Consider the following 144,179-nt stretch of genomic DNA (forward strand, 5'->3'; position numbering starts at 1 on the left):
CCATGCCATGCACGGCCGGGCTGAACTTCTGCGTGGCTGCAATACAGGACTTCTCGGGATGCGCTCGCAACCCATTTCATACTGTACGATGTCCAGTCGGCAACAGAGCCAAATATCAAACCTGCTAGATATTCAGAAGACGTCGGGGAGACGTCGGGGAGCACTTTTATCGGCGCTATATCTTCTCGCAGAGCCTTTCACACACATTGTGCAGTGTGTACGAGCCATTAGTTGCTTGCTCTTTCGTTATTCGGCCTGGCCGGGAACTGTACTGCCTGGGGATGTCTGAGCAGAGAGCAGGCCTTGGTGCTCCCTGTTCAGCATCAGAATCGGCTTTTTTTTGTCACATCACAGTTTTACAAGTAAAAATGTGGGTGAATTTAGTTTTTTTGTTCATATTTCCCACCGTGTAAAAAAGGTACAGGTAAAGGGTTTCTCCTGTGTGGGGACAAGATATTTACAAGCTGTTGCTACAAAACCGTACACCAAAGGCTTTTTCCACACATTATACAAGTAAAGGTCTTTTCCCTGTATGGGTCCTCACATGCTTTCTCACATCAGATACTGACAAGCCGGATGTAATGTCAGTTTGTTGACTCAAATACCAATTTATGGGCCTGTTTTTTGCATTGACTTTGTATGTAAAAAAATATATGATAACGCACCAAGAAATGTATGACAGCATTAGGACATTATAATGAAGGTCTTGTTGACATCTGGTGACCAAGTACATTCTAATCACTGCATTTGAATGAACTACCCAACCCAAGCATGGAGACGGGACCGTTTTGAATGCATCTGTTTTGAATGTCAAACCTTTGAATGACTCATTTGGATGCTTAAGTAAATGACAGTGTCCTCTTTGATGGAATGCCTCACTGAGAACAAATACTGTGAATCACAATGCAAGAGCCAATGCAAATACCAGTCTGCCTTTTTGGTGGAAGTCTTTAAGAAAATAGTCCAGTAACTAGAAAAAGTGCCCTTCTGGGCACAGGTCTCCACCAGGAGGATAGGAGTGTGTGAGATGTTTGGCAAAATGTTTAGGAGTAATATAAACATGTTTTTTTGTTCGTTTGTTTTTTGCAACAATTTTCTTCATTTTGTTGAGGAAATGCAGAGCCAGATCACTCATCGAATCTCTGAGGATAGAATTCTGGATGAGCAGGACATGTGCAGCATTTTGAACGAAACGGGCCACTCCTGAAAACTTTAGAAGGCAATGTTAGCCAATCAGTGTAGAATCTGATAAATCCAACAGACTCGTCTTGATCACATGACTACAGAGATCATGTGTACCGATTTGCGTGAGATTTGGATGAAATCTGTGCGACTAACATAAGCAATGTGTTTAGCAGAAATGGACCTCATGGTGGCGCTATAACCGGCAGATGTGGAGGGATGCAGGGACAATGTTTTTCCATGGCCTCTAGGGAGTGCGCATACATAAGTTGTATACAGATTGATGAAGTTATAGCTAAAAACAGGAATTGGCCTGTTATAGCGCCACCATGAGGCTGATTTGGAAAAGAATGAGTGGCATGTCGTCCTTGGCCTAGTGGAAATGTGCGTGTATAATTTCACGGAAATTGCACACTGTGTTTGTGATTTGTGGCATTTTGTTTGAAACGGACCAATCATGTGAGCTTTGGAAGCCAGTATTAGCCAATCAGGATGGAAGATGGGAAATTGTGCAGATCTGTGTTGATCACATGACTATGGCGATAGTGTATACCGAATTGTGTGATGTATGGATAAAATGTGTACGAGTAATCTACAGAAATGTGTTTTGCCTAAATCGGCCTCATGGTGGCGCTATAACAGGCCGTTGAGGAATATTTGGGGCAGAGGTTCGTCGTTGGCATCCATGGAGTGTGTGTGCAAAGTTTGGCATGGATCGGGCCAACGGTACCGGAGATTAGCTGATAACGGACGGACGGAAGGACGGACGGACGGAAGGAAGGACACACGGACGGACGGACGGAGTGCAAAACATACTCTCTCCCCATGCCTTCGGCCTGGTGGAGACAATAATGTCACTTGACCTCTAACTAATTGCAAAAAAACCCAAACTCAACTGATTATGTGTCCTAAATGTCTCCTGAATGAGAGGAAAAAAGTTGCCTGGAATTGCATGGGGGGAAAGAAGTTTAAATTATAAATGGCCGCCAACACACTATTATTACAATGCTATTATATATCTTGAAAACCGAACACTGTATGAAGTCGACATTTGACAAGTGTGTTGCTGAGGACCCATGGAAATGCAGTATCAAATTTGAACTTGTTTGGATGAGCGGTTCTTAAGAAAGCTGCAATTACAGTAAGTGGCCCATTCAAAACAAGCATACTGTATATTATAGACAGGGCAAACCCTATAATAAATTGATAAAATGGTGTACCAAACTTTTCTCAGTTGATCCTCATGTATTTGTTTCTGTAGAATCCATTTCTGCAATGTACATTTTTGTAGTGTGCATAATTAACGAGACAATTAGAATATTTGGTCAGGAGGTGCACGCACATAACCTGACTTTGCCAGATGGGGCAGCAGAGAGTACACTGGGTTTCCCCCTCCTGCTCCCATCTGGGAACTCTCAGGCAGACAGTTGGTGTCAACTCAGGACTCCTGGGTCGCTGCCCTCCACACTTTCCTATATCTAACATCAAGTTAACATTAACGTTTTGACCATCTTCTTCTTCTGATGAGGACTCTGTGTCGAAACGTTAATCTATTATTATTTAAGGTATTATTTTTTTCCCTCTTTATTGATAGATGAAAATAGGCTGACAGGAAATGGGGAGAGAGATGGGGGGGTGACACGCAGTAAAGGCCATCGGGATCGGGAGTCGAACCGACGGCACACTGCCAGACTGGATTACCAGCCAAGGTGCCCAGACAGCTACGCCAGCTGCCCGGGCCCGAAACGTTAATCTATAATAAAGCCTTGACTGGGAGCTTTACAAAGTTACAGTGTGCTGACTTCTATTTTGTATATTGCCACACCCTATAGCTGTTTGGTCCTGCACGGAAGGTTCGCATCTTACAATAAATCAGCGGATGAATAAATGCACCTTATGTGTGTGTGTGTGTGTGTGTGTGTGTGCGTGCGTGCGTGCGTGCGTGCGTGGGTGTGGGTGTGTCCAGGTGCCTGTGGGTGTGTGTGTCCAGGTGCATGTAGGTGGGTGTGTCCAGGTGCATGTAGGTGGGTGTGTCCAGGTGCATGTAGGTGTGTGGCTGTCATAAGAACAGTGTGACAGCCTGCTCCTCACCAGACAACTAACCACATCTTTATCCTGCTCTGTGAGTCCTGCTTTACTTAGACAACCAGGTCACACAGAGGACTCAGAGTGAACAACTGAACTCTGCCCTGCACTCTTCTCTGCTTGAACTGAAGAAACAACTTGTGAAAATGATGAAGAGGAGCTCATTCATGACCCCCCTCTCCCTCTCCCTCTTCCTCCTCCTCATCATCATCATTGCTGCTCTTCAATTGGAGGCGTCTGTCCCGATGAAAACATTTCACTATGTGGATGAGAAGAAAACCTGGTCTGATGCTCAACAGTACTGCAAGGAGAAGTTCACTGACTTGGCTTCTCCTGGTGATCAGAGAGAAGACCTGCTGAATGAGTTAGTGAAGAATGGAGGCGGAACGTGGCCGTGGATCGGTCTGTACAGAGACCCTGGGGACCCTGTCTGGAGGTGGACTGGAGAAAGGTTGGTCTTGTTTTTAACCCTCTGTCATCTCACATTTTGTTTTTTAACGCAATTTTGAAATTATGGAAATTTGGTTAAAGCTAGGATTGTTCCGCACCGATCACGTGATTGGAAATCGGGGCCGATCACGTAATTTTCAAATCGGATCGAGAGCCAAAACATGTGATCCCTAGTAATATCAATAATATATTATATCTATATTATGATATTAGACAGGATATTGTCTGTGATTTTGGATATTGTAGCCTACTATTGTAATATGCCATTTCACAATAGTACAACATCCAAAACCATTGAAATCGGATCGGGAGCAAAAACATGTGATCGGGACATCTCTAGTTAAAGATAATTGTTACATTTTCAAGAAAAAGGTATATTTTTATTTTTAGAAACAAAAATATTTGCTACTGTAGAAACACTCCTGAATGTTAGTCAGAGCAGTCGTGTAATATTGATTATTTTTATTTTACAGAGGAGACGCTTCAAGTGACACAAACTGGTATACTGGAGAGCCTGGCAACGATGAGGACTGTGGCTTCCTTTACTCCAATGGTAAGTCGTACGGTAATCCTTGCTCCCGTCGCCTTCCATTCATCTGTTTCGTTGACAACGTGATCCTGGTGAAGGAGAACAAGACATGGGAGGAGGCTCTGGAGCACTGCAGGGCCATCGGCAGCGTCGACTCCAGCCGACATAATCATTACCGTGACCACCAGTATGACCTGGTGAGCCTGCAGTCTGAGGACGACCACCGCTACGCCAGGGACAAGATCCAGGAGGCCACGACCATTGAGGTTTGAGGATTTGGGTTGACGGGTCACACTGTGAGAGATAAGGCTTGTTAAACTAACTAACTAAATAAATATATAAATAAAGTTTGTTGAAATGAATGCAGGAAACAATTTTTTTCTTGCTTTATTTTATTTTGATGATAATTAGGCAGAGTTTCAGACTATACAGTCCATCATGACTAGGTCGTTACTACGTGATTGGCTACACGAGTTTCAGACTATACCATTGGCTTAGGGGGCAGTCAATCATGACTAGGTCGCTAATAAAAATGGGCCTGTTGTATGTCAGGTTTCACCTTACAAATATCCTTTCCCATAGACATAAGCGAGCGTCAACTTTTCACTTCCGTTTTTATTTCTCCTGTTTACTTCATCGCGTGGCAACCGGAGTGATACAGACACGTGCAGAACAGAGTTGTGAAATGTATATATATATATATATAAATATGTCAAAGCGATCTCGACGACTAAAGCCATAGACATAAGACAATCTAGGCAGTGGGTGAGTTAAAGCACAGTAACACTTGAGGGAAGATGTTTGACCTCCTTTGCCTTCCATGTTGTCCCCAGGTGTGGACAGCTCTGCGTTTCCTGGCGGGCCAGTGGCTCTGGGTGGACGGGGAACCACAGCAGTACCAGAACCTGCCACCGTGTCCGGCCTGGGGGCGGCACTGTGGAACCCTACCCAAAGACCACAGCACCCAGTGGCAGATCAGGGACTGCATGGAGAGAAGGAACTTCCTCTGCATCAAATCCCCAGCAAAACAGCCATGAGGAATGGTAGGCCTGCACTGCAGGCACATAGTCAATGTGTGGTCATTTATATATAGAGCTACGCTACTGCTACTGTTGTCGGGCAGACACCAGCTAACTTTGTTTTTAAGGAAATGAAGAAAACTTTGTATTTTTAAAACAAATTTGGTATTGTGACTTTATATATTGCATGAGAGGGGGACAGGTTGTGGAGTTGGCTGCTTTAGCAGACAACTAGTTTGAGGGTCCAATGGAGTTAGCTGGTTTTGTCAGAATCACTTTTTAATACTATTCATTGGTTCGGTATTTTTTAACCAACACACGACGTAAAGGGTGTTCAATAGAGTTGACTCATGAAAAATAATGAAAAACCTGAAAAATTGAGTGAGCTGGTTTCTGCCGGACAGCGAAGATATACAATGTGTGATCATTTATATACATTTATATAGTTGTGCCATAGATATGCAGTACATATCGTTGCTTATCTCCATATTTTAATTGTGTTTTTTTCCTCCGTACATTAAATACCATTGCTTTTCCTTCCATTTCCTGAAAAGTAACAGTTTATAGTGTTGTAGCAGCAGGGCCTCTCACTCTGAGCACTAGAACTACAAGGATAATTATGTGAGCATCTACAGCTGGGATACTCAAATAGATGAACCTGTGGGACACATTACAACAATGACAAGTGGCCACGGTTGATAAAATGATGACATTAATGATACTTGATAACTTCTCTCTTGTATTTGCTTTATTTCCACATAACGTATGAAAAGACAAGTGCAATGTGAACTATTTTATGGCCTCGGCCTTTCATTTCTAATCTGTCAATGACACAATTGTAATCAAAGTAATTTGCTACAGTACATTTTCTCTCTTTTGAATAAAAACATTCATGAAATAAACAAATTTACATTAAATATATAGCTGAGCAGTGAGCACATATCTCTTTCAATTGCTTCACATTGTAATTTATGACAGGCCAACACAAAATAATGAATGGCTTTTCCATTAAATAAACTTAAAATAAATAGGTAGGCCTATATGGCTAAATCAGTAGAAGACCAAAGTCAGGACGCAAATTGTGATCTCATTGTCTTATTTGTCTGTTTTGTTTTAAGTTCTCTTTTTTATCGTGTTCATGTGTCCTTCCTTACATAATGAGTTTGGTCTTAATGCTCTGTGTCCGCCTTAATGATTGTTTTATGAAAAGCATCTTGAATGTCCTTGTTTAAATTTGCTATACAAATAAACTTGGTTGCCTCTCAGGTTAGTGCCTTTGAATTTGACCTGCACTTGTAAATCTATCATCCTGGATGAGAGTGTCTGCTAAAGGTCTACTGTACATTAAGGCCGGTATCATTCTGCTTTCTGTAGTCTAATTGTGTCAACATAATATCTCTGCTGTCCGGAGGAAACCTCATAACTCCAAAATGTTATTTTTTCAGGAAATGAAAAATATACGTTTTAAGGGAAAGAATAAAACCATATATATTTTTAAACAATGCAATACTGCCTCATCAAAGTTGGTGTTGTGACTTTAGATATTGTCAATTATAAGCAAGAGAAGGAGAGAGGTGGTGGAGTTAGCTGTTTTAGCAGACAGTTTGAGGGTCCAATGGAGTTAAGAGGTTTTGTCCAATGCGTTTGATTGATTGATTGATTGATTGATTCTTTATTTAAGTGTCATGCTTAAGCCCAGCCCATATGGATTTACAGGACACTCATATGGTATATGAGAGAGAGAGAGAGAGAGAGAGAGAGAGAGAGAGAGAGAGAGATGAAGCAGAGACCCGCACTACATATTGTATAGCGTGTCCCGCACGCACGCCCGCACGCACGCACGCCCGCACGCGCGCGCGCACACACACACTTAGGCAAACTAACCACTGCAATAAAGACAATGGCCTTGACCACACACACACACACACACATTTGCATGGAGGTGATCTGCTTCATTGAATAATGGAGATGGTTGTATAATATGTTTAGGCGTCAGCACATTTCTAGACATAGTCACAACATGATCCTCTATCTAATTTAATTCATTATCATTAGTTCCATGTTGTCTGTGCTGCTGATGCTGTACTGTACCGACATATTCATCAACTTACAATCTGAACTCATGCACACAATGAGACAACTGTGGAAAGTAACTAAATACTAAGTACTGTACTTCTACCACTACATCTCAAGGTGGGGGAAAATATTGTAGTCCTACTTTTTACTCAATTCATAATTTAATAATAATTAGTTGAACTCACATAATGATAGTCAGCTGTGGAAAGTAACTAAATGCGAAGTACTGTACTTCTACCACTACATCTCAATAAGGTCTCAATGTGTGTGTGTGTGTGTGTGTGTGTGTGTGTGTGTGTGTGTGTGTGTGTGTGTGTGTGTGTGTGTGTGTGTGTGTGTGTGTGTGTGTGTGTGTGTGTGTGTGCGTACGTCTGTCAAATTCGGCACACGCGTTCCACACCACCACAGGGAGTGCAGTGCCGGCCTTGAGTTTGTATGTTCACAAAATGGACAGACTGTTATGTAAATTTAAACTAAATCATAAACAGTCCATAATACTGAAATACTAAATAAATCTTCAGAATAGAGTCAATTAAATCATTCATGGCCAAATCATTCATAATAATCATGAATCAGAATGCCATGTAATGAATTAAAGCATTAAATAATCTTAAATATAATAAACAGTTGAAGCATATATTCAATAAGTAATGAACCAAAGGGAACAGACATAACTTAAATGCACTGTAGATAATTTCAGATACAAACAAATAAACTGGCCGGGATGCGCACTAAGATTAGACAATGGTGGGACTACCGCTCGAACACGCTGCTCCCGTGCTTGCGGTTATGTTTAGGTTAGGGTTTGAGATGTGGATTGTGGATGTCAGACTAATGACTGTCTGACCAATGACTAGTGGTCAAGCAACAACATCATTATGTGTAGTCCATAATAAAGTGTGCGCAGGGGGGAACAAACAGTGGATAAATGATGGACGGCCGGGCTTACGAGGCACACGGTTATTCGAGGGCTGAGGAAGGGTGGTGGTTCTGGACCGCACAGGCTGTTTTCTTTGACGATGTAATGCTGCAAATTGCTGATGGCCACTTAAATGGCCAAAGCTCTTCCAGCGGCAGCAGTTTCTTCCATTGACGTTGTTATCAATGTGGCTAACCCGACACTGATTGGCCGTAGCCGCTATATCAGCTATATATTTTCAGTAACCAGACCTGAATTGCCCAGAATATTTTAATACCCATGGCTAGCGATCCAGGGCACCCATGGCTAGCGATCCAGGGCACCCCCCCCCCCGGGTAGGAACTTCTGGGACTTCTGCGTGGCACAGGATGTTTTCGTGGACGATATAATGCTGGGCTCCGTTCTTTTGGCAAATCTAGAACTTCCTGCCAGAGAGCTAGCAAATTTAAGACATCCGGTTGCTTTCAGAATAAAAGCGTGGTTAATTAAATAATTATTACATTACATTATTAGTATTGTTATTACATTACAGTTATTGTGAAGACACACATTATGTTTCTGTGTAAAAATAAGTAATTAAATAACGTAAAAAAGTTATCTAAATGGATAAATGCCCAAGTCCATGCACTGGAGTGCCCAAGTCCATTCACTGGAGTGCATGGACTTAATAAAGTGGATGCTGGACAAAATCCCTGCTATGTTTCGACTAGTGTGACATATGCACGTGTCCGGGGAGACCTCCTCTACAACACCACACTGTCCGCTAAGCAGCAGAGGTGTAAAACAAAAATTGGCACCAGGTCACAGGTCAAAAAACTTAAAAAAACTTCCCATTTCCAGACTACAGTGGACTAAAGTGGACACTGGACAAAAATCCCTGCTATGTTTCGACTAGTGTGACATACGCACGCGTCCGGGGAGACCTCCTCTAGAACACCACACTGTCCGCTAAGCAGCAGAGGTGTAAAACAAAAATTGGCACCAGGTCACAGGTAAAAAAACATAAAAAACTTCCCATTTCCAGACTACAGTGGACTAAAGTGGACGCTGGACAAAAATCCCTGCTATGTTTCGACTAGTGTGACATACGCACGCGTCCGGGGAGACCTCCTCTACAACACCACACTGTCCGCTAAGCAGCAGAAGTGTAAAACAAAAATTGGCACCAGGTCACAGGTCAAAAAATGTCAAAAAACTTCCCATTTCCACACTACAGTGGACTAAAGTGGACACTGGACAAAAATCCCTGCTATGTTTCGACTAGTGTGACATACGCACGCGTCCGGGGAGACCTCCTCTACAACACCACACTGTCCGCTAAGCAGCAGAGGTGTAAAACAAAAATTGGCACCAGGTCACAGGTAAAAAAAGATAAAAAAACTTCCCATTTCCAGACTACAGTGGACTAAAGTGGACGCTGGACAAAAATCCCTGCTATGTTTCGACTAGTGTGACATACGCACGCGTCCGGGGAGACCTCCTCTACAACACCACACTGTCCGCTAAGCAGCAGAGGTGTAAAACAAAAATGTAACAACAGACATTGTAATTACTGGTGTTGGAACACTAATGTCTGCATGAATGGTAATGGTAGTACTTAACTACTGTGAAGTACTATGCATGCATTTTAAAATTCTATATGTTGATCAAACCCTGTACACTCAAGTACAGAATGAATTGCATGTTGATCTGACCTCTGACCTCTGAGTAATATATTACCCATTACTAGTTACCTTTTAAAGGAACTACAACATGCATTTTAAAATTCCATATGTTGTTGATCTGACCTCATCAAACCCTGTACACTCAAGACACGCACCATATATAGCCATATGAGACGTACCTCTTTGTCCTGGATGATGTCCACTGACGGAATCACTGTCCTGTGACGCTTCTTGGAAACCTCAGAGTGTGGCCATCGCAGCACTGTGTGACGCTTGCCAAAAACTGCCATGTTACATGCAACTTCGCAAGTCACTTGGAATTAAAAGTCAGTTCTATCTGACCTCAATTTATATTAAAACTGGAGGACACTCCCATGTTTGATGACAACAAATGGGAGCTGATCGTTGAAACAAAGACATTCCACGACGATTGCCCAGGTGCCCAGGTGACGGTGCCCAGGTAATGAGGTGACAACGATTGATCGTTGTCACCTCATTACCTGGGCACCGCCCAGCCAGTGGTGGACAGCCAGAAGAAAGATGGTTGGGTTGGGGCCCTGGGGGGGCAGTAATGGCTGTACTCAAGTGTGCATGCATGCCGTTAACAACTTGTCAAACCCTAAAAGCCCTAATTTAGAGCTATCAATGTTTCACTATGACTGTTAATGGTCGATCTACATAGTACTTCACAGTAGTTAAGTACTACCATTACCATTCATGCAGACATTAGTGTTCCAACACCAGTAATTGCAATGTTTGTTGTTACATTTTTGTTTTACACCTCTGCTGCTTAGCGGACAGTGTGGTGTTGTAGAGGAGGTCTCCCCGGACGCGTGCGTATGTCACACTAGTCGAAACATAGCAGGGATTTTTGTCCAGTGTCCACTTTAGTCCACTGTAGTCTGGAAATGGGAAGTTTTTTTTATGTTTTTTTACCTGTGACCTGGTGCCAATTTTTGTTTTACACCTCTGCTGCTTAGCGGACAGTGTGGTGTTGTAGAGGAGGTCTCCCCGGACGCGTGCATATGTCACACTAGTCGAAACATAGCAGGGATTTTTGTCCAGCGTCCACTTTAATCCACTGTAGCCTGGAAATGGGAAGTTTTTTAAAGTTTTTTTACATCTGACCTGGTGCCAATTTTTGTTTTACACCTCTGCTGCTTAGCGGACAGTGTGGTGTTGTAGAGGAGGTCTCCCCGGACGCGTGCGTATGTCACACTAGTCGAAACATAGCAGGGATTTTTGTCCAGCGTCCACTTTAGTCCACTGTAGTCTGGAAATGGGAAGTTTTTTAAAGTTTTTTTTACATCTGACCTGGTGCCAATTTTTGTTTTACACCTCTGCTGCTTAGCGGACAGTGTGGTGTTGTAGAGGAGGTCTCCCCGGACGCGTGCGTATGTCACACTAGTCGAAACATAGCAGGGATTTTTGTCCAGCGTCCACTTTAGTCCACTGTAGTCTGGAAATGGGAAGTTTTTTTAAGTTTTTTTACATCTGACCTGGTGCCAATTTTTGTTTTACACCTCTGCTGCTTAGCGGACAGTGTGGTGTTGTAGAGGAGGTCTCCCCGGACGCGTGCGTATGTCACACTAGTCGAAACATAGCAGGGATTTTTGTCCAGCGTCCACTTTATAAAGTCCATGCTCTCCAGTGAATAGCATTTATCCATTTAGATAACTTTTTAATTACTTATCTTTACACAGAAACATTACTTATTACTTATTTTTACACAGAAACATAATGTGTGTCCTATAGCATCGTTTAAATGCTTAATTTATAGTTTTAATGTGCAAATTAATCTTTTTTTCAATACTCTAGAGGGTACTCTTATTTTGAAGAGATCGTCCCCCGGAAGTCTTATATTTGCTCACTTAGATTTGCCAAAAGAACAGTGCTATAATGCTGCAAGTTGCTGATGACCACCTAAATGGCCAGAGCTTTTTCCGGGGGCAGACTATCTCAATAGAGGACATCCACGCTTACCTCGCCATCCAGAGCACCCTGAGGTATGAGGAGGGCTCCTTCATCGGCATGCAAGTGATATTCAGTGATATAGTACTGTGACAATGGCCCCCAGAAATTACCCCCAAACACAACATAGTTTTTCCTCATCTCTAAGGCCTCCCATACATGAAATGGATTCTTGTATAAAAATATTTTACTGCAAAAGTGGTGAAATTGATATATAAAGTTATACACCCCAAACTAAAAATAAAGCCTGTCCGTCTGGGGATGAAGCCATATAAACTCATGTAGATTCACAATGGAAGCTCTGAGAGGTTTAAATAGTCCCCACAGGAATCCGCAGGGAAAAAGTATTGATTCCACGGAGAACATTCCTAATTAATCCCCACAGGAATCTGCAATTCCCTGGTCGCGGAATTTACCGCTGATTTCAAAGCCGTCCGTGGAATTCTTGACCATCCGCGGAATAGTACAACGTCATTGGAACGCCCCCGGTCGATTTTACATATGGCTCAAGTGCGTACAGTCAAAACTGTGGGAGGAGTAGTGTGTCAAAATAAGTTACTCTAGAAATAATAATAAAGTGTTACAATTACAATAGTCTGATTGCCCTGTTAGTGCAACCGCACTAATTAAAACATGAATTAAAATAATAATATTTTTTTATCCCCAAAATGATTATTGGAATATTTGATTATTATGACCCATTCCATAAATCTGTTTCATAAAAGGTTTTACTTAAAACAAAATGATTGATAACTAAGCTAAGCTTGATAACTGGTAATTTTAGGTTAAATAAGTTCATGTTCGCAGAATATTAACTAAGCCGCGGAATCAAGGATTGTTCTCCGCTGAATTAGGAATGTTCTCCGAGGAATCAAGACCTTTTCTCCGTATTCCTGTGGGGACTACCCGGGACTACCTAATTCAGCGGAGAACAATCCTTGATTCAGCGGAGAACATTCCTAATTCAGAATGTCAATATCTGAATGTAGATGAGATATAGTCATTTGAACACATACCTACGATAGGCGGAAATGTACATCTATGTAGAATGTCTTCTATAATTTGTAGTGACTCTGACATGGATTGTCATAGCAACACAATGAGGGCTTGTAGGAAAAGTGTGGTTCTACTGTATCCAGCAATTCCAATTGTGTAACTGTAGCTTGCATACTTGTGGAGTTATGGCACTAAAGTAAATTGTGTCCCAAATGGGGGGAATAAAACTAGAATAAAACTGGCGATTTGTACAAAACGGGTAAAAAAGCGGGCTACTCCTGAAAAGTTTAGAAGCCAATTGTAGCCAATGAGGGTGGATTATGAGAAATCAAACAAACCCGTCTTGATCACATGACTATGGAGAGCATGTGTACCGATTTGCGTGAAATTTGGATAAAATCTGAAGGAGTAATATTAGAAAATGTGTTTTACATATGTCGGCCTCCTGGTGGTGCTATAAAGAGCAGATGTGAAAAATTCCAGGCAAAGGTTTTTCCTTGGCCTCTAGGGAGTTTGCATACAAAGTTATCCACAGATCCGTGCAGTTAGAGGTAAAAACACTTTTCGGCCAGTTATAGCGCCACCATGAGGCTGAGTTGAAAATGTGGCATTTCTTCCTCGACCTAGTGGGAATGTGCGTCCACAATTTCACGGAAATCACACAATGTGTTCATGATTTGCAGCATTTTGTTTGAAACTAAGCACTCCTGCGAACTTTGGAAGCCAATCTTAGCCAATCAGGATGGAGTCTGAGAAATCCGAAAGACCCGTTTCGTTGAATGGCTCTAGAGAGACTGTGTACCAATTTGCGTGATGTTTGGACAAAATCTGTAGGTGTACTGTCCAAAAACTTGTTTTGCAAAAAGCGGCCTCCTGGTGGAGCTATAACAGGCCGTTCTGGAAACTTTGGGGCAGAGGTTCATCGTTGGCATCTAGGAAGTGTGTGTGCAAAATTTGGCATCGACCGGGTTAACGGTGCCGGAGATTCGCTGGTCACAGACGGACGGACGGACGGAGTGCAAAAAATATTTTGCAAATTTTATGCACATTTATAATTTTATTCAAATAATAATACATTCATTTACATTTGGGGGATATCTTTCACAATCATATATAAAACATGTTCTAGACATTCTAATGATCACAAAAAAACATATTACAGTTATTTTACTTTTATCAGGGTCAAAGGTCATAGGTTAGAAATTGTAAGAAATTGCACAGTTCAGAGATTTTTAATTTGTGTGAATTTCAGCCTCTGTGGGGGGTATTTATATACAAATATCATGACCAATGGCATTGCAACGGCATTGCAATGAACATCAATGACAGTGTTGTACCCGAACACGTTCAAAGAACGATCGCTCACAAACGCGATCATTTTTTGGCTGAACGTGAACTGAACGTACTGTATTTCTGTTTGATGAACGTCATTGTGAACGCGTTCATTTCTGGCGTGTGTGAACGTCACTCTCACGTTCAACTTCGTTCAAGAGTGAGTGAGCCTTCCAGGCGAAACCCCCGCTAAAACACACCCTAACCAGTTCTTAATATCTAGCGGAAAACCCATCAATAAGTCCTTATCCAACACAAATTAACTAATCTTTCTCAGCCGTACAATTTCACTGGAGCGCGCAGAGTGCATATGCACGTAGACAGCAGACACAGTCCTACATGTCCCGACCCAAACACTGAGGAGGTAAAGTAAACGTGACGTTGTTGTGATTAAACATAATGTGCCACGAAAAATAGCTGTCCAAAATAGCTGTCCATAGATGTCCAAGTGTCCATACATGATCGCCTCGTTCGGCCAACAACATCGCCCTCCCTCCACAGAAGCGCAGTGATGCCTGATTTATTCTTCGTCGTACACGTGTTCCATGCTGAAAATGGCTGATCTACAAGCTCACAACGCGTTGCGGACGCAATGCGTACATGAATGAATGACTTGCTGTTATGAGGATAGCATTGAGCTTGGTTTCCCTCATCCAGGTGTGCTAAATAGTTGCTACGGTAGTTCTATTGTAGGGCTGCATTTCTCTCTGTACTGTACTGTATTTTAGGGACTTCTACTCAATTCATTATAATTTCCCCACAAATCTGTTTGATACTGTAGATTGCATTAGGACTGCTTTTGCTTTATTTCCCCCCCATTTGGGAAACCCTATACGTTTAGTGCCATAACTCCACAAGTATTCAAGCTACAGTTACACAATTGGTATTGCTGAATTCAGTAGAACCACACCTTTCCTACAAGCCCTTCTATCTGTTGCTATGACAAGAGTCACTACGAAGTAAAGAAGACATTCTACATAATTTACATTTCCGCCTATTGTGGGTGGGGTACAAAAATCTAACTGTTTTGACTGAACTGCCTGTCTGAACTAACTTGCAAAAGGAATAAAAACAAGAGAACATAAAAAACTAAAGCACTTTTTGACTTTTCGTCACAGGAGACTTCAACCTGATGCACCTGCAGCCGGCCACCTTACAGCAGATATCCAGCACGGACATCTGAACAGTTGGTTAGTCGAGATGGACAAACGCCTGGTAAATTTTTCATGATTTCTTAGTCATTATTTTCTCTTTGACATACTTTGCATTAAAGAATTCCGTCCCGGAAAAAAAAAAAAAAAATATATATATATATATATATATATATATATATATATTTCACTTTATGCGCATTGAATTTAGAATATATGAAAGTTTCACTTTTTGAATTATATTATGGAAGAAAATGAACGTTTGCAGAATATTATTAATGATTTATTTTAATGCAGAAATGTCAACCATTCGAAGTACATCAATGTATGCAGTCATAAAACCACATACAATTGGTTGAACAAACACCTTTATTCATCAGTTTAAATCGTATCATTATCTTTAACAAACACATCATTACAATATGATCCTCCTTTCCTGGTCAGAGGCAAGGAAGCTTAGAGAAGGAAAGGACATGTTCACGTGACTGGGCTGCTCCATGACACTTTCATGGACACTTTCATGGGAGCCAATAGTCTACACCCGGAAGTTCGGCAGAATGCACTGGAGTCAATGAGAGCTCAGTGACCAGTTCATGAACTAACACTATTTCTGAATGACTGAGACCTTTTGTAAAGTAAAAGCTTCTGGAAAATAACAGAAGACATGTAACACATTATTGTCTGCTGTGTTGCTTTTCGATATGTACACTGTGTAATTTTATAGAGGTATGGTATCTAAAGAGCACAAAGTACCTTTCTGAATGTACCAAGTATCGCAAGACTTCCCACCGTTTACTGTCGGTAGCCAAATCTCGCGATACCTCCGAGCCAGAAACGATACCTGCTGCTGTTTAGATCCTCAAATAAAATGATATACTGTACACTCTGTGCACATCGAAAAGCAAGTGATTAGAAAATAATCTGTGATAGGTCTTTTATATTCCTGAACCGATTATATGACAAAGGTCTCAATTGTTCCGAAATATTGTTTGTTATGAGCTGGTCCTTCTTCCAGTGTGAATTTTGGCTCCCACGAAAATGTCCATGAAAGTGTCATGGCGCAGCCCAGTCACCATTTCCTTTCTTTCTCTAAAGCCAAATTCCAATACCCCAAATCCTGGCCACTCGCTCACTCATACTCGGTCACTCCAGCTTGGCAGTGTTATGGTGAAATTGGTGACCTGCTGAACTATGTAACAATCGTGTAGTCTGTAGACAATCACATAATGTCAGTGTCCGAATGTAAATCATTTTAGTTTGTTTGTTAGCAAAGTTCAACCTGGCGGTATTCAGGCCACGTATTTAAAGACTTTCATTTAAGTTGTGTAAAGTCCACAACTTCCCCAAGAATTTCGGCAGGTCACCAAATTCACTGCCTGAGTGGCCGAGATAGCTTCCTTGGTCAGAGGATCTGAAAAGAGAACCACATGACCACAGTGCTCCTTTTTATAGGTGAAGGAATCCAATTCACCATTTGTCAGCCTTCTGATTAGTCCCTGACTGACTAACCAGCAGGCTCTTTCTGCCATATGTTGATTTTGCTAAAACATTTTTAGAAACTAAAAACAAACCATGCCCAGTCACCATGCTGTACCTGTGATGTTCCTTTTCACAGAATATCAATACGAAGCAAGCATGTTCTGTCACATATTATACCAGTATAGTATTTAAAGTGTTTGTGTTTTTTGTCTCTGTAGAACTGAAGATGCAAATAAGTAGATGCCAGAAAGTGACCATCAGCCAAATCGAATAATCGACAGCTTTTTTTTTATTTTTTTACTCAATATCAGATAAAACTTTTAAGATTTTATATTATGTACATGTTGAGTGCATGCTTTGATGGTTACAGTTTTATAATCAGTTTTGATGAGTAAACCTTAAATAAACAGAAAACGTTCAGTTCACTAGTCTACACTCTACCCTCTACAACTGCCTTCATTTCATCTGATTGTCTGTCTGGCAGGCACTTAACAAGCGATCGTTAACTGTGTCTGTTAGAGAGAGGGGCAGAGAAGAGTGGCTTTGCTCAACTTGATTTATACTTATATTCTCCACTCTGATGAAGGTACATGTTCGATATATCATGCAGCCTTACTTATTAGCCTATATTTTGGCTATTATTATTTATTTATTTTTGATTTTCGATTATGAAATATTAAAATTTCGGAGACTCCGACTCCACACTTAATCGATCCCTACAAAGAAGACAAGAGGATCGTTTCTTTTTTGTTGTTTTGGCTTGAATCTTCACTCTTTATTTTTCTCCAGAGATTGTTTTTATCCTGGACATTTTCTGACGTGATTTTTCATCATTTTGGTTTTTACTTGGTTGCATCACCGACCATTACTGAGTAAGAAAGGAATGCTGACAAAGTATTTTTAGACATTCTGAAAGGTGTGAAATATATAAATGTACATCCACTCACTATAGGCTACTTAAAAGTGCTCTTTTCAGCCTCAAGTTGCTTATTATGCTTTTAAGCGTATTAAAAATATTAATGGGTGCTTGGCAGCTTAGCCAGTTTGTCCACTGAACATATGAAACTTGTGTTTCCTGAACAATCTCATATGTAAATCAAGCATAAAATTAACAAACAAAACATATTACCGTAATGGTAAAAAAAAAAATCAATAATTTTGTAAGAACAAAGCTACACCAATATAACAGCTCTTGGCTATTTTAAGGATATTTGACAATATCTGGAAAAAGAGACAAAATGGAATCTCACTGTTCACTAATAATCCCTTCAGGATGGAAACCTTAACCGGTACACAAATTTTCTGGTGACTCAAAACTGCGGATGGTAATTTACGTCATGTAGTCAGATTTGTAGTCATCAGGCAGGAAACCACAAGGCGGAATAAGAAATACCCTATTCATAATACTGATTCCGCCTTGTGGTTTCCTGCCAGAGGACTACAAATCATTGACTACAACATGACGAAAGTTACCATCCGCTCCCGACCAGATCATAAACCCAAAATGGAATGCATGCTGCCCAGGCTAAGGTTGACCTAACCATCTGGACTGCCTGGGTATAAGGTGCTGCCACACGGTCGAAAGAGCTGCGCACGTTCTCGGCTGCGCGTAGCTTAAAGCTTGAGTTTTTAGACAGCTGGTGGATGGAAATTAAGCTCCACCTCCGCGGAAGACTTGAGCGGAGGAGAGCGTTTCCGGGAATCTGGCCGTCGCGCAAGAATTCAGCGGAGGTGGAGCTTAATTTCCATCCACCAGCTGTCTAAAAACTCAAGCTTTAAGCAGCGCGCAGCCGAGAACGTGCGCAGCTCTTTTGACCGTGTGGCAGCACCTATAGACTGTCCCAGACAGTTTTTTTTTGGAGAAGGAATGAGCAATTAAGGTGTAAACCACAGCAGTGACAAACGACATTCCCCTGGTGACCTGAAGAATAATAAACTTGCTGGATAAAAAAAAAAGTGTGTGTGTGTGTTGTGTCCCAACAACTATTGTGACAACAACCGCTTTGCAGAGCAACAGAACGCGTCACGTCGCGATTTCGATTGTTTATCACGGGTTCGTTGTTAACAAATGTGTGGCGATCGGACCCTGTTGAGTCAAAACTCAGGAATGGACCCAAATCTGGTCAGCATGACATATCAGACCTCAGAAACTACATCTCCCAGAATGCAGCAGCAAGATGGCTGCTCGTTACCTGATTAGGAGCACCTTAAAAGGAATGGAGCTTCAGTCATTCTCTCAAACACCAGATGCAAAGAGAAAAGGCGACTCTTGGGTTCTACCTACAAAGACGCCAATGGTATGCACTGCAGTACTGTTTGATGTGGTAAAATCTGGCTAATTGTGTTTAGTAGGTTCACACATTAACACTGCAGTAGGCTATTGCTGTCATTTTTGTTAGAGTTGGATTTCATTTAGTTTGAAAAGTTTAAAAGTTTATTCTTTACAAAAAAGTAAGGCAAAGTTAAATGTTAAAATGATTTAAGAATTTAAAAGACTACTAAAATGTGGACAATTTATAATTTACCATGTTAAAGGTTTTAAATGCCTAGTTGCAAAAGAGCTGATCTACAAGCTCAAGGATCAGCTTTTTCTTTCCTTATTCATTTAAAGTCCTGGGATGTTTACTTAATTTTGAATCAGTTATTTGAGCTTGTGAGACACACTCGCCGGCACCCTGGGCGCATTCCTGTGGGTCTGGAAGTTCCAGGGACCCCCACACGGAGTTGCACCACTCAGTTCACACGGGTGTGATTCTTTTTTAACATATTCGTTCAAAACGTCCCCAGTGTCAAATGTGTGAACCTACCGGTATTAAATAAAAAGTACATTGTTTAATTCAAGTTAAATGTGAGCTTTTCATATATCACATTTGATATACTCTCAATAAAAATAAAACATTGTTTATTTATTCAACATACTTGCAAGTTGCACGTACATGTCTGGTACGTAAGTAACGCACCGTCAGAGTAATCTTAGTAAGAGTGGCGACCATAGAGTAGGGGGTGATCTCGCCGCAAAGCGGGTGCCTTGCTCCTATGGCTGGAACTTTGAGATAGTCAACGCTAGTGTCGCTACGCTCTTACTAGATTACTCTGCGCACCGTTAACGTCAACACAAACCGCCCAATGAGATCACAATGCAGGCGGAAGTGGCAGTTTTGAATTGAAAGTGCGACTCGGCTAAAACAAAACAGACGGACAGATCATACTTAACCGTTCGCATATTTTACATACAAGAAAAACACGGTGAGTTGGACTTTTGTTCAAATGTCCTTTCCGTGAAGATGTTGCATCATTACTTTTATCTTCAGATGTGTTTTTTAGATAATTTATTACGTTAGACGGACCCATTTGTCTTTGAGATTAGTTGCGAGCTATTTTGCTAACAGTTACTGGAGCTAACAGAGCTACTGTAGTTCGTTTCAGACCGTGGCTTTACCTAAATTACCCCCAATGATTAAGTATTTTCAGACCGTGGCTTTACCTAAATTACCCCCAATGATAAAGTATCGTTGGGTCTTGTTTTAGTAGATCGGGATAATCTGGATGACCTATTTCATGATGTTTGATACATGGTTAAGTTATAGTTGAACTAGTTATTTACTAAACTCTGCTAGTGAGACACGCTGGCTGCATAGCACTCTGTTTAGCGTCAAAGTAAAGGTGCCTTCTACCATTTTCAGATGGAGGAACTTGAGACCGATAGGAAGCATCAGCTCGACAAACTTCGTCTAAAACTCGACAAAATAAGGCAATCTCTCAACGAAGGTAATATGCAGCCCAGTGGCTCTGTCTAGACTCATTATAGATGTCATCGAGTCTGACATTACACAAATGTCAGAATCGTTAAAAGAAATCTATGACTGAGTAATAAAGCAAAATGAACCAGGTTGTAGCCTGACAAATGTTTCTGACACCACTGTTTTCTTACAGATGACACTGGCAACATGAACAATGTCATAAGCAAAAACTCTCCTGAAGCTTGTCTCACATATCTGACGAGGTTGGAGAAGAAAGGTGACCCTCAGACAGACCATAAGCATCTGTGCAGGATCATTGACTTTTATACTAGAGTGTTCTCCAATATGCCACTGGGAAAGCACTGTCAAAACGAGACCTATGCCAGGATGCTGGTCAGATTTGCAGAGCTGAAAGCGTGAGTAACTAATCATTAATTACACTGCAGTCACTGCTATCTGTATTCAGTTTTAACACGATGTTTGGCAGTGTGTCGGTAGACCCTAGAATGAAATGTGTCAGCATTGCAAAACACAATTTCTTGCTTTTTCATATTTATTTCCCCCCCTCCCCTTCAATCAGAATCCAAGATGTCAAAGAAGCAGAAGACAATTTCAATTTAGCAAGATCTCACTGCCCCAATTTTGCATTTGTCCACATTTCCTATGCAGAGTTTGAACATTCCCATGGTAAGGAGTCGAGATTTAAAAAATACAATTTGTTGTACTTTTGAAGGTGATTTTCTTTTGTGTGACTGTTGAAGCTTCAATGTCTGCTGTCTCATCTTGCCAGGCAACACAAAGAAAGCCATTCATATTTTGCAGAGGGCAATTGAAGAGGATGCTAAACCAAAAGAACTGCTGGACGCTAGCTTGCTCAACCTCCAGTCAGGGAAGACACAACTTGCCTGCTCTGAGGATAAGGAAAACGCCCTAGGTTAGAATTTATGTCTTATCAATAAACTAATGATGCTTCTTTTTAATAACGAGATCATAAAAAGCACATTTGAAAACAAAGTTAACTAAGAAAGGAAGAACTGTACTTGAATCTGTATGTTTTCTCTACCAATTAGCCCACAATAAGGTGCGTGATTCTACCAAGCAATGCTCTGAGTCTAAGGTCAGCAGGATTTCAGACGGGACAGGCGAGTTGCATCTCCCTGGTATCTTCAGTTCAGGGTAAGAATAATCCCATTTCTCAATTTCAAATGGGGTATTATTGTAAAAAAAATGTTTTACCCATTTAGACCTAGAAAGCCTATAAATTGTCATACCTTTAAATCCAGGCAAGCATCTGTGTTGATTTAGTTGTTACTACTACTGTATATATTGCTTCTGTCTTTGTTTTTGTTTTTGTCAATTAATGCTCTACTTGATCATCATAATAATGGTACTTGATCATACTACAGCGTCACACATAATCATCAAAAGTATCAGATCTGCAAGCTTGAAAAGTGTCTTCTTTGGAGCTTGTAAATCTGCTACCTTTGAATTTGGGATCCTGAACATTTACAGTTTTGAACATATGAGGTTTCCACCCGACAAGAGTTTTACAGAAAACATAGGTTTAGGATTTAGAAGGCGTTTTTTTTTTAATCAGCCTCGAGTCTAAATGGGTTGATCAGTGCATTTTTGCATCTGTCTTCTGTTTCCTCAGGAGAGAGCCCTTCAATGCATTGTCAGATGACCAGCTGCCGAGCTGGAGAACCGGGCCTCAAAAAAGAGCTGTTTGCTTGGTGAATTTTCTTCCAATTTGAACTTGGATATGTTCTCTAGAGTTGTTCCGATACCAATACCAGTATCCGGGGGGGGGGGCATTCAATCATTTTGTATGTTTGAATGCTTCAGTTGATGTTGCTGTTTTACTTACTGTACAATTCACATTATGATTTACTAACTTGGAGCTGCACTTTAACTATTATTAATGGATTTTTGATTTATTCCTAGATCAGTGGTTGTCAAATTTTTAAGGACCACCATAACTCAGACCTGTAAGGGTTCATTTGGAACGCCCTCAAGGAACCCAAATTGTCCCTGGTCTGGACCCCACTTTGAAAACTACTGTCCTAGATTGGTTTAAATTACACACTGATATCAGATCGGCACTAGGTATCAAAAATGGTATTGGTAGTACATCTCTACCTCATTGTGACATCAGGCTAATAATACGTTTTTAAACTTGTCTTCTCACACTTTGCTTTGTAGCCGGGGAGAGTTCCCATACTTCCCTTCTCCATCCCAGAAACGGATGATGATGACAGTGAGGGGAAGTTGTCAAAGAAAGAGGATGTATTCATCCCGAAAAGCGTTTTTAGGTATGTGTTTACAATGATGACCTACATATGCCACAAATGTATTGTGAGAGGATGTATTTTCTTGAGCATTTGCTGCAACTCACTGTTATGTCTGGTAGTAACTAGTATCCACGTTAAATGCAAATCTCTCTCAGGTGTATGTATAAATAGTTTACACATCTGATGTACCTGTAATTTCACGTTATTAGTTACAATGGCATTTCCATTGCCTTGATGGTACCACATACTTTCCAGGTTTTAATGAGGTAAGAAGAAACTTATTTTGTTTCATCCTGTTTCAGGCAAACACCTGGTCCCAGTTCTAGTGCCATGATCACAATGTCATCCTCCAAGAAAACTGTCACTGATGGTGATTTCCACCTTAAAGTGAGTAAAAACTGACTAGTTATGGAAAGCTAGCTTGAAGTACCATACCATTATTTGTCGGCCACATAATTCATATAAACCGGGACATTTTATCACCAAAATTGCTTTACATTTTTAGATTTGTTTGTGTTGTCCATATAGAATATAACTATTCTATCAACGGTGTCATTAGAACCCCTCTTCAAGGCAATCTAAAATGACAGTTTTAAACGCAGCTCTTGTAAGGAATTAGACTAGATAACATATGTTGTAGTACTTTGTAAAGGATGAATTACCAGTACATGCATACTAAAACTTGTGCTGTGATCTACTATCTATACAATGCAGTGAGTGCTTACATAGTCTTAATGCTCACAACATGTTGAAGACAAGACACATGCAATATCTGCAAAATTAGACTGGTATGCCGGTCCTTTAAGGGTTCTGATTATATGATAAAAACATCGTAAGCACCCATTTTCTTACCAAGCCATGAACTAATAAATAAAGCCTGTTAAATGTTGTGTGCACAGCCACCAAATGTCAGTCCGGACCCCCGGTCATGGGTGGACGAGGACCAGGCAATAGTGGACTCTACCACCACACTGCTTCACAGACCGGACAAGAGAGGCACTGATAAAATGGAAGGTAATGGATGGACCACAAAGAACCTATAGATATTCTTACACATTCATGTGGATACAAGACAGAGAGTAGAGCACAATGGATGCTGCAGTTTAATCTAGTGTCCCTTTGTACTAGAATATAATTTTAATTTCCTCATCCATGTATTGAGTTGTACTATTACTGTGATGCTCGACTTTGTTGTCTATATATTACTCTATCCTGCTGATGTTAAAACTGTACTATTTGCTTAGTTACCCTCGTAAAAGTCTTATTTGATCTTTTGTGATCTTGGCTTATCGATTCTACATAAATGATGTGGTGATTTGATCACCGTTGTCTTTTGCAGATACCACATCCACTTTTAACCAGATGATCAGTTCATATTCTCCTGAGTCATGTCAGAGATATCTCTGTAATCTGGAGAAGAGGGGAAACCCTCACACTGACCTGAACTTCCTGAATAAACTCAAGGCCAACTATGATAAAGTATTTGCCAAACTGCCAATGGTAAAATACAGTAAGAACGAGAGCTATGTGAGGATGTTGGTCAGATTCGCAGAACTGAAGGGGTGAGTATGAATTGGAAATATGTCTTATCATAATCAGGCTTTTTGAGAAAGAAGGTGGTCCCTAGAGAGATGAATGTTATTGGTCTAATTTTAATCAATGCCTCTGTATTGCATTTATTACCTCCAGGAGGCCAAGTTTACACCCCCTCTATCAACATATCTTGAAATGTAATGGCCAGTTTGCCATGAAATGTGCTGTGTAGTGCACATTCATTCTTCCACAAGCAAATCATTTTTACATTTTGGTCACCCTTACCTCTAGTGCCACCATGAGGCCAAACCTTTAGTTTTCAAATGACCTATCTCTTGACCACTTATATTAGTCTTTCCTCTAGCTGCAGCACATCAGGCTAACCATAAACATTTGTGGGAGGAGACTTTTAGGGCTGCACTCTACTCTCTTGTTGAGTATTAACCGAAACGTTGCTCAATAAATCTAACTCAAGTGAAGACGGTGTGCGGGATTCTTTTTTTCTCTATTAAACTGATGATTACATCAAACTCACTTTGCCACTCACTTTATGTACATTGCGTAATAACCTCTATATTCTCTGGTGTACAAGAGTATTTGACTGGGGTTGACGGCTGTCTTCTTATGTAGGATTGAAGACCCAGAAGAAGCTGAAGACCATTTCATCGTTCTAAGATCCCACTGCAAAGGCCTAGCCTTTGTTCACGTTGCACATGCCCAGTTTGAAGTCTCGCAAGGTAGAATACCCTATCTTTTATTGCATTGACATACCCGTATATCAGCCGATTCAGGTACTGGTGGCTTAGATCCAAATGTATTATATTATAATTTACATTGTTAATATCGCAGGCCAGCTAACGGCATATGGATATTTAATTTGGACCAATTTTAAAATGTACCTTTTAGAATAGCTCAAACCCAACTCCTTTGATGGTTGTCGTCTTTATTTTTTGATTTCATTTTGCATAATTAGTTATCTTGTACTATTTTCATGTATGTATGGCAGCATGCGCTTATAAAAGGCATGTAGACATGAACAGTATAGTATCCGGTGTAAAACCTTGTCCAATGTTTCAAAACTGCTGAATTGATGCTGAATTGCATATTTCATTAAATTTTCCTTCCCTGTGCCCCATAAGGTAACACGAGAAAAGCAATCTCAATTTTACACAAAGCATCGACACTGAAAGCCAAGCCAGTTGAGCTCCTGGAGACAGCCCTGGCAAATCTTAAATCAGGGAAAAAAGAGCTAATGTTGGTATCCACTGATCAGGAGGAGAGCCCTGCAGGTAAGTTCTGCATGCTTTGAGTGTTAATATTGTGGACTGATCATTCTAACCACTCAAAGGAGAGTCCTTGAGTCTCCTACCGGAAACACAACTGGTCATCAAATTATTGGCGTAGGAATACGACAAAATCAAAAAGATATCCATGAATTCTAGGCTTCATGGGGTGTGTAATTGATTATGAATCCAACACTGATGGATTAATCAAGTCTATGTATGAAATCTGCAACACACTCACTCTATACTAGGCCCCCTCCTGGCCTAGTATAGCGACCTACACAAAATGTCCGAAAATAGCAGATCTATAAGCTCACAGCACGTTGTGTTAGGACACTTTGTGAGCTTGTAGATCAGCTCTTTTTGCTGGATGTATGCCCCAGAATAGGGATACTACTAGTGGTTCAAGTGGTCAAAAGAAACTGAGGAATCGCATGCAAGTTGTAGATCACCATCCTACAACAAAGTTGGTATAAAATAGGGCTTATGTTATGTAGTTAAATGTGAAAGAAGTGATTTATCTTCTTAAAAAAAATAAAATTATAATAATTAGCTTTATTCTTACCACCTTTCCTTATTGCAGCTATGCAGACCAGTGAGCCACTGAGTGTAGCAGCTTCTGGAGGCAACTATGCTGTGCAGGCACCTGGTCGGGTACCTGTCGCCCGCCCTGCACTACCGCCTCAACCTGTCAGCAAGGAGCCTTCATCAGAGTGGAAGATACCAGCTGCTGTCAGCCGACATGTTTCCTCAGAGGTCTGATACAGTACATTAGTTGGAGGTTAACCAAACATATCACTGTTCGTCTGTTGTTGTTTTGAGTTTCTGTAAGCGTAGTCATGCAACATTTAAATTAATTGTACAGTTGAATAGATTGTGTACATCTATTTTAGTCTCAAAACAATCTCCCAATGTTTTTTCTTCCTAGGAGAAGCACACTTCTCCTCCTGATGCCAGGCCTGCTCCATGCCGGCAGGATTCACTGCCCACTCCACTCCCTCTGCCATCCACTCTGAACACAGTCAGAAACCAGGTTTACCAGACTCCTAACAACCCTATGAGAGACCCCTATGGGAATAATGGGTAAGTCACTGATGGTAGGAATTTCACTCTAACAAGATACGTATTGAATATACGGGTAAAACAATCTTATTAAGGTTAGGGTAAGTGATTTTCTTTTTGTTAAAATAAGTATTAAATGGCTATATTCTGAATGTCCTCATTGTTGTATATACTACAGTTCTATATATTGTTCAGTTCAGCTCTTAGTAAACAGAAAGATTTCAGCCAATTTTATTAAATCAGGAGAGGGTACTTGCACATGATATGATACAAATTAATCACATGAAATTGGAAGTGGTAACACAAAGAAATGAGAAGACAACATTGGAAATGGAACACTATAAAATTGAAGTTGATAAATGGGTACTCTCTTTTGCAAGTCCCCCCCCCCCCCCCCCCCCCCCCCCTCCTGAAGATGTAGTTTCTGTTTTGTAAAAAGGCCTCTGCTACTGAAGATACTCTATAACAATGATTACTGTATCTCAAGCTCAAGTCACGATGCATCTTGTGGATCAGCTATTTTTGGCACTTCTTGACGAAGTGTAAATCAGGCATTAGAACTGTGTGTGTCCTCCCGTCCCCAGCTACATCACTCCAGTTGTAAAGAGAAACCCTGAAGTGACTCCCTCTACAGCACACACATCTGGCCCTGCCCAGAACCACTCCAAAGCTCTCCACCAGGTGTCATGCACCCAAACCCCACAGGTAGATCCAAGTTTATTTTGACTCTGAAGAAATCGTTGGTGTTCACAATCGGCAGTGTGGCATTTTGAGTTTCTTATGAGATGAACATGGCAGCACATACAATATATGTGTATTTGTTTTCTAGGCTTCCATCAATGCTTTGTCAAATGAATCCATCACCATTAAGGGCAAACAATTCTTCGTCCTGAAGATGATCGGACGAGGCGGCTCTAGCAAGGTGAGATATTTCTCATGAGCTGATTTGAGCCATTTACAACCCAAAGTATATCCCCAAATATTCAGTATATGGAGATGACAAAGTTCAAAATGAAAGTTGAAACATAATGCATAATGAATTCACAACTTGGTATTTCTCTATTTCATTTCCTATCTCTTGGTCACTTATTTTTCCGTTCTGTTGTTGCTCTATTCTCTCAGGTGTACCAGGTTCTGGATCACAAAAAACAGTTGTTTGCTGTGAAGCAAGTGAACCTGGAGGAGGCTGACGCTCAGACTGTAGAAAGTTACAAGAATGAGATTGAACATCTGAACCGTCTGCAGCAGTACAGCGAGCAGATCATCAAGCTGTATGACTAGTGAGTAGTACACAATGGGGTTGTGTAAGAAATCACATAACTGTGTACTGCATGCTGCATTGGTATGCTATTTTTCAACATGCGCTTGAGTGCATGCACAACAGTATGTTGTGTGACCAATGAGACCACATGAAATGTTAGGAAAGTGCCCCATCTTGTAACAAAGCAGAGGTACTACGGATACGGTTTCATCACTGTACATATTTGCGGAAACCGATGAAATATCAATTAAACATTACAATTTAGGCATTTAGCATCCAGAGCGATTTACTATTTACATTAAAAAAAAGTGTTTACTTTAGAAGCATTAATGAAGTCTTCTAACAATTTGGCATACTGGTAAATATTGCGCTTGTATGGAATTTTGGATTGCACCCGATCTCTACGCTTCGACAGTTCAGCTTCACCATGTAATCCATATTATAGGTACATTATTGGCGTTTCAGAGATTCCCTGTCTCTCCAGCTCTCTAGTAAATATAGAATACTTAAAAGATGCCATGTGATTTTTTTTTTTTTTAAATATAATTCCTGATGGAAATCATGTGCTTGTAATTGCAGTGAGATAACAAACAGTTGCATCTACATGCTGATGGAGTGTGGCAATCTGGACCTGAACACGTGGCTGAAGAAACGCAAGACTGTTAACCAACTAGAGAGGAAGTATTACTGGAAGAACATGTTGGAGGCAGTCAGCACCATCCATAAACATGGTCAGGATCGCTCTTTCTCTGGCTCTTCATCTTTTCATCTTTGCACACTTAGCAAAGCATTTAAGGAACACTTCACCTATTTCCAATTAATTTTCATATTATTGGTCCTCAATAATGCCCAAGATAGAAGCATTTCTGTCTGCTCACTCTGAGGTGGGCTGTGAATTGTTCAGAAATGTGCTTCACTGCTTACCTATTACTTCAGTGGTAAGGATTCCAAGTGAATGGCCTTTCTCTTCCGGGTAAGGTAGAATGGTGAAATAGAAGGCGTTACCATCAATACTGTAAAATCTTGTCTGAAATCACGACTTTGATGTCACCGGTAGGCATATTTTGAGGGGCGATATGTCCAGCTTTTGGTGTGTGCACAAACGTTGTCCTACACAACATTAAAATGACAATGGACAATTTTGAGTGTCCATGTAAACACAAACATTAAAGACTAAGGCGAGGACACAAATTCTGATTGGCCGGAATGAGATGTATTGATGTACGATAATAAGATCGCCACTCATGATGTGATTTTTAAACCATCCATCTACACAATTCCACAGTCCACCGTTGACACACAGAGCATGTATAATGGTACCACCCCATATACACATCTCTATGCAGTGGCGTGCACAGACATTTAGAGTGAACAAAGGGGCACCTTGTGCAGCGCGTGGAACCGACCGGTTGCCTTAATAGTGTGAGATTTATAGATTTTGGGGCCTAAATAATATATTGGAAGCTCAAGAATCAAGAATTGATCAATGTCACCATGGTCCACATACTGTACAAAAAAGGGGCAGGGGGTGCTCTAGCACCCCCTAGTGTATCTGTGCATGCTGTTGTCTATGTATAAATATATATATTAGAATATCCTTAATTACATTATTTTGATGTATCTTCTGTGTTCTTTACAGGGATTGTCCATAGTGACTTGAAGCCAGCCAATTTTGTCATAGTGAATGCTTCCCTGAAGTTGATTGATTTTGGCATAGCTAACCAAATCCAGCCAGATGTAACGAGCATTATGAAAGACTCTCAAGTAAGTGATTTATCTTAATGACATCAATGCTCCCTATCTTTTCACCGTTGATGTAATGCAATTAACGAAATATTCTTGTTTTCCAAACAGGTTGGAACAATCAACTATATGCCACCTGAAGCTATACGCTACACAACATCCAAACACGGGAAAGCAAGCTCCAAGGTACTCATATTCAACAACGTAATTGGAAAAGAGTGCTATGGTTATGAATCTTTCATTTTCAATGACACGTTTGTTTTATCTCTGGAACCCTAATCTACACCACTAAGCCCTCAGTGACAATTGAATTCTGAGATTGTACAACTGGAACCAAATGGACCATTTGGTTCCAGTTGTTCGCTCTCTGAAACCCACACACCCCCTTGGGGTTTCCCGCAGTTAACGTTGAAGAACCAGTACAGAAATACTCAGCTAGAGTAGTGTTTGTTTCTTGTTTCGGTCCTCAGATCAGCCCTAAAGGTGACGTGTGGTCTCTTGGATGCATCCTGTACTGCATGACCTATGGGAAGACGCCATTCCAAAGCATCACCAATCAGATAAACAAGCTGCACGCCATCACGGATCCCACATTTGACATAGAATTCCCTGACATTCCAGAGAAGGATCTGCTGGATGTATTGAAGGTGAGAGTCTGTGGATGAGTCATCAGTCTTTGATATATTTAAGAAGAACATACATTTAAAGAATACATGTTTGGACCCACCCATTAGGATCTTCCTCAGGTACAACAGCAGCTATTTGCACATCCTTAGATCCGCCAGTGAGATGGGTCGGTGACCTTGTCTCTGCCTGAAAGCCTTACATGCCTGGTGAAAGTGAAACTCATGCAGAGTGAAAGTCGGATCATGCATCTCTTGGTTACACCGATGAAGTAAACCAGACATTTGAGAGCATTCATTTGGTGTGCAGATATTTATTCTTATGTTTTATTTTAGCCGGCACCCAGCCTAGTTTGTTTTAAATGTGTGTCCTCTTTATCAATCGATTAGTTTCGCCAACATTGTTCTTGTGAAACACTTCTGTTACTAGTTGAAGTGTTCATTAACATTGCACACAAGATTGTTGGTCATCTGCTACGATTACACACTGATCCATCAATGGCTCCAAAAATGTGTTAATTTCAGATGTGGATATTTCAGTATAGAATGATAATAGCTGGTGTTGTATGACATTTCATCTTCTGGTTGACTCTGCCAGAGATGCTTGGTAAGAGATCCCAGAGAACGGATTTCCATTGCTGAACTTCTAGACCATCCGTATATCCAGTTTCAACCACAGGCATCACCTGAGCCAGGTATACAGTACAGTACACAACACCTGCATGCACATTTGACATACTTGAGTGCATCATTTATTTGAGTGGTTCTCAAACTTTTTCATGTCATGGAGGATGCCCCCAAATTAAATTGATTTGGCCGCAGACCCTCATTTCAGTATTTTGAGATAGGGCCGTGTCATGGCAATGGCCAATTTACAAGCTCACGTATCACATCGCCGATTCACCATGTGTTGTAAGCTTGTAGATCGTTTATATTTAAATAGCCAAAAAGATGAATAAAAATGGGTATTGTTTTGGTGTGTGACAGCGTCCTATAAACTATAAATCAAGCTTACTTAAACTGATTTTCTCCTCATTCAGAACATTTATACAACAGCGATCTTAAGAAAATACTCAACGACCTCGCAGCCCTCCAGTCTCCAAACAGCATCGTCAGAGCTGCTAATGTAAGTTGATGGAACAAAAAAATATATAAACGCAGTAAATCTGATCTTTTTCCTTGACTTATTCTACAACATTCTCACTTAACAGAACTTGGCAAAAATGTGCAACAGTGGCAGGAAGCTGGATGTTGCAGAGTGTGTGAAGTCAAGTCATCAGTCATAGAAAACTATGCTTCACCATTTTGAACCCCACTTCAAGCTATTGTCTTGCCTAACCATTAAACTGAAATAACATCTTGTATTTAATCATATGTAATGCTTTCTTGTCATATTTGTATGCTGGTGTTCTATTTCTTCAAGTCAATATCACTGTTATTTGTAACACTATAGTATTGTTATAATATTTTTATCCTAATGAACCATTTATTTTTACAAGAATGTAATGTATATTCAGGAACAACTTTTACTGTGGAATAAAAACAAGGATGCCTACGTTATTTGCCTATTATTTCACTAGTGATCTTAACATAAGTAGTAGCCCATAGAAGCTATAGAAGCTATAGTATCAGTATGGGCAGCTTGTTGTACCAGTACATCCCTGGACATGATGCTAGTATGTCGCAGAGCAGGGACTTGGCCTCCATCCAACCAAGATGCTGAGTGCCAAGTCATGGGTACCAGTTTTATGGGCTTTGGTATGACTCCACCAGGGATTTAATCATTGAACCCTAACCTCCCAGTCTACGGGCAAAGACTAACAACAAGACCACTGATCTTATTCTTAATGTAAGCTTTTACACCCAGGCCACTTTTTAATGAAGTACCATTTTCATCTAGCACTTAATATGAATTTAGGCCTGACCAATTTAAAAAAAATCTTCTAAATCCTCCAGTTTTCTGAAATGGCAGACCTACAAGCTCGTAGTGTGCCACTCAGTGGCACGCTATGAGCTTGTAGATCTGCTATTTTTCAATAGCTAAATAATGTTTAAAACACCAAGGGGTTCCCACCCAGAATGTGCTAAGTAATTTAAGTTTCCTCTTCCAGTTTAACTGCTAGAGCCTGCCTGCTTGCTCAGGTGAAATTGAATCTTGACCATCAGGTCAAAATTTGTGTCAGATCCTGTGTCTACATGACCTGACACGATCTAGCAGCGAGGAGACAGGACAATGATTGGTTTTCTCCATATAAATCGATCTTTTCAGTAGCAAGAGCATCAATGTCTTCTAAATCTAGTCAACCAGGCCCAACCAGCTCAGTGGAAGTCAATGTGTTAACACATACTCTGCTCTACCATACATAAAATGTATTAATAAAAACAAGTGTTCCACTTCCAATCATATAGAAGACTTTTCAAAAATTGAGTTTCCCCCAGGCACAGCAGGTATTTGGCATTTTGGCCTACCAAGGGAATTGTAAAGTCCTCCCTAGGACTGAAAATATAAACTGATACTTGACTTACCAGTACGCTGAATAATTTAAAGTTCACCCTACTTTTGACATACAACTGTACAATGGTGTACAAAAGTAAAGGAAAAATCTACAAATCGGAATCCTCTTTACTGTCACATCAGTTTTACAAGGAAGGTTTGTGCATAGTTCCCATCGTGTTATTTTTTTCACAGAAAAGAGGGAGGGGGGGCAGGGCATAGTCTTGTTCCAGATATTTACAAGCTTTTTTCCAAACAGCACAACCATGTCATTATGCGACACGTGAGCTTCTGATCTGCTATTTCAACTTTCCGAATCCGGAAAGTTCAGATGTTGCATTCAGGGGGAGGGTGGGATAGGCAGCTCATTCAGCTTGGCTGTAAATCGTCCTGGGTCTGTCAGCACCTCTTCAAAGAGGACATCCATTAGATTTTTGACATAGTCTGTAAAGAATACAAACGAATATATATTTGTTATTTTACATAATTATAGCTGGTGCCTTTTGAAAATATTTACATTTTGTTCTGTACAATCTGTTTTGGATCTCCACTGCTGGAGTACAGTATTTTCTTTACATGTATGTACAGTAAATACATAAGGGATAGTGTATGCCTAGGTGGTCATTGTTGATAGATAAATCACGGGTGATTTATCTATAAACAATGACCACCAAATATGCCACAAGTGCCAACAAAACGAAGTATTTCCTTGCTTACGGTAATTAAAGTATTCCAAGTTGGCCCTGCAGAGCGCAACGAGTCGCCTCGGAAACAAGGAGTGTGAGTGTTGATCAAATCCATTTAAGGGTACTGCATAGTCTAAAATCCAAGCAGCGCAGCAGGTGCTCTGAGCCTTTGATTAGACAGCAGTCTGTTATTAAGAAATGTGTAATACATATTTGTAAAGACTTACTTAATGTTGGCTGCTTCTTTGTTGGAATGTATTTTCCCTTTTTATATTTTGGGTACCAGATTTGGTAGATGCCATGCTTTTGGAGGTGATGTCGTCGGTGATGTCGTCTTTTGTTCTCATTGTGGTGCATGGCTGCAAGGTACAGCCTGGAAGAACGAGAAAAGAAAAGGTTCAAACATTGTATATTAATACTACTGGTGTTTGTATAACTTCATAGCAGACATCTGACCAGTCGATATGAATAATTACCTGCACAGCATTCCTCTGAAGGTAAACATCACATTTGTGGGTGCAACGCGCAAAATGAGGGAATGAAATCCCTCAATGTCAGATGTCTGGTGGAGAGGGCTCAGTTTAGCCACATCCTCCAGGAGACTCTTGTTCTGGATGATCTTCTGCAGTTTGATGGATGGTTTTGTTCCTTGTAAACAATCAAAACAAAATAATCACATTAGACATTAAGCATATCATGGTTGCCTTTTGATTGATTGATTGAAATATTTATTAACAGTTTGCAGAATTACAGTACATTTCAAGCACAAACTCAATACAAAGGCTGTTAACTGTGAGTGGACGACCCAATTAAGCATTACACTTGTTTACAAGAGGGTCCACCATGTTCAATTCATCAAAACATTTAGAGACGTACAAATAGACACTTCTATATAGACAAAGAACAGAACAGGAATTCATCATAATGGAGGTAAAAAGGGAAAAGAAACATATACAGTGAGGGGAAAAAGGGGTGGGGTACCTGCAGTACACGGTGTACTAGTAATGTAGGCCATTGTATACACTAATAGCCTACAGGCTCTTGCATAAAATGTACTGTGCCATATTCCATAATAAATTAGCAGTGAATGTACACACAATGAACAAACATGTAAACCTACCAGATTTCAACCAGTGTTTTGTTCTTTGAGAGTGCAGACATTTTGGGAAAAGCACATTGGTGTGGTTGTGCACATTGTGGACGTGATTCACTAGTGATGACCACTTTGCCACAGTATCTTCACCCGAGGGGGACTTATGGGTCGACCAGTACAGATGATTGACAATACTCTTTTGCCATTTCTGGATCACCTCACAGTCCTTCTCCTTCCCTAGCTGCTCCACCTTCTGAGACACATCTGGATAGTACGTATAGGAGAGAACAGAGTGGAATGAAATAGAATTAACTAGAACTGCACTCTGTCGAGTGCCTACTTGCTTGTTGCACACAAGTAGGCCATAAATGGCGTACTAGTACGCCATAAATGGCCTACTAGTGCGCAAGTACTGTCGACCGCTACAAACTGTCAAATCTCAGCTTCTCTTTGAAAGAACGATTGAAATATTGAATTATTAGGTTTAGCTATTTGCTACGTACCTACTTTTTGCACGTACAAAAGTAGTATTATGAAGTATATCGTAATAAAGATGTGGATTAAAGGACCCAATGCCTTCGATGGTGACGTATATCTCGATCAGTGTCGGGTGGATTAAAGGAAATGCCTATATGTATATGTAATTTGTAAATTGATTAGCGGTATACTGTGGTTACTTTTGATGCGTATGCACTGTCCCAGCATATGACATCAGGGTATAACTGGTATAGCTAGCTCTCAATGATGACTAGCTCTCAATGATGCCGTAATAAAGATGTGGATTAAAGGACCCAATGCCTTCGATGGTGACGTATATCTCGATCAATGTCGGGTGGATTACAGGAAATGCCTCTATGTATATGTATACATGTAATTTGTAAGTTGATTAGTGGTATACTGTGGTTACTTTTGATGCGTATGCACCGTCCCAGCATATGCCGTCAGGGTATAACTGGCGTCATATGCTAGCTCTCAATGATGACCTAATAAAGATGTGGATTAAAGGTCCCAATGCCAGAGTGTAATTGGTTTTCGATGGTGACATAATGACGATATGTTTTAGTGTCGGGAGGATTAGAGGTAATGCTCCTATGTAGTCTGGCACCACTGCCGTATCAGGCACAAGTAGTCATTATGTAATTTGCTGGGACGGTGCATACGCATCGTCCTGGGCGAAACTAGTACTTGCGCGCTCTGCTTGCGCAAGTAATAACATTGTTGTGGTTGTGGCATGTGTAAGATAATAATCCATTTAGACCTGAGGACGATTCTACAAATCCTGAAACATTTTCATGTCAAAGAACCCCACAATATGTAATTGGACGCCGACCCGGGCGACCCCCATCTAAAAATGTGTTTTTTCAGGGACTGTCCAGAAGCTAACATTTTCACGATTTTTCAAAAATAGCAGATCTACAAGCTTGTAGCGCGGCACTCGGTGCCGCGCTATGAGCTTGTAGATCTGCTATTTTTCAATAACTAAAGTATATGATTTTTTTGTCTCATTGATTTACCTTTTGCAACCTGCCGCACATCGTAGTAGTGAGTCACATCTGGCTTCTCCTCTCTCAGATATGTATTTACTTGCGGGTGTCTGTCTGTGATGAGGGTGTCAATCTTTACACCGGAGCTCTCGAGAAGGTTCAAGCTGCGGACCAGGCCTTCCTTCTCCATTCCGTTTGAATGGCTGACTTCATTACCCTGGGAAGACATTAATAATTGAATAGTTTCGGATTTGTTAATGAGTATGTACTTACAGCCTTATATCAAGTGACATCTGAAGTAAAAGGTACAAAGAACGTGTTATTTTTGTATACATTCAAAACATGTTTTACCATTTAGTAGTCAGTTGGCCTAAAGCAACATAAAAATCACACCCTTGTGAAGTGAGGGGCGCTCTTATCATCATACATCATCTCATTCCGGCCAATCACAATTTGTGTCCTCACTTTTGTCTTCAATGTTTGTGTTTACACACTTTTGTCTTCAATGTTCGTGTTCATACACTTTTGTCTTCAATGTTTGTGTTTTCACAAACACTCAAAGCTGGGCATAGGAGGGGCTAGCTAGAGAAATGTCCATGAAAGGAATGCCATTTCATATTGCCGTTTTAGGTTTATGTAGACACGGTTGTGTTTAAAAATTAGAATTGAGTCAAACTATTGCATGCATCATGTATTTCACCAGCCAAATCAAATCTCACCTGCACGAGCTGAACATCGATGACAGCGCCAGATTCTATGTCAGACACCGTGTAGTAGTCATATTTGGCATTGTGTCCTGGACTGTCCGCCCTCATGTTCCCTCCCAGAATGACACTATCTTTGGATCTCATCGTTTGGAGAAGACGAGTCTGGGTGGTCTTCCATGTGGAATATATGCATGGGTCCAGGTAATTATGTGCATGCTTGTGGTATGTAGTTTTAGAAATGGTCTTCACCTTGAGAGCAGCCAGGACCTAATGCATGGATATTGAGAGATGAGGTTAAAGGAACCCTGTCGCCTTCCTTTCTAGATAGACGCCTAGATACCTACATGCTCAGTAGTAGTCCTGGAAATCTACTTGTAAGAATATTTTACACACAACACACACATTTATTTGTTCACCTACCTTGTCAACCTGTGCAAAGGTCGAGCCGGTGAATGAAATTGCAGCTGACAACTGAAGATCACCCGCTGGGGTACTTCCAATAATCGGTTGGCTGTTCCACTGTCGATTGTATCCACAATTGGGACACTTTTGCTGTATGGACAGCATGGTTCCACGAACTGTTCTCTTCACCACACAGTTGCAGGTGCAGATAGGACAGTGTTGAAAAAGGCTTAGCAGACACTCCTCATACACGATATACTTCGTGCTGTCCTTGGCGTTATACACAGGTTCTACACTGTATAGGGAGAAACATGAAAAATGTCACTCAGTAGTCAGGACCGTATGTGCAGCTGTTTCTAATCGTTGCAAATGAATATTATACTTCACATGACCACACACAGTTGATACACTATGAAAGTGAGTGAGTGAGTGAGTGAGTGGGAGGGTTGGGGGGGGTGTTAGTAAGGACAGAGACAGAAGAATGGATGGTTGGGGTGGAGGCAAACACTCTAGCAGGCAGGGTGAGCAGACCGCTTTTAAGTAGCTTTGGTCACATTTTGATGATTTGCTAGGACCCACTTGGTATAGGTAATGGATGAGTCATCCAAGCTGGAACCACCTGGCCTATAAGATGAGTCTGTAGTGTTTTGTGAATCTGCTGTGTCTTCCAATGGTGGCAAATCAAGACATGCCCGCTTCATTGGTGGGGGCCCATCTCTGACGGCGGTTGAGCTCGAGTCCTCAATGGCAGGGTCCGTAGCCACCCCTTTTGTCTTGGTTGAGGGTTTCACCTGGACACCTACATCAGACACTAATTTGTCAGCACTTTATATGATAGGGATGGAAATATAGGCATGTACACGCTTATTGCAGAGATTTCTAAACACCTTTGCTTCTGACGGATTTCCCCAGACTTCCCTCTGACAACTGGGTTCCCACAGTTTTCAGAAACTGTTTGATATGGCACTGGACACCTACATCTGATGATATGTCCACAACAGCAGAGATCTGGGAAGACAGATGCATATAGTCATATACCATTTGTGTTATATTTTTGGCATTATCTAATAGCCTTCTTCAATGGCTATACAGTATCCCTAATTTACAGTACACCAGAGACATTATTTGAGGCATACTGCACAACCTTACATTCCCATTGAACTATATTTATTTTAGCAATACCTTAGAAATTGGAAATGTGTAAGTAGTATAGCAGTGGCGGCAATTTTCTGGTTCCATCGTTCCAGACCCCATTCGTTTCCCCATAGAGATTTCAAAAGAATATTGATAATTATTTTAAGCCTAGAATCAAGCCATACATGATCCTGGTGAATCATGACCATAAAACATTTGATTCTCTGTGAATAAAAAAATAATATGATATATTATATTTAATAAATCTTTAATAAATACCCTCCCCCCCCCCCCCCCCCCCCCCCCCACACACACACACACACACAAAAGTAAATGTTTTATGGCCATGAATCATCAGGATCCTGGGTGGCTTGATTCTAGGCTTTAATAATGTATATAAATCTCTGTAGGAAAAATGCATGGGGTTTGACTCTGGAACAATGGAACCAGAAAATGGTTGCCACTGCTATGCTACAAATAGGCTGACGGCCATTCAATGTAGCCTACATTGTGTACATTGAGTGAAAGGCTAATGGTGAACTGCTATTAAATGAAAGGCTGACGAATGGTGGTAACTAACAAAGTTAAACAAACTAAGAAGTATTTAGCTGGGGAGTGGACCATCTGGTAAACCCACCAAGGATCCCTGGGGGGTCCCTGGATCCCACTTTGAGAACCACAGTTAAGACAGAGTTGGGTTTAGAGACCCATCAGATTCTGTGACCCTGGCACCTGCCCTCCTTATTTGGATGTCAGTTGTTGTTAAAGCTAAAACTTACATCTGATGAGGTGCTGTTTGCTGTGTCCCCGGGATAAAGTGTCGGAACAGCGTCTGGCTTCAGTATTCTCTTGTGAGCAAATCCCATTGTTACTTTTGTCAAGTTGCTCACGCAGCCATCGGTGAAATGTGCACTGCATACCCTCAGCTTTGTGGGCAGCAGGGAGGGAATCTCCCTGTCTTTGTAAATGAAAGACAGCCATTTATCGTACAGATCCTTGTCATTTGTTGGTAAACGGTGAAAGGATGTTTTAGCACTAGATATGTTGCAGCCAGGGACATAACAGGTTGCCATGATGGCTCTGGTTCTTCTTATGTACACAAAACACAATACACATGCATACAATGTTCTTTCTTGTTTTGGGAGCGTCACAAGTCCGGTGTGTTATTGGTGCATTACCGCCACCATCTGGTCAGGAGTGTTGAGTGTCTCTCTCTCTCTCTGATCTCTCTGTGATATATTTACCCGTGATCCATAAAAAATGGGTCAGTGTTTGGGAAACACTACTACTGACTCTTAAATAAAATAAAATAAAATAAAATAAAATAAAATAAAATAAAATAAAATAAAATAAAATAAAATAAAATAAAATAAAATAAAATAAAATAAAATAAAATAAAATAAAATAAAATAAAATAAAATAAAATAAAATAAAATAAAATAAAATAAAATAAAAATAAATACACATACAAACAAACAAACAAACACACATAAATAAATAAATAAATAAACAAACAAATAAACAAACAAACAAAACATCATCCGCCACAGACACGGCCCTCCGTTTAGACCAATCACAGCCCCTTCCTGTCAGCCGCCGTGGTGTCCTTCCTGCCTGCTCGCCTCCAGTCACAACAACAGACATGGCGGCCGCTGCACGGTTCCTGGTCCGCGGTGCGAACTCTAAAGCTTCTATCGGCGGTGTTGTGACAGGCGGAGCTCCGAGCCGGTTCGGGGCCACCGTGTTGAGGCTGTCCCCCGGCTGTAGCTCCCATGCGAGCACACAGCGGAGGCATGCTCACTTCACCTTCCAGCCTGACCCTGTCCCCACACAGTATGGTGAGTTGGCTCTGCTACATTAGCTCCCCCCACACAGCTAGCTAGCAAGTTCACAGGGTTCAGGGTTGCATAGCTGAGCTTACCTGTCAAACTAGCCAGAAGCAAAATTCAGCACTATTCTGTCAATATTTTATCAAAAACTTGGAAATCGTTCCATAACCAGTTGGTTACCAGTACCACTGGTAAGTGGTAACCACTAACCAGCCTGGTTACCACTGGTAACCACTAACCAGTCTGGTTACCTGTACCACTGGTAAGTGTTAACCACTAACCAGTCTGGTTACCTGTACCACTGGTAAGTGGTAACCACTAACCAGTCTGGTTACCAGTACCACTGGTAAGTGGTAACCACTAACCAGTCTGGTTACCAGTACCACTGGTAAGTGGTAACCACTAACCAGTCTGGTTACCAGTACCACTGGTAAGTGGTAACCACTAACCAGTCTGGTTACCAGTACCACTGGTAAGTGGTAACCACTAACCAGTCTGGTTACCAGTACCACTGGTAAGTGGTAACCACTAACCAGTCTGGTTACCTGTACCACTGGTAAGTGGTAACCACTAACCAGTCTGGTTAGCTGTACCACTGGTAAGTGGTAACCACTAACCAGTCTGGTTACCAGTACCACTGGTAAGTGGTAACCACTAACCAGTCTGGTTACCAGTACCACTGGTAAGTGGTAACCACTAACCAGTCTGGTTAGCTGTACCACTGGTAAGTGGTAACCAGACCTAGCCTGATTGTCAGACTCTGAGAGCCTAAAGAACCAGTGCGCTCAGTCGAGTGGGTGGGGTCTATGGGCTGGAAACCAGGCTAAACCAGACCTACACTGGTACTTCTAGGCACCTTATTTTTTGAGGGGCCCCACTTATGTCCATCTTTGAGGGTTTGTGTAAACACAAACATTGTCCTAACACAAACATTGAATGGCCAGTTTTGAGTGTTTGTCCTAACACGAACATTTAATACCATTGACAATGAATGGCCAGTTTTTAGTGTTTGTGTAAACACAAAGTCACAAACATTGTAAACACAAACATTGAAGATTAAGGTGAGGATGCAAATTGTAATTGGCAGAAATGAGATGATGTATGATGATATGTAGCTGCAATTTGCAACTCTAGATTTTTGTTTATAATGGGATGAATCTAGAGTTGCAATACCCTCCATTGACTACCCAGTACCCACTCATCCAAATTGCTTTTGCGATCTGCTTGTATTAAACAACGTTAAACTCTGCACCAACATTGCAGCTGTAGGGAAAGCTTGAATTGTCCTTTCAATCTGCAAAGCGTTTGTTTCAAGAAAATCCATTGTAGACATGTTATGAGCTACATTCTGTGCAGGTGATTCTTTTTCTAAGTGTTGGAGTTTGGAAGCACTCGTTTTTAATAACGGGTCAAAGTCGTACGATTAGTCATAGTCACACACGTTACCGCAGTGAAATTTGTTCTCCGCATTTGACCCATCTCTTGGAGCGGTGAGCCGCAGTGTGCGCCACGCTCGGGTAATCATTAGCTGATTTGACCCCCAATCCAACCCATTGATGCTTAGTGCCAAGCAGGGAGGCATTGGGTCCCATTTTTACAGACTTTGGTATGACCCGGCTGTGGGATCGAACCCCCGACCTCCCAGTTTCAGGGCGGACACTCTAACCACAAGGACACTGTCTGGTGCTGCTGCCTCCTGCAGTACTGTATGTGCAAATTCCAAACAGGTGATCCAGGGCCGTTCAGTGACTTTGAAAAAGAATCACCAGCCAAGAATTTCTTGACAGAAAGTAGCTCATAGCATGTCTACGGTGGATTTTTATGAAACAAAAGCTTTGCAGATTGAAAGAGGATAATTCAAGCTTTCCCTACAACATTGCAGCTATAATATGGAAGCAGTTGTTGGGTACTGCATACCACCAGTTTCCAAATTGCACATAATGTAGGTAGGTACTAGGTAGGAGACAGCAGGATGTTGTGCTTCAAAACGATTACCTGCACATCATTTATACGCATAAAGTAGCTCATAACATTCATGATTGTCTACGGTGGGTCTTTATGAAACAAAAACATGACAGATACAAAGAGGATAACCAAAGCTTTCCGTACTTCTGTAATATTGGTGAGTTTAATGTTGTTTAATAAAATCTTAACTTTTCGGTTTCAAATTCAATTAATGGGCTGTCAAGGGTTTGCATTGCAACTCTAGATGCCAGATAGTATTGATGCATCTACTGCAAGTTGATTGTGACTAGTATGAATACTTTATAGGCTCATCATGAATTATTTATATTATTTCTGAGCATTTTCCAAAGCAGTTTTTTTTTTTACATTTAGGAAAAAACAGCCAATTGAACATACATACAATACACCGGAATTAGCAAAGATGCTAAATTCACCATTCACTGCTATTGTTTTAATGTTGTTTTATGCTTTTGCTTTTCTTTTTTTTCTCTATTGCTCTGTATAGCACTTTGAGCTGCATTTCATGTCATGAACTGTGCTATACAAATACAGTTGTATTATTATTATTAAAAGACTGATCTGTCCAAGTTGCATTCATTAAAATTGAACTCTGTCCCGTTATTTCTGCTGGCTGAAGAAACATTAGCAACTTCCTCCTATGCCCGGGAATCCTGAGGCGTTCCCAGGCCAGTGTGGATATATAGCACCCCCATCTGGTTCTTGGTCTGCAACGGTAGCCTGGCTAATAAGCCAGACTAATATCACACAACACTGTCGCCGGTATATTAGTCTGGGCTGGCTCCACTTGGATTTCATTTCCCGGGGGGCGGGTTCAAACATTTTGTCTTTGACGCAATTGGTCAGAGCTACTGTCAGTCAAAGGTCTCAAGCATTGAACGTCACTGTACCAAAGCCCGCCCATATTGCATACCGTGTCCCGATTGGCCCGACCTGTTCTCGGTTGTAGGAAAGAGGCGTGCTACTGAGCCTCGCCAGACCCTAATCCGCTGGCAGGCAATTTTTTTTTTGCCAACGGCTGATTCGGTCTGGTTTATTAACCAGGCTACTGCAACGGGGTCTCTTCCCAGTGGGACGTGCAGCGAGGACCTAGGGAGACGCAAATACATACACCATACCACAGTATATAGGAGGCCCACGCATCATGTCGTAGTATTACTTTTTATATAATCTCTGTACATTCTGGCTGTATACTGCTTCTCTTGTAGGTCCAACTCAGAAGATGAACTTGTTCCAGTCTGTTACCAGTGCCTTGGACAACACCCTCGCCAGTGACCCTACAGCAGGTAGATGGCTAGAAATTGGCATGATAGCCATTTGGATGAAAATATAATAAGAGACAACTTTTAGTTCCTGATTGTTAACTACTGTACTTAAAAATCCAGCGTATCCTTCATTGAACGTCACATAGTGGAAATAGCTGATCTACAAGGTTGCGACATGTTATGATGAGCTTGTCGATCAGCTACTTTTGCTGTATGTTTGCCTATTTTCCCCAAATGTTGTTCACCTGTTATGACATGCCGAGAATAGGGATAATAGAGTTCATGTCATGTGGTTAACAACAATGTGCTTTTGAAGTAATGTAGTCAGTGTTTTTCTAGAATCTAGAATGTTATTTTGTCCCAGGTCCTAGCTCAGAAGACATGCACTCATATAACTATGTCTCTGTCCTGCAGTTATCTTTGGGGAAGATGTGGCCTTTGGAGGAGTATTTCGATGCACAGTGGGTCTTAGAGATAAATATGGTAAGTGCTTTATTCCCTTCATTCTGTCTGGAGAAGTATCAACACCTTTTTGTGGGCACCTTGAGCTACAAATTGTGTACAGCAGGATCTTGCCACTAGGTGGCAGTATTGTTCTTTTATGAACTAAACCTCCTTTCCTCCCTCTTTAAAGCTCATATTTGAGTTTACTGTTTGTCAGAAGGTCCAAAGGGATCCGTTTGCATTCATTAGTCCAGTGCATGCAGCCACAGTGATATTGTAATGATTCCTGTAAATGTCTTTGTGAAGTTATGATTGGATTTGGATGGAGCTTCCAACATAGGTTGACAAGATGACCAAGGACCTAAATAGCTTAATTCTATTTTTCAAATTATCTTTACAAATAATTGAATAGCCTGCCCTACAGTACATCATATCCATAACACCTTTATTTTACACCTATGGCAAAGATAGATATAATCCATTATAGTGGGAAAGTTTGTATTACTCTAATTTTTGTCCAGCTAATGGCCACATTTGATGCCATCAAAATGCACTAGGCAGTACTATAGTCCAGGGCTTGGCCATACACTACCACATTTCAGAATCTCTAAAGACAGTACACAGAAATGTACATACAGTGTCATCGGGCCTTCCGTCAGTCATGTGGCATTCCACTCACATTAAAATGTGTCATTCAGCAAATGCATTTCCATCATAATGGATCACATTTCTTTTCATCAAAGAGAAATTGTGTCTGCCGAAATGAAAACACTCGGATGGAAACAGCTCTTGACGTCAGGAGTGTTGACATTCGGAGAGGGGTCATTACTTTCCATCTCATCCATATAGACAGCGGCTAAGCAGCAAGCTGTCGCTCTCCCTGTTGTTGTTGCTCTGAAAGGAACGTCACAGCCCCCTGTAACCCATAGCTATTGTACAACACAGGGTTTAATGCAGGGGCATGGCATACAGAGAGCTCTTTACAAGGCTGATGGATTCAGCCCAGTGATATGGCCTTGCCCCTGCAGGGTAGTTGCTACTACTGAGCTCTGGAAACAACGGCTTATATGGAGCAAACACTCTCTCGCTAGCTGTCGCATCCCTCCATTGATGTTTAGCCTATCTTACTGAACTAAACATCAGCACCACCAGACACCACAGACTGCTAAAGGTCACCAAGCTGTGGATTTGGGTGTCCAGAGTATATTGACGGTTCAGCTTTATCAAATGTGGTCATATTGACAACATTTGGGCTACAACTGTCGATTATTCCATTTATTACTTTTTCGATTAATCGAATAATCGTGACGCTAATGTTTTATAATTGATTAGTTTGATTTTTTTTGTTGCACCCAACAACATTAATACATTTTTGTAAGTTGTAACATGATTGATCTTTGGTAGTGTTGGTAACAACTTACAACCTTGATGATGTTACACACCTAGTTGAATTATTGCGTCTTGATTGTTTGTGGTGTTACAGTACGTTGGCCTCGTTTTCAGAAATTAGGCATGAAGGTTTATTTTTAATCTTTTCTCTTTTTTTCCCCCCACAAAAACAATACAATTATGCAGTCTTGCATTATGAATGAATACAAATAACAAACACAAAAACAGGATGCATGTATACAATACTAATAGTGTAAACTAACACAACAAAGGATAAAAAAAGAAACGAAAAAACAATCCCACCCAACCCCCCCAGGACCAACGATGTCATGAAAAGCATACCGTACCTGTGCAAAGTTCTTACCACTGTGTAAAAACAACCAAAATCATTCCCACAAGTTTATCTGCAATGCTAGACCTAATTCTTTACAACGCCTGTGTCGATGGGATCACTAAGTTAGCATTGTGGTGACTGAGCAGGTCACACAAGGCCAATGTTCCACTGGTCAGAATCACAGTTAGGATCAAAGCAGAGAAGGACTTGCTTGGCAATTACACAAAGCAAGAGAACAAAAATAAAAAAAATCCTCTAAATCTAGAGTCCCTCCTGCCGCTCTTCGTCAGATTACAGGGTGGAGGATTGGAAAATAGTTGTTTCTTCTGTTTTTATCCCAAGGGGTTCAAAGTGTGCGTCACAGGCCTTCTAAACTACAGCCGAGAGCAGAAGCAGTGGCGTAAATATCGACGGTGCAACCGGTGCGATGCACCGGGGCCCAGCGCCCCCAAGGGGCCCATGAAGGGGAAGAAAAAGAGAAAAAAAAGAGTCAGGAAGACGGTGAAAGCCTGGTTTCAGGGGCTATCGGTCGCAGGAAGAGTAACACCAAGGATTCGTCAGTGATGTCACTGACTGCTGGTTTATAAACAGCTTCAAGTCCATACTACTTCCGTGTTGCATAACAGTGGCATCACTGTCCACTCCTTCTTGGTATTTTTACCACCTTGTTTCAAGGTGTGTGTTTGTGTTCATGCGCTGCCTGTCAGCAGCACAACATAGCTCAGCTGTAGCCTATTCTGTCACGTTCCGTCGCGCTAATGAAACACTAGATGGGATTATTATGTCATGTCAGCACTATCAGAAGATGTAACCCAGGTAAAGTAATCTGTCACTCTGCAAGTTTAACTAAAGTTTTTTCCATCTGTCCAAAGTAATTTCTGATAGCCTGCAGGCTGCAGCCCTGCAGTCCTACAGATACACAGATACAGAATGATTGAAAGTGAAACATGCAAACATCATTTCACATTGCATCGCATCGCAACCCCCCCCCCCCCCCCCCCCCCCCCGCAGCACATTATTTGTATTATTATTATATTTTAGGGGGCCCACACAAAATATTTGCACCGGGGCCCACTGCCAGGTAGTTTCGCCACTGAGCAGAAGGCCTCAGATTGTCACCTATTCATTCATTTCACATTTACAACGGCTAGTTTAAAAGTTTAACATTCATCACATGTGCTTCCAATTCCATGCAGTCTTAGGAGTTTGTAATGAATCGAGAATCAAACAGGTTTTTTTGTCACTCTCTGACCATTCTGTAGTCTTGATTGTGTTTTCACACAATCTTTTAATATCGCGTTGGAACCTCAATGGAGGCTTGAGGGGAAGGGGATACCAGAAAGTACTAGTTTTGCCTGATATAAAACCAAAAAGGGCTGGATGAGCTGGTAGCACGCACTGGGAAAGCACACATTTTGTAGGTAATAGTAGGCAGTAGGCACTTGACAGGATCTGAGTGTGGCAAGGTAGTTTTCCCCACCGACAAATTCGACACACACGTTCCACACCCCCACAGGGAGTGCAGTGCCTGGTGTCGAGTCGGTCGGACCCACGGTTGTCCCACGGTTGTCCACGGTTGACCGGGCAGAGGCCACAAAAGGCCTCTGCCCGGGATCTGGACAGGACCCCTGCCAGACTTCATATGGACTCCATATGGAGCTGGCCTGTTCTGACACAGAACTCCATATATAGGAATAAAGGGACACAGAGACAGATACTGAAATATCCATATATGGGCATAAAAGGGACACAGCCAGATGGGTGGAACGGGTACTCGGACACGGGTACAACAGGTATTGCATAGCCACTGGTGGGGCATGGATCTCCAACTTCCATCGTTACCGACTCTACCGACTCTATAGCCGGGCACCAGTCTAGTAAATGTTAATGCCTGTTTGATAACAATCATCAAGTTCTCAGTGGAGCTTAAAGGACCATACAGGTGGTCTAGCACTTTAAGCCCATTGTCGGACTCGCATTATATATAATAGGTACTTGTCATTACTGCTGACCATTTTCTGAAACTTATGGAAATTCAAATTCCTGGGACGTATCCTCTCAGTGATGTATCCCAAGGTCATCAGGGTTTTGGGTCTCTTGAACATCATACCCCTCACTCAGGTGACCCAGCCGGGGTGATCAAGTCCCGACTTACGTCCCAGTAGCTACCCTTGATCAGTCCCATTAGGGCAAGACCATGGCCACACAATCCATTGCTTCGGAACTACTCTGCACTACTCTACTCTGACTGGAAGGAGCATCGATCTGGCACGTGGAAGGAGTAGGCTCTGTGGGTTGACTCCTGTCCGGGCCCCTCCTACGTCTCACCAGGTCCACTCCTCCTCTCGCCAGGCCCAGGACCTGTGCGTTGCACCAGACTCCCAGCACCAGGCACTTCATTCAGGCGTGGTGGATTATAAGGGCCCTCCTAAAGGCCTCACCAAGGTTTTTTTGGGCTTCCTCCTCATGGAAGACGCAGGCTGCCGGGTGCCAACCCATACTGCTCCCAGGTGCCCTCTACATTCCGGCTGTCACCCGTCCCTCCGGTGGTCACCAGACTATACCTGGTTGTCACATAGTCTATTCCTATGAGTCACTATAGTGTATATAGTCACTATATATTTTTTTGTACTATAATGCCGCGTAGACACTATGTATTATATTATTATTACTAGTCCATACCCGGCACCGGAATGCATTGCATTTGTATTGCTGAAAATCCCTAAACAAAGTAGTGGTAGCAACTATTGGCACCATTCAGGTGAATGAAGAAAGCTTAGCTGGTAATTGGTCATTGTAGCCGATTGAGCACAGCTGGTGAGACAGTCTCGGGGGGAGAGTTGTTAAGAGTGCCTCCAAGATCGTATGGTTGATTTAATGGGAAAAAGGTGTGAATGAACGATTTGCACATCAGGGAGATCAGCTTGGGATGGGAACATTATTAATAAATTAAATTAATGTGTTTTTGAGGCAGTTGGGCTCCCCAGAGAATGCTTCGCGGACCCCCACGCTGTGTTTTCCTCTGACTCGATCTGTACTCTGTTTCTGAGAGTTAAAACACACACGCACACTCACATGATGGCTCCTCCTTCACTCTTCTCATTCACAGAGAGAGAAGCAGCTGGCTCGTCGTTTCTCAACTTGAAAATACCGGTAGTTGAACGAATGTACTTTCTGACACGTGGTCAGATCGCACACAAAGTGCAGGAATGTCCCGTTGTACAGTTACTATACAACGGGACATCCCTGCACTATGGCAAAGTCTGTGATAATGATGATATATGCATAATGATGTAATGTCACTCATAGGTCCTTTAGGGGCATGTAATGCCATTCACTTTTAACTTCAGCTGAGCTTTTACCTTCCTTTTGTATTCTGTCCTAAATCTTTCTCACCAGGTAAAGATAGAGTTTTCAACACGCCCCTGTGTGAGCAGGGGATTGTTGGATTTGGTATCGGTGCAGCCGTAGCTGGTGCCACAGCCATTGCAGAGATCCAGTTCGCTGACTACATCTATCCTGCTTTTGACCAGGTAGGGCACGCTGTCCAACTGTCATTGCTCACTTGTTCTGGATTCACTTGTGGTTGTTAACTCTTTCTTGTGGAACAGCAATGTTTGGAATTCAGTCATTATAGAGGTGAGTGGAATCTGTAGAAGTTTAGGGATTAATGTTTATGAAGTTATTGCCAATCAGGATGGAATATGAAAAATCTGTCTTGATCACAGGCATAAGGTCCCTTATGCTTTGATTTAAAGTTTTGTGGGATTTTTATATAGAGTGTCACATTCCTGCCCCCTTTCATGACGACGACTGTGCCCAGGAAATAATTCCCCATTCATTTTTCTCATAGACATTTCAAAAAGTATGTATTTAAAGCTGCTATAAGCAATAATGTCAAAATGTTAATGACTTTTTATATTTATTCAGACAGCCAGCAATGGGTAGAACGCTCCCAAAAAAATGTTGTCTCTGTGACACATCTAGGGGCCGCAATCTGCATTCAAAGATTTTCCTAGAAGCTTTGACATTGGTCGATTTGCCTGTCTGCTTCCTGATTGGTTAGTCATTGCGACCAGGTCTTTTTTCGACCAATGACAAAGCTTCTAGGAACATCTTTGAATGCAGATTGCGGCCCCTAGATGTGTCACAAGAGACTCAATTATTTTGGGAGCGTTCTACCCATTGCTGGCTGTCTGAATACCAAAAAAAGAAAAGGCCATTCAAATGTTGACATATTACTGCTTATAGCAGCTTTTAAAGCTGCTATAAACAATAATATGTCAAAATCTTAATGACTTTTGCTTTTTCTTTTTTTGTATTCAGACAGCCTAGAGTAGCCTAGGGTAGAACGCTCCCCCCAAAAATGTTGTCTCTGTGACACATCTAGGGGCCGCAATCTGCATTCAAAGATGTTCCTAGAAGCTTTGTCATTGGTCGAAAAAACCCCGGTCGCAATGACCAATCAGGAAGCAGACAGGCAAATCGACCAATGACAAAGCTTCTAGGAAAATATTGTGTCACAGAGACTACATTTTTTTGGGAGCGTTCTACCCATTGCTTGCCTAAAATTTTGACATATTATTGCTTATAGCAGCTTTAAAGCCAAGTGTTGTACCCTGCCCTTTTTTTCTAATTATTTGTTCACCCCAAAATATTGTGTATGTTGTCATGATTTATCACGATCCGAGTTGGCTTTGTTCGAGGCTTACAGATCTTTTTGAAATGTCTATGGGAAAAATGCATGGGGAATTATTTCCTGGGCCAGTCGTCGTCATGAAAGGGGGCGGGACTGAGTCGCTCTATAGAGATTTGCGTGATATTTGAAGTTGAACACACACTGTAGGAGTAATGTAAAAATAAATAAATAATGTGTTTAGCAAAAATTGGCCTCCTGGTAGCTTTATGACAGGCCGATGTGCTCTTGCATCCAGGGAGTGTGTGCAGTGCACTGTTCACAGACAGACGGATGGACGGACACACACGCGGACGGATGGACGGACAGGGGGCAAAACATACTTTCAGCCACGCCTTCGGCCTGACGGAGACAAGAAATATCATTGTTTTCTCTCCTGTTCTGTCTGTCCTGTCCTATGCCCTGTTTAATGCTTGGCGCTATGCTTCACTCCCAGTTGTACATTTAACATTGAATGTCTGCCTGCAGTCTTTCAAAAGGACAGACCTTTCTATCCCTGCTGTCTGCGTCAACTGTGCATAATGCTGTTTTCCATTACCAACACCTGCTTGATTTGTATCCATGACACTCTCCTCTAATTGCTGGAAATGTAATCACGCAGCTATCCAAGTTCAGTCGCTCATAGACATGAAATTAAATGTAATCAAAAACTCCCAACAGAGACAAAGGGAGGGGGAATAAATCAAAAATGCGTTTTGGCTAGCTGCCAGCCTGGTAGTTACTAGTTACTAATGTGAAGATGTTTGACACATACTGTCTTTTCTTTTGTGACACGCTGTCAGGCTGGATTTCCAGCCTACATGTACTGTCTTTAACGAATGGCCCAAACGATGCTTGCAAACATCTGCTGAACAAAGACTAATTCTGTTCCACGTGTTGTTGAGCTGATCAGGCTTTCTGAGGAAGATGAATGTGGCATACATACGCTGATCAGGACAATGGTCAGCGCGGCTTTCTGACCCTGTGCAGGTGTTGTAGTTTGCGTCACTCCACATCCCCTCGCCCCGCCACAAGATGAACGAGCTCTCCTGCCTCGCCAAGGCAACTGAAAACAACATGTGATTATGGGGAAGGTTCCCCCGAAGGTTTCTGTGCTGCTGCTCGGCAACAATAGCTTGCATGTGGCATTCGCTCACTCTCCTTCCGTAATCTCATTTATAATGGCATGGGCCAGACTCCTCCTCAGAGAGACTTAACAATTAGAAATACAATCCCATCTAAGGTTGAGGTGGATATCTTTGGACACCTTTTCAGCGAAGTTTCCGAAAGTGTATTGTAGATGAAGACAAAAGAAGAAATCTGAGACTTGAGTAGTTTTGGCCAGTTCAAAGGGAAATTTCATTGTAATAGCATTTTGAGGAATGGAACAGACTATGGGTTGGCAGAAAAAATGTAGATCAAATGGCCTCTCGTGTAGCTATTATTTCTTTTTAGTTTGTGAATATATGCAGTTTAAAATGACCTAAAATGAGTAAGTGTAAGGCCATCTATGTGCATTGGTGATTTACAATTCTGTCTTGTTAGAAAATATAAAATAAAAAAAAATTGATAAAAGAAATACCTAAAATGACTGTTTCAAGTTGCAGCAACTGTTAACGAAAAAACAATAAATTGAGTGATTTCTTTATTTCTTTTTTGAGTTTTTACAGAAAGTCAAATGATTAAATGAACACTTTTTTGACTCTGGATTGAACAAAGTCATGTCTTCTCTGGTTTCAGATAGTAAATGAAGCCGCAAAGTACCGATATCGCTCTGGCAACTTGTTTGACTGTGGAAACCTCACCATCCGAGCACCTTGGGGATGTGTGGGCCATGGATCACTTTATCATTCCCAAAGCCCTGAGGCCTTCTTCGCTCATTGCCCGGGCATCAAGGTTTGTCACTCAACTAACCGCTTGTTCCGAACTGACCACAGCCAAAGAGAGATATGGAAAGTGAAGTGATGTTGAAATTCAACCTCATCTTATGTCGTATATTACATGTTTGTGGCAAAGAGGGGCAAGTATTGTCACAAAGATATCACATCACTTCAAAGTTTAGATTACAGAAATGAAACGTTGGTTTTTAGTGTCTGCATAAGGATTTAAGGATGTTATGCTTAATGCTTACAACTTAAAGAAGAGTTCCTATTCATTCCTAGTAATTTGTTGGAACTGATCTGATGGAAATCACTTTTAATGAGGACATAGCCTAATCATTATGCTCATTATGGTATCGTCTGCCGAATATAGACGATCTACAGGCTCGCAACTTGTCGTGATGCTTGTGGATCGGCTGTTTTTGTCTAGCAACACCAGCTGGATTAACTTGCGGGTCGCTGGGATCCCTGCAAGTGTATCCAGCTTGCTCATATTATATACAGGCCACAGACATAACGCTGCATTTAATATCAATACCGTAATTCTGGGTTTCATAAAGGTGGATTGAACCGGGCAGGGCTAACCGTACAGTTCGGTTTTAAGAACTGCTGCACTCCTAATATACCCGAAATACATACACAGACACAGACCCCACAACATATAGTGCTCCAGCTGTGACAATATGCCATATATTTTCCTACACTTAAAACCAAAGTGAACTTCAACCTACAGAATATTCACTTCAGAACAGTGCTTGGATTATGCCAAAACAGGTAGACTGCAAATGATCAGCTCTTAAGTCTTAACACTCTCACCCCTCTTGAGTTCATCATAGTCGTGCCATTTGGAAGTGCATCACGCATAGCCGCTGTACTTAATGAAATGCGAGGGCTCTCTCTCTGACTCAGAAATCAATATGTGACTCGCAGTGGGATGACCCTGGGTTGAGCCGACGCTCCTATCGGACAAATTTCATTAAGTTGACATTTAATGCATATAAAAGGTTAGCAAATAAAAGGTTAAACGTACACACAAACTGATCAAAACATATACACACATTAATGATGATCAAAAACGTTTTTTCAAATGCCGTATGCCGGAAATTACTTATAACTGGTTCATCCATCATGAGTATCCATAGTCAATACTCTGTCGGCAAAGGTCAGGCTAGTAAATGTTATCTTCCTCCTAGTGGGTGATAATTACTGAGCCAAGAGGGATCAGCTACAGTACATGCTGCAATATGGAAGGATACCATGGGACTAAATTCTTTTCGCTCCTATGCCACCAAAATGTGGAACGCCCTACCAACTGTCATTAAGACATGCGAATCCCTTGACTCCTTCAAAACCGCTCTCAAAGGGCACCTACGGATGGCTGCAATTCGAAACTGGCCCCCGTAAAATCTGAATCCCCCCCCTTTTCCCCCTCACTGTATATGTTTATTTTCCCTTTTTACCTCCTTTATGATGAATTCCTGTTCTGTCTATAGAAGTGTCTATTTGTACGTCTCTAAATGTTTTGATGATTTGAACATGGTGGACCCTATTGGAAACAAGTGTAATGCTTAATTGGGTCGTCCACTCACAGTTAACAGCCTTTGTATTGAGTTTGTGCTTGAAATGTACTGTAATTCTGCAAACTGTTAATAAATTCTTCAATCAATCAATCAATGTATGCTTGTCAGAGGAGGCATACTCAGAATGACAACAATCACACGTTTTAATGCACTGTGTGTGTGTGTGTGTGTGGTGTTGTGTGTGTGTGTGTGTGTGTGTGTGTGTGTGTGTGTGTGTTGCCCTGCCCCAGGTTGTAATACCTCGAAGTCCTGTGCAGGCCAAAGGACTACTCCTCTCTTGCATTGCCGATAAGAACCCCTGTATATTCTTTGAGCCCAAGATCCTCTATAGAGCAGCAGGTAAGCAAATCAACATGGATGCTTGTCTTATTTTGGCACCCAAGTTGAGCTTCCACTAAACCACCCTCATTATCTGGCTCCTCTATCCCTTTGCCTGTTCCACTTATTGAAAACATGTCCTCTTTAGAGATCTGAACGCAAGGCGAACTGTGCCTGGCTGCAGCATTGTGCGAGTAAGTTGAGCAGATTTCACAAGTGTGAACCAGCCGGACTAAATGGGCTGTGAACTGTTGACAGTGCTGAGCCGTACCAACCGCCCTGCCCCCCCCTCCCCCCCCCAAAAGGATGGAAGGGGGGGGGGGGGGGGGGGGGGGGGGGGGGGGGGGGGGGCGGCGGGCGGCGTTGATGTTCGAAGAAGCGTGGTCAAACTGAGTTCAGCTGTATTGGCTTTGGAGGGGCTGTTGTGCCCCTGGCTAACTAAGACTGTCTATTCTGAACAGCCCATCCCACATATTGCCAAACCAGTGCTGGAATAGTATAAGTTCAGTTGGAGATTCGACAACTCTGTGTTTATTGCCTACTCAAGTAATTGTATTGCTAGGTTTTCACTGCCCATTATAGTAAAGAAAAGCAGACTCCCAAAGGGATTGCCATCTTCCGCCTCTCAACAAAGTATTATATTTTCACATTAATTCGTTCAGTGATAAAAGCCAGATGAAATTGAAATATTAGACACTGAGGACTGAATACGATTATGGCACCAGATTAGTGATCATTGCCCAGAACATCTCATGTTACAGTGGCATCCGATATTAAAATCTGCTGCTCATCTGTTGAAAATCATCAATTCCAAATTCCATTTCTCACATCACTGTCTCTTCTAACCTCTATGTCTATAGGGAATCAACATGGTGGATGTGTTTAGTGTGTAGTATTTACTGCACCATGTAACATAATCCTGTCTTGACTGTTTCAAAGAAGATTGAATGAAAAGCACTTCAGGCAGATGATTCGGTTATTTGACATGTTTCTGTTCGAATTGTGTTTGAGCTGATGCGGATCATGACATGATCTCTTATTCTTGCCTCTCAGAGGGTGAACAATTGGACAGGAAATTGATAATAGGCTTATCTCTCAGCGAAAGGTACCATGTCATTTTTTTCTATCTGTTTCCAACTGAATTGATGCCAGTGGAAATAGATCCTCTACTTAATTACTTTTTTGAGGAGTTGATGACAAGACAAGAGTTTTGAGGAGTCATATGGTGAGTAAATTGACATGAGGGATAGATTAATGTACTCAATTGGCTTATTTTGTCAAACAGAAATAGAAGATTTTCCCTACAACTAGGTATTTTTCTTTTCCATTTTGCCAACTGTTGTGGCAACAATATCGGTCATCCGTTTCAACCAAGGAAGTCGGCACTGGAACTGGTAGCGTTTAAGGAATTATTTTAATTTGTTATAAAGGGCAATGAGTGCTAGCTCTCGTGCCGTGTCGCCATGGCTCTGAGCGATCCCAGTTTGGATTATGAGGTCATGTTTTTATTTAATTGGAGCAACCTTTTCTCCCCCTGCTCTCACAAGAGAGTGGATAAAACCACGCATTAACCTCATCAAGGCCACTGTCGACTGTGGGCTGAGATTACACTTATTAAACCATAACCTAGTATTTATAGTACACTTTTTAGAGTTCTGCAATATGCAGTTGTTTCACTGAAATAGCCCACTTGCCTTTCGGTCTGTTCTGAACTCTAAAGCAGCATCTGATTATCACAGTTACCAAACCAAGCGCCCGCTTCACTTCTGGCCAAAGATGTAGGTAGCTTCTGAAGACCATTGCATGAACTGAAAGCTATGTTTGCGGTTTCGTCCCTGGAAGGAAAGGAACAAAGTCACCCTGACCACTCCAAAAAGTAAATACTGGGGTCAAAAAACCCCACATCTCTCCTGAATGTCCCTAATTACAAATCGGAGTTCATGCATTGCCATACAGGAATGCTTTCAACAGCCCAGATGCCCAGATGCACTCACATGTTCAAATCCCATGCTGCGCCTTTTGAGGTCAAAGATGTTATGGTGAGTCAGATCCAAAAGTAAGTAGCCTGTGGAACCAATGTTTAACAAGCAGCCCATGTGGCCCATAGACTTACTTATTTAGGCCCATAGGTCAGGAGCCTATCTCCTGTTTCCGTAGCTTGAGGCAGGTTGATGTAAAAGTACACCCCTTGGACATGGTGAGCATATCGCAGGGACTTTGCCCCAATCCAATTCTTGATGGAGAGAATCAGAAACAGTTATTGTTATATCACAGGTTTACAGGTGTAAAGAAGCATGGATGCATATAGAGTACCATTGTTTTATATTCTTTGCTATACCGACTGTGGCTCAGGAGGTAGAGCAGGTCGTCCAATGATCCATGGGTCGGCGGTTCGAATCCTGGCTCCTCCTGTCTACATGTCGAAGTGTCCTTGGGCAAGACACTGAACCCCAAATTGCTCCCGATGTGCTGGTTGGTACCTTGCATGGCTTCCGCCGCAATCGGTGTATGAATGGGTGAATGCAATGCACAATCTATGTAAAGCGCCTTGGATAAAGGCGCTATATAAATGCACCATTTACCATTTACCTCGGCCAGGGATTGAACCCCCAGCCCTGACCTCCCATTGTCAGATGGACACTCGCAAGGCCACTGAGGTAAAGATGGGGACACAAGGGTGAAAATGGTTAAAATTTCTTAAAACAAAGCATATTTTAAGCCTTATATCAGTTCAGAATTGACCAAGAGGCCATGTCTTTGATATGGTTGCCATTTCCATTCATGATAGATTCTTGCATCGCAATGACGTCCATGACCGATGAGTGTGTGTGTGTGTTCCAAGAGATTATTAACCATTATTGAAACCATGTACTTACACATGCTTTGTCTTGGACTTTGTTTCCAGGAGAGACACGTTATTATTTGGGCTAATGTCACATTATGTGGGACCTTTTACTGAACCATATTCCATCCCCATCCCGCCAGTGTTTTGTTGTCATACTTGATCATGATTATGGGCCGTGACTATGCTGATAAAAGTACACTTGGTCTCTGGAGAGAGAGACGAGGTTCTGGAAAAAGCATGAAAATGCATCTGGAAGCCGCCAGATGAAGTGTCCCTGAACGGGAACCTGTGTTTTCTCTGTAATTTCACCGGTTGTCACCTACTCCATTATGGAGAAGATATGGGACCTTGTTATTTTGCAGGGAGGCCACAGTCTCCACAGCGGCGTGATTAATGAATGTATTCAGAGTTGAGCCTTGGTTATGCATGCAAGCACATACTTCATGTGTATTTTGTACACATGTATTGACACAAGTAAGACGCGCAAAGCGAACGCAGCTCGTAAATTGCAATAACAACAATTAGAATAAATTACTTTTTTTTTTCTACTGTGTGTGTGCGTGCGTGTGTATTTTTTTGTGTGTGATACAGCTGCGCCCTCTGATGGTGGGCGGGTGGTGTCACAGCGTGACACACGCACGCACAGACAGACAGTTTTGCTTGGCTTCCATAGTAAGCTGCGCAGTGCGTTCGCAATCACTGCGTTCGCAATTACACAGTAAAAAGATATATCATTTTGACTGTAACCAAGAGTGAATCCATTTGTTTACATTTGTACACTCAGAGTTAAAGCTGCTATAGCAATAATTACAGTGGGAATATAAAGCTTCTTTTTTTTTAAACTCTTTAACAAATTTTGTTTTAATCACACCCTTAAATTGAGTATTTGACTGTGTACGAGACTACGAGTGCACAAATGGACTAGTGCAACTCTATTGGGATGTTAATCGTATGTGTGCTCTGTGTCTTGTGTTCCCAGTGGAGCAGGTCCCCGTGGAACACTACACCATCCCACTCTCTCAGGCCGAGGTCTTGGAGGAAGGAAGCGACGTCACTCTGGTTGCCTGGGGAACACAGGTACAAGTGCCCCGAAGTGTCACTGGCAGATTGTCAATGGGCGACCTTAGTGGCCATTGGCTGTCGACTGTCTGTGGTCGCGGAAGAGAGCCACGTCTCATTTCTCGCTCGCTGACATTTAAGCTGCGGAGGCGAGCAGTGGATTAGCTCGGACTCTCGTTCTCGAGCGCCCCACCCCACTCACACCCCGGGCTCTCCGTGGGGTTTCCCCCAGCCAGTGGTCCGTGGCCGTATCTGCCCAGACATCTTCACAACATCAGGGCTTTTCTTGGCTATGCGCTTGTTAACAGTACATGTCTGCGGCGCACTTTTCCATTGTTCCGTTTCCTTTCATCCCTGAGATTTTATTTTCTGTGGCTTAGTGTCAAGGTGTGTATAGCTCGCTGGGAGTCATCCCTGACTGAGATTGTGCCTCAGACACCTTACTGGGCTTATCCTGCCCTCGCTAGAGGGGCTGTAATGTACCTCAAGCAGAGGGAGGTCGAACAGGATTGGAGGAAAAATGGCTTCATCAAAGCTGGTATTATAGTTGAATGCATAAAGGGCGTAGAGGGAAGAAAGCAGATCCTGTAAAGTAGTGGAAAGTCATGGCTCTTCTGTTTTGAAATGCCAGTGTTCTTTCCGACCCCATTACGCACCTCATCTGTCAGCCGTGCACAGATGAGAGTAAAGTGAAAGAAAAACGCTTCTATAGAGCAGGGGTTCTCAACCCGTGGGTCGCGACCCCTCGGGGGGTCGCCAAATTATTTTAGGGGGTCCCCAAATTATTATTTTTTAAATTTTATTTTCACGATTTATTAAAAAATAGCAGACCTACAAGCTCGTAGCGCGCGCGTTTAAGGTTATTGTAGCAGTCAATTTATATTGGGGGTCGGGAGGGGGCGGGGCGGGGGTCCTGAGACATTGCCAAAGCATTTCCGGGGGTCCCCGGCCAAAAACGTTGAGAACCCCTGCTATAGAGCACAGTGGTGGTCAGTGTGTGCCCCAGCCAGCCCCACAGTGGTGGTCAGTGTGTGCCCCAGCCAGCCCCACAGTGGTGGTCAGTGTGTGCCCCAGCCAGCCCCACAGCAAAAGAAGACCCGCAAGCCACTTTGCATTCCTTCTGTCATTTTCTGTCAAATCAAAATGTGCTTAATCTGCTGGTGCTCATTTGTAAATGAATGACAGTGTCATTGCGTAATGGATGCTTATAATTATTATAGAGTAAATTACTTACGTTGACTCTGTCTTTCATATTTTTTTGGCTCCTGATATTTTCACCAGCTGAGATTTCAGCGGATGCGTAACAGTTGTTATCTTCTGACAGCCAATGGAAACTGCCAATAAATGTGGACTCCATGAACTTAACGACTTTGTTCGTCAGTCAAAAGTTGATTTGAAATAATGAACATGGACACCATGTGTGTTTTTGTTTAGGATTAATTTGCTGTTTTTGGCTCTACATATTGCTCAGATGTTTGAAAGAAATAATCCCAGGAAATGATAATTAATGATCATCCATGTTTGTTGTCTATTGCCTAAAAATAAATCTTCAAAGGTTAAAAATCACTTCATCAAATCAAATTGTGCACAACATCTAAACAGTGCATGTGAATGATCAATAAAACCCATGAAAGAAAGTCAAATATGCCGGCTTTAAGTCTTTCTTTCTTCCTTTCTTTCTTTCTTTCTTTGTATTGACCTTTTGATTTTCAGATCCATGTGATAAGGGAGGTTGCCAAGATGGCCCAGGAGAAACTGGGATTGTCATGTGAGGTTATCGATCTGCAGACTATCTTGCCGTGGGACACTGAAACGATTTGCAAGGTGAGACAAGAACATGACACACCATTGATTTAATCAACTAACTCAACTAAATTAAGACATGCCACCAAAGGGGTATGAGCGGATGAGCTTTTTTGTCAATTTTTATATCCGCAACCACCCGCAATCCGCTGCAAGGAAGCAAAAGTGTATACTGTATACAGTAGTATAGCCAATCTACAAGCTTGTAGATATATTTATAAGTTGTGTCACTCACCACTGCCGACAGTTGACCAAAGTTTATTTGTATATTCCCATTTCCATGGCAACAAGGCTGCCGTCCGTTCACGTTCTCACATCGCAACGAACGTCTTTTCATGTGGCATATCCAGCCCTCGCTCCCATGCAGTCCCATGGCACCGGGTCCCATGCCAAACTTATATTCTTCCCTTCTGTTCCAGTTAGTTGTAAGTTTCTTTCACACTCTCAGCTGCCTGTTAGCCTAGCAGCTAGCAGACCACTCGCTCTACACCGTTGTTGTGGTCCTTCCTTAGCCAATATAGGCGTCTAATTTGTGGCTGATGGAAAATATTAAAATACTACTAACGCACGCAAGCCGAGATTTTGTGCCTTTATATTATAAGACTATAGATAGATGTCATTAATTTATTTCCAGCATTATTTCACCCTCGGTTTATCCAATATTAATTTATAATATATTTTAATGGCCCATAACCACCCTAAACTAAGCAACCACGGCTAAATCCGTGACCCGCTGGTCTCTAGGGTACACCATCTAGAACAGCATTTGTCTGTATGTCCCTGTATTTATGTATGAATAACTCCAATATTAATATTTTGCCCAATATGGAGAACACTGACATCATCAGTATGGCCCAAAAGTGAAGTCCAATAGAAGGGTTTTGATGCTCATCGGTAAAGGACTGTATAGAAACAAAACATTTTTACCTGGGTACTTCTAATAGACTAGCCTAATAGGACACTCCAGTCTGTACATTTATTGCAGGGTGGTGACTGATTCAACAAACGTCTTCATCAGACCCTTGTTGTCACGCTTGACTCTGACGCTCAGTAAGTGTCTTGATTGGGCTATTAAGCCCAAGCCACACCAAAGACCAAAAACCAAACCAAACGTTTTTTTAAGGTAGACCACACCAATGCTACTCATTGCAACTCAATACGTTGCATTGGTGTGTTTTACCTTAAAACGGTTTTGTCCCAACCTGACCCTTTGGTGTGGTTTGGTCTTTAAACTTCTAGAAGAGCGTTTGTCCATATGTCCCCCATATGTATGTATGCACCTCAAAGTTTTGTGTCAGCCTCAGTCTCCGTTCGTGTCTGTCCGTCTGCCGAACCACTACACTCAACACCAAAGGTCTTATGCCAGCAAGATGTGGAAGTCAGTCCCTGAATAGTTTTGGCAGGGCTGGTCATCAACATGACATCTAAAAGATGATGTCAGAAATTCACAGGGAGGCCACATCGTTATTAGATCCTGTCTTGTTTAAAAAGAGAGCGAGATCACACAGTTTTGGCTTAGCAATGGAATTGTCCCCTTATTTACATTTTATTTAACATGGCCTTTTTGTGGTGCAGAAACAATGTGTGCTCGACAGTGTGGTTCCTTATGATGCATGATAAACAGGATTCCTTCCACAGCTGGTAAGACTTGACAACCATCTCATGTTGCCTCCATTTTATGCTGGCTATGGTGATATAATAACCAACATAATGTTTTATGTAGGAAGGGCTGGTCAAACCACACAGTGATGCTTCTCCTTTTTGTAAAGTGGGGATTTCATTGTCCTGTATTTTGATATGGGAACAGAAACTAAAGTTTGTGGAACAATGGTGCAGAAACAGACAGCAGATGCAGAGCTTTTCCTTGGTCACCAGGGGTGATGAGCACCACAAGTTCACCAAGTGGCAGCAGACTAAACCACTAGGGCACTGTGCTGGAAGGTAGATGAATGGAAACGTTGAATGTTTTGCAAAGCCATTATGAGATGTGAAAGCCTGGGTCAAAGTAAAACCTTGAGGAACTGGACAGTCGAAGGGGAAGCGCGCAATTGCACATCCCATGACCCTCAAAATGTCACTATAAATGGGCCACTTGAATACGTCTCACAATGAATTTGTTGTGTGTCAAATGACTTGTCTTGGCACACATCCCCAGCTTTAGCGGCGTATGAGTTTGTTTTTGTGAAAGTATTTTTATTGTGCAATCTTTATGTGCTTCTGGTCACACATGACACAGTCAGAAAGCACTGTGAGGCCTCTTCCTGCCAAGCAAATCTTCTAACCGACAGTTAAGGCACAGGATGAAATTGCGGTAGGAGGGTAGTAATTTAATAGGGAGTCCGATCGGAACCAATGGCACTGACTGTAGTGTTCTACTGGCACTGGGGGGTGGGGGGGGGGGACTTGAAACTCGCTGTAAGCAGTCTGTTTGTTCCCCTCTGATACAAATGTCTGTGGTGATTTTCTTTTTTAAATGGGTTATTGCCCCATTAAAACGGATCCCTTGAAATTGAATAGTGTGTTTTTTACGATACTTACTGTAGAGTCCTAGGGGCAGGCCTGTCACCCCAGTCTTGTCAACAACTTCTCTCCATGTCCTCTACCCAAATGTCCCTGTGGATACAGTATCTGTCATTTTTACACCATAGCCTCAACCCGACTGCTCATCACTGCGTGGCACACTGTTGCTATTCTCCCCCAGACCCATTTAAACTGAGAGTTACGACACTGATCTCGCCATGACACGGTCATGCGGTTCCTGTAGCCAGTGTGCTCCATAAACAACCATTAAAAGGCATTTGATGCTAGAACTACACGGTTGTGTTTGGAACTTGCCCCATGGCAAGCTTTACTTGCGCATCCTTCTTGTTTTTGTTCTCTCTGAGCACAGTCAGCACACCGAAACATATATTATCTGTTTAAAACGGAAGTCTATTGGTCATAATTGCCACACGTCCCACCCCAACCACCCTGTCAATATGGTCAGTCTGGTATTGTGTTGGTGCACTGCCATACCCAGACGCTGCATGTGAGACCCGATCTGAGTCAGTCTGGTATTGTGTTGGTGCACTGCCATACCCAGACGCTGCATGTGAGACCCGATCTGAGTCAGTCTGGTATTGTGTTGGTGCACTGCCATACCCAGACGCTGCATGTGAGAGGTATTGTGTTGGTGCACTGCCATACCCAGACGCTGCATGTGAGAGGTATTGTGTTGGTGCACTGCCATACCCAGACGCTGCATGTCAATATGGTCAGTCTGGTATTGTGTTGGTGCACTGCCATACCCAGACGCTGCATGTGAGACCCAATCTGACAGTTGAGCTGAAAAGGCCTTTAATCAAGTTCTAATCAACGGTTATTTTCACATATGAATGCACTACAATTAGAGATTTTGTATTTTCGTCTCTTAATCAATTTGAAGCACAAGGCCAAATGTTATGGCCAGATGTGTGTTAAGAGGCAGAGTAAAAACAAATGTGGGTCTCATTTCTGTTATGTAAGACATTCAATTCCTCTGTGAAGTAGAAGCAGAGCGGCTGTGTGTGTTTTCATGTTCGGAGACGGCGTGAGACCAGGGAATGAAAACAGCGCTGACATTATGAACAAGGACCACAGGTCAAATATCAAGGCCTGTTCCTTTTTAATGCATAAGGGGTGCTGTGGAGATTATAGCCTAGGTCGGGCCCTAGCTTATCCAAAAATGTAAAGACCCTTGTTTATGCTTTGGTGGATAATCGATAATTGCTTTTCTTGTTTTGATAAAGTTTTTTTTAAAGAATTCTGAAAATCTTTCAAGATTTCATAAATGTTTAGAAGATTTCCTGCCTATAATGCCATTCCCAAAATAGGGACCCCAAGCTGAAAATGGTTAATCCAGTGGCGTGTTCTACTGTTATAAAGCGCATACTGTCTGCTAACCATTTTCATCCATTGAGCACGCACGACCGATACTATAGCCTGTCGTGCAGGGAATAATTATGGTATACCATCTGAAAAAACCTAGGCTACAGCACTGGGTTAATCCTATGGTGGCATAATGTTATTGTACAATGCATCACGGGCTCATCACAGCATGCTACTTTTCATCCCAAGGCACTTGATACCTTATGGGAAAAGGTTTTATATGGTGCCACCATTTGATATTATTGAAGGCGGCAGTTTATGATTATGTGATGAGTACCAGATGAAAAACAAGACTTTAAGGCCCTCATTTATCAATGGAGAGTAAATTCTTCCTCAAATTCGAGTGTGGGTGTTGCCGTACGTTCACGTCGGCACGGCATTTATGAAGTGATCGCAAACAGCTGATCCTTGCTTAATTTCGTTGATAAATGTGACGACTGAAATCAATCTGGCATGCCCTATGAAATCAAGCCTCGCCCTCGTTTTTGCGACATGAACAACAATACGACCAAACAACGTATATGGAAACCATAGCTACATGATGGAAAGCTAATAAAAAGGTTTCCCCCGCTCGCCTCGCTGCCCGCCTCACCCCCCCACGCCCCATTTTTCGGCATGATAAATGCTGAAAATTGCGGTTATTCCGCGTTGATAAATGAGGGCCCAAGAGTCTAAAAGTCTCACTAGTGGCCTCTAGAGGTTGTGCTGCTCCACACCCAACCGGCATTTTGGCCCGAAAGTTACTTTAGACTAGAGTAAAGGCCATGGGGTCACCAAAATCTGTAGGATTCATCCTGCTTTAGAGATCATTATGTTCAAAGTTGATATTTTGACATCCTTTCGTCCGTCATCCAGAGGCAGGTCACTCGGGGAGCTCATTACTGTCTGATTGTATGCTTCAATGGTTCTTAACTTCTTCCGTCACTTGAAGAGTCGCTTTTCATTTTCCGTAAATCATAAACATTTCCCAGTCCGAGTGAAAATGTCTACACATAGCCAGAGGAAATTTACGCTGCTAAAAAAAGACTGTCTTGTCTTATTCCAAAAACAACACACATTTTTGAAATATAGCATATGCCCTGAATATAGTAGGGCAGACAAACAAAGTGACATGCTGAGAAGGCTGGAGTGAACTCAGTCACCCTGAGCAGTGGTGCCCTAACTACTGGGCGGCGCTCCCTGTTACGGGCAAGGCTGGCATCTGGATGCTTCTGTGGCTGCAGCCTTGCTGATGCTTACACTTTTGACCCACTTCTTCACGCAAGAAGCTGTCCATGCAGAACTGCTATGAGTGGAATGGCAATATATAACGCTATTTACAGTTTATAGGAAGCCTTGTGTTGTTTGTGTGTTGGATCTTATGCATTCTTAGTTTTTGGGATCAGTGTCCTCTCAGACCTGACCTGACCTGACATGGCCTTGCCCAAGGAAATAACCAGTCTATGTTCAATAAGTATTGGCAGGTACCTGCGAATATGAGAGGCAATATTTTCAACACTACATCATTACATAATGTACCTTAATCTTTAGTTGTTTTGTAACCACACTGTGTGGAGCTGATTTTTCATTAAGAACCAAGCCTTTTGTAAGGCTATTATTCGGGATTCTTGGAGCAAGTGCCATTCTTAGCCAGTGTGCAAAGCAAATGGTGGCTGTGCTGTCCAGCTTGACCAGCAAGTCTGCTGTGCATTTCACTGACACTGGTCTTTTGAAAAACTGATTACTCATGGGTGCGTGCGTGTATGCGTGCGTGTCTGTGTGAATTAATGAAGAGAAAGAGGTGTATATCCGACTGCTGGCAGCAAATTTTGCACATTTTGCATGTGCCATGAGTCACAGTTACCTTCGATGTGTTTGTGTGTGTAGTCTGCTTATTTAGTGAGTATGTTGAGTGCAGTAAATGTGCCTTTCAGCATGCGAGACCATTCAGGCAGCGCTGTGGTGGAACGTGCCATCTTTCCGCTTCCTGAGGGATCCACTCTGGCGGCAACTAGCTGTACTTAGATCTAAATATATTCAGCTCTCTTGTTGACAAAGGGAATCATGGGCAGAAATGGATGTAAAAGTGGAGAAAATGTGAGTGATTTTCATTTTGTCTCACTGTCTGCAGCGGTCCAGTAAACGTATAGTCGTTAATTTAAGGGATAAACAAAATGGCTGGTTATCCCCTGCCAGACCCGCGGCTCAGATGATATACTGTGGAAAGTCTCGCTGTCTTGCTGGGTCAAAGTATGTGCAGGGAGTTTGTGCTGTACAGATCATGAGAGCTCTGCAGGAGAGCTTTTTGTGTTCTTCACTGAGTGGGATGTTACACCCCCTATCGTTTTAATACATTTAAATGTTTTTCAGATGGCCCTTAAGCACTAGCTCAAGGTTTGTATGACGGCACGGTGTGTGTGTGCCAGTCAGCGTTATAAAACATCTCTGGCCCAGTTATTGTATTAGATTTAGTGTGTCGTTGTTGGTGATTCAGCCGCTTTTCCAGGTTTTCCCAGACTCTGCCAGTGTGGAACCATGGAGAGTAAGGCGGCCTGGCCGGTCCATAATAGAGTTGTCTGCTCCCAAGCTATGATTGGAGATGGCACTTCCCATGATGGCTCGCACAAGGGCTGCCGGGCAAACGTTCTGGAACCTTTAGCGCCTTAAAGCCCCTCTACAATAGGCCTGTTGTTTCCCTGTGCAGCCCTCCGCTCAGGTTCCTAGCTATTTTGACTGCTTCACCCTCCATGGGACACAAACTGCCCTCCAAGGCAGACCTGTCCAAGACAAACGTGCTGGCCCCAACTGGCTAACGTGATTGTGATGTGGTTGCTAGTTTCAGGGCGGCCACGGAGGCGGCCTTCAAGGGAACATGCATGCTTGGGCCCTGATGTTCCCCAATAAAACGCTTTGTAGAATAACCCGCAGCAAATTATGTATTTGCCTGATTTTATAGAAGCCTGTATGGATAGAGCATCCCGCTCTTCCAAAACCCGGTCCAGGCACTGGAATGCTGAATGTGAACCAGAACCACAGGCCTTCGGATCATACTTTTACTTGACCCATTTTGGGCGGGAACCCCTTTTGGTGTTAGCATTATGTTATGCTTTAGCCATTGAAAAATAGCAGATCTACAAGCTCATAGCGCGCCACCGAGTGGCGCGCTACGAGCTTGTAGGTCTGCTATTTTTGAAAAATTGAAGAACGACTGACATAGAAACATGGCTTTTTCAGACAACTGTCAGGATGTAGAAGACATTTATAGAATCTGATCTCAGGTCAAAATGGGTTAACGTGTACTTTTCTTCTCCCTTTTATCACTATAGGACAGTGGTTCCTAAACAGTGTGCCCTTTCGTAAAACAACCACACATTATTATTATTCCGAGTCGTTTTCTGGTTGGAGACTGGAGATGATGTCACCTTTTTTTTTTGTTACGATGATTGGCTGTAGGGGTTGCCTGTCATCGTTGTACACCCGCAGCCAACCAATAAGCAGGGTCCAGAAGACTCTTCCGCACAAATGAACGGAAATGCGTTTTTACGAAAATCCCTGCAGTTGATGGAGTGGATCATATAATTCATACAATCATATATTGGGAGATCTAAAGGTCAGAGGTCCTTTGACGAATGACTGTGAGGAGTGTGAGCTTCAGTTTCCCATGACCCTCTAGTACATATTGCCGAATTTCGTGGAAAGTTACGGCACAGAACTGCCAGAACTGCAAAAAGTTGCGGAAGAACAAATTGTAGAAAAACAATTATTATTATTATTATTATATATGAAAATATACGCACATGTATTAATTATGGTTAATACATATTTTGACTATATTTGTCATTTTCCAATGCCGAGGGGAATTCTAAAAATATATATTTTAACCAATTTCAACCTGCCATCCCTATTTTGGGCATGTTATCATAGACGAAAATCTTTCATCTTGCATTTTTGCTTTAGTTCATTTAAAAGTTTTCACAATACCAAAAGTAGCTGATCATCAATAAGCTTACAACGCAATACAAGTATGACATACGGCTTAAGTGGTTAATCGTATTGGCACTAGTAGTAAGTAGTAAAAAAATAATCACTGACAGAGTGACAAGAGTGATAACACATGTTATTGAGGCTATCTTGCACGGATATGAATACAGGCATGCCTTGAGGTTTTAGCTTTCCCCTTGGTGTGCCTTGGGCACAAAAAGTTTTTAAACCACTGCTGTAGATTGAGTTCAAAATGTCAAGTGTCAGTCACTAAGACTTTGCCTCTACTGCAGGGATTTGCACAGAGCCAAAAAGCTGTCAAGCTATACAAAAAAAGTAGAAGCCAATGTAACAATCTGTTTCTTACATTTTGTTTGTAAGCATGTCATAATTCTATCTGTCTACCTTTGTCTTACTCTCTCTCTCTGTCCTGAGTGAGTGTTCGCCTTCTTTGCAAGTCTATGCTGGTCGACATGTCTGCAAGTGCAATCTGCTCCTATAAAACGCATACTGTAACCGTCCCATTTTCCAGCTCCAGCGCCACACATTCTGCTCATCATATAGTGTCCTTGAATGACCCATCCTGAACATCTGTGCGGTTTGTTTTGTGATGGGGCCCTTCTGCTGTGTTACGCTGATTTGTTTTTCTTTTCTTTAATCGTTAGGCTTTTACCTATTATTGTGAATAACGTTTTTAATTGTGCACTTGACATTAGACTCACCTGCAGGGCCAGGCTGAAGCGTTGTGCAATGCAAACACATTGGCATTGTGCAGTTCTCTCCAGGTGGTGGTAGCCCTGCAGGCTAGAGCGTGTTTATCCCATTTTGGGCGGGAACCCCTTTTGGTGTTTTAAACATTGTTATACTTTAGCTATTGAAAAATAGCAGATCTACAAGCTCACGAGCTTTGTAGGTCTGCTATTTTTGAAAAATCGTAAAAATATTTATTTCAGAAAACTGGAGGATGTAGAAGACTTTTTTTAAATTTTGAGTTCAGGCCTAAATGGGTTATATGTCAGGCGAAGGTGCTCTTGGCTTCACGAGGTGGTGGGAGTCGCTGCTGACGATCGCCATGGTAACAAGCGTGTGTTGGCAGGCGACACAGAGTGGCAGGTGCTCCTAAATCATTCCGTTTAGTCTAGCTCACTAGCAGAGTGGAAGATGTTTTTGTCTAAGCCTGGCACCAGATTGCCATTGCATTTGGCTCAAGCACCTGATAATTCCACCGGTGGTTTCTGAATACAGATTATTATTTTACCTAGGTTATTTAGACACTCAGGATAGCATAAATGTACTGTAGGTCCACATTGTGGCTACTAATGCTCCTCGCCGATAGAGGCCCAATAGAGAGGTGTGTAAACTTCCGCAAACGTGGTCTCTAAATAGACGCATCTTTGCCTGTGCAAACCCGCTGAAGTCTTAGTGACTCCATGCAGTGCTGCCTGGCCCTCAGCCCTCCTGGTGATGCAACCAATTTGGCTGAACCTGTTTAACTCCACACAACACATGCAGAAGGAGTCATCTGAGGACTTGAGAGCATCTGTGTGTTCACAAGGTTGCATGTGTTTTTCTGTTAGTGTGTGCACAAGTGCATGTGAGTGTATTTTGTCCAGAGATGGAAATTTCACTTTTTCTTTTGTTATCCTGGGCTAATGGGAAACTGTCCTTGGTTACTTGATAGAATGAGAGCTAGTGAGAGCTAAAGTATAGGGATGTGCATGACTGACCTAAAGTATAGGGATGTGCATGACTGACCTAAATAAAACTTAATCGACTACCCAATCAACTGTACTTTGAACAATTTTTCAAATGTTGTTATGACAATTAACCCTCCTTCTTTCGTGTAACGTCAGAGGTCCAACTCGGTGTCGTGGAGCCACGCCCGCATCTCTGGTCCTAGGTCGAAGAGGCATTGCTTCTGAGGGTAGTCTGTCTAAGGGGCAGGTGGTGATTGTATGGGCGGCGGGGGCTGCTCAGGGTCACCGCAATCAATGCTGCACTGTCTGCCAAGCCCCACTAGTGCATTGATGACTTGAAGTGACCAACCCCAGTTCGTAGGCGGTTCAGTGTGGTCCATTGCTGGCGTGGCAGGTCATCTCCTCCTATAGCACCATCTCCTCGGTCCCAGATGTAACAATGGATGTGAGAGGGCCCGGCTGACCCCCACACCTGCTTCCACACTGCTGCCAACCATGCATCTCTGGAGATGTCCTCAGAGGTGGAATTGTGCATCTCTTGTGCTGCCTTGTTGTAGGGGTGGCAGGACTTGAGTCTGCTTGGAGGCGCTAGAGTTGTTGTGGTGTTGTGCAGGATGTGCCAGTCGTGCTTTCCTGGCCGGGATGAGGGTGGCAGCCTCCCATCGGAGGCCGGCCAGTGCTATTCCCGCAAGGAATGGCAAGAGGGACACAGGGGTGGGCTTCAAGCATCCCAGATTCGGAGGCCGTTGTTAATAGCCACGTTGACCTTTCTCGCATGAGGGCTTCTGCTCCAGACTGGGGCGCAGTATATATATATATATATATATATATAATTGTTTTTTATTTTTATTTTTGTTACCGATTCGTTCATGAGAGTTGAGGAAAAGTAGAATCGGAGGGTGAAGTAAAAACACATGGTGCAGGTGCAACAGCGTTTCTTGGAAATGATGCTGGTTTCATTGTGTTGCTGTACCAAGTGCTCTTTGGGTCTGTTGACTTGTAGAGATAGGACCTACTCTTATCAGGGGCTGCTTTACCTCCCGCTCTCGCTAAGTGGCTCTGAGGCATAATGTGTGTCCCCTGGCCAAAGACGGTAGGTAAATACTGTACAGTACATAGATTCAGCCAGGGGTCTGGCAGGATGCAGTACACTCAGACATGTTTGTTTGCGATGCACTGAGATGGAAAAAGACGCGAAAGGCAAACAAAGTCGGGAGCGCCAGTATTTTTCTGCTCAATGTCAGGTTTAACATACTGTCCTTGTTTCGACGGCTGTGGTTTGTTATTGTTTTCAATAATACGCACCATAATTACAGTGGATAAGACGCCATTTGGGAACGATGAATAAGATTCAGTTGTTTTGAAGCAGCTTTTATAGAGAAATTATAATTGAGTGCAGCCGTTTGAAGAGTCACCCAGGAAGAGGGGATGAATGGAAAATATTCCAGAATCAACCACATTAATAAGGAAACTGTATCATTAAAGTTATTCAAGTTAACGTTATTATTTTGTAGTGGTATGATTGGCACCAGGAATGGAAATCCTACTTTGATAGTACCAAATGTAAACACGAAGCCGCAATACTTTTTTTTTGGGGAATTGACTTCAGATATTTAAACCATATCCTCTGTCGGTTTCAGGGGGAATTGACAGTACAAATCAATTAGTGTAACGCAGAATCGACCACGATTGCACAAGTACTGCAATCGGCTGGGTATGTATGTCAGTGTTGTACGTTTGGTGATGGGCTAAGTAAGTCATGTATGGCCTACTTGTGTGCAAGGCGCAAGTTGGCACCTCAACAGAGTGCATTTCTAGTTTAAGTTATTGTTTCTGCCATGCCGAAGGCGTGGCTGAGACTATATTTTGGCCCCCGTCCGAACATCATCCAAATGGGGTACACATTATCGATCTGTCAATTTGAGGGGCGCTAGCAGCTATAGTGTAGATTTTCATCTTACACAAAGATTACATTCCCATTGACAATGAATGGATGATGTACGATGATAAGAGCGCCCCTCACTTTACACGGGTGTGATTTTTTGTAGTTCAAGTTCAAGTTATTGTTTTAAAGTAGTAGTAGTATGTCTGGGAGCAGAAATTGAAATCCTACTTTGATACACAAGAAACCACAATAGATTAGATATTTAAAACATAACCTCTGTATAGGTAGTTGATAAATGAGCCATACTGTCAGTTTCTGGGGGTGTAGTTCACACGCTGCACAGGTGGTGCAGTGGTATCTGCCCAGCACTGCAGGGTGAGCTTTCGCTATTTTGTAGGCTTAATTGAAGGCTTACAAATAAACAACCAAAATAAAAATCATACTTGTGTGAAGTGAGGGGCACCTTTTGGGGGCACGCACAAAGGCTATAGACTTGACTGTGACATGAAGTAACGCGGGTGCATGAATAAGACAAACATAACAAGTCCATAGACTTGGCTGCCACATGACGTCACTCACAATGAAAAGCCAGATGTTGGAGAGGCTAGTACCCCTCAAACGTATCCAATTTATTAGTAAATAACCAGGTCGAAGAGGCTTCTTGTCGGTATCAGCCAAAGTGCAGTCTATCACCGTTTCGCAATGTGCTAGATCACTGGGAGATGGATTTGTGAGGTAGAGCACATCAGCTGCCAGTACTTACCGCACGACTTGCCACACCCAAGCCATGCTACTCATGCGCTGAGTTGGCGGTACCCGGGATCGAACCCATGACCTTGTGGTCCAAAGGCAAGTGCTCTACTGACTGAGCTACACGGAAACTAAATGTAATAGAATATGTGACCTCGGTCAGGCTCTACCTAATTGTGGTGAAACGGGTCTCACAAGACCTGCTTGAAAAGACATGGATTATACTTCAGGAAAGACATGTTTATGGTCATGTTTTGCAGAAAGCTCTTTCTCAAACTATCTGCGTTTCCATTCCACCGTAGATCAGGACAAACCTTGAATTTGTTAATGTTTTGGAAACCAGCTAATATCAGGATGTCATCTTACAGATACAGAATACTGTTCAGTTTCCTTTCAAGTTTGTGATTGATGAGCCCTAATATAAAGTTTGGTTCTACTAGACTAGAGGCTTTTTGACCCAAACGTATCCTGATCTGTTTTCTGTTACCCTTGGTTTGACACAAGCTTGTCTGCTGTGCCTGCCAGGCGGCAATGTGAAGCTCTGCCTTTTTCCCCACTTCATATGAGCACTTGAACCAACTTGCACCAAAGTGGTAATGATGTCAACTTATGAACTATCCCGCAAATTGAAACTTGCCGACTTGAACTTCGTAGCTGTTCAGTGGAAAAAAAGTAGACCAATTTAAATTGGGATTATTGTCGGTTAAAATTGGACCCAAGAAAAGGACGGATGTCTGTTTCTTACAGCAACTTGATATGATTTCATTGTCACTCACGCGGACAGAGGTCTGTTGCTCATAGTACCGTTATTATTCTCCTCCCAGCGAGGCCTGAGGGAACAGGCCAGCGATTCAGCTGTGATCATATCGAGCTATGAAAACACCGCCGAGGCCACTCCGACTGAGACAGGTCTCCGAGGGGCCACATGCAAATGTGCTGAAGAAAGTCAGCTGGCAGCCACAGGTTCAGAACACGCTTATTTGATGCTGATTGCCAGTGGTGGAAAGTAACTAAGTACATTTATTCAAGTACTGTACTTCAGTACAATTTTGAGGTACTTTTACGTTATTGGAATATTTCCAATTTGCAATACTTTTACTTCTACTCCACTATATATCTGAAGAAAATATTGTACTTTTTCTCCACTACAGTTACATAGTGACTTTGTGGATGTTTATTGTTACAAAACACACTAACCAGTTCTACAGAGTAGTTCTACATTGCAGTATTGATACTTTTACTTAAGTAACGAATGCGAGTACTTTATCCACCACTGATTGCATGTGAACATGCAATGCAGAAGACTGAGGCCCAGTGCAGCTCAGCAGGTTTGAGTTAAGCCCCCGAAGCTCCATGAAACTCTCAAATCTTAACTGAGTGACTGACTGCACACCATTAACGAAGCCCCGTCTTGCCCCCAGCCCAGCTAAGATATGGAAAGGTCTTACATTACTTCAAACGAAGGCAAACAAGCACATAATCTGGTCCCTGCGTTATGTCTGCGACATCACTTTTCAATTAAAGACATCACTTTTCAATTAAAGTAATTTATGAAGGGCCTTTCTCAACAGCCTTCCAGTGGGCTGCGCAGTTCCATGAAAACTTTACCATACGCTATAGAAGTGCAAGTCGAACATGAATTCTTGTTCGGTTTTCAAATTTGAAAGGTAAGCTTTGAACTTATCATGGAGATCATGATGTGGAACAGAGCTAGCACCAGGTGGCCTCCAGATGATGGCCCAGAAACCGCTTGTTTTCACTGGATATAGGGTGCCTGTTGGACACATACAGTAGCCTAATTAAATTGAAACCATCTTTTTATATGTTTTCATATTGTTTACATTGTTCATATTGTTGTCTTTTCTTCGTCTGTCCAAACACGAAAATAGCGTTATAGCGTTTGTTCACCACCAAGTGTCACTGTTGCACAGCCTAACACACAGACACACACAGGCCAGGGAGGAGGGCTTGTACAGTACAGTACTGTACAGTACATGTACTGTACAGCACCACTCACTTCAGACGGTATGATTTTTGAGAGGCGCCAGTCCTTCCTACAGGTATACACGGGTTTAATGTTTGTCATAATGTAACTCATTACGTCATATTATCTCTTTCTTGTTAATGGCGTTTAATGTTTGTGTTTGCACCGTTTGTTTTATATCACCATTACAAAACCTAATCGACATGAGTTAGACTCTAATATATTAGCACCCCTCACTTGGTGTGATTTTTGAGTGGTGCAAACCACTCCAATAACCGGCTTTGTCTGTATGTTCGTGTAACCTGTCCACTCAAAAAGGGAGCATGGTTGCTATGGTTAGTGTGTGACGTCACTGTTGCACCACTCAGTTCACACGGGTGTGATTTTTCTTTTTCGAGTGGTGCTAGCCACTCCGCCCCGCGTGCGCGTGTGTGTAGTGTTGTTTGACCACCAAGTGTCACTGTTGCGCAGAGTACTGTACAGTACGAGTAGTACAGTATGGTGTACTGCACAGTAGAGTTTTTGAGTGGTGCTAGCCACTCCAAGGAACAGCAATGTGGGTCCCTATGTATGTCTCTATCCATGTCCACTTGAGTACGGCACAGTGACCTAAGGTGTCACTGTTGAGTAGCCTAACACACACACACCACTCAGTTCAGATGGGTCTTATTTTGTTTTTGTTTTGCTTGTTTGGGCAAATTCAGTACAGGCCAATGTCCTTGCCCCATGGTGATAACTGGGCAGTTTCCACTTCCATGGTGGCAGCCCAGCCATGACTAGCCTTTATCTGAATCTGTGGTCTGGAGCAGTGCCAGGGAAGGGACCGGCCTCCTGCTAGTGATTAGCCCACAGACAGACTGGGACTGTCTGTGTTTCCCCTCGCAAACCCCAAGGTCGCAGCCTGTATCTGCTTACTGGCCCTTCATAACACTACTCGCTCCCGCTGCTCTAATATCTCTGGCCCAGTGTCGCCACCACCACCAATATAGTCACTGGAAACAATCATATTGGGAGAAAATGGCCAGAGAGGTTTGGACTCGACTGCCTTCATTTGTCATTACTGTAGCCCGTGTCTGTAATTACAATGTTAACACCAGGCACTGTGGACTGAGCCGGCAGGACTTTATGGGTGGGGGGTGGTTGGAAGAATGCTGGGACAAGGGAGACCAAGGGCAGTCATGTGTGCCTTTTGGCCGTTGTCAGTGTCATAACTCTGTCATGTGTTGTACCGCGGCGGTGTTTTGCCGCTTATATCAGTGGAAAATTACTCATGGTTGTTTTTCGGTGGTGGATCAAACTCTCTCTCTCTTTCTCTCACACTGTGTTGCGCTCCGACTCCCTCCCTCTCTCTCCCTATCATCTGTCACACTGGTGAAATCTGTGACACTGCAGAAGCCATTGACCATCTTGATTGTGCTGTGTTTTGGGGCAGACTTAGAAGATTGTATCAAAGTTTGACCTATCTCTTTTTTGTGATAGAACGTCAACATCAACCTCTCTTCTCACTCTCCTATCTCTCGCTCCTGTCTCTGACTTTTCCATTCATCCTAGACGACAGTCGTCGTGTCTCTCTCTCTCTCTCTCTCTCTCTCTCTCTCTCTCTCTCTCTCTCTTTTCCTCTTCTATCTCTGACTTTTCCATTCATCCTCCAGGCTGCAGCTAGTGCTGACATTCCTTAGCCAGGCACTGGAGATTTCTAGAATTCCTCCCTGTGTCACCCGGCTGAGTAGAGCCTTACGTTAGCTGGGTCCGCACGAAGAGGCTTTGAGATCTGATAGAAACAAGACATACTTTGACAGAAGACAGGCACAGTATAACAGTTATTGAATATGTTCGTTATATCTGAGAGAAAGAAACAGATGGAGAGAAGCCTTTACTTTGATATATCCTTGAGGGAGAGACGGAGAGAGAGAGAGAGAGAGAGAGGAAGGAGAAAAATATACAAGGGACCCTTTATACTCTTTCAAGGTTTTTTCCTGGAAGAGGTGGAAGGATGCGTGATTTTGTGTGAAGCTGCCCAGTCCATACCACTGACACCTTTATAATCACTCATATTATGCACACAGACACTGCAGAAACCTCACACAGACCTGAACCTAATTAATTACTGGAGTCACCTACACGTCAATATATCACTAGCTCCAGTTGTCTCCTACAGAGATTAGAGGTGATTGATTTATTATCATGGCAAGGAGAATGATTCTAAACTATGCAAGGCAATAAATGTCACCCACCCTCCACAGCCGTGTCCCGTGTTCATAGAGTTCTTTTTATTTTTTATTTGTTTTCCATACCCAGGCTTTGATTGCTAAACTCTCCAGCAGCAGGAACAGTGGGGGACAGCCATGTTGTCATGACACTGAACCCTCTGAAAACACTTTAGATGTGATGGGCCACTGTGCCTTGCCGTCCAGGCCGGGGCTATTGATTTTCCACTGAGGAGGAGGGTGTAGTTAAGGATTTTTGGCCAGGGGTCTGGACAGATTGAGATCATTGAGGTCAGTTTGGAGGTTGATAGCGAAGCCCAAGTGGAAAAGGCGGCGTGCGCGTGAAGTCATGTGGATGGCACCAAGTTCTGAGTGCAGACATATGCATGTCCGTGTACACACATGCAGGTGTTTTGTTTCCTCTTATAGATCCGTATTTCTCAAATCATTTCTTACGTTTTCGAAAATGACTCATCTACAGCTCGATCCTGTAGATTGGATATTTTCGAATAGCTGCAATGAGTGCTTAAGTGCTAATTTAAACTGTTCCTCATTTTGTTGGGTACACCTGTTGGTCCTCAGACCCTGCTTTGAGAACCACTGTTCTTCTACATGATATGAATATGAGCTCCTCTGTGCACCACTGGTAGAAGATTGGCATCACAGTCATACGTGGAGATTTGCAATCATAATGATAGACGGGTTGTGATGAAAAGAGTTGAGCCAGAAGGCAAAGCTCTCTGTCTAACGAGCAATCTTCGTTCCTACTCTCACCTATGGTCATGAAATGTAGGTCATGACCGAAAGAATATGGTCGTAAATACAAGCGGCTGAAATGAGTTTTCTTTTGACGTGTAGCTGGCATCTTGATTCTTCCTATATAGAGATAGGGTGAGAAGTTCAGTCACACGAGCGAGACTTGGAGTAGAGTTGCTGCTTCTTCGCCTGGAAGAGAGCCAGCTTAGGTGGTTCGGGCATCTGGTTAGGATGCCTCTCGGTCATCTCCCTAGGGAGGTCCTCGAGGCACATCCCACTGGGAGGAGACCCCGGGGCAGACCAAGGCGCAGTTGGAGGAAACACAGCGACTCACTGGCCTTGAAACGTCTCGGGATCCCCCAGGAGGAAGTCACTAATATTGCTCTGGAGAGGGAAGTCTGGAGCTCTCTGGTGGAGCTGTTGCCCCCGCGACCCGACTACGGATAAGCGGTTGAAGATGGATGGATGGGTTGTTTCGAGAGAGGGCATTGGGCCTCTCAGTGCATTATGTAGGGTTATATTTTTGGATTCAGCTTCAGTTCATATAGGATACAAAACAGATGTGTGTTATGTTTAACTTTGCAAGTTATTTTGATTCACAATAAATGTTTGGATTATGTTAATTGTCACGAATCAACTATCATAAATATCATACAATGGGACCTTAAACTGTAAGTGTAACTTAAAGGACATGGCATGCATTCACACAACACACTCGCGTGCGTTCACTCCCTAGAGTGAGACATAGATAACCAGAACAGTGGAGGCAAATGCGAATAACATTTTATAGTTGATTGGGATTTCTCCCAGTCCCACACGCACGTCTTGATACGCTTTGTGATTTATGTTTTTCCCTAATTCATATTACCACATTTTAATTAAATTTACGCCTCCAGATCAACAGACATGCAGCCATGCGTCTTCACAATTGCCACACAAACACCAGGAGAAAAGTAATAGTTGTAGTGCGTGTGGCTGATGGAAATACCACAATGGGAGAGAGAGAGAGACACATTGCTGCTCTTCAGAGTGGAACAACTGAGCAAACACTGAATTCAGTCAAGATGTGCTCATGATTGTGAACTGTACTTTGCTGAAGTTTGGGCTGGTCCCAGGTGTTTGAAAATGAAATGTGTTGCACTAACCCACTCTCATTTTCTCATAATGGTTAGCAGCCTCCATTCAATCTCAATATAACATTTCCAATGTATTTACCTCTGGGCCCTGTGTTAAGTACATTTTTTATTCAGATATGGCATTACAATTACAAATCCTCCTTTACAAGAAATTATTGACACTTAAAACTCTTTGGATCTATTGGAGCATTGCAGCCTTCACTCACATAGACACAGCTTTGGGATGTTACATCCCCAAGAAACCACCCTTTGGTTATGTTATTCTCATTTTTATAGGGCCCTAAAGAGAACATATGATTGTTTTTACTGTCTGTCAGTGTTCATACATGTGGTGGTATTTGAGATGCCCATAGGCGTACTGGCTACTGAGCCATCACCAGGCTGGCGTGCATACACGGTAGTAGTAGTAGTACTTGTTTATGTGTGTTTGTGTGTGTGAGTGCCAGTGAGTAGTCAGTGGTATGGTTGCAGGGCAGAAAGGTTGCGCTCGTGTGTGTGTGTGTGTGTGTGTGCGCGCGCATGTGTGTGTGTGTGTGTGTGTGTTTGTGTGTGTGTGAGAGTCAGGGTGTAATTGAGTTGAATTGGTTTTAATGGCTCTTTATGGGATGTTTGGAGTTATTTCTGTCTGAGGTCTCCCCTGGCGTCCTGGCTTCTCTGGAGGATGGCTTGGCCCCAGGCCCAGACCTGAGGCCATTCATTCTCTTGCTCTCACTCTCTCCATCTCTCCCTCTGATTTTCTCTCTCTCCCTCCCCTGCTCCCCCTCTTCTCTTTACCCCCACTCTGCAGTCTCGTGAGAGAGAGAAATCGAGCAAGCATGTGGGATCGAAAGGAGAGAGAGAGAGTGCTTGTGTTTCCTGCCTCGCTTCAGTGCTGTGATTTAACAGGCCTTCGCGTCGCCGCGCGTTCACCCCTCTCGCTAATCGCAACGCGCCACTTAAAAGGCCCGCGCAAGGAGTCAAGCTGTGTTGCGACTCCCATTTGTCACGGAGATCACATGGTAGCGCATGAGTTAGGACCCTGCGGCGGCCGCGCGATTACAGGGCCGGCGGGAGGGACCAAAGCCACCGGCGGCCGCGACGAGGACGTCTCCTCACCAGGCGGCACAGTTCTGAACTTTCGCTCTTTCCTGTCACAGTATGATGGACTGCCTGGTGGAATGGAAGTGTACTGAGAAGGCTGGGAGCCACTTTGGGGGCCCTGGCGACTTGTGTGTTCGCGCGTGCGCGATTGTATGTGCCTATATGCTCATGCCAATTTTCTTGCGTAAATTTAGATCTGAAAAATATATGAACCCTTTGGCAGCTTCCCCTTGGTTTTCTTGTCTCGTTTTTGGAAAACTTTGTCATTCAGAAAGCACATAATGAGCTTCTGTACTAGTCCAACCACAGCCTTGTTTTGTGGTAGTTTGAACTGTTTTTATTTGCTCTTCGTCCTCATATAGTCGCACACTGTCCTTTCAGAATGAGTTAGTGCCCTGTGATAACTGTCTACCGTATAAATATGGCTCTGGTTGTCTTCGTCTGTCTGTCTATGTCCCGTCCTGTTTGTGAAAATAGCTTCCAGTGGCAGTCATAAAAGCAATAATCAGGTGTGAATATGAAGGGTAATGAAAAGCTCTGGGGGTGTGTGCACGTGCAACCATGCGTAATGTGTATGCAAAAGTGCGCAAATCTTGAGTATACGGTATGTGCCGGCGTGTGTGCGTGCGGCGCGAACTTGTTCTTTCGGGACCCCCTCGTGTATATACACTGTACTGTACATGCTATTGCGGGGCCCCTTTGTCTGTGTGCAGTGCGCGCCCGTTCACCATGGGAGCGTGACCGCTGTGACCCAGGGCCTCTTGAGGCCACGCCAGGCCCTGTGGGATCTGAAGGCCAGCCTGTTGGCAGCCTCTGTCTCCATGGTCAGGAACACTGGGGCCGAGAGCGAGATAGGTAGGTGGATGGAAGGAAGGAGGATGAGGACAAAAAAGGAGGGAGTGAGGGAGGCTGTAGAGCACAGGTTTTCAAAGTGGGGGCCATTTAATTTCAAATTCAAGTCATCCGATTATTGTGCCGGTTTAACCACTGTCAACCTGCCGTCCTTATGTTTGGCACGTCGTTATTGTAAAAGGATTTCTTGGTATGGAAAATGTGGGAATCCCTGATGTAGAGAACATGGATAGAGAGAATGGGCTATATGGATGGATAGTATGAGGAGGGATGGGAGCGAGTGGGATGGAGGGAGGAAGATCCTCCATGCTGCTCATTACGTTGGGTGTGTATGGGAATGGCAGTAAACATGACATTTCCCCCTGCAGCCAGCGGAACGGCTCTGCTCCTAATGACAGCCCTGCCTGCAGCACAATGAGCACTAAAGCTGCAACCACCACCACTGTCGCCCAGCCCGGCCCGGCCCAGCCACCACCACCATCACCACCAGCAGCCCTCCCTGCTCCCACTCGGCTTCAAGCGTGGGCATGGAGGCGGAATTTATACAGAGAGCATCTCGATGGGACTGGGAGAGCTTGATTTGATCCCTCATCAATCAAACGCTTCCGATCCCATTGAGTCGGGAGCGCTTGAGCACATTCTATAATTCAAATATGTTACGGAAGCATTGCTTACAGTATATCCCCATGGGGAAGATGGCCTACCTGCAGGCTGAGTTTAGGCTTTTTGCTTTGATTCTGTTGAAACGAGCAGGATTTGTTGGTTGCCGTTTGTTGGCCCCTCCTCCCAGGCTCAACAACACCAACAGTGCACATCTACTGCCCAAAGGTTGATGCCCAGATGTGTCTCTAACGACATACAATGAGAGATTATCTCTTCATAATGCCAGGCCCATAACAATAAGGTGAAAGTGCCAAAAGTAATTAAAGAAAATAAAAGTTTTTAGAAACGTGCATGTTGAAACCCCTATGCAGTATGCACCACAACATGTTGCCATAAGGCTTAAATGAATGTTTGTAAACTTAACCAGCAATCTCTTAAAGCTGGGAGCTTGTGTCAAGGCTGTGATTTCTGGCCTCAACAGACCAGTTGAATCCAGGACCAAACTGGTGGATTTGTGTTGTCTGTTGCAGAGTTTAGCTTCTTTGTACTTTCTGCTATGTTAGGCAGATGTGTTGCAGACAGATATGCCCATAATACTGTAACTCCACCACAGTACAGTCACCATGTGCAGAGGGACTCCCACTTTCATGTAACTGTTGGCCGAGTGCCTCTAGGACTTGTCTTTCAATTACATTATCAGCAGTCTTGACTCTGTACGTTTGATAGAGAACTGTTCCGTGGACATCATTTACGCCTATTCACTCTCCTTACCTACAAAATAAAATGTCCCTCTGTGCACACTGCACAGCAAATACACTTATGACAGGATGGAACCAGAATATTAATAATAAAATGTCCCTCTGTGCACACTGCACAGCAAATACACTTGGAACCAGAATATTTGCAGACCTAGGCCACTTCCAGGACACTAAAAACTGATTCTCTTCCCACAGCCTCCACACACAAATTCAGTTCTCAACACAGCGACCCAGCATTTCTCTTCTCCTGTCATCTCTCTATCTCTCTTCCAAACCACTTCTGCTCTCTGTGCTGTTCCAGTGAATAGATGCTCCTGGCCTGAGACCCACCATTGAGCTTCAGTGATGTTACTTTGTCCCAAATGTGTCAAACGTTTACCAGGAGCCTCATAAGACAACACACAAGATAAGGCCCACACTGTAATAAACGCATCAGCCTCACAATGAAATGGCTCTGCCAACATGCCTTTTGTCAACTTGAGGTTGTACTGAAAGATTCATTGCATGTTTGTTTGTACTCGGCTCACGCAAAGCTTGTAATTTGTTCTCACCCCTCGGATGTGTCCGACATCATCTTCACATGGGGGGCCTCTCTCCTTGTGGCTCCTCTCAACAGTACGACTTTTGTCTCCACTCTGAGCCTGAGTCCTAAGTTTACCAAGATGAAAGGCTAGTTCTGATGGGCAAATAAGAGGACTAGCATGACTTTTGAGACGAGGGTCAAGCCACACGATGAGAGTGGATGGTTTTGTCTTCTGAGAACTCATCTTGCACCGGAAGCAACAGGGTTAAAGGACTGCAACCACAATTGCTATGTACGACTTGCAGTGCTGTCAGAGTCTCCTGTCAGAAATGAAGAAATGAAAAGAAACAAATACTTTGTGTGTGTGATGGTATATTTCTTAGGGCCCTGGAAACGGGCAGTAAGATGAATGAACCCCATTGGACAGTGCTGCTGTCCAGACTGACAGTGTTGTCTGACAACAGAAGCCACTAGAATTGGCCTTTTGTGTAGAGACGGTGAATGCCACATACTGTAGTAAAATGGACAGAAACGAGCTGATAGATCTGTGTGGAGACAGACGTTTGAGTAAGGTGTAAATCAGAAGAGCACAAAAAAACCTACTCCTTTTTTTTCCTTTTCTTCACATTGTTCTCTAGTTTTGGCATACTTCCATTCACCGCACAACAGACGCAACAATGCAATGGTTCATCCAAACCCATAGGCAAGTGTTTTATTTAAGAGATATTATACCAAATCTCTGTATAGACCATTTTACACCATCTTCAAGTCGCAAACTATACGAAAAAGTCCTTCTGCACACCTACAAAGGACAGGTGCGTCGGATAACAGGAACTGATAGGTAGAAAAAAGAGAATCCCGCACACTGTCTTCACTTAGGTTGTTTTTTATTGCAACGTTTCGGTCGTCAGACCTTCATCATGCCTGATGAAGGTCTGACGACCGAAACGTTGCAATAAAAACCAACCTAAGTGAAGACAGTGTGCGGGATTCTCTTTTTTCTACACCATCTTCAAGTGAAATATAATAGCCTAGGATTACTATGTGATTATGTACAGTATGAAGCAATATTACAAAGTGGGAACAGCATAATTTTAAATTGACAATGTGCTCATTATTTTTTCCTCTGTAGCTGGCAAGTACGTTTGCGTCCTAAATGCTCCATACCCGCTATGCCACTGTATCCAGTGGCTATGTGTGTTCCCAGACATTACCACATTATGCCATTTTTCAAGCATATTGTCATTATTAGGCAAGTAAGTAGCTGGCTGGAAAACCTCTGCCAGCGAGCTGAGGCCTTTCCCAATTCCTGTCACTCATTCCTATGAAAACGATGAGCATTTAGAATGCATCTCCAAACTGGGTTGTTGCCGTCGCCCCCTGTGGGGCCCTAGGGACAGAAATTCTATCCCACGATATTGTAATAACAGTGTCAGGCTTCTTTTGTGCCAGAAGCATCTGAAGAATGCGCTGCTGATGCATTGTTCATGACGATGGGTCTCTCCTTCTGATTGGTTGATCGTCACACAGGGAGATAGAGGCAGTGCTGGTGTTTCAGGGTGAACTCAAATGCTTATGTAAACACATTCTGTGTGCGTGTGCGTGTGTGTCTGTGCGTGCGTGTGTGCGTGCGTGTGAGACACAGATGAGGAATGGGGTCAGCATCAGGGTGGGGCAGAGTTGGGCAGCAGCTCTGTTTATTCGTCCGACCTGTGTGAGTCATATCGCTAAGGCAAACCTAACAGCAACATGTCATATCAAGACACCGGCCCCCCGATTCAAGCCCCGCACTCTGAGCTTCTTCACTTTGTGGCTTGCCAGGTGTTGTTATCATCTCTGCTTGTTGTTATAAACGTCCACATTCCTGAACATGTTGTCATATCACTGATTCGCGCACACAATGAACTCGTTCTCCTGAGCTGTGCAGTGATGCCTCCGAATTACAGTACCAGTTTATATAACGCTATAAATGTGTATATATTATATATGTAAATTATTATTTTGCTTTAGTGCTAAGAGTTTTCTCCCCATCCCTTTTCTTCTTCTCCCTTTGTGAGAAACAACAAAATGATGGAGCTTGCGCAAAAACTAATTTCACCCACTTCTTTACAGCTGTAAACCAGCAAGGTTACTTGGGATTCTTGATTCTTACGTTTTAAATAGGGTGAATTGGCATGGCCATCAAGTGTTCAAACCAGCTACGTTATTAATGCTGTCAGAAGTTCAGGACTGCAGAAAGGAACTGGTTGGAATAACGTGTTCCTTCCACACACTACGTCCAACTGGGGAAACTCCCCCCTGTCAGGTGAAAAGAAGCAGCTTGGACTCCTCATGCATAGACGGAAGCATGAGGTCAGTCCGCTGCCCCCCCAGGTTGGCAGAGGAAGTGTAGCGCCCAGGATTACATTAGATAATTGACACTGGGTGAAAAAATGGATTACAAATTTATTTAAAAAAAAAAAAAGAAGTTCGGGACTGCTCCGTGCTGATTTGCCAGCTTCTTAAATAGCCACCCTTGCAGGACAATCCCGTCCAGTGTGCCCCAAACCAGGAAAAGGCCCCTTTGGCAACAAGTCAAGCTTGAGTGTCTCATCGTGACACACTGACGTTTCTTTCAGCCAGCTCTCCATATTACCGTGTGGTACAGTCTACCACAGTCGGCCCGTGCCTCACAGCCAAACCAGGGACCTCAGCAATGTAAACATTTGCCTCTTTAGCATCAGCGGGATGCCCTGGAACGCTCCTGTGTTTGATATTGTGCGGTCCCCATGGGAAGAATGTGAGGCCTAATTTGCAGTGCCATATGGCTGCGTGTGTCGCATACTTTCAGGGGGTTATTTAGATGCATTTGGCTGTATGTTGTTTGGTTTGTGGCTTTTGCAGGAGGAGGAGGCAGGTGACATTCACATTCGGTCTATTTTAGCGTGCGCGTGTGCGTGCGTGCGTCTGTTTTTAAATGAAGGGAAAGAGAGAACTGAGTGGTCCCATTTTTGCAGTGGAAACTCAACTCAGCTTCCAGAATATCACACCAGGAATTTCACTCTTGCTTGCACAGCTAAGCCTGGGCATATATTTTTATTAAGCCCCATTGAAACCTCTACGTTGGAAAATAAATCCTCGACAACAAGTAAATTAGCGCTGGTATGCATGTGAGAGTGGCATAGTAGACTCATTCCATTATGAACTACTTTCAAACGGGTGTCCTCCCTATTTTAGCATGTTATTGTAGGCTGAAATTTAAAACATATATATAAAAAAAACATTTCAAAGATTTCCTATCTCCCCAAAGTTTCAAAATGCTCCAATAGCAAAAACAGCCAATGCTAGGGCTAGGGCTTTAAGCAACTAGTCGAATATTCAACTAGTCGACTAGTAAATCCACTAGTTGACCTTGTTGGTACTAGTTGACCTTGTTGGTACTAGTTGACCTTGTTGGTACCATTTTTTTTCTTTTTCTTTTTTTTCTCCTTTTTTGTAGGCCTCAAGATCAGCTAGATTATAGTTATAGTCACCAATGTACACCGTTTTTTACGAATATTATTAAACAAAGGGAGGGGGGGGGGGTTACATAGGTAGTTAAACAACTAGTTGACTAGTAAACTATGCAACTAGTAAAAATCACTAGAAGTGAAAGGCCTAGTACAAGCTCACTTGCACTGCGTGGTGAGCGTCATATATGATGAAATACAGTATATAGAGCTTATGTGGTTAAGGTGCATTAAGGATCCCTAAAAGAACAAAATTTAGACACGAGAAAGAGAGGAATGCAAGGAAGAGAGAGAAGGTTTGCTAGAGTTTGCAAATCAGGACACAGATATAGTTTTGGTCAGGACAAGCGGAGAGACGTACAGAGTGGATGAGATCAGATGATAGTATATAGTAAAGGGTTTTATGCTCGGGTAGATGAAGGGTGGAGCAGTGGCATCCTCGTTCAGTAATGTTGGGTTACAGAAAACCCAGATGAAAAATGCCTGGGAGGCAAAGACCTCTAATGTCCATGATCGTCCTCTCTCGGCCCTGCATGCCGCCTAAATCAGACCCCCAGGTTGTGTGTGTGTGTGTGTGTGTGTGTGTGTGTGTGTGTGTGACATCCATTTTGCACACATGCAGGGCTATGGAGAGTGAACAGATATAGTATGTGTGTACCGCATGCAGGGCTATGGAGAGTGAACAGATATAGTATGTGTGTGGCTATGGAGAGTGAACAGATATAGTATGTGTGTACCGCAGTAACCGCACAGTAAGCAGTTTCTACTTGCTGACGTCCTTCCACTGACCCGAGGATGGCCTCGGCAGATGAACGTCCAACACTTAGTCTCGCATCCCCCATCCGTATGCATGTTAATGCACATCAATTGTGCATATACAGTACACGCAGATATCTTTTAGAGAGTATTATGTGTTTTACCACATGAACCCTATAGAGCGTCACAGTCCCGCCGCCTACCAGGACCCAGGAAATGATTCTCTGTTCATTTTCCTCATAGACATTTCAAAAAGTATTTATTTAAAGACCTTTTGAGCCTCGTACAAAGCCAACTCGAGTTGTGACAAATCATGACAACAAACACAATTTTTCGGGCCGAACAAATAATTAGAAAGAAGAAAACGGCACTTCTTTTGTTGTTTTTCTTCTTTGTAATTATTTGTTCGGTCCAAAATGTTGTTTGTTGTCATTGATTTGTCACAACTCGAGTTGGCTTTGTCCGCGGCGTAAACGTCAAATACTTTTTGAAAAGCCTATGGAGAAAATGAATGGAGAATTCACTTCGTCGTCATGAAAGGGGGGGGGGGGACTGCGAAGCTCTATATCGCCCCTGGGCATGTCATAATAGGCCAACAACCAGCAGCACAAATAGCGGAACAGTCGCTGGAAATTGTTGAACGTTCTGCAAAATAGCACCACATCAAAGTATACAGGGTTTCAGTTGTTAATTGAGCGTGCCTGAGTGTGTATACTGTATAGACAAATCCAAGTGCCCTCTAGGCCAGGTGTAGGCAATCAATGCTGAGGTGTCAAAGTGCGCTTAATGTGACACCCCAGCTATGCGTCCAGGGCACCCCCCCATGGTTTTGCCTATAGTATAGACAAATCTGCATGTGCTAATCCGCACGTGCATGTGTATAGCCACTAGACACATGCACGCACGTGCGCACACACGTGCAGACTTGGCAGAGGAGGTGTTGTCGGAGCATGCAGTGAAGTCTCCCAGAAGACCTCTTGTGGGCTCACAGTTCCATATCCAGTTTCATACCCGTTCACATTCATGCATCAAAGACAGCCGCACACACACACGCGCGCGCACACACATACACACACCATGTACTGTAAGAATGTGATGAAGCGATCAAGTTGAAAACATCTCATGAAAATCGCAGAGCGTTCTGTTTTCCTTTGCAGGCATCATCAGCCTGGTTGTCTGTCAACGAAGCCAGCAGCTGGTACCAATCTCAAAGTGATGGATGTCAGAAATATTTGATTCCTTTCACAATCCCTATACCGTATATCTCAATTATCAATCATTGATTCCGATGATGCGTGTGCCAAACGTCATTAAATTAGTTTAGCTCTTCACTTCATTGTATTTAATTTCCATGTTGCTGATGATGCCAGCCACATGGGTTCCAGAGGCCTCCGGCTGGATGCTGTCAGCAGGCCAATCCATTCAACACCAGCCATGAGCACAGTGAGCCGAGTGCTCGACTTGTTGTATTGATTAGCATGTGCATTTGAGGCTTATTTGTTTTTTTTTTCTTTACCTTTTTCAGTCGGTGGTGAAAACCGGGCGCTTGCTCATCAGTCACGAGGCCCCCATCACTGGAGGGTTTGCTGCTGAAATCAGCGCAACGGTGCAGGTGAGTGAGTGTACTGTACTGTGTGTGTGTGTGTGTGTGTGTGTGTGTGTGTGTGTGTGTGTGTGTGTGTGTGTGTGTGTGTGTGTGTGTGTGTGTGTGTGTGTGTGTGTGTGTGTGTGTGTGTGTGTGTGTGTGTGTGTGTGTGTGTGTGTGTGTGTGTGTGTGTGTGTGTGTGTGTCTTTTTTTTTGTGCGCGGCGCTGTGTGCATTTGGTATACATGTGTGTCTTGTGTGGTGTGTTTGTGCCGTGGTATTTTGGGGATTTGTGTGTGCATGTGTGTGTGTTTCCCCTGTAAATGTGTGTGCATGTATGAGCTTCTTTGTTTGCAAGGGGGGGAGGGGCAGGGTGGGGGTAATGCAAACGTATCTGGTAACATGTTATTGGAATCCCCTCAGGAATCAGGGATTCAGTCATTGACACGACAGAGGCCCTCTGGATCGTGGTGGATTTGCTAGTTATAATCTCACTTGGCTGAAAGTTAAAACTGAAACAGACCTATGTCTTGGAGTGAACGGCCTATAGCTTACAGAGGCAATAAGCCACATGGTAAGAGGCACTGACAGATCTGCCACTCGACATCCATCTCTGCTGGCTATAGGGTATATATTAGGTACCAGCGTATGAGGCCCCCATGATGACTTATAGGATTATGTGCAGGACGGGGCAGGTCAGGTTCATAACGCTGATGAAAATATGGAGATACATGGTTTCTGCCAAAAGATGAGTGATGAGATCTTCTTAGTTATCAGGACAGTAAACCAAAAGTGTGTTCTTCCCTTCTCTGCCCATCTGGTCCTCGTGACATCTATATAAGGCTGGTGCGACGGTGATCAAAGTATGTGTGGCATGTTCTCCTTGTGTGTGTGCGCCCGGTAGCAGCCAATGATTTCCAGTCTGGTCTCAATTAAATGTTCTAGAGACTTAATCACCCATAGAAGGTCAGCCAATACAACTCTCTCGCTCTCCCACTTGTCTCCTCCAAAGGCTGTGGGCTGCCTAATGGTATGTACTGTACAGTAGTAGGGTGTTATTGTGTGTGTGTGTGTGTGTGTGTGCGTGTGCGTGTGTGTGTGTGTGTGTGTGTGTGCACGCGTGAGAGAGAGTTCAGACTGAATGCTATAGAATCAGCAGTTCCTCTCATTAAATGCAAGTCTGTCTCCCTCTCTCACTGAGGGCTTTAATGACCAGTCCAATCTGGTGAGTCATTCATGTTTCCATGTTTCCACATTGTACGCAGATGACGTAAGCTGTCGGTGCATTCACTGATTGCCGTGCTCCAAGGTTTTCACTTGGTCGGCCTCAAGGATGCTTTTGTTGTAAAAGTGTTTGAGTTAGATACTTGTCTTGTGAAATGTGTATTAACACAAATGGCATTTGAGAGCGGGCTATGAAGTGGACCGCGAAAAGGCTACCAAGGGACATCAATCGTTTGTCCCTTATCTTGAAGCAGGTGTTTTTGGCCTATTAAAAGTGACAAAAAGACTTCTCCCGAGCATTCACAGTAGCCTGTCCAGGTGTCTGTGTGTGTGTAAGGCACACATGCACGCTGCTCGCCTGACTAGGTTACCTGGGTAACATGACACCGACTACAGACACCCCCCGGCCAGATGGCTACCACGGTGACTCACTGGGAAATAACTGGGATGTGGCGTGGGCTCAGCGTTGATAATGGGACGGAAAGGAAAAGTTGGCTAAGAATAGGGCTTTTAGCAGAAAGGGGCTGAGCTGTGCTAGAGCTGGCTAATGATCAAAACATTCTGAAAGTGATCCTAAATATATCGTTCACTACTGTTGTCGTTACAGTTGTAGTGTGGAGTCGGACTCACTTGACTTTCTTTTTTAAATATTTGCAATGAATTTGTTCTTTGGCATTTTTTTATTGTACAGTTGCACGGGGCCTATTTATTTTTACCCATTGTAATTTGTAATTATTAGGAGCAGTAGGAGCTATAGTACAGTGCCGGGTGAGCAGTTAGGGCAAGTGTCTTGCTCAGGGACACTTTGACACATAAATAAATACAAATAAATGGTGCTGCATTTACATAGGGCCTTCATCCAATGCGCTTTACAGAGGTTGTACATTCCATTCACCCATTCTCTCTCACTCACACACACACACACACACACACACACACACACATACACTGATGGTGGAGGAAACCATGCAAGGCACCAACCTGCTCATCGGGAGCAATTAGGGGTTTAGCGTCTCACTCAAGGACACTTCAGTGGAAGCCTGCGATCGAACTGGAACTCTACACCTAAGCTCACACATGGACTAGGCAGGCTGGGACGGGAGCCGGTGACCAATTCCCAGACGGCCTCTCTACCCACTCAGCTACGGCCACCCTATATTTACAGTTATCATTATAGTTATCGTTCTTGGTGTGGGCAGCCTTTAAGATCAGAGCCCTGTATCACTACATGGGATGGGAAAGGTCACATCAAATTAACAGAATGGGAGAGAAGTTGACAGGGAAAAGTCCAGCCACTGTTCCTATTCCTATCTATTATTGTTGCATTGGAAGGATTCAACTAAGGGTGTGTTAGGCCTAATCCTTGCACCTCAGCTTTTAAGGAAAGATCTGTGTATGTTTGGTTGGAAGTAGTTTGGGTTCAGTTTGGAGGGTTTCCATGCTCAGCATTTGGCCCAAGCCCCTCATGGTTTAATAATGTGTCATTGGCTGGCCTCTTGGTGAGTGTCTCTCTGCTGCCTGGACGGGGCAGAGTGGGGGGGCCTGCTAAAGACAATGCTTTCATGGACCTCAGGGATGCACAGAGAGAACTGGTGAATCACACTTCCTTCCCAAACTCCACAAACCTCAGTCAAAAATCTCCTTTATTTAAAAAAATTATGATTTGATCCGCTGAAACATAATCTGACCTGTCAGTTTCGCTTTAAAGGAAATTAATTTGACTTGTCCGTTTTGATTTAAAAGAAAAGACTATTGGCCTGTACATTTGTATTTGTCAAGAATGAAGCACTGCATCACACAATGACAGTTATTTGGCGTTTATTTGGAGAATTGCGGCCTGCCTAAATGGTCAACAGCTGCTGTTCACAAATACCCCACATAGGCTAGCATTATTAAAGATGATAGTTTAGCATGATACAGCTGTGCATTCTTAAACAGTCTGGTCTACAGTTTATGCCCCATCTTCCCACTACAATCAACCAACCTAGATTATACACTGTGGTCAGTGAAATAATCTTCGCTGTAGACCTACCACAGTCCTCCAGGAGACACTTGGAATGCTGCGTTCTGGTTGCACTGCGAGCACTTCTCTTTATTTGTCTGTAATCGGAATCAAGCGGATTCCCGGCATCTAAGTACAAGCCAGTGCTTTTACCGCTGAGTCATTCTATGGTTCTGGGAGACCCTTCAAAGGTTTAAGTCTGTACTGGCAGCCCAGTTGGTGTTGGTATGGGATGAAGGCACTTTTTTTGTTTTTTTTCCGGCTGTAAATGCCGTTTAGAATCAAGCAGAGCACCGGGTTGCCTGTCAGGCATGTTGGAAGTTGGAAGCAGCATGAAGGCTACATTGGCCTGGGCGCCATGCCGCCATCTTCTACTGTAAAACCGTGGTCATCTCCCCATGGCCATGTCCGTCAGGGGGTGCACTAAACGCCTTCAAAGGGACAGCGTTTATGGAAGAGGGCTGGTTTTAAGTGATAGTGAATGCGATACAGGTACCACTGGGCGTTGTAACACTTTAGGTTATAAAGCTACAGTCCACTGCTGCTGCGTATTGCAGCCCATTCCAGTTGATTGCTGAAATAACCCCAGGCCCAATTCAGTCATTAGCCTGCACTGCCTTTCATCTAACTGATGAGAGGCACAGTGAGCGGTTTCCCCACTTTAGGTTTAACCTATTTAGACCTGGGAACGATTCTACAAATGTCTTCTAAATCCTGACAGTTTTCTGAAAAACCTATGTTTCTATGTCAGTGGTGCTCTGCTCAGACATTTTCATGTTGAGGACCCCCGCGATTATATGTAATTGGCCGAGGACCCCCATCTGAAAATATGTTGTTCCAGGGACACCCAAGAAGCAAAGATTTGAAGACTTTCAAGATTTAAAAACGTTCACTCTGAAAGAATATATATTCGCACTACAGTTGCACTACATTTTCACGATTTAAAAAAAATAGCAGACCTACAAGCTCGTAGTGTAGCATCTGAAAATATGTTGTTCCAGGGACACCCAAGAAGCAAAGATTTGAAGACTTTCAAGATTTAAAAACGTTCACTCTGAAAGAATATATATATATAAGCTCGTAGCGCGGCACTCGGTGCTGCGCTATGAGCTTGTGAATCTGCTATTTTTCAATAGCTAAAGTATAACAGAATGCTTAAAACACCAAAAGGGGTTCCCGCCCAAAGTCAATCAATGCTCCATAAGTCCTTTATTTTGGTCACTTTGGCTCTAATGAAAATGTCAATTTGTTCTCTTTTTTTGCCATCTCTGTATATCTCCGTACCCCCGCGCCTATGGGACGTTATAGGCAACTCTGTATAATCGTACCAAGCCCTTACTCTGATTTATCTCTGGAAACATGGTTGCGGTTTAAACTGCTGACTGGAAGATTAGCCATACAGTAGGTTTCCCATAGGATTCAAGCAATTGTATATGTCAAAAAAATGTGACACCTGACTTGAGATCTATACGCAACCAACTCCTTGGGATTTGTTTCCCAACCTGACATGCAGCCTACATCATGGTAACATCTTTTATTAGTTACGTTAGTTTCATATTATGCTAGAATCACGTTGCTTAGACTAAATCAGTGAAAGAATTCATCCCAGCTGCCAAGTCGTGTGCTCCGTTCAATATAATAGCTGGCAGTTTGACTGTTGCTCGCTTGTAGCTAATCAGACATTTTCGAGGAGATGTAAGAAAGATAAGCATCAACATTGAATCTTGCTGACAGACTGACATTAGAAAACCAAGCCATAGGCTAAAACGGCTATGGGAAGATGTCACTCCCCCCCCCCCCTATTTATTTACCCTTCTGTGGCAGGGAGGAGCTTAGATGTTCAACTCAATATCCACTATACAGTGACATTGTACTGAAACCGTTGCTTTATTTGATCTGAACTACATGGTGAGAGGTTTTCACAACATTCTGCTCAAGAATCAAAGCCAGGCTTTTGAAGTCTGGGGTTTTGGAACCCCAGACTGTTCTCTGTTGACATTGGGTTAATATGAAGGCCTGTTATTGTCTTTCTTGGCCAAGTCTACCAAATGATATTGGCATTTATCTGCCATCCTGGAAGGAGTGCACCCCCCAATCTGTGGCTGTCTGTGACAAACTGTTAGTTGCGTGTGACAGCAGACACGATATCACAACTGCAAATCCCCCGGCGAGCTGTATTTTTAAACCAAGCCTCATTGCAGGATGCAAAGCGTTTTGGTGCTGCCAATGTTGTCATATTTTTATTCTGACATTTAAGTATATTACATATAATGATGCACTTCCCAAAAGATAAACACCGATTTGAGTGAAATCTGAGTTGTGTGGCCATTCTCTGTCCAGCTGTGGTGGCAGGCTACCAGACTACTGTACTTTTCTCCTACTTCCCGTAAGTGTATTTAGAGGTGATTACAGTTCTGATCCAGACAAAAGGGCAAACTCCCTGGTACTGTCTGTCTGTGTGTCTTTACAGTTCTGATCCAGACAAACGGGCAAACTCCCTGGTACTGTCTGTCTGTCTGTGTGTCTTTGTCTGTCTGTGTGTGTCTTTTTCTTTTCTTTTTTGCAGTGCCTAACCGCTTCAATGGACATGTGTGTCTGTCCCTACAGTTGGGTGGCACCGATATTGTCCCTTATCATTTGACCCATTTAGGCCTGACCTCAAAACTTTTAAAAATCCTTCTAAATCCTGAAAAATAGCAGACCTACAAGCTCGTAGCGCGCCACTCGGTGGCGCGCTATGAGCTTGGAGATCTGCTATTTTTCAATAGCTAAATTATAACAATGTTTAAAACACCAAAAGGGGTTCCCGCCCAAAATGGGTTAACTGTCCTTTTGCGCAGATCACGCAAACCTCAGCAAAAAAAAAGGACAATATCGATGGCCTCCAACTGTATGTATGTTTGTTTGAGAACAGACAGCTGCAATACCGCTGGGTGTCCTAAAGTGGCACTGTTGAGCAGCTTAAAGGGCTACAGTACAGCTGTTGAGCTTCACACGGACCACTATAACAATAGCACAGTACACACACACACACACACACACACTGAACCGCTCAGTTCAGTGTGTTTTATTTTATTTTATTCCACGATTATATATTTGTCTTTCTTTTCCTTTCTTTCTTTGAATGGTTTATTTCGATCTTATGCCGTTAGTACATTACAAGATGAATCATGTTTTAAACTCATTTGACATGATCGAAAAGGTATAGGCGGAAGCTGGGAGCTTATTAATGCCTATATAGATATATATATATATATATATATATATATTTATATATATATATAAATGAGCAAAACAATCTATAAAAAAATCACACCCGTGTGAACTGAGTGGTTCAGTGACGTCACACACTAACCATAGCAACCATGCTCACCTGTGGTATCAGGTCACACCCGTGTGAACTGAGTGGTTCAGTGACGTCACACACTAACCATAGCAACCATGCTCACCTGTACATGGCCCCACGTACAGGTACACGGGTACAGACACGGGTACACGGGTACAGACAAAGCTGGTTATTGGAGTGGTTTGCACCACTCAAAAAGCTAAAAGTAAATAACTGATATTCAACAAATACACACAGCAACTGCTGTTATTGCACAAGAACATGTATTGCAGTAAGAGATTATGTTTTAGCAGCAGCCATAGTGTGATTATCGCTGTGGGATAGAAACAGATTTTGAGTCTGTTTTGTCTGATGGCAACAGTTGGAACAGGGAGTGACCAGGGTGGGAAATGTCCTTTTTATAATGTTCTGTTTTTAATTTTGTATTATTTAGATACATTTTGGGGCTTTTATGCCTTTATTGATAGGACAGTTGACTGACAGGAAATGGGGAGAGAGGTGTGAGTGACCAGAGGTGGGATCGGGATTTGAGCCCACGACACGCTGTCAGGCTTGCATTGCAGCCTAGGGTGTCCACTGTCCGCCTGTCCGGACAACCACGCCGGCAGCCCGTGTTGTTTGGAGACAGCGGGAACTGTGTACTGTAGGTCTTCCGGTGTGGGGAGAGGGCAGCCAATGATCTTCTGTGCTAATGTGTTAATGACGCTCTGGAGCGGTTTCCTCTGAGCTGCTGTGCGGCTGGTGTACCACACGCATATACAGTATGTCAATATGCTCTCTATGGAGCACCGATAAAAGGACACCAGCACACTCTGGATTATTCCAACCAGTTCCTTTCCCCTCTATCAGGCGCCCCGGCTAACCATGTGAAGGCAGTATAGAGACCAGGATTACTGCATGTTTTTGTGAGGGGACCTACCTTGGGGGACACGGGGAGAACATGCAAACTCCACACAGAAAGGCCCTTTCGCCAACCCCACCCAGGGGAATGGGCGCTGATGACACGGAAGAGAGAACACGGATGGCCACAGCGTTCCCGGCGGGAATCGAACCCGGGACCTTCTAGCTGTGAGGCGACAGCTCGACCGACTGCGCCACCGTGCCCCAAATGTCTGTCTGTCTGTCTACTCTAGACTCAATGTTAATGCTCTAGAGTCTAGAGCATTAACAGGCCCGCTGTTATTAGACCCTGACCCTGAATGGCTTTTAATACTGCCATTCATCAGTCTTGTTTAAATAAGGGTTTACTGGAACAAATACCCATTCATTGCACAATGTGTTGTCAAATGCTGGGTTACGTTGAACCGTGAATTTTTTTTATATATTTTCAAGTCCATACAGACGCCAATTTGTCAGAGAGTGCACCGGTTATGTTCATGGAAAATACACCGAAATGTTTAGGCCTGACCAGACAAATCCATTCTAAGTGCACGACGCTGCATGGGCATCCATCTGCCTGTCAAATGAAAAGGTTTGGGGACCTCATCCACATGGCCCATGCTGTTCATGCACGTCCATGCTCTGCTTTCTCACTCCCAAGTTGTACTTTTCCAGGGAGAAACCTCAACCAAAAATACTCATTTACCCAAGAAGACCAATTAAAGTACTAAAGTACAGCTGCTTATCCTTGTAAGGATTGCGATATGTACCAAGCGTGACATGCATTATTTTTTTATCAGTTTCAATTATTTTGATCCGTTTTAAACAAATTAAATTTCACAGGTCCATTTTTACTTTCAGACTTAAAATTTCACTATGTACAGCAAAGGACTTCTGTTGGAAGAAATTCCTCACACATTTAGGCTACCCATTTAAGACTTTAGAGTTAGCCCACTATCTCACGTGTTCAGCCATGCAATAGACCATTATAAATCAAGTGGGGGGAGAAAAGAAAACTAAAAGTGAAACACTAACAGGACTACATGAGTGTTCTGGTATTTTCACACCACTGCAGCCATAGGCTCTCCTTTGCCCAAATATGTCACAGTCTGCTGGATAGGTCTGTTTTCCAACACAGAACTTTGCTCCCTTGGCCGAGGAGAGAGGAAAGGAGAGGAGGTGCTGGCACCAAGCATATACATCCATTAAACCTAATCACTGCTAATTAGACGGGTGGAGCAGCCTGCCAATTGCTAGGTAAAATGATGGCAGCAAAACTGCCAAGCCGATAGCAGTGCTGACACAGTGCGAGCCCAGAGCCCAGGCAGTCAGCTGACTTAGTGGGACCTCCATCAGGGTTCCTCCACCCCTCTAGTGGTTCCCATGCACTTACTGAGGCAAACATCTCCACCAGCTAATCCTGTCCTCCCTTACCTCCCTGCTCCCTCCTCTGTATGTCTGTTCTGGGACACAGTTCTCATCCCATAAAAAAATTTCTTTGGATTTATGATTAAACGTAATCTTGGGATAATTTCCCACGATATACTTAAGGCAGATTTATTGAAAATACTTGAGACAAAAAGTTGCATGAGGTCACTTTAAGATCCGCAGTTGTGTCTACGCACCTTTGATTCATGATCTCCTGGTTTCTGGTACTATATTCATAACCCAGGCGTGTTGCTACTTTATTATTATTATTATTATTATTATTATTATTATTATGTGGTACTCCTAGCTGCATCTCTTGTTTGTGTATCTGTCCAGCGACTGCAGTAGGCTACTGCCATAACTGAATTTCCCCCATGGGATAAATAAAGGTCCATCTGCCTATCTATTTGGATTAAACCATGACAAGCAAAAGAACATCATCTGTCTCTACAATGTGTTGTGTATAGCCGCAGGGAAAATAAAGTACTCTTTGATGTGCAACTATTCGTGGGCTGTAAACAGAAAGCGCATCTTGCTGTCAAGTTACAAACTGTAAAATAGCCTGTATCACAGTGGATGGGATGTGGTTAAGTGACGTCTGGGATATACCCGACCTGAGTTCACTGAGTTCCCTCTGGAAAGTCCCCTTAGCGAGGAATCCCAGAGTGGAATGTACTTGGACAGGTACAGGTATGGCATGATTACAGCGCTTCCTTCTATTTCAAAACAGGGGCCAAATCAGCACACAAAATCTAACAAAACGTTTCCTGCAAAACGAAAGCGACCTCTAAGCCACTCAAGAATAATACAAAAATTCGTCCTCTTTGATGGTGTGGTCTTACTGGAGCTGCCCTAACCCTAGAGCAGCCATGCTTGAGTTAATATTTGCAAATTTGCACAATTCATAGCATCTCTCATCATGTCTTTAATTGAAAGCACATTGGGTACTTTGGATATTAGCTTAATTCCTCAAGCCTTAGTCAAAGTGATAAAATGCCAGTAAATGTGTGTGCAAATATCTGTGGTTCAGAGGATGCACACTCCCATGCTTACAATACACAACATGACCAGCAGGAAAGTCACTTACATCTAGACACGGACGTAGACATACAGTAATTTCCATGTTATGAATACGTACTTGATCCTCCGTTTGTGTAGTTAAGAATTAGATTTAATCTTTAGACCATTTTATGAATGAGGCCTCTGGCCTTATACCCACTGTTTTGGGAGGCCCGTAAAACTTGACGATGATTCATAGTTTAAGCATTTTACTGCAGTAGTAATATATATGCTTCCTCGTATCCTGCTCCAGTAGACTTTTATTATCCAGGATATCTATTATTATTTTTAAATAGATGTCTGTTTTGTAAGCAAAAAGCCAGGTGAGGTCAGATAAAAGATTCGACCTGAGACAGGATGAATGTCGGACTAGTTGGAAATAGAATTAATAACGTATGATCAATGCCACGACCACAAACACATTTAACCGTTTCCAGTAAAGACAACTAATAAAAACAATTCTACCACTTAGTAGAGGTGTAGAGGCAGCTCTTTCTTGATTGGTTAAAAAGTAGCCTCACGTAGCCATACTAATATGATATCACTGCGTAGATATTAGTCTCGTCCCTCTCAGTGTTAGGATTTTTTCCAAGGGGCGGTTACAAAAAGATTAAAACGGACTCTATTGGTTAGACGGTCCTACAATCATTCAGAGCAGTGCAGCCCACTTGACAGAGCGCTCTGGGGCTCCCAGGCCGTCACCATGAACTTTTTGCCCGGGTTTAGTGCATCTCAGTGGGGACACAGAGGGCCTGGTGACGGGGGGAGTTCGCGGAACTGCCACAACGCAAGTTACCCTAAAAATGGCATTCAAATAAATTAGCTAGTATATATATATATATTCGCTAGTACGAGCACAAATGTCCCGTTTACTGCTATGGTGGCATCTATCTTTGTTGTGAAAAAGGAACAAATCTCTTGCAATGTCCCGCCCCATATTTGCATACTGGGCCCTTGTTGGTTATAGCCTGGTTCCAGACGAATTTGGTTGGTCCTGCGCTACTTCAGGTCCGTGAAGTCCTCCCACAATTGAGAGGGTCCAGACTTAATGCCTGGGGCAATTTGCATTGCAAAGGCAGATAAGGCTGGCTACACGATGCTAGACCTGAAGGCTCCTGACCTGAAGTTATTAACATTCTAAAATTCACACAACTATTATCCTCTGCCAGCATTCTAAACAGTTTCACGTTGTTGAAAATCTTTGATATGAGCGCCGAGCGGCCTTTACAAATCAGCATCCCAGGACATGCTGTCTGTGCTGGAAGAAGCTGCCTCATTTGGCCTTGCCTGTCCTGTGAACTCCACCTGGAAGCAGAGCAGCAGACTCACGCAGACTCGCTCCGCTCGCACTCTCCCTGACGCCGACTTTCTCCAGTTGTGTTGTTCACAAGCTGTGAAACTATCGGCAGACTTAGGTCTCCCTCAAAACTCTGCCAGATGTTTTATAAGAGATGAAAACCGTGCAGAGAAACATGGAAGTTCTGCCCTGCCAAGCCAACACCATTGCAGGGCAGAACTTGGAAATAAAAAAGTTGGGATTACACGGCCTGCTGAGTTTTCAATGCCGTCACTGCTCAGAGGAAGAGGTCAAATTCCCGCCTCAGTCGAGACTGATTAATACAGACAGCAGTGCGCACAAAAAACTGCCCTGTGTGTCGTTCATTGGTAGTTCTTGCATTGTGTGATTGGGGTTAATTTGGTTGCTTGAGCTGTGTGCAGATCACAGCACACTCTGACAGAGGGTACTTTAGGTCCTTGTCAGCACACGTGTGCGTGTGTGTGTGTGTGTGTGTGCGCGTGTGTTTTTGTGTGTGTGCGCGCATGCATGTGCGTGCGGCCGTGCGCATGTGCGTGCGTGCGTACGCTCATGTGGCTAAGTGGGGGGTTTGTCCCCTGTGGAGTGTTTTTGCCAACTTTGTCCTGCTTTGACTCAATGGGAGGTCAAAAGCCAATGAAGAGACATGAGTGATGGCTTGTTTTGCAATTCAGCCAAATCTCCTGAGCCCAACTGTGAGCAGCCTGCATAAGTCATTTTGGCTCCTATAATGCGTGTCAGAGATGGTAATAATAAATGTGAGTGTTTAGCTACAAGCAGAGATCCTGCAGTAACTGCAGCAAGTGATGCAGTAGTCTCTGAGGACAACATAAATTTCCATGCCTCAACTCCCATTTTCATCAAGCGCATTCTTTTGTGAAATGTAGCCTCTATAGTACTGTATGTAGCAGCCAGTGGGGTTTTCTAAAGTGCATGACACTGTCTCTGCCTGAATGTAAGATGTTTGATTGCTGTCAGATAGCTTTAGGCTAACGGTCATTCACCTCTCTCTGTGTGCGTTTACAGGAGCAGTGCTTCCTGAACTTGGAGGCTCCGATCGCCAGGGTCTGTGGCTACGACACACCCTTTCCCCACATCTTTGAGCCGTTCTACATCCCTGACAAATGGAAGTGCTTCGAAGCTCTCAGGAAGATGATCAGCTACTGAACTGCTGCTAGGTACGTAGGGTTGGCAGGTTGCTGCGCTTCATCCATGTTATTGACTACATCGGTTACGTAAATGCATCGACTTTCCACATCCATGCATCAAGGCAGCATTTGTTTCATTTATATTGTAAGCACTTCTACGTATTACATTCTTCTATCATTTGTGTTGAGCAGATTTACTTTCTACTATGTTGCCTCTAATCTTTCAAATCACCATATTGGCCGCAATTACATATAGCTAAAGCAGAACCAGTGGTTGAGGTTTTCTGAACATTTATACTAAATTTATTATAAAGTAAAATCATATTAACATTTATACTGAAATATGTATATATCAATATTACTATATTATTTAGATGCATTTTCTGAAGAAAATGCAGCATCTAACTCAAGCCTACCTGTGCGAGTCTGCGGACACACTTATTAATGTGATTGGCTCACTTCCTATTAATAGCTAAGCCATTCAATGTATACGTTTACGCAGTTTGAAGCTAGGATGCTTTCTTCAGACATTAAATGTTGGCATTTAGGAAAGCCTTGAAACGCCTTGCTCCTAGTCTCACGTTACGAGACTGTTGCCAAATTCAAACTCGGGTCCTCAAACTCACAAGGTGTCTGATGGCTGAGCCATCAAACACCCTTTTGGTGTGCCTTGTTGCTGTAATTATTATATTTTGGAAAACAGTTGGAAGATTATTTATTTATTTCCCTTCTTGGTACTACCTACTGGCAGTGTTTCTTTCTCTGTCTCTTACACGGTATAGTATTCTATGATGGCCTTCTCCCACAGTAAGTAACTATACTTATTGTCAGCATCAGCCAGAGCGTGGGAGTCTATCCCCGTTTCACAATGCGCTAGACCCCTGGGAGATAGATTGCTGAGGTGGAGATCAACACATACAGTACCATCAGCTCTCAGTATTTACAATACGCACGACTTGACGCACTGAAGCCGTGCTACTCATACGCTGAGTTGGTCGTGCCTAGGGATCGAACCGATGACCTTGTGGTCGCTCCACCGACTAAGTAGCAACCTACAGTAGAGCATTCAGGCTGAATGTCATCATTGTCCGCCACGCTAACCTAAAGAATAATGAAGCCTATTTGAGACGTACAGTATTTCATTAAGAAAAATGCCCCACCACCTGAAGTTAGAACAGAACTAACGAAACTGGTTACACCTTATTACCGTTTGAAATATTATATATCATTTATAATATAATAATATAAAATGCCTCTGAAAACGGTGAGGCAATCACCCCAAAACATTAATGTTTATCTAAATGATGTGCTACTGCTACTAACTGAAACGCTTCGTAGCAACACTGCCGCCAGTGTAAAATGATAACCTGGACCCTTGAGTGCCATTTTGAGCACCAGTCATGAAAAAGAAAGCTTAGATAAAGGAGGTAGTAAATGAAGACGTACGTATTTGATTCCAAGTGTAGTTAGTTACCCTACCTCCCATCCTCCCAGCTCATAATCTACAGTATTCCCTCCTCCTCTGTGCACCTGCTCTGAACAGCCACTTTCAGTTTGATATAGTGAAACTTTCTCCATTTCTAGGACTCCAATCGCTGGTGCATCTGAACTCTCCTTCCCTCTTCATGTATCCAACCACTGGACAACAACCATGAAAAAAAGACTTTGTTGACCATCTGGTCATGAAGCGGTGCCCAGATCGGTTCCATGTTCCATGCTCTCAATCTGACTGTTACCCCTGGATTAGTTCATATACCGTATGTTCTATTGAATAACACAGAAGACCACTTTATCTATTGTATAGGCTGTAGGTCTCTAGTATCCAGATAAACCCTTAAAAGGCTAATGAGACAAATATGCCTTAAAACATTATACTTGCTCTACAACTAAAATGTAAAAATTAAAACACCTAAATAAAAAGTATTTAAAATATTGCTTTGATGCTCATATTATCCTTATGAAGTACTAAGTTGTTTTATATTAGCATATGCATTCCATAGGGCTGACCACACATGGACATATGACATCATCAACTTGCGACAGGAGCAGTTCCTATTGCGTTAAAGATTCTTTGTTTATGAAAGAAATAGAATATTTATGGTGGTTTTATTTTTTAATTTGAGTTGTAGAGGGCAAGTATTTGTATGGGAGATTGTAGAATTGATGGTGAAATGTGTGTTTCTCCTTTGTTTTGCGATTACTCTGGATTGAATATCTCTTTACTTTTCTAACCTTTTCTTGTGTTTGACCTGCACTAAACGTAAATATTCTAACATCTGTGTTTCTGTGGTTTATAATAAATTGTAAAGAAAATAAATTATCAACATCGGGTGATACATTGTGGGTGTGATATGTCCTTGAGCACTATTCCATTACAAACTTCTGTCCCTATCATCATTACCAAGTAACACAAATGGACCAAAAATAGTATGCGTGTCAAGGCTTCTGATCCTCCTGAACCTGTCCCTTCCAGCCCATCTGGTCAGAAGTTGACAGTGACTTCAGATGCCACAGCTGCATGGAGATGCAGCACATTTTGAGCTACAGGCCCTTTTTGAAACTAGCTCCTCGCCACTCGCCCTACACACTTCCACTCGTTTTTTCTGAAGAAAAGGGGAAAGAACCTAATCTGAAACATTAGGGGAATCGATCACATATTTAGCTCACATAGGCCAATGTCTACATGAAAAGGAACTGAAAATGGATTACCATTGGTATTGTAGTAGTTTTCTGTGAATCTACCCATAGCGAGTTTCCCAACCACATCAGAGGAGTTTGAAGATTCAAGATTTTTTTTATTGTAACATCCGTATAAGTATAATTATTGGTTTTCGGCTCATTTACATTGCAGCAACAAGTAAAAATGGAAAGATAATAACAGTAGAAAAAGCAATAAAACTAGTACCAAAAACATAGTACAATAGAACTTGCACAATGTAAGGTGACTTTGTCAGGTGCTGTTTGCATCGGTCCTATACTTTTAATTTTGTGTGTGGTGTGTGTGTGTTGTGTGTGTGTGTGTGTGTGTGTGTGTGTGTGTGTGTGTGTGTGTGTGTGTGTGTGTGTGTGTGTGTGTGTGTGTGTGTGTGTGTGTGTGTGTGTGTGTGTGTGTGTGTGTGTGTGTGTGTGTGTGTGGTGTGTGTGTGTGTGGTGTGTGTGTGTGTGGTGTGTGTGGTGTGTGTGTGTGTGTGTGAATATCTTTGAGGGAAATACCTTTTTAACATTTAGTTCTCATTTTACCATAGCTTTAGGCATGAATCTCATTAACTCCCATTTTCCCTAAGCTTATGAAAATACACATTCTACTTCTACAGTACTCTACTTCTGTTTTCTACTTCAAGACACTTTATGGCACGTTTACAATTTAGTGACTGAGCGTAATTGTTATTCACTCAATCTGGGTAGCACATTGAAACACGGCACATCACTCCTTCTCCATGCTCGGCCATAACATTTTATTTCCCTCGGGCTGATAACATCTCAGGAGGAGACATCTCATAAATCTGTAACTTTTTGATGTGCCAAACATAAGCAAAACCAGTGGCTGTGGAGCACACATGCAGATTTTATACTACATTTATTATACAAGTCAAAATCATATTAACTGAAATATGTATATATCAATATTATATATTTACTATAAGAAAATGCAGCATCTAACTCAAGCCTACCTGTGCGAGTCTGCGGACACACTTATTAATGTGATTGGCTCACTTCCTTCCTATTAATAGCTAAGCCATTCAATGTATACTTTACGCAGTTTGAAGCCAGGATGCTTTCTTCAGACATTAAATGTTTTAAATTTTACATTTAGGAAAGCCTTGAAGCGCCTTGCTCCTAGTCTCGCGTTACCAGACTGTTGCCTATCGCAATTTCCAAATGCTTCATCATACAGTCTGGAGCAACGGAAGTATCATGAGTAAAATATAAAACGGACGTGGAGCCTCCCCACTTCCGTTTCATCTTTACAGTTGCGCAAATTTATCCTAATATAAATAGAAATCATAAGCATAATATAGCTTGCTGCTTAGTAGAAATGGAAATGAAAAAATAAGCTCTAAAGATATTTTAATATATATTTTCGTGAACGGAAATGGCAGCTTCCTTACTCGGATTTCAGGAGGTGTAGTTCCAGACTCTATAGCATTCGGAGATTGTGGAATAGTTGTCTGGCTACGCGAGACTACCTTGCTCCATACTGTATGTGTGCATTCTATTCATACCTGCATAGCTGTGCATTCATCACTGGTCTAAATAATAATTGTGCTGTATTTTAGCTAACATTACGCCATTCTTAAAAATGTACTGTACATTTTCTCCTGTACAAGCATAAAAACTGTTAAATAAAGTTGTAAAAAAAAAGAAATCGTACTGGGATTCCAGTATAACTAAACCTTTTTGAGGGAAAATAATATCACTTAGAATAGATGCATCATTTGAGCAATTAGGTGTGCCTTGTTGGTGTGCCTTGTTGCTGTTTATTGTTATATTTTGGGAAACAGTTGGAAGATTTTTTTATTAATTTATTTCCCTTCTTGGTACTACCTACTGGCAGTGTTTCTTTCTCTGTCTCTTACACGGTATAGTATTCTATGATGGCCTTCTCCCACAGTAAGTAACTATACTTATTGTCAGCATCAGCCATCGAACCGATGACCTTGTGGTCGCTCCACCGACTAAGTAGCAACCTACAGTAGAGCATTCAGGCTGAATGTCACCATTGTCCGCCACGCTAACCTAAAGAATAATGAAGCCTATTTGAGACATATTTCATTAAGAAAAATGCCCCACCACCTGAAGTTAGAACAGAACTAACGAAACTGGTTACACCTTATTACCATTTGAAAATTTATTTATTTAATATAAAATGCCTCTGAAAACGGTGAGGCAATCACCCCAAAAAATAAATGTTTATCTAAATGATGTGCTACTGCTACTAACTGAAACGCTTCGTAGCAACACTGCCACCAGTGTAAAATGATAACCTGGACCCTTGAGTGCCATTTTGAGCACCAGTCATGAAAAAGAAAGCTTAGATAAAGGAGGTAGTAAATGAAGACGTACGTATTTGATTCCAAGTGTAGTTAGTTACCCTACCTCCCAGCTCATAATCTACAGTATTCCCTCCTCCTCTGTGCACCTGCTCTGAACAGCCACTTTCAGTCAGTTTGATATAGTGAAACTTTCTCCATTTCTGGTGCATCTGAACTCTCCTTCCCTCTTCATGTATCCAACCACTGGACAACAACCATGAAAAAATACTTTGTTAAACTTGACCATCTGGTCATGAAGCGGTACCCAGATCGGTTCCATGCTCTCAATCTGACTGACGGATTAGTTAATACTAGACCTGTACGTGCCCATCGGCCACCGGCCTACTTGAGGACGATGCAACTTGGGAACCTAATAATACCCGTTGTCATAGCACCCGTTTTAACTATCTGTCTGTGTCCCACATGGAGATCTCTGTATCAGTCTGTCTGCCTGTGTCTGAAGAGTGCAAACTGACTGTGAAAAGTGGACTGGTTAAGTAATCAGGTGTGGGGTTGCCATGGCAATCAATTGGCTGAGGCAGAGGCTGGAAATTGCACAGGTGAGGAGACTTGGGCTCATTAGGCCCACAGAGCCTGACCAGAGCCTTTTGTGGTGGTTCTGGAGAACCGTGGGTCCGACCGACTCGATACCGGGAACTGCACTGCCTGTGGGGGTGTGGCACACGTGTGTCGAATTTGAAGTCGGTGGGGCAAACGGTTCTCGAGTTACGTGCATTACAACCGTACACACACAAAGACACACAGACAGACAGAGACGTGGTGCATTTATAGTTAGATATGTTCTCTTGAATAACACAGATGACCACTTTATCTATTGTATAGGCTGTGTAGGTCTCTAGTATCCAGAACAGATCAACTCTTAACACTGGGTTTTCAGTTTGTATAGGAGATTGTAGAATTGATGGTGGAATGTGTGTTTCTCCTACTCTGGATTGAATATGTGTGTGTGTGTGTGTGTGTAATTATAAGGTGTCTACCTGTGTGTTTTGTCATATCTTTGAGGGAAAGACCTTTTTAATTTAGTTAGTTCTCGTTTTACCATAACTTTAGGCATGAATCTCATGAACCTAAGCTTATGAAAATACACATTCTACTTCTACAGTACTCTACTTCTGTTTTCTACTTCAAGACACTATGGCACGTTTACAATTTAGTCACCCATGTGACTGAGCATAATTGTTCACTCAATCTGGGTAGCACATTGAAACACGGCACATCACTCCTCCATGCTCGGCCATAACATTTCATTTCCCTCACGCTGATAACATCTCAGGAGGAGACATCTCATAAATCTGTAACTTTTTGATGTGTAAGCCAAACGTAATGCACTTTAATGCCGATTTTAAAATGTTGTTTTAGTTTACTAGTTTATTAATTTCAGTCATAATAAGCCATATACAAATATGACATTTTATATTGCCTTGTGGTTAGAGTGTCCGCCCTGAGACTGGGAGGTCGGGGTTCGATCCCCGGCCGGGTCATACCAAAGACTAAAAAAATGGGACCCAGTGCCTCCCTGCTTGACACTCAGCATCAAAGGTTGGATTGGGGGTAAGTCCCTGCGACATACTAGCGTCATGTCCAGGGGGTGTACTTGTACATCAAGCTGCCTCACACTACAGAAACAGGAGATAGGCTCCTGCCCTATGGGCCTCATGGCTCAGCAAGGCTACTTACTTAGCACAAGACCGCTAGACTGAAAAGGTGTAGGCTGAAGCTTTTAGCTTATAGTGCCTACGCTTCTTACTTTAAATATGCTATATATAACAGGAAAAAAAACTGTTTCAGAATAACCAATCAGTTGAAACATAACAAAGACCATTTTTCTAAAATTTAAATAATTACATGATTAATAAAAACATATTTGTTTTAGTAACGTGTATTATTATATAATATTATATTTCATTACCATTATTCATTTTATACATTTTCTTCAGTCACAACACATTATTTAGATCATTTTCACAGCTATTCTATAATATTTGTATCGCTTTAGCAGAGATACACATTGCCTTTTAATGCTTTTTTCTACAGTGTCATTCATTAATGTACGTAATAGGTGTAGTAGATTTGATGTTCCATTATTCCCCAGCACCCTTATGCTCCCTACTTATCCTGTCACAGACTGTATACGGTACAGTATGGCTGCCATATGCCAAAATAAACGGTCCTAGTGCTGTTTAAGCCTATGGGAAAGAATAGTAACCCTTCTAATGAAACATCCTCAGCACTGAATGAGAAAAAAGACCAGCTGTGCTGCATACTACATGCTGTCCATGGCCTCATGCCTGAAGCTCTTTGCTTATAATTTGCTTCTGAAGTGTAAAACTCAAACCATCGGTAGACTTTATGAGAAAGGTGAGGGGGGGAACTTCAAAGTGTGGTTAATAAGTTCACAGTGTAACAATTTCCCTATGGCATAGCCTCGGCCATATGTGATCAAATGGAGGGGAGGCTTACACTTGATTTATACATACTGTAGACCGTGCTGCGTGTCGGAAATAGGCAATCTACAAGATCACAACCCGTTGCATCGGTGACATGGTGTGAGCTTTAAGATCGCCTATTTTCCGCACGCAAAACGCTGTCGTATGACGGTGCCTAATTTAGGCAATAAGATTGCGATGTGGTCCGGTATGGATGTCTTGAATTCAGACCTGGACATGAGGGAAAGTCCCACAGGCTTAATCTGAAACAGCCTCTGGACTCTGTTCTAAGAAGATTTTGAACATTACTCAGTATGCACTTTTGGACATTTGTGTGTGTTGTTTGGATGTCTTTTGGGGTGTAGTGATCAAGATGTTTTATTTGCTTGACAGACATGCTGCTTGATTGTTTGAACTACGTTACTTCACTGACTTTAATTGTGATCGCTTGCTGCATATGGGAACTCCGTGAATCCTTGCAGAATAAATGTTCTAGGATTGCTTATAATGGAACTGAACTATTCTACTGCTGAGTATCATTGATCAGAGCTACAGTATCACCATGTGGAAGTTTCAAAAATAAATGCTGATAAATCTTCTCTTGGATTGACTCTTAAGGATGCTTGCCACCATGCCAAATGCTGTACTCCCTTGTCTCTCATAATGACTGAGCGCAGAGATGTGCTTGGCCTCCCTCCCTCCTCACCAGTTCAACACCTCAATCATAAAGTTTTTATGGCCCACAACCACCGGAAGCAGTGGTTTGGGACTTTAGGGGGATGTGAGGTGGGGGGGAGGGGGTATAAACAGCCAAAGTAACAAAGTGCTAACCCACTGAGACAATGCCACTAATCAGCAAGTATCTGCCGAGCCCTTGTACACTTCAGATAGGATTCTCAGCACTCTGCACCACAATCCCGAATCCAAATGTAAAGATAAAATCACGTCTGTCATTTTGGTCAGGGTGAAAGCCATGGTGGTGAGGCAGCCCCGCCTTTCGGGTGGGGCAGCTAAGATGACCTCTGGTTAGTAGGCAGGCTATAATAGCATCCGTGCTCTTGACAGTGTGTCATTAGACACTATATTTACATGAAACGCTCAAACTAAGGGTTGGTAGGTCACGACTTGAATCTAATAATTATTAATTATTAATTTGGGGGCTGACAACTTGGCAGCACAGAATGTTTTGATGTACGACTGCAGGTGCACCCCGCTACTGCCACCACAGTCACTTACAGTATGTAGCCTACCCACTGCCACGATTGTTATTATATTGAACTACCTCATCCCACTGCTATTTTTATCCACACAACATACGTAATAAATTATTATATCATGTGCCTTATACAATATGTTTACTGTATATTTCACAATGCCATATTATACTGTATGATGTGTTTTCCTGTCTTTCTTTCTCTATCCCTCTCCTCAATGATGGAGCGTGTAGGCCCAGGCGGTGGTGTAACCGTCTGGGCACCCGACTGGTAATCCAGTCGCAGTGTGCCGCGGGTTCGACTCCCGAGCCCAACACGGCCTTTACTGCATGTCTTCCCCCATCTCTCTCCCGTTTCCTGTCAGCCTACTGTCTGTCCCTTCAAAAACCAATAAAAGGCATAAGCCGCAAAAAATATCTTTAAAAAAAAAAAAAACCTGTGCAAACCTGTGATGTGTCAATAAATGTGAGTTGAGTTGAGGTAAACTATTTCAGTGAAGGCACTTCGCACTTAGTTTTTAACCGAAACCGAGGAACAGACGAGAGTAGTTGGTCAGTCCGTAGTAGTGCTTTAAAAACATAATAAAATCTTGTGTATTTGACAGGCAGCCAGTGAATAGAGGCCAGTATAGGGTAGATGTTGTCCCTCTTCCTGGTGCCAGTCAGCTGCATTCTGAATGAGCTGCAGCAACATAGAGGTGACAGTCTGACTCCTATTGGCATAAATTAGCTGAAAAGTGTACACGCTCAAATGCATTGCACCGCAAGGAGATTTGGTGTTGGCGAAAGGGCCTGTCTGTGTGAAGTTTGCATGTTCTCCCTGTGTCCCCTAGGCCTAGGGTACGTACCCTCACAAAAAACATGCAGTAATCCTGGTCTCTATACTGCCTCCCCCTGGTCAGCCGGGGTGCCTGAAGGAGGGTAAAGGAACTTAATAATAGATATAAATAAAGACATCAGACTACAACCTGACGTTACTACGCGCCTTTAGTCAACCAAGAAAATGGTGTCGAAAGTGGGCGGAGTTAACCCCTGAATCTTAACCTTGATATCATGTGCCCGTCTCCTAGAGACCACTGGCGGGTCTCCACTCTCCAGTCAGCTAAGTTAAATTAAAGTTAAATTAAATTAAAGTTATTAAAGTTAAATCCTCAACTCAAGCATTTTCAGATAGTAGTCTTTTCATTGCATATTGTGAAACACTTCGAGCCAGTCCCAATTACTGTTGATGTGGAAAGGCAGATGAACAGGGGAGCATGGATATTGTGACTTCAGTCAGACACTGTGACTGTCTCATGTTTGTTGACTGGAATCACAGGGGACGGATGGAGGGAGAGTGCTGCTCCCTTTCCATTTATCTAAACCTCCATTAACGCTATCAAACATTTACCTGCAAGGAACAGTGGGCACACATGGGCACACTTACACACGCGACAGCTGAATTGGACACCCCAGGGCAAAAGGGTTTCCAAGCTGCAGCGTACTGCCTCTTCTAACCCAAATAGAACACACAACAATGCATAAACACATAACACATGATGTACATCTGCCCGTCTTACTGTTGGACCTTCCTGTCATACGCACCAAAAACACAAACAAACATTGGGGCCTGTGAGTTTGCTTTTCCCTCATCAGTGTTTGAATCGGCACCGGGTGTGATTCCAGCAGTTGTGGCAAAAATGGTTGCTATGTGTACACTATTGGTCAGTGGAGGTAATTTGGCCTGGATGACAGCCATCCTAACTTGAATCTACCAGGGGTTTATGTTCAAGCCTAATCAGAGATTGTGGAAGATTATACCGTATGGCAGCGGTGGCCGAACGGATTGCGGAGCGGTCTTGATACCAGAAGGTCGCCAGTTTGAATCAACAGTCCGACACGTTAAAATTACCACCGCTGAAGTGCCCTTGAGCAAGGCATTGAACCACTACCATGAAATGTTCTATGAGCAGGGCCTGGCTGGAAACAAGTTCTTGAGCTTAGCCCAGATACCCTGGGTAAATATAGTAACTTTGCTTTACAACTGCTACTGGAACTAGTCGATCTTCTGGGAATAGGATACATGCATCCTAACCGCCAAGACCATCAAGAGCAAAATGGCTGACATGTGAATATTTCTACACACACCGAGTATGACGTAACAACCAAATGACCGCTCTGTGAACATGGACAATTCAAGTGGGTGATAAAGAGAACATTCTGCTGTGGCTTGGAAATAATTATGTTCTTTGAAACCAAAATGGTTCAATATGAGAGGCTTTTCCAGCATTGCAAAATGACAAAAACGTGTCTCTTTCTTGGCTTTTATTTTAAAAAGACAAATCATTTTCTTTTACTTCATATCGTGCCTCATACCCGTGCCTTTGGCCTTTTCAAATATACTATAGCTAAGTTGAGTAAACCATCAGTGATTAGTGACATCATATATCTGTCAATCTTTTCATGTTGAATGTCGGCTTGTAACAAATTCAAAACCTCAGTGCCCTCATATTGACCAGGTTATTCCCAAACCACAACGTGACCACAAGCTGACAAACCAAAGATACCAGTTGTCTGTTCTCAGACTGACAAGTAACTGTATGTAATTTCCTTGTGGTTTAATGGGACTGACACAGGGCTGGAACTGGCAGATGGTGCTCAGCTCCATCAAATTTGAAGCAAGATCGGTGTGGAAAGGATGTTCATCAGGAAGATGGACGTCCTTTCCACGCCGATCTTGCTTCAAATTTGATCTTGGAGTCATACGCTTAATGGAACACATACTAGGAATATTAATGGACAAGACATTTCATGTTTTATTACTTCCTTGCGAGAGAGAAATGCAGAGAAATATGTTGAGCCTTTAGGAGCTGGAGTGGAATCTGAGTTCATGGAGCTTATCTTGAGATTATCTCTTGGTGTTTGTTTTTTGTGGAAACCAAAAAAAAATAATATACTGCACATTTTAAAAGCTTCATGATGTTTATGATACATGGGGTGAAGAATGAAGATGCAGAAACTGTTTTATCTCCCCAACTGAAAGCTCTTCCCATTGTTTTCATTGCATATTATGAATCCCCATGAATCAGTCCCAATTTCTGTTGATGTGGAAAGTCAGATTTGTCACTCAAAATCCCCTTACATGGGGCGTTTTTCGTCACTCAAAATCCCCACACATATATTGTGCCCAGATCTCATGACATCACTATGGCATCATCAGTGATAAATAAATAAATCAGGGATCATATCATAGTAAATGCGATCTTCTGTATTAAGCCCATATATGGAGATCCCTGATGTCAGTTATTAGTATATGGATATATGTTAGAACCTGTTTACTATTTTGAAAGGATTTTTCTGTACAATTTCATTCCCAAAATTGGGATTGATTATTGAATATTTTATTAGTAAATCATCTATTATGGATTATTTTATTATTTGGCTAAATTGATTAGTTCGATTAACTGTTCTGTTAACTGCACCCCTACTTCAGAATCAGAATCATCTTTATTGTCACATCACAGTTTTTTTTACAAAGTAAAATAGTGTGTGAAATTTGTTTTTGTGCATAACACTGACGGTCTCATGTTTGTTGACTGGAGATCACAGGGGACGGATGGAGGGAGAGTGCTAATCCTGTTCCATTTCTAAACCTCCATTACCCCTATCAAACATTTACCTGCCAGGAACAGTGGACACACATGAGGACACTTACACACACGTGCACAGCTGAATTGGACCACTCAGGGCAAAAATAGCAGTACAATTCATGGGTTTCCAAGCTGCAGTGTATTGCCTCGTCTAACCTAAATAGTATACTCGTCACATGACAATGCGTAAACACATAACACATCCATCTGTCCATCTTAAAGCCTGACTTATATTTGTGTCACACCGATAATAGCTGATATACGAGCTCACACGTCATATGCAATGCTTTTCGCTCATCAACAGTGTCCCTATTTGTATCGGGCCCGGCTGTGATAATAGCAGTCGAGGTAAACCATTGTTTATCAATGTTGGGTCTTCTCCGGGGACCACCTGGGGTCCAAATGGAGCCTTATGGATCTGTAGAGTGTATAAATGGGAGGATTATCAAATGGATTATCAAAAGTGTTATTAAACTTTGAGGTTAAAAATAATCACTGAGGTAAACAAATGGTTGCCAGGGTTACACTGTCGGCTTGGCTGACAGCTTGCCAGTGTGTTTGTGTACCAATGACATCCAGTTAGACACACAGAGGGCAGACGCATCTGACGTAAGTGGTGCTAATTTGTGTGGCAATAAAATAATTTCCACCCGTAATTTAATTGAGAGATCCTTGCATCTAGGTTACAGTACACTAGTACAGTATGGCCCACAAGTTGAAGACCCCTGCCACACATGGAGTCAAAGCACTACATGGAGTCTGTGTGTGTGTGTGTGTGTGTGTGTGTGTGTGTGTGTGTGTGTGTGTGTGTGTGTGTGTGTGTGTGTGTGTGTGTGTGTGTGTGTGTGTGTGTGTGTGTGTGTGTGTGTGTGTGTGTGTGACGTGTGTGTGTGTGTGTGTGCATATATTGTGTTGTGTGTGTATATTGTGTGCGTGTGCATGAGTATATTTCAGTTTGTGTGTGCAATGTGCATTTATACTGTGTGTGTGTGTGTGTGTGCGTGCGTGCGTGCGTGCGTGCGTGCGTGCGTGCGTGCGTGCGTGCGTGCGTGCGTGTGTGCGTGCGTGCGTGCGCGAGTGAGTGAGTGCGTGCTGTGCGTGTCTATTATACACAACTCCCCAAGGGCACATTTCCATTCTCTATAGCCTTGCTGCAAGCTACACACTATTGTCTTTGAAAACTGATACCATACAAATGCTAACCATCTGTGCAACACTGTCCTTTAAGGGAACATGATGTTTGTAAAGTCTCTGGCCACAACTTGACAGTGTATAACAAAATGCTTTTGGCCAATCACACAGTTCAGTTAATGCGGAGATGATGTCATATTATGGTGACATTGGTTTCAGTGGAAACATTCTACCGATTCCATATTTTCACCAGCGATCCCTTGACTCGGAAAGTTAAGCCATTTAGGACTGAGGTCGATTCTAAAAAAGGCCTTCTAAATCCTAAAAGTTTTCTAAAAAACCTATGTTCCTATGTCATGATGCTCAACCTTTTTCATGTCAAGGAGCCCCAGAATTATCTGTATTTGGTCGCGGACCCCCATCTGAAAATATGTTGTTCCAGGGAGGGACCCTCCATAAGCAAAGATTTGAGTTAAAAACGTTCACTCTGAAAGAAGCACTCGGTGCCGCGATATGAGTTTGTAGATCTGCAATTTTTCAATAGCTAAAGTATAATATAATGGTTCCCGTCCAGAATGTGTTAAAGTGAAACTGTGAAACAGATGAGTGTCCGCACACCACACTCCTCATGTATCAACACGGAAAAACACGCACAGCCTCTGTGTAGCCCTGTTTTGGCCTTCAGCTGTTTTCTACGAGCTTTGTTTGGGTAGATGTATACTGGAGGTAGTTTTAACCATAATATTATTCCTTTTCACCAGATTCGTGTTTAAAACTAAAGAGAATAGAGGACTCTAAAAGCTAAGGTCTGCTCAGTGTCACTATGTGTGTGTGTGTGTGTGTGTGTGTGTGTGTGTGTGTGCGTGCGTGCGTGCGTGCGTGCGTGCGTGCGTGCGTGCGTGCGTGCGTGCGTGCGTGCGTGCGTGCGTGCGTGCGTGCGTGCGTGCGTGCGTGCGTGCGTGCGTGCGTGCGTGCAGAAATAGACATTGTGAGGACAATTGTTTATGGAATACTTTGAACTAAAGTAGGGCCTAGTAGTAAAATGAATATAATCATGTAAAACCATAAATGAAATAAAGAAATATGAAATTAAATTGTTGTTTTATGGCTAGAATACTAAAGTTAGGCCTAAAATTATGAAGAAAGAATTGTGCATTTCGAGGTTACATTTAGTGGTTAAGGTTAGAGATATGTCTGGTTTATACTGTGTGTGTGCTGCGAACAAATGCTGCACGTGAGATCAGTTGGTATTGATTGTTTGACATTATAGTCAGATGTGTCGCCAGGAAGTTGAGTATAGGTACAACTAATCGTGTTCTTAATCAACTGGACCTACAGTATTGCCTTTTTTAATCTCCATCCAAGACTTTGATGTTCATCTGTGGCCAGGTTGAAAATGAGAAAAAAACAAATGTAAACAGCTCACTCCTCAAATAACAATGTTTTGATTTCAGATAGCCTACATGTCTGAGATTTATGTCCACAGATGCTAGGGGCTCAATAATTCACAGGAACATTCCAACCATAAAAGACTTCCTCAAGGAAACGGACTGGTTTCTGAATCAATCACTTCAAACCCTGTGAACTAGAAGAGAAGGAAACGCTTTCAAAATAATGGTTACTATTATCTTTGCTCAGTGGTCGAAAAAGTACTCAAATGTTTTACTTAAGTAAAAGTATAAATACTGCAATGTAGATGTACTCCGTTACAAGTAGAAGTCCCGTATACAAATTTTACTCAAGTAAATGTGTCAATGCGTTGCGATGCGACGCATTGTGAGCTATCTGCTGTTCTCATATGGCCGAAATGTATAGCGTTGAAGTGGTTAATGCATGTTTTGTAATCAAAATTAAAATCTCCAAAGTAACTAGTAACTAAAATGTTCAAATAATTGTAGTGGAGTAAAAGTAAAAATGTTGGCTCTGAGATGTAGTGGAGTAGAAGTAAAAGACAAGTACTGGAAATTGGAAATATTAATATTTTCAGTTCAGTCACAAACAACACATTTTAACACAACCTGAAATGCATAAATGCATAAACAACATAAATTAACAGAATCATTTTTAGTTTTAGACTGTCAAAAACTTGAATGACAGCCGGCGTGATAACAGCTTTGCCAAACACACACAGCCCTACTCAGTATATCAACAAATAAGCTTTCATCTCAATGGCTCCTTGTTACCCCTCAAGTCAAGCTTATAAATAAATAAGTGTCTGCCTGTCGCTGTCAGGCAGAAACCTTGTACAGTTGGAGGCCATCGATATTGTCCTTTTCTTTTTGCTGAGGTTTGTGTGATCTGCGCAAAAGGACAGTTAACCCATTTTGGGCGGGAACCCCTTTTGGTGTTTTAAACATGTTATAATTTAGCTATTGAAAAATAGCAGATCTACAAGCTCATAGCGCGCCACCGAGTGGCGCGCTACGAGCTTGTAGGTCTGCTATTTTTGAAAAATCGTGAAAATATTTATTTCAGAAAACTGGAGGATTTAGAAGGATTTTTTTAAATTTTGAGGTCAGGCCTAAATGGGTCAAATGATAAGGGACAATATCGGTGGCACACAACTGTATCTCCATATTGAAACCTTTGATGTTTTTTTGTAAATGAATGGCATACTTTCTAATAGTGCTGCCAACGAATATTCCATATTCGAATGAATATTCGAAGAAAAAAAAATAACAAAAATAACAATACAATTTCTGTGTGAGTTCTGGCGAGACACTGTGCCACGTAAACTAAAACATTATACAAAAATTAAGCTATTAAGATATATTATGAATCATTAATTTGATCTCGCAAGACTCAAGAGAGCGCATTTCTCAGCACCAACCGCAGCCCATACAGGACTATATTGATAAAGAAAGAGAAAGTTTTACAGCATATTAGGCTGCAATATTCATATCATATTCATATCTTAAATCGTATACATTCGAAATCATTCGAAATTCGTTCGAATCCATGTGGTGTTTTAAAAGGAATATTCGAATAGCATTTTTGGCCAATTCTGGCAGCACTACTTTGTCATGCTTATGCCATACTGTCACAATGCAGAAGTTGCAAAAATAGCTAATTTACAAGCTTACAATGCTTCACGGTGTGACTCAAATGTAGTTAAAGTGGTTCTGTATGTGGGTTATATAAATTATTGAACCAATATAAACTATTAAAAAGAGTCTGGGACTAAATAATAACATGGGATTAATTGGAACATTATTTTTCACATAAAAGGTTATGGTTTTTGACATACATGGTTTCCACCCGACAGTGACAATTTGCTTCTAGTGTACGTTTATCTTTTCTTGCTTCATTTAAAAAAATAATTGTTGCACATATTTCCACTGAGTTGGAACATGCCAGTCCAGGCTTGTGGCTTGACATGTATCTATTCTGCTGCCTCTGAGTGACGCACTCTCACTTTTCAAACACACTTTGTATGCGCAGACCACTTGATCCACTGCATCCAGCGATCTGTCAGACGTGCAGCTTCGGTGGTGGTGCTGAAGGATCTAAAGGGACGGTATTTCTGCAAGGAGGGAAGAGAAGTTATTTGAGGTCAGCGAGGGGAAATGTGCGAACAGTAAAACATTCCACCTTCTCGGGGTCTGAGTCACTCACAGGCACAGCCACTTCTATCAGAGCTGGCAGTGAAGTCGGGACAGGAGAGGCAGAGACCGGCGAGCACAGCTGGAAGGTCAGGAACTGATTGACCCAAATATGAGCAGGGCCGATATTTCACCGGAGGAGAGAACTGTATTATCGCCCTTGACTAGTAGCTATCCGTAGAGGGGAGCAGCAGTTTATTGTATTTATTTATATTTCTAGGGCGATACTATAGCTTATTGATAGATGTTGGGTAGCCTGTATAGAAACAGCTGTGGTCTGGATGCTGCATAGAATTCAAAAAGCCTAATTTATGCTCAGACAAGGTATAAATCGGGCTAAATGTTTGGTGGGTTAGTAGTAGCCCCGGGGGGTGGCGATTAAGGGAACCTATCTAGGGACCCCTCTTTAACTTCAGAATGAGTTACTTTGAGGACTCATCATGATCGGTTTGACAAGATTTAGTGCCTTAGATACACTCTGGTATGCTACTACTAGGAAGAGACCCTTCAGCATGCAGTAGGTTATTAGAACCCTGCCAACTTTCCTCGCACAGGCTTCAAATAAATTAGATTCTGGCACTAGTTTGGATAATAGGGATCATCCAAAGAATCTGGAATTTGTTCTTTTACTCTTAAGTTTTTTAACAGCCGTGTGACAATAGGAATGACTGTATTGTACTGTACTGTGTGTGTGTGTGTGTGTGTGTGTGTGTGTGTGTGTGTGTGTGTGTGTGTGTGTGTGTGTGTGTGTGTGTGTGTGTGTGTGTGTGTGTGTGTGTGTGTGTGTGTGTGTGTGCGTGTCCGTGCGTGCGTGCGTGCATGTGTGCGTGCGTGCGTGCGTGCGTGCGTGCGTGGGAATATATGCGTACAGTATATTACAGTATGTTTGTTTATTTTTACTTTGAGTAAATAGTTGTAAATAATTTGCAAATATGTTGCTTTCAGTGTAATGCTCCATCCTGACTGAGACAAATTCCTCATGTGAGAAAACATACATGGCAATAAAAGGGATTCTGATATAAATTGAAACCGTTTCCATTTTTTATTGTTTTAACTATGGAACTAACGTAAATGGTAAATGGTGCATTTATATAGCGCCTTTATCCAAGGCGCTTTACATAGATTGTGCATTACATTCACCCATTCACACACACATTCATACACCGATTGTGGCGGAAGCCATGCAAGGTACCAACCAGCACATCGGGAGCAATTTGGGGTTCAGTGTCTTGCCCAAGGACACTTCGACATGTAGACAGGAGGAGCCGGGATTCGAACCGCCGACCCATGGATCATTGGACGACCTGCTCTACCTCTTGAGCCACAGTCGCCCCCGTACTGTAGTTAAGTATGACTACACTGCTACGCTTGCCGTTGTCTTCTCAAAACGCTCTGGTTTCTTGTGTCATCATCCTCTACAGCCACATTCTCTCAACATTGCCACAGAAACTCCTCAGTCAGTGCTGCTCTTCCACTGAAGCAAACACACACCAAAATCACCTATCCAGTTATATTTGCATTTTTTTCCCCCATGATTTTATGTCTAAATGTTTATAATTTTCCTTTTGGGAGCTTTGTTTTTGTTTTGGTATATTTAGCCATCCACCGTCCTGGGCTCGGTGCCCGGCTGAAAGGCAGTCTCTAATTAGCACAGCAGAAATACATATTTAGAGCTGTGTGGCTTTGGAGACTCTTTATTTAAAGCACAAAGGAGAACAATGGAGGAAACAATGACTGCAGCACAGACGGACTCAGCTCCGACCTCTTCAATCTGGCTGTGAGTGGAGGTTTAGGTTAAGGTGCAGACGAACAATACAGGTGCTCAGGTAGGAATGCAGAGCTGATGATGCTACCATATGAGCGGCCTGCGGTTACCCTTGTTATTCTGCTCACAGGCTGATTTCAATCCCTCCCCCAATCCCTGCCCTATGCCCATGTAAAGCAGGGTTTGAACCCAATATGAATGGCTGTGTGAGCATGTCTGGTTGCAGGGATTTACTTTGACCATGCACTTAAGTATGACACATTCGTTGCAAAAAAAGAAACGATAATTCATTGCTTAAATAATGAATTGTGTCTGCTGCTTGTAATTAACTTATCAAGTTCCTGCTTTCCCCTTAATCGTCGGGAGCATGCAAGACTGATTTTTAGACATAATAATAGAAGCTTCTGAGACAAACTGTTTTAATCTCCCATGGTGTTGTTGATAAGAGGAAGCGGTGGCTTTATTCTGATAGCTGTGTGTGGGGTTTGTGTCTCCCTCCTAGACCTTCCTTGTCTAGGAAGTGTGGCTGAGCCCGGGAGATATTTCCCTTGGCTCCCAGTCAGACTCCTTCAAGTGTGAAACTTTATCAGTGTATCCATGCATTCTCCGTCTGCGGTCCACACGTTAGTAAGCTATGGGGGTGGGGTGGTTAGGGGCGGCTGCAATGTAATTTAATAAGATTTGAATTTCCTTTTTTTATTTTTTAAAGAACACGTAGGTCGTAAATTGTAAAGGGATGTTCAAATATAGAGTCCCTTCAAGAAGTCTCAGATGATTTCTGTGGCAAATGTTCCCCCAGAGTTACAGTACCCACGGGTGACATGTCTACTCTGTTCCCATGATGGAGTTCCATGTTAACTGTCACTCGGTCCCTAGAGCTACCCAGATGTGTAGGTGTAAACACACTTGCAATTAGGGCTGCGTTGGCCTCTGATCTGTCGACCTGGTATTTACACAAGGCCCAGACACTAAACAGTCACGCCCTCTCTTTCTCCCATGCCCCTCACCCTCCAGCCCAACACCCAGCCACTGACCAACCCAACCCCCAACGTAAATATTTGTGTGAATGGCACTGTTGAACCGATCATGCCTTGGGTTCATTGCCATTCGCACATGTATGTGTGCGTGCCGTGCACACACACACACTCACACACACACACACACACGTCACACACACACACTACTATTCCTGCTATGTTCTCATTCTCTGTTCTTTTTGTCTTTTGTATGACTGCTTAATATTTCCCTCGTGAGATCAATGAAGGACTGTCTGTCTGACACACACACACACACACACACACAAACACAGGCTTATACTACTAAGCGCTTCCACTATCCACTTTTCATCTAAGGATAATTATTCATGGCATTCTGCAATGCATTGCAGAAAAGGATTTAGTAGAGGGATTTGAAGGCTGCACAGCTGTGCAGGACGCATTCTCCACCAGAACTTTTAAGAGAGTTTAAGAGATTTGCCAGTAGAGGTACAGTAGGACACACAGGTATTAATACAGTACCAGTTCAATGAGAACAGCCTGTTTCCAAGCTTGCATGTGGAAGATGAGAATTTGTGAAAACGAGTCTAGGCGGGGCACAGCTGTTTTCCCTTCTAAGTAACTGTTGAAAGGATAAAGAAGACATTTCCACAGCTCATCTATGCTCAAATAAAAAAATTAATCTGATATTTGATCCATAATTTATCTTGCATGATGCGGTTGTACTTGTGAGGGCAAGTAGGTTTCTCCCCAAAGTAAAGTTAGTCTTTAAAGGCAACAATGTGTAAAGCCCTGCAAGGGTAATCTGACCCAGGATAGTGAATTCACACATGGACACATGAGCACATTTTCTGCTCTTGTAAATGCTACTGATTAACCACATGAACCCTACAGCACCCCTATTCTGGGGGTGGACATTTGGCGTGAATAGCAGATCTAAAAGCTCAACACAACATTCATTTGTTGTGTTGTGATGTATCGTGAGCTTGTAGATCGGCTATTTTCGGTGTCCGGGCCGGCCGGGGGCCAATCGTGTTATGAAGACAGATTTGTTTGGCTTCCTTTCTTCTTCTTTTTTTAAAATAAGTTTTATCCCACGATTTTCAATTCAATGTCAATTTAATGTAATCCTGAGGAGAACATGCATCCTTTCTAAAATGTGTATTATTTATGGCTCGCCTGTGTAGTCTGGAAACTAGTTACATTTGGCTACTCTGCTTCTAAATTAGTTGGGCAGATAACATGCAAATTACAGGTGAATCGTTCACTTGCGGATACAAGCACCAAAATTGGTACACATACTCCTTAGGGATTGCTCTTTTGATAAAACCATTGTGCCAAATAAAATTTCAATATGGCGGCCATTTTTCAAGATGGCCGCCATTGCATATACAGTAATATTGCATTACGCAATAAATTCCCATAGACTTGTCCTATTTGAATGATCTTGGTGTCAAATCATACATTGTTCACTATGTAGAATCAAACATTTGGACCCATGGACTTACTCACTGGCTTCCTTGTACAATATATCAGTCCCGGAATCCTAATATTCTGCTAAATTAGAGGTTTGTGTTATGCCTGACTCGGGTAAAATGGATGGTAGTGTATAACTTAATATTGTTAGAGGTTTAGTGTGTGTATGTGTGTGTGTGTGTGTGTGTGTGTGTGTGTGTGTGTGTGTGTGTGTGTGTGTGTGTGTGTGTGTGTGGTGGTGTGGGGGGGTCAATGTAGTAGCTCAACAGAGCGGATGTCAACATACAGCCAGGGCACACTGGTGGCACCGCTCCTGTAAAACTCATGGGGTTCAGTATCAGCTGAGTAATTTGTTTGGTGTAGCTAAATAATGACTTCAGTGTCCCAAATGTTGTCTAATAAGCCCTGCATCTTGTAGTAGTGTACCATGTATGATGTTCAGTTAGACAACCGTGCCTGAATTGACAGGGTACCAGCATGGGAGAGCCGAGCCAATGGTAAGGGGGCTATACATGACTTATTCATGGTCTTACCAACATGGTGTACAGATCGCACAGGACTTAAATGATACTGGATGAACGATCAGGCTAGGTGTAGATCAGATATTTTATTGTCAAACCTAGTCGTATCCCATACCTTATTGTGCATGATGGCGGTAAAAGGATAATCCCTCTGCCTTGATTCACTGAATACCGATAATGGTCATATACTGTGATACCTTGATTACCATTCACCAAGATTGCAAATATAGATCCAGGACCGTCTAAATTCAAGACTGACTGGAGCAAGTGTTGTCTTTGCAAATAGAAGAATAGTAAAGAGCTCTCATCACCACATGCAAGACAATCACAACATGATGGCTACACTATGATTGCAACTAATATTCCCCTCTTTCACACAATGAATGAGATGCATATTAATACAATGTATCCAGACAGACTTGATGATGGTGGTGGCATTGAAGAAAATCTGAGGAGGAACAAGGCGCAATATCACAAAAGTTGTTGCATTACGAAACTGGAGAGTGAGAATCACAAAACTAAAAGCAGAGTGCACTCAGCCAGTGGAATGCAGCTGGGTGTTGATGCATCTGCTGTCAACTCCACAAGACTGAAGGAAAAACTGCTGTCAGAAATACCTGAGTTGGAGGCTCACAAGCAGGTAAGCCTAGGGATGTTCTTTTGGCTTTCCTTGGCTTGTCAGAAGCTATTGTCCTTAGCAAAGCAGCTAACATCTTGTGAAGACATATATGCTGGACCACAAGTCCCTCCAAATCAGGTATTTCTTACAGCAGTTTTTCATTCAGTCTTGTGTAGTTGACAGCAGGTGCATCAACACCCAGCTGTTCCAGGCACTGGGCGTACAGGTGAACTATGTCTGCAAGTCGGAGGACTGAAGGACCCTCACCAGATCTGATGGTCTCCACTAGATATGTGACTAGCTCTGAGAATTCCTGTAGGTGGGCAACTGGGCATCCTCTTCGGTTGAATGTTCCTCTTCCAGTCTCTTTGTGGTTGTGAGGTACGACCTCTCTCTATTGTACAGGTCTGCCAAGCATGCAGCATGGTATTGGTACAATCCTTTCTATATTAATATGTTAGATTCATGTTAATGTTTCAGACATTTAACCATTTAAACCCTCAAAACTTGACATTCAGCTCTGTAGTCTTGGGTCTTCTCTTTTTTTCCCTTGACACCTTGACACCAAACCTCTTTGCCGAAAATAGGCAACATGCTCACAACATGTCGCAGCGCGAAGCGTTGAGAGCTTGTAGATTGGCTATATTTTTGGCGAATGTTCTCCCCCAGAATAGGGATGCTATAGGGTTCAAGAGGTTAATGGTATTAAAAACATTGTTTATATATATATTATCATAAAAATCTTAGTGTGTTGCCAATTACGGCCCCAGACACATTGAGAACCACTTTCCGTCCTAAGCCACACAAACACATACATTTTAATTAACTTTGATGCTTCCTCGAACATCATTCATTCTTCCTGGCAAGAGACTGAAAATATGTTTCCTCATACCACAAATACACCAAGTGAAGATTCCCATGACTTCACCATTGTGAAACCTCCACCATTGTTACATTCCATTATAGTTTTGCGTTTCTTCCGTATACCAACAACTCAATGTGGCTTATAATGATGGCACAAGGATGTCACGATGCAGCAGTACAAGCCAATAAAAATAAATAAATCAGTATCGGTGTACCCACCTGCTGTGTGTGTGTGTGTGTGTGTGTGTGTGTGTGTGTGTGTGTGTGTGTGTGTGTGTGTGTGTGTGTGTGTGTGTGTGTGTGTGTGTGTGTGCATGTACGCGTGTGCGCGTGCGTGCGTTGCATGTCTTTCCGACCCAGCAAGACGAGCAGGGTTTCAACAACATCACTTCATCATCCTACAATGAGAGAATGGATATTTCAATTACCTAAAACAATGAATGAGACTTATCTCTGCCAGTCTCTTTTCCAACAAAGAAAAAAATAAAATGCATCAACACCCAGCTGTTCCAGGCACTGGGCGTACAGGTGAACTATATGTCTACAAGTCGGAGTACTGAAGGACCCTCACTATCTCCACTAGATATGTGACTAGCTCTGAGAATTCCTGTAGGTGGGCAACTGGGCATCCTCTTCAGTTGAATGTTCCTCTTCCAGTCTCTTTGTGGTTGTGAGGTACGACCTCTCTCTATTGTACAGGTCTGCCAAGCATGCAGCATGGTATTGGAGCAATAACATCTCCACCACTGAGTCTTGCAAGAAGTTTTCCGTCATTTAAAGTTTGGGCACATTCATTAACTCTCTTATTGAGATTCATCGTCATAGCTTTCTTGTGAGTTCAGAGTATGCGTCACATCTGAAACATCTTTGGCTTTTAATGCTGGTTCTACTCCACTTGGTCTGGCATTCCACTGGGTGATCACTCTCTGCTTTTCGTTTTGTGGTTCTCACTCTCTCCAGTTTCGTGTTGTTGAACATAATGCGACAACCTTCGTGATATTGGGCCTTGTTCCTCCTCAGAGTTTATTCAATGTCACCACCAGGGGAATTAGTTGTTGTTGTGATTGTCTTGCATGTGGTGATGAGAGCTCATACTATTCTTCTCTTTGCAAAGACAACACTTGCTCCAGTCAGTCTTGAATTTAGGCGGTCCTGGGTCCATATTAGACATCTTGGTGAATGGTAATCAAGGTATCACAGTATGATCATTATCTGTATTCAGTGAAGAGGGATTATCCTTTTACCGCCATCATGCACAATAAGGTATGGGATACGACTAGGTTCGACAATAAAATCTACACCTAGCCCATCCAGTATAATTTAAGTCCTGTGCGATCTGTACACCATGTTGGTAAGACCATGAATAAGTCATGTATAGCCCCCTTACCATTGGCTCGGCTCTCCCGTGCTGGTACCCTGTCAATTCAGGCACGGTTGTCTAACTGAACATCATACATGGTACACTACATGTAATCTAGCTAAAAGATGCAGGCCTTATTAGACAACATTTGGGACACTGAAGTCATTATTTAGCTACACCCAACAAATTACTCAGCTGATACTGAACCCCATGCCGAGTTTCACAGGAGCGGTGCCACCAGTGTGCCCTGGCTGTACGTTGACACCACCCCCCCCCCCCACACACACACACACACACACACACACACACACTAAACCTCCAACAATATTAAGTTATACACTACCATCCATTTTACCTGAGTCATACATAACACAAACCTCTAATTTAGCAGAATATTAGGATTCCGGGACTGATATATTGTAAGGAAGCCAGTGAGTAAGTCCATGGGTCCAAATTTGGATTCTACATAGTGAACAATGTATGATTTGACACCAAGACCATAAAAATAGCACAAGTCTATGGGATTTTATTGCGAAATGCAATATTACTGTATTTTCAATGGCGGCCATCTTGAAAAATGGCCGCCATATTGAACTTTTATTTGGCACAATGGTTTTATCAAAAGAGCAATCCCTAAGGAGTATGTGTACCAATTTTGGTGCTTGTATCCGCAAGTGAACGATTATTTCCGCTATCTGCCCCGCTAAATTGGACTGGAAATATAGCAATGCCGTGCATACTGTATGTGGGAAAAAAAGCTGAAAAAGGGCACAATTTTTGTTGTTGTAATGCTGTAGTATTTGTATGTGACTTTGTTATGGTCCAAATGTACAGTGGTCCATATTTGAAAATATGAAAATACCTGAATATCCTGATATTCAGGTATTTTCACATTTTCAAATATGGCCCACTTTTGGAAACGTTTGGACACCCCTGGTGTAGAGTGAATGGGCCTTGACCCCCGAGGGACTCCAGTCCGGTCAATGAAATATATAGGCCAGAGTTTATGCTGATTGAAATGTAACATCAAATGCACATTCTGTGCATCTGTAGTACAAAGTAAATCTTTGCGTTGCCAGTAAAGAAGCTCATAGAGGGAGGAAACCCACAGATACTAATTCAACATGTGACATCGGAGAGGAGCACCACATGAAGCAGTTTCTGCTTTAGGGACGGACGGGTGGACTTGTTTTCTGCACTTAGAGATGCCGGCTGCACTTGCACATCTCCTCTGTTGGCCTCTGAATCTGTTCATCTGTTTGTCTTTGTATCAGAGTGTTTATCCACCCCCTTGCCAATTTTACTAGCTCAGAAAGCTGTTTGTCATCTGCACGTACCCTGTTTGACACATCACTAAATACAGCTGGGCCACACTGCCTTTTTACCCATCGCTGCGTCCCTTATACTCTGCTTAGCTTCGCCAGACTCGGGTTCATCTGGCATGAGATTAATGCACGTGACTTGGATGGGGGTGGGGGGGTATTTAATACATAAATAAATAAGAGAAATAGAGAGGGGAAAGTACTGTATCGGAGAGAGAGAGAGAGTGAAATGCAGATGACGAAGGGGGGACATTTATGCATTCAAGGCTATCGCTTTACCTTCGTTGCACTCATCACCTTGGCACAGTTAAAGTTTGATCTGCAAATGGTTATGCACTGATGTTTACACGGAGGCACTCTTTTTTTTTTACTTCTCTCTCACACACAAAAAATGCTATCAATTACAACACACCCCCCCTTGAATTCATGGATTTTTGTCACATTCGTAAGCCATTAAAAACTCAGTAGGAGATTCTTTGAGACCCGGCCGGTAATCAAATTATTGGCTTTGGAATGCGAAAAAAATAAAAACAAAAACATGAATTCAAGGCTTCACGTGGTGTGTAATGATAGAAAATAAGTCTTTTTTGTGTGTGGGGGGGGGGGGGGGGGGGGGAACTACTCCTTTGAACTACTCCTTTTTTCTTATTTTTTATGTTGTTTTTTTTATGTGCCTTTCACCTTTATTTTATATTTTTTATAGAGGGACAGACTGACAGGAAATGGGGAGAGAGATGGGGGGGGTGGCATGCAGTAAAGGCCGTCGGGATCGGGAGTCGAACCCGCGGCACACTGCCTGGACCGCTGAGCCACGGCCGGGCGAACTACTCCTTTAAGCGGGGGGCACATGTTAATCCGACATCCGGTTAGTCCGACATACGTGGCCGGTTAAGACCCCCCCTTGGCTTACACGTGCGGTTAGGGTTAGGGTTAGAGGTACTGTATGGTTAGTAATGTCGGATTATTGGGACGTCATACTAACGCTATGCACCCCCTTTAAGTAGGGATGTCCCGATCACGTTTTTTGCTCCCGATCCAATTCCGATCATTCGATTTTGAGTATCTGCCGATACTGATTTTCACCCGATCCGATATTTATATTTTTATAGAACACTTATGCCATATCACAATATTACAATCTCCAAAATCACAGGGGACAACCCTACCTTTAAGCTATGAGCGCTTTAATGGTTAGAGAGGCCACTTGGTATTGAGAACGTCCCCAGTTAGCCCCCTGGAGACTGGGGGTCTATGTGTCCAAGTGCCCCTGAGCAGGACATTAACCCATAAAAGTGCTCCACAGGCACTTTAATAGTTAGAAATATGGGTATAATGAGGACACATTTCTCTGTTTGCAGAACCCGATAAAGTACTTAATTCAAAAGAGAACGGAAAGAAAAACTCTGCTGTTTGGCCTCCTCAGTGCTCTGGTCCTTGTCAGCTAGAGTACAATGTGAAAACCCCATTTATCAAATTGGATTTAGATGTAGGTTTTTCCTTACTTATGATTAATTCCATTGCTGCCTCTTCACTACTGGAAACTGCAGAACATTCTTAGAATTCCCATAATGTAGAGTCATTTCAACCCACTTGGTCCACATTTTCAACTACCTGAACGCAGCAGCTCACAGTACAGAGCTGTAGCCTATACTAACCCAGACTCTTCTCTCTACTGGTAGTAAAGCTACACCCGCAGGGTGTGGGTATTGATGGGTGGGGGTATTGATGGGTGTGGGTATTGATGGGTGGGGGTATTGATGGGTGGGGGTATTGATATATGGTACAGTAGATGCTAGGATTGGACCTCAACGTCATCAAGTTTCAGAAAAAGGTATGTAGGCTAGACTACTTTACAGCAGAAGGCACTGGCAAACTGTTTGACTTGCTCCAAATTTGTTATTGTGCATTTACATGATGGTTACATTAAATGAGTACCACAGACGAAAAACAGTCTAAGTCCAAATTTCATTCTGACCCCTCCACGAAAAGGCCTCGTTGTCCTGAACCCTTATCTATCATTTATACATTATGGATCAATAGTGTGGACTTTTTTTCGTCTGTGGCATTCATTAGTGGAGCATTAAAAAACAGTCTGCGTGGAAAACATGGGCTTCTGGGCTTCTGCCCCCCCCCCCCCCCACACACACACACACACACACACACGCACACACTTGTACACACACACACGCACACACCCACCCCTGGTTGGGAAGTATATCATGGGTGCAACATTAATAGACGATATGAGACATACAGTAAGGTTCAACTTCAGTTCAGCGATATCATGCTTGTCTGCAATATGAGTGAGCAAATATGAAATCTAGTGTCGTGATGGGAATATTTCAAATCATAAATTAGATGATGGGTGAATCAATGACGTCATACTGTACTGTACTCCATGAGTAAAAGGCCAAGTCCAATCTCGAGCAGCTGTGCCACCAGGCTGCTCATTGTGATTCATCATTTATGGGACTATCATCGTGGCGTTAATAACTAATCAGTCTCCATTTCCTGGGAACATACTGTATGACTGCAGTGTCTCTTGCGTTAGCAATGTTTTATAAATTAGGTACTCGAGACGCAGGAATTGACCTACAGTATGAAAAAAGATTGCAGCCAATTGCAGTGGGTATCCGATTATGACTCATTCTCCTGTCTGTCCTCTTACTCACCAGATTTACTGATAGAGATCCACATATAACATACTGTGTGAATATATTGACTTTTAAGGGCTTCTGCCACGCATCAGGAGCTTGCAGATTGACTATGGACTACTAAATCCAGTTTAAAGATTATTAATGTTTCCTATATTCACTAAAAGCTGAATATAGGAAAATAGAAATAACTATGCCTATACTGTATACTAAATATGTATATTGTGGGGTGGGGTGGTCCTTGAGGACGGTTTGAAATAATGCTAGTGGTCCAGACTAGAGCATAAAAAACCCTGTCTGAACCTCAACCCTACACTCAAGCAGGGCAGACTCACCTCCACCGCCATGCGGCTCTCAAAGACCGTGGCACTGATGTAATTATAGATTTCTTCGCAGTTCCGTTGCCCTCCCATTATTCTGCACAGTTCCCACCTTTTGCCATGTAAATATTTACTCAAGTCATGACATAATCTCCGTTTGGCGGACGACAGAGCGATCGAGAGAGGCCTGGCCTTCCAGTGGATGGAGATGAGCTCTCCACCTTCCAACACTCCCTCTCCACACACATACCGAATGGTCTATAAAATATGTGTTTGTTTGATCAGATTCAAGATCAAGTCTAAATCAGAAGGTCATAACAATAACGTTATCCTCATCCCGTCTCAATTTGTCCTAAACTGAACCCACCTACCCCAATGGTCCCTTCCCTACACAAGACAATGTCCTGTTGTCCTAAACTGAACCCACCTACCCCAACGGTCCCTACACAAGACAATGTCCCGTTTTGCCACAAAATGTGCATTCTGTGAAACTGTGTGTGTGTTCCCTGTTGTCTCCACGTCATGTTGTCTGAATTAATGTGACAGCCCTATACACGCACTGTGTCTGTGATTTAAGCCACATCTCTATGGTCTCGCATAAATTGGGCCCCCATCCGTTGCACGTTGATGTAACCCCTCATTACCATTGATGTTTTTCCATGCGTTCAGACCAAAATGTTATACTGAGCCCTACAGAGCCATGTTGTTACAGATCTATGTGGAAAGCCACAACCACTTTGTATCCGGAATGTCACGAGAGGCATTCTGGGCAGATAACACAATCCAGGATGCTTCTCGTCGTCCTTATTTGCCAGATATAAGTAAAGGGCGTCACATTCTACAGGTGGATTATGGATCACGGGACGTCCTGCTCAAGCTCCCAGCCTTCCAAATACCTTCACACACTCCAGACCACAGGTATTCAAAGGGAGGGCTGCCCCAGTGGGGGGGCGCCAGTTGTGGGCCAGTTTGAAAGGAAAAATAAATTATGTCAAATTCAATTCATAGTATACGATTATTGTGCCAGTTTTACCACTGTCAACGCTGCCTGTCTGTGGCTTCCTTTAGGGGGGTCTGTCTATTGTATGGACCCATAAAAGTCTGTAACTTAAGGAGAGACCTTGACATTTAAAGGTTTTGAGAATTACAGATTGTTGTGTGGCTACGCAAGACTGCAGTCAGTGAAGAGAAGGAAGAGAGCCAGGAGACCAGGATATTGCATAAAGCCCCAGTGGTGGCCTACCATGTGTTTTAAGGCTACTTTCACCGTTTTATGTTACTTGTAAACCCTAATATTATATTGTGGGTTTTTATATCAATAAAAGAATCACATACATATAAAAATGACATTGTTGCTGCTCATATTATTTTTGGTGGAAGTTGGGAGCGACACTACCAAGAAGTACTACCAAGAAGAAAAGTAAATTTATACAATATTGCCTTTAGTGACATTATTTTTTGGAGTAGAAAAGTACTGGAGAAATAGCAGAGCAGAGATGGATATTTTCTGAGGCTTTAAACCACACCATGTGGCCTGCAGGGACTGGGGGCTGCAACCAGAGCCTGCAGGGACTGGGGGCTACAACCAGAGCCTGCAGGGACTGGGGGCTGCAACCAGAGCCTGCAGGGGATTTGGGGTTCCTTGGCAGTGATGTGACGCACCTAAATACATTTACTCAAGTACTGTACTAAAGTACCATTTTGATGTATTTTTACTTTACTGTATTTCCAATAAAAAAAAATCATACTCCACTCCATGTCAGAGGCAAATATTGTACTTACATACACTAACTGCTTCAGCCCGATGTACAGAAAATAGCAGATCTACAAGCTCACAGCGCTTTGTGACAAGTTGTGAGCTTGTAGATCTGCTATTTTAATTTGATTTATATCTTGTGAAACGGGACATATTCCGCGTGATGAGTACTTTTTCTTTTGGTACTTTGAGTATATTTTGATGCCAATACTTTTGTATTTTTACTTCGAGGACATTTTTAATACCGGACTACCAGTATTTCTGCAATAGTGGTACTGATACTTTTCTGTGATTAGATGACTGCTTCCATCACTGTCAGAGCCCTGGGTTGTGTGCATGGACCTCGAACAAGCCTGTCACAGGATGTTCTTGACCCCTGACCTTCCCATGGGTGCTGAGTCACAGATCTGTGGCACGGAGCTGTACGTCAGACAGACGCACGTCCCTGTTGGCAGGCTCGTGCGTCACTCTGGCTCTGCTCATAATTTGACGTCAGGAATTGGCTGATAGAATAGGTGGAAGCTGCATCCATGCATGGATCACTTTCTTTAATGGTCTCCGCCAGGCCAAAGGCATGACCGAGACTATGTTTTGCACCCTGTCTGTCCATGTGTGTGTGTGTGTGTGTGTGTGTGTGTGTGTGTGTGTGTGTGTGTGTGTGTGTGTGTGTGTGTGTGTGTGTGTGTGTGTGTGTGTGTGTGTGTGTGTGTGTGTGTGTGTGTGTGTGTGTGTGTGTGTGTGTGAGAGATTGTCATCTAAAGTTGACAGGAGTGGCCCGTTTTGAACAAAATGCCACAAATCATGAACGCAGAGTCTGATTGCGGTGAAACTTACACGCACATTCACACTATGTTGAGGAGCAAATGCCACGCTTTTAACATTGCCCTATTATAGTGCCACCAGGGGGCCAATTTTTGCGAAACCTTTTTTTTTAAATAATACTCCTACAAATGTTGTCCAAACATCACGCAAATCGGTACACATTACCTCTATAGTCAAGTGATCAAGACGGATCCGTCAGATTTTCCATATTCCATCCTGATTGGCGAATTATTGCTGGCCCACAATAACCTGCATACCTGACATGGTGTGCTCAGAGGAGCACTTGTTCTAGTTGAAATGTAAGTCTGTCTGGTATGAGATGTGCACATGTCAAAACCAAGCCTTTACATCACACCCAATGTTTATTCATTAATCGTAATAAACTTTGTTTTGAACCCCAAAAATAGATTACCATGTCTTTAATCAGAATTTCACTTACATTAACATTTCATCTGCTTCTTATATTGTGTATTAACTATACTGTACTGTATATACTCCTCCTCATTCACAATAGCATTAAGCAAAACTTAGGAACCATACAATATTCCATTGCAATGTTTCTTTGTAGCCTGTTCCTATATATCATATCGCTTCACATGTTGTCTTAGGTCAGTGAGAGAGACAAGATGACAGAATGGGGTCTGTGTCAATTGGTCTGAGCCACCAGTATGGGATGTAAAAGTTAATCGATTGAATTGATTATAAAAGATTCTGAAAGACATTTTTTCCATCGAAATAGCATCACTATTTTTAGCCACCTTAAATGGATAAGCAAACTAACTGATTTAGTCGATTATAAAAAAGATTCCATGTTTTTGTGTAAAAAACACGCTTCTCAATTATTTGTTTAATCGAAAAGTAAAACAATAAATGATAGTTGCAGACTCCCATCTTTATGCCTCTGTTGTAAAAACCAAAACCTTTCTGTCTGAGGCAGTGTGAAAATATCATAATATATATGACTTTTTACAGTACAATAGAATAATAGAGCAGAATAAAGTAAGTAGGCTACTCCACTTTCATCTCAAATATGCTTTAAAACAGCACAGTGTTGCTGTCGGGAGGAAACCTCATAACTCCATTTTTGAGGTTTTTGATTTTTTTTTTGGCATAAATCAGTGCAATTGAACACCCTTGTTTCGTATATATTCGTAAATATTGAACCAACGGAAAGTAGTAAAAAGTGCTTTGGACAAAACCTCTTAACTCCATTGGACCCTCAAAATGTCTGCTAAAGCAACTAACTCCACCACCTCTCCCCCTCTCATGGAAGTAATTGACAATATATAAAGTTACAACACCAACTTTGATGAGGCAGTATTGCTTTGTTTTAAAAAATATAAGGTTTTCTTATAATTTCCTGAAAATTGTATATTTTGGGAGTTATGAGGTTTCCTCCCGACAGCAGAGACATCTTAGTTAGATAGTGGTTATCAAGACACAATGAAGGTATTGATAATAGTTTGCTTTGATCAAGAGGTAAATGGAGCTTAGTCAATTAGAAACCTTCATTAGCAGACGGATCATCCTCACCGTGTGACAGTGTGATGGGGCGTCGTCCAGTGAGATAATGATGAATGTCGGCTTGGAAAGCGGACTGGAAGAACATCTTGTTCTGGTTCTGGTTGACCGGTGACTGGCGGTGAGTGTCTTTCTATTGAAGCCAGTGCCCTGGAGAGTTTGTTTTTGTCAAGCGCACCACGGTCACATCGTTGACAAAATTACAAAACAGCTTATCTTTCCACTCGGCCTGATATCCAAGCTACTAATCAGAGTCAGAGGACCAGCACTGGAGTTTAGGCAGTAGAACTTAAACGAAGAGCGAGTCGTTGGACAAAATACTGAATGGTAACAGCAGGGTGTCGTTACAAAGAGCCAACAGATGTATCGACACTGTTTGAAGTGTATGGTCCATATTTTAGTTTGTATGGCCTGTAAGCGGGACCTTCACACAGCCCTTATACTTTTTAGAGTGTACAAATGGAACCAAAATGGACCTGTGTAAGGGTAATAATAATAATAATAATAGCTCAAATTTATATAGCGCTTTTCTAAATTCCCAAAGCGCTTTACATGGGAACACTAGGAACAGACTTTATTAAGAAATAAACTAAGCAAAACATAACAGATACAACAACAGTACAGGGTTAAAAAGATAAAAGGATAAACGAGGGAAGGGGGGACATCCTATCCAGACCTCAGCTGGGGAAAGCTATCCTGAAGAGGTGGGTTTTGAGTGAGGTTTTGAATGAGAGGAGAGAGGGAGCAGCTCTGAGATGGTTGGGGAGTTCATTCCAGAGGTTGGGGGCCGAAACATAGAAGGCCCTGTCCCCCCAGTACTTGGCCTTGCGGACCTTCAGGAGGTTGGCTTCACTGGACCTGAAGGAGCGGAGGGGGACATGGTTCGAGAAGATCGGAGAGGTAGGGGGGAGCCAGGTTATTGAGAGCTTTGTAGGTGGTGAGCAGGATCAGGGTCCGTGTTTAATTTGGAAAGATTGAGAATCACTGCACTAAACTATACTGGAACCACAGTGTACACTGTAAAATCCTCAGTGCTTATTTAACTCTGACTCTCTGAGACTGTGCAGATTTTGAGAAATCGTGAAAAAAAAAAACTTTGAATATATATATATATTTTAAGAAAACATTTTTAACCCAAATCTTTGCTTCTGGGGCAACTAAATATTTTGAGATGGGGGGGTCCGCGGCCTGTTGGGGGTCCTTGACATGAAAAAATTTGAGAACCACTGATATAGCAACATTAGAATTTAGAAGACAATTGTAGAATTGGCCTCTTGGTCTTAATGGGTTAAGTGATGCACCGGTGGGTGGCTGAGTGGATGTTGTGCCGACCATATGTTTCCAACAGCTCGGATGTAAATCCAGCCGTAGCTCCATGTGTTGCATGTCTTTCCCCCTCTTTAATTGGACAGTAAATTGATGTCAGACTGAAGTCTCCCACAATTACAATCTACAAGTTAAGCATTTAGCAGACACTCTTATCCAGAGTGACTTGCAAAGTACAAGATGTGAGTACGCGGCATGAACCCTAACAACAGGGTAAGTGGTCGAGTAATTGTAGTGCCAAGAAAACTAGTATGTGCTGCAAAGTAACTCGACATTTTCTGGTTAATTGAAAATGGAGCACCCCAAGTGTTAGTGCTTTTCTGGGTTTTATCTTCTTAGCAGACCTTGTTTGAACTTGTGCTTTCCTCAAACTGTGCTTTTTCTACAAACTGTTAATAAAATATTTGATCAATCAATCAATCAATCAATCAATCAATCAAACATCAACTCCCAGTGCGGTGTTCTGTATCCGTCCGCAGAGGTGTGATGTACATAGTACTGTATGGAATCCAATGTGGAATGAATCAGCAGACTGACATACAGTATAGCACGTACACATGATTCCCAGAGACCCAGAATCTGCAGGCCACCCACCCCATAAGTCATGTTGTCTCAGCTCTGATGTGAAAGACGGCAGGGGGAAGTTGGGGGGAGGGAGAGGGCGAGAGATGAAGCTTTTGGCAAAACAGACTTGACATCAATCACACTTCTTTTATTAGCTGACATTGTAATATCTCTCCTCCAATGTTGGCCCACGTGTTACTCTGCATGCCCACGTGTTACTCTGCACGAGACTGCTCCATTCACAGAGCACGTATTAATGGGACCATTAATGGGGTTTTTTCACAAAATTATAAACATGCATTACATTACAAATACACGTACAAAAAGGAGAAGAAAAAAACACAAGACAGAATCAACAACAGCTCAACAAGATCAGCGTAATGAAGGCAACCATGTGGGTGCTCAAGGCATGTGTCGGGCAGCTGGCTTTCGCATTCCAGCACCTCTTTAACCTTCCCCTGGGACTGAAGACGGTATCCCAGCTCTGGAAGACCTCCTAGCTGCATTGTCCCAGTGCCCAAAGTGCTGTCTCTCTGACAACAGGCCAGCTGCTCTGACGTCACAGATCATGAAGAGCTCTGAGAGACTGGTGCCGCAGCATCCTCCAGCCCATACATGGGCAACTGGCGGCCCGTGGGCCACATGCGGCCCCCACCTTCACTTAATGCGGCCCTCAGGTTAATATCAGAATACTGATATATTATTGATTTCAGCAGTTACAATTCCAAACATGACCCTCTTTTGTATCTCCAATGTTTTTGGATTTAGTTCATAAAGTTAACATAACTATAACTAAATTAATTTGAAATTAAATACAAAAGGTTATTTTTCAGGATTCCAATAAAAAAGGCCAATTCTTTTTCAGGATTTCAATTCAAATATAGCAAAAATAGCTGATCTACAAGCTCAAAACGCGCCACGGTGCGACGCGTTTTGAGCTTGTAGATCGGCTATTTTTGCCACGACAGTAATGTGCAACGTGGCCCTCTGGAGTGAGTGTGGAAATATTGTGGCCCTCTGGAGTGAGTGTGGAAATATTGTGGCCCTCTGGAGTGAGTGTGGAAATATTGTGGCCCTCTCCATCGTCAAAGTTGCCCACCCCTGCTCCAGCCCATCGTGAGTGACTCCCTGGACCCCCTGCAGCTTGCACACTCCTGAAAACATATTGGTGTGGATGATGCCATCCTCTATACCTGCTCCACGGAGCCTACACCTGGAGAGGCCCCACATGTTCTTTGGCTCCTTCAGCATCTTCACCTTCCAGCCACCAGCTAGCTGAGAAGCTCTCAGTGTTGCCTGTATATACCTTACGAACAGACTGAAGGGCAGCCTGTCAGATGTGCTGGTGAGCAACACTGGCACTCCCCAAGGAAATGTGCTGTATACCTTTCCTGTTCACAATCTACACATCTGACGTCCAAATGTGCACCTAAAACGTTCTCCGATGACTTTTCCATTGTCAGCACCATCGGTAACATGAAATTGTTCCGACCTCCCGTTAGTCAGACCGATTACTAACACTATCCCAAACCCTAACCTCAGTCTTAATCAGCCACGTAGGACGGACATATGGTCAGTCCCTGCACCATCATGGATGACAATGACCAGACGTACTGTATGAAGGAAAAGCCCTGTCCAGAATGCTCTTTCTGCAGAAGGAAAAAAAGGGTGGCGAATCTTATGAAAACAAAGTTTTAAACTTGTAGGTAAATAATCAGGATTGATGATCAGCTACATGGCATATTTCTTAACTAAAATGTATTGATCTTTATAGACAAGCTGCCAGAGACGATCACTAAGGTCTCTGTTTGTCATCCCCCGCCCGTCGGCCGGGCATGGCTGCTGCTTTGAGTCACCTGGAGCTCATACTGTTAACCATATCTCGCTTATTAATACCGGTACTTGCCTTTAAGATAAAATACTTTATATTCCACGGTGTGTCATTTCACACAGGTGCAGTGAGAAAACAAGAAATGACATTTGAAGTCATTATATATCAGCTTGCATTCCATTCTCTTGCATATTGTACCTTAGTGGGGCTTTCTGTAGTCTGGTAGTTTGCAGTCTAGTCATGGTGCGGTGGGGGAGAGGAGAGCAGGATTAGTGTCCCATTGGCCGTATAGGGCTAGTCTCTCCACTAGTCCACGTAGACTAGAAAGTCAGATCATTGATCAGAGCTGATCAAGAGCTGATCAAGCTGATAAAGAAGGCACAGACATTGGGGATTCAACTCAAGCTTTGCTGCGAGAGAATCTGACGATAGGTGACCAACATTTCTGACATGTCAGAAATCATCCGAACATCCGAAGACCATGCGGGAGCAGTAAATCGGTCTTCACAAACGACAAACCCCCTGTGCACTGCATAACAAACGACGCCTGACGGAGCTGAATGGCGCGTGCGATTCTTTGGCTTGACATAGACAGATAGACAGCATGTGTTGTTGTACCACAAATGTGTTCCATTCATCAATGCATATATCCCAATATGTGTTGCACTGTACAGATTGAGCCTGTGTCTGACTCTGACCGCATGGCTGAGGCCCATGACTCAGTGTGCGTAATCCGTAATGTACTGTATACAGTACACATCATAACCAGAAGTAAGTTTCATTCTGAGTCCATTTTGCTCCAACTTCCTCAGCCACAAGGCTCTCAGGTGGGATGTTACTGTGTTAATATCATCTCACCATGCACTTACTGTGTGAACTGGGAAGCCATGTAGCCTACTGTAGCTAGCGTGTGCATTACAATTAGTGGTGCTCCAACGAACACGATTGGCAGTAAGTAGTCACGGTTGGGAGCTGTGTGTCCCCATGAGTGTCCAACACTTACCTGTACTTCAGACCAGATCAATCAATTGCAGAACACTCACCTTTGGACCCTCCTATCATACACATTATACACAGACATTAAAAACGTTTAATTTAACCACATGAACCCTATAGAATTCCTATTTTGGCCTATTCAAGTCATAGTAGGCAAACATTCGGCAAAAATTGGTGAACACTCAGCGAACATTTATTTTACATCTACTGTACAAACTTTTGACGGGCGCTATAGCCCCTCATATGCCCAGCTTTGTGTGTGTGTGTGTGTGTGTGTGTGTGTGTGTGTGTGTGTGTGTGTGTGTGTGTGTGTGTGTGTGTGTGTGTGTGTGTGTGTGTGTGTGTGTGTGTGTGTGTGTGTGTGTGTGTCACATCGATGATTTCATTGGCTGAGCACGGAATTGAAGATAAAAAGTGAGGACAGAAAATTGTGATAGGCCACTGAGAAGTGAGGACGCCAATTGTGATTGGCCGGAATGATGATGTATGATGATCAAGAGCGCCCCTCACTTCACAGTTTTTCAGAACTTAACTTTGCGTACATGTCATTCGGTTCATATTGCTGTCCTTCCACCTTGCAAATGTGTGTTTTTGATAGAGTAATATATGCATATTTAATTCCATCTCATGCAGGGGCTGTGCATATGCACATTACGAAGTTGTATGAGGTAGAAGTTTGTATAAGGTGGGTGCTGTGCGTGTATATTATATTCTTGTCTTCTCAGTGGGTGGTATTTGTGAGGATGCCGCAAGGTGTGTTTATCTGGGGAGATCTTCCCTTTTTTAAATTCTTGTGGGGACACTGAGCCACTGCCAGGCAGTAAACAGTGCACGTGTGCGCACGCGCGCACACACACACACGCGCGGACACACACACACACACACACACACACACACACACACACACACACACACACACACACACACACACGCGTGTGCAAACTCAATTTGTCTGACTGGTGCCTGGTGTAGGTGCTTGTGCTTGTACTGTATGTACAGTATGTAATCTATGTGTTTGTGTGTGATACATGCATGACGTGTACTGTATGTGTTGAGTACATTGTGGAAATCTTCTGCAGACAGTGAGTGAACACAGTCGCTGTCTGCTGGAGTCAGCTGTGTGTGGATAATTACAATCTTGCATTCCAAACGTTCCTCCATTGATTGCCATCTAGCCCCACTCACCTGATTAAAATGCCACCACATCCCCCACCCGTACACGCACGCACACACACACACGCACGAGAATCTTGTGGCACTCACTCATACAAGCAAAATGTTGGTGGAACTGTGGAACATGTTACGCAAAGACTGCATATGTGCTAACAAAACAAATTATACAATATAACCACAAGATATATAATAGTAATAAATAATACTACTGGTTGTACTGAAATAACACACACCTCCTTTCTTCTTCCTTCCCTTATTCCCACTCCTATTTTCCCCTACTCAACACCCGCCTTAACTCTCGTGGACTCTACTCATCAAGCTAGTGAATTGTAGTTAATCACACACACTATACACACACGCATGCACGCACGCACGCACACACGCACGCACGCACGCACACACACACACACACACACACACACACACACACACACACACACACACACACACACACACACACACACACACACACACACACACACACACACACACACACACACACACACACACACGCACACCCTGTGTAAGTATTTCAAATACACAAACACCACTTGAATTACCACAAAACTAAAGGAAATGGAAAACATCACACAGCAAAAAGCAAGCCAATCTAGAGAGTAGAGACAGCCAATGGGCATATAATGTGATAGGTCTCATGTGACATGTTTACACACAATTCATCCTCCAGCTGGTGCCAGGGCTTGGCTTAAAACGCTGTGGTTGAAAAGAAAAAAAAAAAGAGGGATGCTGTTTCCCATATGTACCATGAAACCCAATCAAGAACTCTCTAACGGAGCATGAAACCACACATTTCCATTCATCACAACAATGTGGTTGAGACTTTTGTTAAAGAGGAAAAAAACGATTTGGATGTAATTGCCAACAATCTTTTGGCATTGCATAAAAGAGTGTTTGTGATACGGTTGAATGACATACAATAATAATAATGCAGCATTTCTGATGTACATGATGATTACTGATAAGCGTTTACACGGAAGGTCATAACATCATCAACATGGAAAATGATATATGAGATCAGTTAGTGAACAAGCCCTTACATTTGTGTTGCTACACAAAATGTGTTGGAAGGTTTAGCATAATGGCCAGCTTTTCAAGCATTTCAAAGTAACAACCTTCAAAAAAATGTGGACACATTCATCCAAAGAAATGGGTATACATTTTGTGGTATGGGTGACATCAGTGGGACTGCATGGCAACCCCAAAACCAAGAGGTCCATTGAACTACACAGACAGGATCTTCGCAATTCCAACTTCCAGCAGGTGTTCTTTAAATGTAAACATCTGAAGTCTTCTTAAGTCATAAAACATTGCTGTACATACAATCATGTGTAGAGAACTCTTTGGGCCCAAAAGTTCACACATAAATGTAAACATCTGAAGTCTTCTAAAGCCATAAAACATTGCTGTACAATCATGTGTAGAGAACTATTTGGGCCCAGGACCTGGAGGAGGATATCTCTGACCCACCCTGGGAAGCCATTATGGGTCGTGTAAGTGTTCATACTTAATCAATATGTGTGATAAACATGTCGTGTTGCAATGTACATTTCTTCACTGGGTGTACTGGACCACGGTCAGGTTAGCCAGGATTTATGCTGATGTTGACCCAACGTGCGAATGCGATACATGCCACCAAATGGGTCCAGCTAAGCTTTTCTATTATATAAAGGACATGGAGGACAAAAGGGGGCACCATTTTTCCCCCTTCATGTCCCTTTAGGGGCACCATTTTCTTTTCATATACCCACTCTAAAAAATATATACCCACCATGAAAAAAAAGTCTTCACACTAAATGTTTTTTTTCCACCTGGAAAAAAAAATCTACGCACATGTCCCCTTTGGGGCTCCGTAGTTTATACTGTTCTGTATACTAATTTTATTGGAAAGTTGACGTTCTGTATTTGTTATTTTGTTTTATTTATCTTTATCATTTTACTATTGTTTTGTAGCAGTGGTTCCCAAAGTGGGGTCCGGGGACCCCCAGGGGTCCTTGAGGGAGTTCCAGGGGGTCCTCAGCTAAATGATAGTTTGGAACCAAATGGACCCTTATGGGTCTGTGACTCAGAGAGTGTACAAATGGAACCAAATTAACCCGGTAGGGTCCATTTGGTTCCATTTGTACACTCTCAGACTTGAATTAACATTGATTACAATAGGCCTATAAATTGGGTATCCCAGAGATAGAAATGCCATTAAATGGGGGTCCGTAGCCTAATTCAGGTCAAACCTGGGGTCCTTGAAATTAAACTGGTTTAGAATCACTGCTAGAGCCGTAAAAATCTTCTCTTATGGGGGGTGTCCCTGGCATATCTTTTCAATTTGGGGGTCCTTGACATGAAAAAGTTTGGGAACCACTGGTGTACAGTATCAGTATGTGTTGTTTTTTGTCACTCTTTTATCTTATTCAATGTATCTTTCCTCTTACTTAATATTTGTTTATCCTGTACGTTACCCACTAATTGTTTTTGACTATTTTGAGATGCCTTGTTAATTTGCTTCGGAATATGCCTCCCAGAGAACAGAACGTTTAAAAAAGAACTCTGTGTAGGGTTTTGTTACAGAAGCTGTTAACACTTTCCCTCCCATTCACGAATGACACAAGTTTAATTGATTGTAGAACAGCTTTCTTGCACAAGTTACCTTTTCATTGTTTAATTCGTGTTTTTAATATGTTTTAAGACTTACGGGGTTTCCATCGGACAGAGTGGGATAAATCAGGCTCAGGTTAAGAGACATGCCACTCTTTTTTAGGCAACTCAGTGCAAGATACTACGTACGTCCCACATTGTAAACCTCTATCAATAACACGTGCTTTGTTTGGATTTCAGAGCGATTCTTTTTTATCGGTGATGGAATTAAAGAAACAGGATAGCACAAATGTAAATACCGGTGACAGCTGCCTGAAATGTAGAACTGTACAGCTTTGATCATGAGTAGCACGGTTCAAACGTTACTTTGATGAAGTACTGTAAGTTGGCGGTGAAATGCAAACAGTAGATCATTCTCATCATGAACAAAATATTTCTCTAAGCCGAAACATATGCATGCCACACAGGTGGTCAACAGTTTCCCGTTTTGACAGTCTGGTTTTCAAAGTGTGTACTGACCTTCCAGTTCCTCTCTCGCAGCTAGGGAGCCTCCTCTTTAGCTTTCATGACAAGCTGTGTAATTATGTTTAGACGCTTTCAGCCAGCTACACAAGATACTTCTAAAACCTTTACTGTCAGGGAAGGTGTATATTAGTGTCCCATACCATACACACCACTCAAATACTGTACACACACGGATGCACACACACAGGCACGCATGCATGCACGCAGTCACACACACTTGCACGCGCGCGCGCGCGCACACACACACACACACACACACACACACACACACACACACACACACACACACACACACACACACACACACACACACACACACACACACACACACACACACACACACACACACACACACACACACACACACACACACACACACACACACACACACACACACACACACACACACTTAAATCACATAGGCTACTCCTAGTCCTAACTGTAAACCTCTTACCAAGGCAAAAATCCTAAAATGGCCTGCATTTTGTCCTCCTATATGTTGGACCCTAAAGACATTCCACAGAGCATTCCCACTGTTTCCGGCATGTCTTTACAAGGTCCACAGGGAGTAATATCACCGAAAACATAAATACAAAGATCCAACAGAAATGGAAATCCATAACCTCCTCACAAGGCCCTTGATGCTCACCTGTCGAATGCACAATCTGTCACAATGAAGACTCGCTTCAGGATTCCAGCCATGGAAAATGACTGATGGACCAGGAAAGCCTATAGTGAGATCCAACTCCATGCCGACTCCATCAAATCTGTCTCTGGCCAGCAGAGGAAAAACATAACCCAAGTTAGATCCACCACAGTCGGAATCACCCTCAACAAGGACATACAACAGAACAGCCCCTGTTCGTCTATTCAACATGTTCCTCACCGCAATCACTTGCCTTTAACACAAAGCTATGGAAACCACAGATGGGGTTCACGTGCTGTTCCGACTGGATGGAAATCTGTTTAATATCCATGCAGCGCCTCCAGGCCACCACCAAAATGACCACCCAACACCAACTACAGTACTACAGTAGCTTCAGTACGCTGGAGGCGTGTGTCTGTGTGTGTGTGTGTGTGTGTGTGTGTGTGTGTGTGTGTGTGTGTGTGTGCGTGCGTGCGTGCGTGCGTGCGTGCGTGTCGATCTGTGAACAACTCATCTCCGGTACTGTTGGACCGATCAGCCTGAAACTTTGCACGCAAATTTACTCCCAGTAGGACAAGGAAGAACCTCTGCCCCCAATTTTTTTAATCGACCTCATGATGGTGCAAAAACAGGCTGCTTCATGTTTTGGCATAGGCTAATAACTCTTGAGCTGTAGTTTGTTTTGGCCTAGGCTAATAACTCTTGAGCTGTAGTTTGTACAATAAACGTTTTTTCCCCCTGGATTCCTTGGATCATGATGCAATTAACTTCCCATATAGGTTCTGGCCATTTAGTGTATTCTTCAAAACACACTTTGTGTTTCTATTCCTACAGATTTTATCCAAAACTCGCACAAATCGGTACATATTATCTCTGGGCTCATGTGATCAAGATGTCAGATTTTGTGTGCCGCAATTTGTGTGTGTGTGTGTGTGTGTGACCGCAGTCCAATTAACACAAATAACGCTCAAGGGTCTGGCCTTTGAACAAATTGCATAAATGTTTTATAATTTGCATAAACTGTCAATTATTGACCCAGATTATGGTTACTACGGTGCCTGTCTTGTGCAAGTGCAGTCTCTAGCCAGGACCTACCGCGCCCGTACACACGCACACACACACACACACACACACACACACACACACACACACACACACACACACACACACACACACACACACACACACACACACACCCCGCCCTTCTGCACACATGTGGACACAAGTAGCAGAAGCACTCTGTTGTGCATTCGTGGATTGTGTATGCATGCCATGATAAGACGCACATCGCTTTCTGGCACACGCAATGCTAAACGTATGTAGTTGGCTCGCTAAAGCT

The 144,179-nt window shown here is 42.7% G+C and overlaps 3 protein-coding genes across 3 annotated transcripts; 2 read left to right on the plus strand and 1 right to left on the minus strand.

The window, feature by feature from the left end:
• Positions 1-19,015: 19,015 nt before the first annotated feature.
• On the plus strand, positions 19,016-31,945 carry ttk (ttk protein kinase). The gene is made up of 25 exons (XM_079503183.1): positions 19,016-19,150; positions 20,537-20,621; positions 20,787-21,009; positions 21,174-21,280; positions 21,384-21,527; positions 21,664-21,769; positions 22,248-22,326; positions 22,796-22,905; positions 23,187-23,271; positions 23,784-23,898; positions 24,224-24,446; positions 25,048-25,154; positions 25,557-25,706; positions 26,284-26,456; positions 26,629-26,783; positions 27,347-27,467; positions 27,592-27,684; positions 27,885-28,042; positions 28,603-28,754; positions 29,663-29,787; positions 29,878-29,952; positions 30,237-30,413; positions 30,988-31,084; positions 31,430-31,515; positions 31,601-31,945. The coding sequence occupies exons 1-25, from the start codon at positions 19,031-19,033 to the stop codon at positions 31,673-31,675; spliced, it is 3,141 nt and encodes a 1,046-aa protein (XP_079359309.1). The 5' UTR covers positions 19,016-19,030; the 3' UTR covers positions 31,676-31,945.
• Positions 31,946-33,051: 1,106 nt separating this feature from the next.
• Positions 33,052-39,537, minus strand: LOC306924300 (uncharacterized protein). Its single transcript, XM_079502769.1, has 10 exons — positions 39,169-39,537; positions 38,143-38,263; positions 37,835-38,054; positions 37,274-37,550; positions 36,866-37,120; positions 36,177-36,363; positions 34,690-34,926; positions 34,046-34,217; positions 33,797-33,942; positions 33,052-33,327 (listed from the first exon to the last, which is right to left on the minus strand). Exons 1-10 carry the CDS (start codon positions 39,460-39,462, stop codon positions 33,224-33,226), a joined length of 2,013 nt encoding a protein of 670 aa, XP_079358895.1. The 5' UTR covers positions 39,463-39,537; the 3' UTR covers positions 33,052-33,223.
• A 430-nt stretch (positions 39,538-39,967) lies between these two features.
• bckdhb (branched chain keto acid dehydrogenase E1 subunit beta) lies at positions 39,968-102,453 on the plus strand. The gene is made up of 11 exons (XM_079503038.1): positions 39,968-40,227; positions 43,410-43,487; positions 43,881-43,949; positions 49,033-49,166; positions 52,049-52,204; positions 53,999-54,107; positions 57,911-58,008; positions 59,704-59,814; positions 87,660-87,746; positions 99,998-100,149; positions 101,704-102,453. The coding sequence occupies exons 1-10, from the start codon at positions 40,032-40,034 to the stop codon at positions 100,136-100,138; spliced, it is 1,179 nt and encodes a 392-aa protein (XP_079359164.1). The 5' UTR covers positions 39,968-40,031; the 3' UTR covers positions 100,139-100,149; positions 101,704-102,453.
• Positions 102,454-144,179: the final 41,726 nt, after the last annotated feature.

This window comes from Electrona antarctica, assembly GCF_951216825.1.
Source record: "Electrona antarctica genome assembly, chromosome: 6".
In the NCBI taxonomy this organism is placed as follows: Eukaryota; Metazoa; Chordata; class Actinopteri; order Myctophiformes; family Myctophidae; genus Electrona; species Electrona antarctica.

Coding starts and splice junctions, on each gene's coding strand:
- LOC306924300 (XM_079502769.1), bottom strand. CDS start 39,462: ATGGCAACCTGTTATGTCCCTGGCTGCAACATATCTAGTGCTAAAACA. Junction 34,218..34,689: donor AAAACACTGGTTGAAATCTG/GTAGGTTTACAT, acceptor ATTGTTTACAAG/GAACAAAACCATCCATCAAA. Junction 33,943..34,045: donor TTCAGAGGAATGCTGTGCAG/GTAATTATTCAT, acceptor TCGTTCTTCCAG/GCTGTACCTTGCAGCCATGC.
- ttk (XM_079503183.1), top strand. CDS start 19,031: ATGGCTGCTCGTTACCTGATTAGGAGCACCTTAAAAGGAATGGAGCTT. Junction 27,468..27,591: donor CATGCACCCAAACCCCACAG/GTAGATCCAAGT, acceptor TTTGTTTTCTAG/GCTTCCATCAATGCTTTGTC. Junction 30,414..30,987: donor ATCTGCTGGATGTATTGAAG/GTGAGAGTCTGT, acceptor TGACTCTGCCAG/AGATGCTTGGTAAGAGATCC.
- bckdhb (XM_079503038.1), top strand. CDS start 40,032: ATGGCGGCCGCTGCACGGTTCCTGGTCCGCGGTGCGAACTCTAAAGCT. Junction 52,205..53,998: donor CTCATTGCCCGGGCATCAAG/GTTTGTCACTCA, acceptor GCCCTGCCCCAG/GTTGTAATACCTCGAAGTCC. Junction 87,747..99,997: donor AAATCAGCGCAACGGTGCAG/GTGAGTGAGTGT, acceptor GTGCGTTTACAG/GAGCAGTGCTTCCTGAACTT.